This window comes from Patagioenas fasciata, chromosome 11 (assembly GCF_037038585.1).
Source record: "Patagioenas fasciata isolate bPatFas1 chromosome 11, bPatFas1.hap1, whole genome shotgun sequence".
In the NCBI taxonomy this organism is placed as follows: domain Eukaryota; kingdom Metazoa; phylum Chordata; class Aves; order Columbiformes; family Columbidae; genus Patagioenas; species Patagioenas fasciata.
This window is the reverse complement of record NC_092530.1, coordinates 21479147-21598765: the sequence shown is the minus strand read 5'-3', so window position 1 is coordinate 21598765 and position 119619 is coordinate 21479147. Positions and strand designations below refer to the sequence as shown.

Genomic DNA, 119619 nt, shown 5'->3' with positions numbered 1-119619 from the left:
GCAGAGGTTTTGCTGCCTGGGTACATTTTCACTGCACATTTCTTAGTGCTCCATCAGTCTGATGCCAAATGTGCCCAGAACAGATGACGCTATTGGGATTTTTCTTTTGTACACACTAAGAACAGCTGAACCCATCACTGCCATGTTAGCATTTGTTAGGAGTCATAGTTACTGCAAAGAGTGAAGTAGTGCCAAAAAACTTAAACTGGATCTTTGGATGCTTGTCTGGGTCAGAGTGCTCAATCCCAAGGAATTTCTTCAGTGATTTTGGCAAAAACACTGAGGCCAAGGCCTTTTTGAAAGGCTTTTCTTGAACATCGACCTGCAGGAGAGAGAGATGACATGTTCAGAGCTGCCTTTCCTCAGGTCAAATATAATAACCGTATAAAATAGCAGGAGCGTTGTCTGGTTTAGCCAGTGGTCCCCGAGTTGATACTTTGCTCTCACCTTGAGATCCACGCCTCTGTGGTAGGAGGTAATGCCAAAGGCCAGTCCTTCAAACATGCTGGGATCCGGACACATCACCAGCAAAGCCAAGGAAGTGGTAATGACAGATGTATTTCTTTCTGTGTAAGTCACCTTATAGCCTATCTCCTCAGTTGCCTTCAGGATACTTTACCAAGAGCAACAGCAAGAAGAAGGAAAGGAAAGAATAAAGAAGTTTCATCTCTTGAAATGTTCTCCTGGCGTCATAATGTGCAACCAGGAGACAATCAGCTAGAAGCTTCTGCTCTGATTTATGACCACAAGGAGCAATCACTAGAGCAGAATGGGTCCATTTTGGGGTAGATGGCATTTTGTCTGGCACAGCTTGGGTGACAGCAAGCAGCTGAGTTAGCATGTTCCAGTAGGCTGAAAGTCTGGCAGGTGGAAGAAACCTCCTGTGGGGACAATACAAGGTGGCTCTGGGAAGACCTGAGTCAAAATTCACACCCAGTCAAATACTGCATTTCATCTGGAAGGCAGTAACTTGTAAAACCTGCTAATTTGATTATTTGTGATCATCTAATTTTACTCAGGTATCAGCTTCTGTGAGGACATCATGCTAGCACTAGTCTACTGTCGTCACAGTGGTTCTGCTCTTCTAAGGTCTGATTAATGGAAAAATTAATATACCAAAGATTCTCCTGTGCATAAAAAATTCTAAAGATGTTTTAATTACAACTTGTACACACCAATTCCATTTCCATTAAGGATCAGGAATCCAGAGCCTATTAGAATATCATCCTTGTCTGTATAACATCACATTTCATGGGAGGAGAATTCAAAGCAATGGATATTTCACTTTAAAAAGCCCCACAGCCTACTTCAGAAGGCAGAGGTGTTGGGTGCTGGCAGCTATCACAGCCCCCACTCCCCACACTGCAGTGCAGTAGATTTGAGGAGGTAATATACAGCCGAAAGGATCATGATGCTACTCAATGCTTTCTCTCCAGCAGATTTGCTAAGATATTCTTGGCTATTCCTCTTTGCGGACTCCTGAGTTTGAAAAGGCAACGTATAGTTGTTCAGCACAAACTACTGGGCTGTTGCATAGTCTATGCCCCACCTAGAGCTTAAGTAAAAAATTCCCTTTTCCTGCTTTTTATATTTCTTACTTCAATATTTCTGATTAAAATATCGTTTTACGTTAAATGAGAAAAAAATGCAGGTAGGCACAGTCTTTAAAATGAGAGATGCTAAAAGAGTTTTTACTATGATGAACACTGCATCTCTTACACTGTTGGTTAGCATTGGATTTGCCAGTGCAAAGTAGAATAATCTTCCCTGTTTGGAGGTTCAGCCCGTGCAGTGAGAAGTGGGTAAGCTGTCTTGCCCAAATCAGAAATTAGTAGACTCTGTGTACTTTATTTGCCTTTGTAAAGTCTGGCAGTATTAATAGTTTTCTGAATAGTGTGCTGCTCTGCAACTGAAGCCAGGTAGTTGAGTTACCTTTAAGACAGCAAAGGAGAGAGTTGTTTTTAAAGTTACCTAGCAACCTCGATTTTAGCGTGTGTGAGACTCACATAATGGACATGGGATCCTAACTGTAGATTTTGAAGTCTGACATCGAATAGCTATGTTTGAATACTCTTTATCAGCACAGGTAGAGCACTCCGGCCTGGTGTGCTGGTGGAACAGACACGTGTCTCCAGGCTGACCTGCCAGCAGAACAGCTCGTGGTCTGCCTCCAGACCAGATGCTCATGGAGAACAACTCTGTGATGGCAACTTCTGCAGAACTGGTTCTGGGAAAAGCACCTTTGACGACACAATAACCAGTCTCTGCTGCTAAGAACCGCAAACACATTAAAGATCCAAGTACAGAAATTGCTAACTCTTGTGGTGATATTTTAACAGACTGACTGAATTACTCCATTAGATTAGGAAACCACTTCTGGGCAAGTTATCTTACCTATTGGTCATTTTTCTGATGTTCTGATCTTCTATTTCTTGCAGCAAAATATAGTTTAGTATATAAAATATGGTCTCTGCAAGTGTCTTGCTCATATCTGGAAGCTTTACAATATCAGCAACTTTACTTGCAATGATTTCTAATTCTTCCATATGCAGTGTTGCATCTGGCAAGAGGTATAAAATATGCTGTACAACATCTTGTTAGTCTGCTTCTCCTTTCTTTCCATGTGGATCTGTTACAAAATTGTGTCCTAAGAGTAAGTCGATAAGCCCTCAACAATGTCAATGAAACTGGAGAAAACTTCAAAGTAAAATCTAAGTATCTCAGGTTGTATTTCAAAGGAAGAAAACAACATGCTTTTCCTAACAATATCATCACCTGCTTTTGGATTATCAAGTTTATCTGTAAATAATATTTAGTTTTAACTTTGGTCACATTTACAAGCATTCGTGAGTTCAAAATTACACAAGATCCACTCCTTTCCCCAAATGCTGCTTGACTGATATAGCAGCAAAAGCAAATTCTGAATGGTATAGTTGGAAATGTTGAATTTGCCATTCATCATCTCATCATCCTTCTATAATTATTTTACAGAAGCATAGTTTTACACCCTGGGAGTCAGACAGATTGTATGGAACTGCAGATTTCTTTCAATGATCTGTTATTTGATGCCACTGCTGAGTAGGTGGATAAGCTATGGTATTGTTTTTGTTCACCATTCAAACAACTTGCTCTGTTTGGCATAGCTTAAAAAATATATATATAATCAGGTGGTAAAGGTCACCTTATAGCTTTCAGGAATTACATCACGAACTTTTCAATTCCATACACTGATTTGTGCTTCTTTGTGTGAAATATTACAAACTATTTTGATGTGGTAACAGAGAGAGTATAGACAGGCAAAACCTGCATTATTCATTGGTTATTTGCTTAGTTCTAAATCTAAGTGTAGGATTTGAGACAAGTCTTCAAAGTGCTAGCTAGAGAATTTTGAAGCACCTGAAAAATTCATCTACATTAATGTGAGTAGGATGCACATAAAACTACTTCAGTTCTTCAGATGTCCAACATAAGCATTATCTGAGTATAGCTATTTTTACTTTGATTCACTATGTTACTGAAGTACAGAAGGTACCTTACCTTCGATTATCATGATATCATGGAGGTCTAATATATTATTTGGAAGTTCTTCCAGTAATTCACATTCAGTCAAATTTGGTTTCTTCCAAAAAGCTTGCTCAAGTTTGATATTAATTGCACTGGAAAATGAAAACAGTGCATTGTTACAAGAAAAAATATGCAATCATTGATGTTCCTCATATTTCCCATTTACGTAGCTAAGAATGTAATTAATTAGCCCAATTTTGAAAACTGGCTTGCAAGCCAGATCTGACTTAGCGCTCATTTAGCAGAGTGGGAGCAGAGCCCAAACGCCAGAGGAATTTGAAATGCATCTGGAGGTACTGGAGGGCAGGGAGCCATGAGTGAATGGCACAAAATGCTACAGTGCATCTGTTTCCCATCCCTGCTCAAGCAGAAAGTCAGGTTCCTACCGTGCTGGCTCGCACTTGCTGCAGGTGATGGAAATGATGCAACAGTCCCTTTTCCTGCAGCCCGTGCAGGAGTGGCCCTGGAAACTTCGCATCTTCCTTGTCACGGCAACGCTGTGTGCCATGACAGCCTGCCGTCCTCTTTCCCATCACACAAATCCTGGTGCTCTCTCCTGTTTCCCATGCAAGAACCCAAATGAAATGGTCTCATCACTCACCAACTCCTCCAAGCAGACTGCAGGGGGTTTTTCCTGCAGCTGACCTCCACTTTGGTAGCTGGACTTGTTAGCGGCCAGGAATAATTCCCCTTGTAGGTTGTGTGTGAAAAGCTTTCTGGGCAATCCATTAGTGCTGAGGAAGAAATACATAAAAGCTCTTTAAAAATATTTAATAGTCAAAAAGAAGGCCCCTCCTGACACACAGTGACCCAGCTGTTCTCTGGACCTCCTTTCCTATTGAGAATCAGCTGTCATTTGCAGACTGGATAGGAGTATTTTACAAGTTTATTGGCTGCAAGAAAACATTTTGCTTAAATACTTCATCTGTTCTTCTATGACCTTCTTCTCTTTTGCTTGATAAGGTCAGTTCTCAGGTAAAGTGTTAGTCTCCCAATATCACAAACCATGTTTAATGACTACATCCTGCAGGCTTCTCTAATCTGAAGGTGCTTTCCGACTGCCCCTCATTATTCCATCCATGTCTTTCCCCTGGCCTTGTAGTTTTATTGTCTGCAGCTGATCTTTTGTAAGTCTTCAGTATAAAATAATATTTTGGAATTTCAGGTACAGTATGTTAGCTCTCATCTCTACCTTAGTCCTGTGTTTTAAGGAGCAATGAGAGATTGTAGCCAAACCAACAAAGACTTTATTTGCCATTTGGGGCTTCATCCAATATGCACTGGCGTGAAGCAAATGTCAGCAATGGGTTTGGTTTCAGTGTTTGTCTCCAGACCCCCGCAATAGCCAGGCTCTGGGGCATTGCCCTTCAGCAGGGGCTCCTAGATTCACATCTACATCAGCCTGACTTTGCCTTCATTGCAGAGGTGCTCAGACCTGCCTTGGCACCAGGATTCAGGTTTTAGCTGAACTCCATTTGTTTGGAACTCAAGTTTTTGATCTTGCTGTCATTGCATGATGTTCTACAGCTTGTGCATTGGATGAGGTCAGTCTGGCTACTTGTAAAGATGTTTTCTAGCCTAACTTCTCCACAAAATTTAGATTTGATAAAACACAGCCAGAACTACAAAGCATGTGATTTCCATTGAGGTTTTAATAAATTATTACCTATTGGCTTGACAAACACATCTTCGGGATTCACATATAGGGATAATGGCCCCTCTTCATAAACGTCATTCAATAACTGTTTGATCTTGAGACTCAGCACTTCTTGTATTTCAAGTGATGTGGCTTTTATAATGGCCTTACAGACATAGCTACAAATATAATACACAAACAAGGCTACCATATGAGTGACATTTCACAATTATAAGTGGCTGCAAAGTTAAGGAGTAAACCAGAAAATTATATTGAATTGGCTAATTTATGTATGTATTTTGTTCACCATAAGAGCAGTCCTATGGCAAATGTCACCAAATGCCACTTCTTATGTACACCAGGACCTTATCGCTGGAAATGCTTTCTGAAATACAAATTTATTTGGAATACTTTTAATAGTTTCATAGTAAATATCACAAAAAGTTTCCTAATCATGTTATCTTGGCAAAGGAACATCTCTGTGACAAGTAAGCACTTTTCAACCATGTTTTAAAGTTTGAAGTGAGCTAGTTGTAAAGTGATGCGGTGCTTGAGTACCCCTGTGTCCAAACAGAGGTGGCAAACTCCAAGGCTCCCCAGAAAACTGAGATTTAACTAAGTGCTTTCAGTATCTCCACTGAATTCCAGCTTTTTCGCCTCTAAATGGCTCTTCTCTTGGATAACTACATTTGCTACCTTTAGGAGGTTGGGTAAGACTATCTCTCTGAGTGGCTTTAGATACAACAGAAAGAAGCAAGAATCTAGCTCTCGGTTGTGGGTGGATCACCTCAATGGACCTCTAATTTAACTGAGAGCTAACAAGTGAGATTGCCTTAGGACTGGGATGTTCCAAGTGTTTCCAGCTTACTCTTGTCTCTACACAGTTGTTCCCCACTAAACATGGCCTTTGTAAAACACCTGCAACCCCTTGAAGGTGATGGGAACCCAGCTCCCCTTCCTCTTCTGGCTGGAGGTCAGAAGGCAATTAGGATTTCCTGCAGGTGAGGTGCAGGATTCATCCTGGCGTCCTTCTTGGGCGGTGTCCACTCACAGTTCTGGCCCAGGGAAGGCCACTGCTCACACCCAGCTCTTATGGTGCAGCATAAACTTCCAAGCTTGCTATGGAAGCACTTTGAGCCTTTGAAAATACGGGGTTTGAGAGAGAGACCTTGCATGCTCAAACACATTTCCCCAAGTCAACCATTGCTGTGGTTCTGACTCCACACCTGCTTTATACAACTTAATGTTCTAAAACTACTCTGAAACTAAAACAGCTGAGGAAGGGTGTAATTTCTCCTCACCTTAAAAATGAAATCAATATGAACTATGGGAACCCAGTTCATAACCATGGGTCTTACCTTTGTGACATCTGCTTTGCCTTCATCTTCAGTTCACACAGAAGGACACAAAAAATTAGAAGCTGGTTAGAATCAACTGACGCCAGTTGGATTTAAAGGAAAGCAAATAACAGAAGCTCGGTGTGCTCCTTAAAATAGAGCCTGGGACTTTAAATGTTATTGGGAACCCATCTCTCTAGAGGTGCATCAGGATAAAATAGAACATCGTAGTGCATTGATGCTGGCTCATGCAGAGTGGATCTACCTCACACTGCTCAGGGACTGTGCTCACCAGAAGGCTATTGCAAAGGAGACCGCTCGCAGCTAATGCTGGGCACATCCAGCATTCCTTTGTCTGCAGAGAACGCATCAAGATCTACTCAGACACAGTGGCTCTCCAGCCCAACTGTTTGCATGAGGTACACCTACCAGATGAATGCCAATATGTAATAATTTCAACAAAACACAATAGCATCAGCATTTAGACCACACAACTACTATATCCTCCATGCGTAGATAAGAAAAAATAAGTTTTAAAATCAGAAAATAACAAATTACATACATGATCCCTCTTATAGACACTGCTTTGTGGATAATTACCCCTGCAAGCAAAAGAGAACAGAATAATTATTTCATAGTAAGCATATAACATACCCCATTCTGCTGTCACCTAAAAAAAGAATATAATGACCACAGTAAGCCAGACCTTGCAACAGAGAAGTAATCCTGAATGCATATCTACATAAGGTATATCTACATAAATGGCCAAGACCAAGTGCTGTAGCTGATACACACTCTGACTAAGAACACTTCTTCCAGAATGGGACCCACCCTTCTCTTACGGTTTTCTGAGTCAGGTTCAGCCCATGTAAACAGTGCAGTGTGTTACTGTATTGCCATTTGTAAAGCAAGCGGTAACTGTGGAAGCCAGAGAAGAAAGCAGGAATTCAAAATATGCATGAAATGATAAAACTCAATGTGTGTGCAAGTGGCACTTTTATGAATTGCTAAATACCCCTCTCAGCTACTCGCAGTTTGGATGTGAATATGGCTGGATTGGGCTAAAAGGTATGAAATGGAGTCTTGAGCAACAAACCATTCCTTCTGAGCAGGGTCGTGGAACTGTGATATCCTTTCATTAGACACTGCCATGCAGGAGCCATTGTGTACCTACTTACACAAATCAGACAGCCCTCCGGGGTCTGTGACCCTCACTCCATGGATGGATGTGACCCTGAAACTCCTTTGCCCTCACGTGGAATCATTGAAACTGGGCTTCAGTGGTACTAATGTGAATGAACCCTGCAGGTACCAGCGCTCTGCTCTGTTTTCCATCTCCTGCAAGTACCAATTTCTGTACTTTTTAAATTGCCAGCATGGTGTACCGGGTACATCAGTCCACCTGGCTCACTGCAGCAGCAGCAAAGGTTTCATGTTCATCACGAACCAATATGGCCAAAGATGAGGTCTCAGATTGGCAGCAGCTACCTGCCTTGAATTAGGCAAGATTTATATTTTCAGGTTAATAAGCCCAGTAAACAAAATGTGGGTGTTCCACATGATTGCAGTTGTACAGATCTGGGGGTTTGGTTTACACCCTTGTCATGGGACTGGTCAGTTGTGAAATGGGTATTTGGAACCTGGCTGCAATTTCACTCGAAGAACAGAGAGTCAAGGTGACACCACTAGACAGCTAGAGGCTTACCTGACTTTAAAGTTTGTCACAACAAATTCTTCTCCAGTAAATATTATACTAAACTGGAAATAAAACAATAACATTTTAATCAACTTGATTTATTGATACTTCATCTAGACCTACTTGTAAATTTAGAATTGTCATCAAATTTCTAAAGCCTGATGAAAATGGCTAAGAATTTTTGTAAAATGTCAACACTTTTCCCTTCCTTCAGAATTTAATTTTATCCTGTTAAAAATACATTGGATAACATGATTCTGAAACACCACAATATTGTTACATGGATACTTATTTTTGTGTTGTCCCACCAGTCTGCATTCTGTACCAGCTGTCCCCATCATCTGATACTTGCTAGAAATACATGAGAATGAGAAAACAAAGCTACTCACCCAGTTTTCAAGAAGCTTCCTTGCATCATAGTAATCAGGAGCTCTCTCAGTTTTGTAGAAAAGAGAAAACTTCATGTCAACATTAAAAAAGCTGACTGTAAGAAGAGAACATAAGTGAGATACACCCTGTAGTTTGCACAGAAGGTACCTGCAGCCCTTCCCATCACCTCACCCCTCTGCTGAACCACAGTCTTGTTGCCCATTCCCACGGTTACTGAGGCTCTTGGGGAAATCCCAGACTCCAAGTGTCCAAGTCTAAATTACTGCTGCATTGCTAGAAAATTTATTGAAGAGTCTAAGGGCTCAAACACATGGTCAAGTTATCACAGCTTAACAAACAAGTTGTAGTTCATACTTGTGGGTGCACTAACTTCGCTTTTACTGCCTGCTAAGAACGCATAGGAAGAGATAGGAGGATCTGCTGACGTGAAACAGCTGAAACATGTGACTGTTTTAAATTGTCACGGGTAGCATGTTAGTCAGTGTCACTGATGATCATGTCGGCATTTAAACTGGCCTCGTTTAGCACTTACGTGGAATGGCACCATCGGTACTGCTGGTCGGAGGTAAGGGGGGCAGTGTCAGAGCCCTTGTCGAGCCTGCTGAAAAGAACATTAAAAGGCTTAAGAATCTACAGTGGCAAAAGTGTGAGGAAGAACAGAGTCCAGGTGAGAGAGAGAGATGAGTCCTTCAGCGAAGGTTGTTGTAACAAAGAGCTGTTGTTGTTCCACAGACCTCTACAGGGTGAAGGCAAAGGGGGAAAATACACCTGTGTGTGGTTGGTTGTGTTTTTTTTCATTTCTCCAGAGGTAACAACAGCGTCACAAGGGAGAAAGAAAGATTAGCAGAATTTAGATTACGAGGAAGACCAAAGTTATATTTTCTCATTGTTTGTCTTGAAGAGCAGTTACAACTCTGTTCCCTTCTTGCTCGTGGAACCTGTGCCAGCCGTCAGGAAAAGAGCATTTGTCAAACACTGAAGGCGAAAGGGTTAACCTGCAGTAATGCGTGTGAGATGAACATCAGTACTCATGGTCTCTGGTTTAATGATAACCTGGCATAAGGATTCCTATTATAAATGCTGGCCATCCTGCCTGTTGTTCTCAAAGTAAAGAATTCTGAGAATTCATTCGTAGCTAATTTTCCTTGAAGTGAATCACCTTGTCAAACCAGATATGAATTTTGCATTTCTCAGGCAATCTGCCACATCACCAGGCAGACAGGGCCAAAACAGGTGATGTTTGTCATGTGTGCTACAGGAAATTGTAGTGAACCGAATCACTGTATAACATTACAGGCCTCGGTGATGAAAGAAAAGCAGGATCACAACATTTTGCTCTAGAGGCACTGCTTCCTTGCTCTGCTGGTAATTTGTATTTTATTCTTCACTCACATGACTGTCAGAGACTTGACATTCTATCTCTGACTAAGAGAAATAAACGTATGAATACAAGCCAAATGTCTATGAATAAGGAGTGTGGTCAGAAGTGAGTAGGATAAGGTCATGCTTCATTAAACATTGTTTTCTCTACTGTAGTTCAAGGTAAGGAGAATCACCCATGCTTAAAATGTAACAGCCCATCTCTGACCCATTCAAATCAATGGCAGTACATCCATGGACAATAACAAAACCAGAGGCTGTTAACAACTTGAAGCCTCCTATTTTTATCCTAAATGGCTTCAAGGTTTTTTGTGAAGTTGAAAGGACAGCTGAAGTCAACAGCTCCTTCTGAACAGGCATGTTGCAGTACACAAGCTTCTGCTTGCTAGACAAAAAACCAAGCAATTTTACCCTTTTCATTAAGCCACAGGCTGTACACTCAGCACTAAGGCAAACTAGAGCAATTTCTGAGTTCCAATTTCATTAACTTGAGGACAATAAAACTATTGGAAGTCCAGCTCCAAGTTGTCTCTCCAAGGCTGAGCTTAAATTCTTCAGTCTGCAGCCCAGACCTTCAGCCTCCAAATGCTCCTTGGAGCTGCTAGTCTGTGTTTTGGTGTCCCCTCATGGTCTAGGAAACCATGGTTTCAGCCCCTATAACACCATCAGCAGAAGCAGCACACTCGGAGCTAGCGGAGAGCTGAGCCAGGAGGCTCCTCCACACCGAGAGGCAGTGGGATGGGGACCAGGAAGGATGCCCAGGCTGTTCCAAAGATCAAACTGTCCAGCAATCTGCTTTTGCAGAGCAGTGCTCTTTGCAGCACAGTCCCTGATGCTCCCAGGGTCCACAGAAAGCTGTAAAAATGGCAAGCCTGCTTTTTCCACGGTGCTTGAAGAATCATTAGATTTTCATTTGGATATCTCTTCACTCAGGCCTTTTGCTTCTGAAATAGTACTAAACTATGGGGGAAAAAAAGGGGACTTACTCTGCTTTACTTTTCTACTAAAACACTAGCAAGTCCAGGAGCAAGCAGACATTGCCATTTCAAATCCATTGCCTGCAGTAGGTCAGAAACATGACCTGACATAATGGGTATTTGCTGATTCTTTATTTGGAAAAGATCCGCAGGCTTAAATAATCCAGCTGCAAGACAGACTGAGATACTCAATACACAGACTTCCTACCAATAGCCACTAACACTGTTTGATATGTACATGAATATGCAGAAAACAAGAAGCCAGAAGTATCTAGTAAATTAAAGGCAAAGCCTTAGAGACAAAGGAAAACAACTTCTCTAAAGAAAACGGAAGGACCTGAATCTAAGGGGATGTGTTTTTTTTCCTCCAGCACCTGTGCACACGAAGCCCTTTCCATCCTCACAACAAATACTACCATGAGAATAAGAGGAAGAAAACCTGGAGTACCTGACCCCCAGTCCTGCAGAGAGGCAGGTATTTCAGCATCCCCAGTGACTTCAATCCCACGCCTCAAACTTCTGGTGGAAATCTGTACGCCTTACTGTGGTGTGAAGCTGCAGAGATGGGTTCTGTGAGCTCCAGTGTGATGCTACAAATAATTTGTCCCTGGTTTCAAGCTGATAGAAAATTAGTGTCTTGTTAGAAGCTTTAAGAACTGCTGTCATGGAGGAAGTGTGATGAGAACACAGAAGGGCCAATGCTGAGCAGAAATACCCTATCACTGGAACAAATTCATTTTTCTTTCCACACAGAAATATAGACATGATATTAGGCTATGGTTTATTAAGCCATAAACCAAACTGTTTGTACACCTAGGGTTTAACTTGTCCTGACTGTTACAATGCTGCAGATCCTCTTCATATAAGAGGAATCTGCAAATAGCTGAGTGATTACAGGCTCCACTCCCTTCCCGTTGTTATCAGCGTAATGCTTCAAAACCTATTGCCTCAGGGTGATGTGTGATATTAGCCAGTGTCAGCCAGGATGAATCAGAAAAATCTGCTAGGGAAAAAAAAATAATAGAGAAATGGCCAAACAAAACCCAAACTCATTCTAATCAGGAATGTAACTCACAATATCATTTTCATATCGTGACAAATGAAGCATCATTACAATTTCACAGATTCTAATTTATTTATTTCTCATTATCACCTGAAGGAAAAAAAACCTCAGTGTATTCTCACATGTCAAGGATCATTACCAGCAGGCAGGTGTGGGACTAGCCACCTGCATCCTGTAACTTCATTTGCTTTAATTAACATGCACATAATTCCATTCACGAAGCAAGGGCTAAGGAGTGATGACAGATGAGATCTGAAGCTAGAAAAATACCGTGCCACTGATATTTTTAAAGTCTTAGTCACGGACTTTGATTTGATAGTTTAATAAATGGCTTATTTGGTTTCCTATAAATATGTATGGTTTCCAATAGAAGAGCAGCAAAAGTTAGACCAACCAATAAGAGAACTGTAATAAATATATTTATATATTATTAGCAATCCTTTTCAGATATTGTATATTCATCCCTCTCCCAGATTATTTAAAATTAAGAAGAAAAATCAGAAAGCAGTGTGTGGGTGAGGTAGGAGGAGGAAGAGATGAAGATTCTGACTCAGTGAGAGGATGAGAACACACAGTTTTACTTCTACACTTTTAGCAAAGGCCCAACTGAGCTGCAAAGTAAAGGATCGTCTTCAAGAACTCTGGTAAAAAAACCAAAGGCAGAACAATAACTTTACTCCTGCTATTAAGCAAAGACAGTGCAATTACTATGATAGTTATATCACTTATAGGAAGCCAACACACGTTCTTAAGGCTGCCTCCTGCTACATTCATGTGAGAAGTTTCACTCACTTTGTCTAAATGAGCCCTGGCTTTCCAAAAGTAACATAGGATTTCCAAAACAAAACCATTTGCCCACCTTCTCAGCGCAACTGCATAAACTGTCTGATGTCAAGGTGAACTAAGCAATGCACAAGTCTATAGACAACATATATAAACACGAGCAGCAAACCTTGCAGCTAATAATTGTTACAGAGTGTAACAATATGAGTTATGACATTAGCATTGAAATGGCACTTTCCTGTGATATTTCATTACAGAGAAAAACTTTGGCACAACTGTTTCTTATACGCATGATCCAGATGTTCTGTAGACTCGATATGTCTGACCCCATACAGACAATCCATATTGAACTACAGCCAAGTGCAGCTTCCCCTATCTGACAGAGAGACCATAAATCTCAGTATGTATTTACACCACTCACTGTTATCCCTATCTAGTGTATCATCAGCATGTCTCTGTGCAGTAGCAAACTCATAAATTTCAGTTAATTAAAGTAAGGAGTAGATTTACAGTGGAAGCAAAGGTCTTGCCAAGATCTGACATATGACAGATTCTGAAACACGATTAAATTTTATGAACGTCTCTATAATTAGGACTTCACAACAGTCTTAGTTACTGCTCTTGGGGAAAATGTCAGACTCCAGTAGCCCCTCTCCCAGTGTGCACCCAGCAGTTCATTGCACCATAGGCAAGACTGACCTCAGTGCCCACTGGTGTAGTTCATCACTTGTGAGTCGCACCGCTGTTTCTTCTTGCTAATAACCTTTGAATATTTGGACCAACATTTTTCAGACTGAATGTCCAATTCAGGCTGCACTGGAGAATCCTAACTACAGAAAATCCCCTGTTTCTTGGGGATTGCTTTAGAGGGAAAATAAATGCTTTGGACATTGAAAGCCTCTCTCTAATGTGCTTTGTCGCACTAAAAAGCTGCTCAAATTAATTCAGGTTATTGTTTTTGAAAAATCGAAGTCCAGCAACAGTGAGCACAGGCTTTGATTTCAGGTGCTAAACTTTTCATCAGCAAACATGACTAAGCTCCTCACATCTCCTTGCCAAGCCTTTCCCGCAGAGCAAATGAGCCCCAGGGTAAAGGTGTTAATTGGCAAAGGGAAACTGAACCTTCTTCCTCCCTCCTCATCAGATCATGTCCCTCCCCACGGTCAGGGACACAAGTGGGGATACAGCTCAGGCACGAGGCAGTGCCGAAAGAGGAGTGCTGTGTAAAGGCAGTGGGGCATGGAGTCAAGAGGCAGATGGGGAGGTTGTAATTTGCAGTAATTGCTATTAGTGCCTGTGTTCCTCGGTGCAGAGCGAGGTGGGGTGCAATGAGAGAGGTGGGAGAATCCCTCTGATTCTTTTCTCGTTGATTTGGGCCCTGGTTCGATGAAACCTGGAGCAGGAGATGGGAAAGTGCTCTGCTCAATGGAGACGTGCTGTCTCAAACTGGACACTAAAACGATTAATTCCTTCATACTGTGCCTCTGCTTTGCCTGTAAAGCCATCAGCTTACAGAGGATTTGTGAAGATGCGTTCACTGTTATTGTGGAGCCCCTAACTATTGTGGCATGTCATTGGCTTTACATAAATTTGTCTATCAGTCAGTTAGTCAGTCTCGGTCCTCTGTTTTAATACTGTGTAGTTTATATACTGTCTAGTACATACAGAGGTCAGGATCCAATGACGATATAACCCAAAATACTGCTAAAATTGCTTTTCAATGGAGCAGCATCCATCTAGGGCACACAACAGTCTTGTGGAAAAGTGATTACTATCATCTAACTAATGGCTCTAGTTAAATATTGTTAAACATATTGGAAGAAAATTTCCATGTCCAACCTACCCCACTCAGTGCCAAGACCAGATGAGTAGCAGGTTGGTGCCCCAGAAGGATAAACCCCTAGAAGGTTCATCTAAAAGATGCCGCCTGCCAGCGGCCTCTGGGGGATTTTGGTGGCAGAGCCTGCGCCTGCCAGCTTCACCTGATCCACAAGCTCTGTATCTGCTTCAAGAAGAGCCTGTGTATAGTGAGTAGGCAATGTCCTATGCATGGCTGCAGCCCCGCATACTCCTGGTCTCAACCACAGCAGTAGTGATTGTGAGGCTGTTAAACAATCCCTTTCACTGTCCTGAGCAGTGGAGGGTTCTCTACAATCCATGTGTGATCCCCAGCAACACACAAGCCCCAAGAAGAGAAAATATTACAGAGACTCACCACAGCGCAAGTGACAGTCCACAACGGGAAGGATGTTGCTGAAGTTCCAGTGCTCCTCCTTCCAGCTGACAATATTGCCCATGGCGCAGTCCAGCAGCTCCTCCTGACCCATCGCACGGTCCCACATTTGGAAGTAGTACAAGCTGCCGATGAAACTGTTGCTTACCCGCACAATAAAGCCATCCTTTCTCTTGTGCAGGTGACCCAGCACCAGGCTACCATTGGGTTTCAGGCACTCAGCGCTGCCAAGGGTTTCGGTGTGCACGAGGCTGCCGTTGCAATAGACCTCCAGCAGCTGTTTCTCACTGTCCCACAAGCAGCACACACTGTACGACACAAAAAGGGCCAGATCAATCTTAATGTCTCGTCTGGTGCCAAAAAGATACAGTCTCAACTGTCTGTTTTCTCCAGAGAGTCCAAGCTCTATGTCATTTATGTCAGTGGAGGTGGTGTTAGTGTCATAGGAAAACACTGCCCAAGAGCTGATGTTGGCCGTCCGGTTCAGATCAATACACACAGTAAACTGACATAGCTGAGGGATGCTGTAGTTGACCAGAGACACGTACTTATCATTCCTTCCCAGTAAATCCAGCCTTTCTCCATGAAGATAACGTGTTTCTGTAAACAAACAGCATTGAGAAAGAGGGTAAAGAAGGGAAATAACGTGTTCCTTGCACTCCATGTTGTCTGTTGTATCTCTAGACGGGAAGCAGCTCAGTGCAATGCTAAGACATGCATCTCCATTCTGCCTCCTGGATTTGCCATGGTGTCCTACTCAGCGGGTCCCACTGCAGTCACCATCAGCCACAACAAAGTCCCTTCCCCAGGCATGAACCTTTGTGGAGCTGCACAAAGCCACCGAGCATCATTGTTACATGGGCGACACATCTAGACAGCAGCACAAGTCATTGTAAGCAGGAGCCACTCTTTCCACCAGCTCCATCTGCCACCAATGAAGTGTTTCTGTAGTGGGTGAGGTGGCCCCATCTGCAGCAGGTTGGTAAAGTTTAATCAGACTCAAATTGTAACCCAGACCCCTCCTGTGCAGGTGATCTGCATCTTTAACTTGCCATCACACTTACATGTTCACTTGTGTTGAGTCTTTTATAACCACATCTAGGGGCTGTTCCTACAGCATTTTCCTCAAATGAATTTATATTCTTCCAACGCCTGGTTGCCAGCCATGCAAATCAGGTATTATAAATACCTCAAATCTAACCTGATCAACAAATCTCCAGTGACTATTTGCAGATCTAACGAAGGTTATGGACACTAGGGACTGCAAAAGTAGCTGGCCCTTCTCCCTATCTGCTTCACGTGCTTCAGACTGGAGACAAGTAGGAAATGATCCAGCCACAGAGCCTTAATTCTCTGTAGGTGATCATAAGGGATGCATTTCTGGCCTAGCATAACCATGTGCACTTGAAGCGTAAAGAGAATATTTCTGTTACACAGAACAACACTCTGCTATCTTTCATGTCTGCCTTGTCTCTTAAAATTGACTCCACTGAACAGCTCAGTGTGTTGTGGAGCATGCACCCACATCCTGGTCCAGCCTCCACCACTGCAACTCCCCTACGATGGTGGTTTTCATCCAAGATAATTATTTTCCCCTTGGGTGGGAGTATGTAGGACTCAGAACAGCAACATATAACATCCATTTTGTGGGTCAGGAGCTTAGCACCTCTCCATCAGCACACCAGCCTCTGCCTTAGTGGGAACAAGCCCATAAAATCACATGGCCAGTGCTGGGACTGCAGGAGGAGATCAATGGTGGAGCTTTAAGGGGTGCAGAGAGGTGGTTGTAGCTCCTTGATTACAGCTCAAGCAGGGAGTAGTTCATTACAGCACAAGAAAATGCAGCAGCCATCTTCACTCATAATTTCCAGCAGCTGCAGGGACCAAAAGGGTAAGAAGCGAATTCCTGTGGGTTTATCCCAGAGATGGGAATCCCTGAGGGATGTACAACTGGGACAACTGGCACCCATCCCATGAGGGACCACAGCATCAGTGTCTTATAGCACATACACTATGAGCTTCTGGCCAAAGCTGAGAGAAAGTGGGTAAATTTGGCAAGACCTAGGTGTTGATTCAATCTTTTTATTATGGAGGCTTTACTTGGAAAGAGCTCATTTTTTCCTTGACTGCGCTGTGTGTTGGAAGTGACGCCAGTGCAACAGGGTGCATTTAAAAGCATGAATTATCTCCATGCCCTGCATTGCTCTTGAGGAGAAGTCAAAGAAATAAATACAGAAAAGAACATAGAACTAATTATTGTTTTTGCTGGAATTTATGGTGAAGCAAAAGGGTGCTGAGTGTGTTCATGAAGCACAGCTTGTTTGACTCACACAATTTACTGTGTTTGACGCAGGGTGTGAATTATTACTGGGGGATTTAGTTCTGCCACTAGCTTTGTGCTTTTCCCAGAACACCACAAAGTGAGCAAATTCACAGGTCTTGTTTTACAGTGACCAAAAGTAAAACTAGAAAAAAACCATACAGAAATGCAGAAGACACCCAGGACAGAAACAAGTGGATAATGACAAAACCAAGAGGCTTTTCACCTCCAAACGTGGACAACAGTGGTGATGCAACCAAAACCTGACATTTCACTCCTTGCCGTATTTTCTCATTGGTAGTGATACCTCTGTGGCCCAGACCAAACAAGCATCCCAACAGAGGGTGTGTGTCATGCCCAGACCTGTAGGTCTGCAGGCCAACATCTGCTGAGGGATAGACAAGGATCTCAAGCACCAATTGCAGTGAGAAGGGAGAGATCCAGAACAAGAATAACTGCTGTACTGAGGCAGAACAAGAGGCGAGTGGGTTCCTATATGGATATACTGTGTGAGCACAAACCAGGGAATGAGCAGACATGACCTGGGCTGGGGGATGCCCACTGGCAGCACCATCCCTATGGTTAATCCTGAGGGGAATTACTGTACCTGCCAGGAGGAAAAGATGAGCAGACATCATCAAGATGCAAAGAGCCTTGTGAGAAGAGTACTGCCCAGGGCCACATGTGAACCTCTTCATTCTTTAGGCATGTTCTGAAAGAAAGATGTTGGTGATCACTCCCTTACCACATACTCGGCTGAGAAATTCCAAGTGGTTTCTGTGGTTTGCTGAAATGACATTGACAGCACGGGAGCCCAGAGGTCCTCACTCCCCATGACCGAGCTGAGTCACCAGATCAGTCGTCTCTATAAAGGTCACAGGTCTACAAACCCTCTCCTTTCTGCTGGTTTCTAAGAGATGAGGTTTACGCGATCGCAGTCTCCGTGCATGTTTTGTCCATCTGCAACAGCTCTGCAAACCTGTTAGCAACTTTCAATGTGCTTTGACAAAAGGAGTCCACATCCTAAGTGGTGAAGTTCCTACAGATGTGGGGGAAAATAAGAAGAGAAAGCCCCACCGGTGAGGTTAAGCTGGATGTGCTGAGCCACTATTATACCTCACAGATTCTTGTGGGATGGGAGACCGGAGAGCAGCAGAGAGGGCATGAGACACATGGAGAAGCAGGACACACAGCTGCTCACAGGCAACACAGTCACACCTCTGGGCTTTGTCTACAAACAAACTTTCATCAGTTTAATTGGGAACATACTCTTAACTGGGGAAAGGTTAGTTCTGGGGTATAAACATATATTGAACAATTAAAATCCAAATATGCCACTCTGAACTTGGAGAATTTTGTCCTATTTTGTGTTTCAGTTTGATTAAATTTGATTCAAGGATGACTGTAGTTAACAACTACAACTGCATGGACAGACATTCTTGGTAACTGAGAGCCCTGAGCTCACTCCTAGTGCCCAGCACACTCCCCTGCAGTGCCCTGCCTTCTCTACTCGCTTCACTGGGCATCAAAGGCAAGGGCTTATTCTTCGTTTGGGACCACACCAGATTAAATCTTCAACTAACAATGATGTGTGTGAAATGGCTGCAAGGGTTGGACTAGATCCTCAGATTGTCCCAGTCGGCCAAGCTCCATCCAGTGCAGTCACCTGGCTTCACATCAGACACAGCCCTCACCTGGGGCAGAATGGAAGTTGCCCCTTTGTGTCCAGTCATGTAAAATAAACATTAGAAAATTATTTTAAAACTAAGTTAAAAACAACCTTCTCAACTTCCTTTTAAAACTGCCCTTTACAAAACTTATGAAGTTGGGAAATTTAATCCAGTTTTCCATTTACTGCTATGACAACAATTCCCTTTTCCCGGTCTCCTCCTTTATTACTCCAGCAATGATTTGCTGATTTTTGCAGTGACATTTAAGGAACAAATCATTATGCTCCCAGCCTGTGGTACCTAAATAGGACTTCTCTACATATTTCAATTGATTTATACTTTCTCCTAAAAACATCATAGTCATTAAAACTCACCTCCCTGTGCAGCACAGAAATAAAGGTAGATGTTGCCAAGAGCTCCACACTGTTTCTTCTCTCAGATGCCAAAAGACTGGTGAAGAGAAACATGAAGAGAAAATCAGGTGGGATGTTGTGATGTTTTCAGTGATTTCTGTTCTGAAACCACATTTATTAGGTCCTGGAAAAACTGCTGTGACAACAAATCCTTGCTCCCAGCCTTCTCCTTTATTAGTCCAGCAATGATTTGTTGACTTTTGCAATAACGCTTAAGAAACAAATCATTATGCTCCCAGCCTGTGATACGTCATAGGGTTGTATTAAGTTTTGTCCAGAGCAAAGTCCAGAGCATGGAGCACTATAAAACGGGAACTAGAAAGAAACACCTGAACTGAAGAATTCCCATTGTTTCTGAATCAAAAGTGACTTCACTAAAGAACATCAGTTGTAATTTTCCAACAACAGCTGTCTAGCCTCTATTTGTAGTGTATGGCACTATAATGTATCTTTCTTCTCTCCTGCAAGATATTAATCAGTCATTGCCAAGTTTAAAAAAATAATATATATATATACATATATATATATATATATATATATATATATATATATTGTTTGCTACTGAGAAAGATTTTGTGAGTTGAGATCAAGGAGTAAGTGGCACCAGGGAAAGATGGTCCTGGCTATCACCGAGCTGGGGACCAGGTCTTGAATTTTGTGAGTTAGCTCTGGAGGGCCAAAATGGTTTGCACAGGGCCCTGGAGGGCTCGCTCCTGTCTCCCACAGAAGCGTGATCTTCAGTGTTTTGGCAGCAGCTCTGAGCAGTTCAGCTCCCACACTGGGTCTGATTAGGGACAAAAAAGCAACTAGAGAGAGCCCGAACCTCCCAAGGCTGCTTAACACTGCAGTTCACCTTGCTCCTCCAGACACTCGGGTCTCCAAACAGGATGGAGGTGTCCCTCCCTTCTGCTCTCCTAAATAATCTCGTCATCCATCTTCACCTTCTTCCTAACAAATATGTCTCATCGTCTCGGTTACCCCTGTAGAAAGACCCCAGACTTCAGGTTTCTCCCCTAAACACTACTACAGCACCCTTAGCCAAGCTGCCCCATATCCAGGGACTCCTGTCCTGCCTTGTCTTCTCCCTGAGCACCCTCATGCTATCCACCAGCCTCAGCCAGCAGGTTTTGTTTTCTTTCTCTTATGGGCACATTATATTCATGGAAATTGCTTGGCATGCACTGTTTGTCTTGTCAAATCCGTGCTGTGTAGCTTCTAGTATTCACATAAACTCTTGCATGGGGAGCCTTTCCTCAAGCATGGGGCTGAAGAGGACTTTCAGAGGGTGAGTTCTTCAGAAGTAATCTTTTTGTATCTGTCAGCTTTTTGTACCCTTTAAACCAATATCCTGGCATCATGGTATGGAAGGAGTTATTACTATAATACAAGGCCAGAGCAACTATTGAGAAGGTCTAGCTGTCCCATTTCTCCAATTCCTCCATCTTCTCTCTGTTCCCCTGGTTTTTGGTTCAGTTTGGTGTTTTAAATTATTCAACACAAGTTGTTCCTCATCTTCACTAGACATCGTTGCAAAGGGTCTGGTACGCCTGGTGATGGCATCTTCTCTTTAACACTAAGTGACAGGCAGAGCCTGATCTAATAACCAGCATCCTGCATCCATTTCTGGTCAAAACTTTCCCGGGAAGTTTTAGAAGAGGACATTTAGGGCTCAGAGCAGGAAAAAACTCTGTGATTAAGGAGTACAATGAAATGAAGAGAAGCAGAAAATGAAGACAGAACACATTCAGACTCACTGGGGCTGTTCAGATAAAAAGGAATTTTGCTTCACTTTGGATGTGCAAAGATTTTTGCCAGGAGGTTGCTATGGTGACTTTTCAGCTCTCCCAAACCTCCTCATACTGTAATTACATCTCAAAGCCTGTGAGCTGGGAATCTTTGATTCTTTGGAGAAAGAATGTGGGTGGCTGACTCTTCAGGATGTTTTTCAACCAGCCATTTTTATTCTAAAATAAAACAAAAAGATTTGTATACTTGTGCCTTTAACAGCTGCTTACAGTTTCTATGAAACCTTCTGGCCTCACTGGCTGCAGTCCTCCCAAGACCTCCTTGAATAATCTTTAACTAAAAGGCTCCCTTTTCAGAACACCTCAGTCCTGCATTATGCATCAGCAAAGGTTATTTAGAGGATTTTTAGCTCCCAATTGGGCTGAGCTTTCTTTATGCCACTGGACATTTACATTTGGTGTCTAAACTAAAACGTGCATAATGACAGGAGTATTTTCGCACTTCCTCAGCTTTTGTTATTTACTTCAGTCATCAGTGACTCATTGCTGAAAGCACAGAGGCTGTGCAAATACTCTCCACATTTTCTAGTCAATGGACCTACCCAGTTCTGCACAGCTCCCCTGAGGTGGATAACGCACCACTAAAACGGACGTAAGACCCAAAATACATGTCCTTTGAATGAGAAACAATCAGACCACTGTTGTTCAAAATAAACAGTATAAAATATTTAAAAGCAAAAGGAACCAGTGTTATGTTTCAACTAAAAATAGTTGGGTTGTTTTCTTCAAACCAGAAGCGCAGCCACACAGCTCAGAGCCCCGGCTGCAGGGGAGGCTGGTGGAGCTGGGGGCTGGAACTGCCCTGGGGACGCCAAGCTGTCAATAACATCCTTGATCACAAAGCGTCATCCTGCAAATTTTATAGTAAAAGATTAGATTAGTTTGCTAAATAAGGTCAAGAAAAGATTAGGAGGGTGTTAATGTTCTCTTTCAAAAACCTTGAAGGATGTAAATATTACAGAGTGTTTTCTGGGACAGCTGACAGCTAGGCCAAACAAACTTAGAGGTTACATATTGGTTTTAATAAAAAAATGACTTTTTTTCACTCCTTTTTAATTTCAAATTTCAAATCTATTTTTTTTTACCATGTTCTATTGAATCCTGTAGTAGGCATTTTAGAAACCTGGGTAAAATCCTTATGAAGTTGTAGGCGTTCAAGAAATACAATCTAAAGAACACAAACACACCTTCAGATTTACTCAGGTCCTTTACTACAGGCTGATTCTAAGAAGACATATGTTTTGTTCTGTCAAAATATCCCAAGTAGGTATTTTTAGAAGGGAAAAAAAAAATATATATTTTTTTTATTTTAAAGATTTATTCTTTAAAAACTCAAATTGGAACAAGAATTTCGAGTGACCCAAAAGAATGTGTTCTGAAACATGTTTTCTTTTTCCTCTCTTGGTTATGCTTCAACATGAGAAGTAGTAGGAATTTTAATGAATTTGAAATCCTGAAAGCAAGCTAGTGTCAGGGAACATTTTGCACCTTGTCTATCACAGTCTGCTGGGCCATCACCTCATGTCACCTTTCGACGTGGCAGAAGCACTGGGTGAACTTCCAGAACATGACGTCCAACAGGATCACGGCCGCTCTCTCTCGGTTCCGGCTGTTCCGGCAGATTTCCCTGGGCACGGTCTGTGGAATGTCTGTCTGTGCATCCCTCACTGAGGAAAACTTGCTCCAGTTGTTTATCCGCTTGGATCCAGCTCATTGTCGTGCAATTGCTGAGGTGCTACTACCACTTTGCTCAGCAGGTATCACAGCTGGAGCAGTGAGAACAGCACGCAGCTGCCCACAGGTACCACCTCACGTAACCACACACAAGCTGTATCTGCTGGCTTTTAGCAACCCTTGATCTGCTCCTAGTAGCCCTTAATTCTTTTCTCCATGACCCAAAAGATGCAGTTGTACAAAGTGCATCTGGGCATCTGTTTTGCAGCTATTCTTGGTCTTGCTCCCCCGTCTGAAATCCTCCCGAGTCTCCCAGCACAGGGCATCCCCAGCCCGAGTCCAGGCACTGGGCTCAGGGCTATTCCTCTCCCCACAACCAAGCACCTTTCCAGACATTTGTGCCAGGGGCATGGCCACAGCACACTGCATCTCATGGGAGGTTCCTGATGGCTCCCTGTTTGCTGGATTGGCTCAGCCCTGGCCTTTCACCTGTCAAAAACATTGCATTAGCCCCAAGGAACGAGCCTCACCAACATTTCTCACAGCAAATTAAGCAGAGAACCTTCTGTGCAACCCATGAATCTCTGCAGCACCTAGCAGGTGGTTCATCAATCCAGTCTGCTACTGCTGTTACAGCCTCAACACATAATTGCTGGGACAGAGAGTGCTACTTCCATGCAACACACCGACACTACCTGGCTTAATGGCCCCAGGATGACTGCAGCATGGAGATAGACACGAATTACAATGTCAATCTCATAACTGATTTTATTAGTAGTGTCACCTTCTAGTTCTCTGGAATTATGGATTATGAAAATTGCCTTGGAAGTAATTTGATGTTATGAGACTTTGGAACAGGATCTTTATGGCTTGAGTGGTTAATATTTTATTAGACTCACACTGTGGGACATTTAAGTAATGAAAGAGGAAAGAGAAGGAAAGCTGAGGTATTATAGATATGAGTAGCTGTGATAGGAGTTCAAAAGATTTGTAGCAAAACTTGTATGAAATGAAGACAGCTTCTAAAAGGACCTGTTTAAACTTGGCTTGTCTCTGCACAAGATGATTTTCCACACTTCTGTCTGTGGCAAAGGACAGATCAGAAGTCTCAAACATATGCAAAAGACTAATGTGAGTCCCTAATGGTGACTCTGATCAAATCCCCCCGCCTCTGTCACAGCAGTCTTCACTAGTGTGAAGTGTTGATCATATTTAGCTGCCCTTGATCAACCCGCCTTTGCCTCAGGTGCTTCCCCCACCTCCTCGAGAAAAGGGGATGCTTGTAGACACACAGGCACAGGTCGTCCTGGAGAACGGACCGACAGGCACAGGGCCTTGGACTTGGTGAGATGGAGGGGATATTCTCCACTTTCGCAGAACTCTTCCATTTTCCCCGCTGGAGTCTCAATCCCAGGCATCTGCCTACCAGGCGATAAGGAGAAGCGGTGGTTCTTTCTGCTGCAAAACAAACTTAATTAAATACATCCCAAGACACTTTTTACCTGCAGAACTCTCTGACTTTAAACTTCGGCTTGAGAAGCATGAAGAGTCATTAGAGTAAGGGTTCAGCCTAACTAGACCTGCTACTACATGAGCACAGCAAAAAAATATACAACAAATAGCAGAAGGACCTACAGTCACATACCATAATGGTTACACAGATAAGCCACTAACACAGCATTTCTTTTACAAGGTATTTATGACACATTGGAGGAAATATTTCTTACAGAATCTCATTTATATCTTATTCTGAGCAACTTCTTGTTACAGGTGTAATCACATTACAGCCAGGCCAAGGCATGCTAGGTCATAATTACTCAGGGTGAAATCCTGAAGAAGTAGCAAATCCTAAGAAGTAACAAACATCCATTGACTTCAGTGGACACCCAGTTTACTCATCACCCAGTCCGAGCTGAACCCTGGCAGGCTGATGCGTGCAGTTGTTTGCATCTCCTGGGCTGACGGGGGACCACTGGATGTCACTGTTGCCCCACACAAGTGTTGCTGATGAGCCTTTTCCTGGGCACACAGCAGGTGGCTCTTGCAAAGAAAATGCTGTCATTGAAGCGAGAGTAGAAGCAGCATAAAAAGAAGAAAGCTGCTTATTTTTCAAAAGAAAGAAATAGTAGAATTGCAAGAAACAGGGAGTGGATTTTGCTCAGGGTTCATTGCTGTCCCCCGAGGGTGACGTGAGCTCATCTCCTCGGGGCTTGCAGCAGCGTGAGCTCAGAGCGCAGCCAGACACACGGCCCTGCAGAGGGTGACATGTGCCAAGCAGACACATGCTGGAATGAGACACGGATTGTGTCCCTGTCAGCTACGCATTACTGCTTAATGTATGAGCCCAAGAGACTGGAAAGGTTGTTAAGCACGGCTCACGGTACTCTGTAATCCACCTGCAGAACAGGAGAGCTCAGCTGCAGCATCGGTGAGTCCTCCAGCTCTCCTTCAGCTGCTTTTTACATATGCTCCTGCCCAGATGCTGGGCACATGTACAGTGCAGGAACAAAACCAGAAAAACAAACAAAACAAGAGCACTGTCCAGTGGTTGATTTCCACTGCTCTTCTTTCACAAGCCAAAAACACCTTCTGGAAGAAAAGTAAGGACTGCAAGCTGGGCTCACGTATTTCTTGAAGTCACCTTTAAAAGAATTTGTGTCAGTGAGACAGAATCCCTCTTGCACAAGATCACCAAAATTACAAATAAGATATTTGGCCCAGTGCCTTTAATCTGTGCCAGATTACACTTTGAATCTCCCCTTTCTTGCTAGGATATTAGTGATCTTCATGTAAATATGATGGAGTAATTGCCCTGGACCCACTCCCTGGCTGTTACTCCACATGGGCAATGGGACTTTCCCTCATGCCCTTTCTGTTCAGTCTCCTCAACCAACTGTGCAGAAGGGCATTTCTGATCAGTTCTGTTGCCAAAGAGAGGTCCTGCTGGGATTCCTAAATTCTCCCACATTTGCAGCTTCACTCGATGCATGTGAATGGAGGAAAACCCTAATACCAAGCTTCCCAATACACCAACATTTAGAAGTCGCTTGAAGTCTGGAAAGTCACTGTTCATGACTTAAGATTTCTACATGGTTACGGTGCTGCTAGCCAAAAATAAGAAAACTGCAGTTACTCCAAGAGCCACCAAAACTGGGCTGTTCAGCAGTGATAACAAACTAAATACAGGGTGTTTCAAAAAGATGGACCCAATTTTAAATCACTATATCTTTGAAACTGGGTCCATCTTTTTGAAACACCCTGTATTTCAGACAGTCAGCTGAGGCTGAAAACAGACAAAAGTAACAGGAAGAAATCCTGTTCCAGAATAGCCCACAGACATATGGCTGCAGATGTGGAAGAGAGAGCAGCGCATCAGTGGCAGGATTTCCTCCATAGCCACTGCATCCAGCTGGGGAGTCAGAGCTGCCTGAACTATGTAAACTATTCTGCTAGGAAAGTACAGATGACACAGAAACTCCAATAGATAAGTGTCATAGCAGAGATTTTTTCCACAGTCTGAACTCAGTGTCTCACATCATTGCTGCTTTTCTCATTCCCTGTGGCTGGGGAATTTCTTAAAGTGATAATAACATTTTCACTAGACGTGAACCAAAAGCCTGTAAATGCTTTGCAGTTAAACATAATAGGCTGAGATTCATATCTCACCTAAGTCGATATAAATTTCTCCCTACTTACACTAGTCCTAGTTGTGCAGTCAGGGACCCAAAGCACAGGGCCTGTCACCAGCTAACAGGACCATACACTGTCACATCAGCCTTTCGTTCCCCAGGACTGACTGAGTTGCTAAGAGGCAGCAGCCCTTCTCTGTAACATGTCTTATAGGCTGGAATTTTATTTTATTACTGAGTAATACCAGGAGTCTCTTTACTTAATCTCTTGTCTACCAAAGAGAAATGTATTTTGCCCATTAATTGTGGATACTAGATGTGAGCGGGAGGAAGAGCTTTTGTTTTCTCTCCGTTCCAGCTAGTTAACCGCATATATCTGGTGAGAAGGAAAAAGAGTCATGCAGAGGTAGAGCCTGGCAGATGGAAACGTTGCTCTGTGGCTTGTCTTGAAGATGCCGGTGATTTTGGTGCTCCTCTCGTGCAGATAGTGTGCACCACACATACAAACTCTGCCAGTGACTCCCCATTTCACCAGCTGAAAAAACAAGCCGTGCCTATCCTTTCCCACCACAAGTTCCTCCAGGCTGGGGTTGCAAGGAGTCTTCAAAGGGAGAGAAATAAAATGGTACCCTGTTGTTGGATGGATGGTGAATGGTTGAAGGCCAGAGTGGCTGGGTGTTCTTCAACAGTGTTGAGATACTCAACGCACCCTCACCATCAGGCAGGGGAAAGGGCTCCAGGGGTGGTCAGCCAGAGGGCTGATGTCCTGGCTGCCAGATGACTTCTTTCCCTGCCTGCAATGTCCAGACCACGGTCACAACGGTGTCCACATTGCCAGTGTTCGCTGAGGGTAGAAATGGGTTTGTCTTGTGGCTTCTGACTCCTCTCCATGACCATGGCTGACTGTGTTTCTTCTCCACCAACACAAGGCAAACCTCAGGCAATTCAGCGGTTTGATCCAGGCACGTTTGTTCCAGTGCATCCTCATGCCATCCACACTCTGCTCAGAAAAAAAATGATTGGGAATTTCATAAGACACCCCTTTAACTCTTTTAATTCCTCTGTAAACAGGCAACTGCCTTTACTTAGCAACTGCCTGACTCATTTCCTCCCTGAGCAACCCGCTGGGTTCACTCTGCAGTACTTCCTCCTCACATTTTCTACATCTCCTGATATTATTCCTTTTTTAGCTGAGGCAGACTGTTAAAAATAGCAACAGGATTGCACTGTGTGTTTGTAAAATCAATACTCCTACCCCAGAGATCTTCTCAAGACCTTTCTCAGAATCATTCCATTTTCAGTTGTGTAATTGCTGTGAAGTCTTCAGGCAAGAGAAAGGATGCATTTTAGTAGTCCTAAAAAATAAAAATCGTTATGAACATGTAAAGTTGTTCCATAAAATTCAGATTTGTGTTTTGAAATACTTCTGAAATAATATTGACATTAACAATCTTGCCAGAGTAGGAAAAACAGACTTAAGGGACAAAATCTTTTTGCTATCTTTGTATTTTCATAAGATGCCTAGATGATATACAGGGTTTTGATGCACACTTCTACACTAGTTTACATTGGTTATCATATAGAACTATCATAATACAAAGGTTTGGGGGTGGTTTTGCTGTAAAGAGGTATCAAAATTCCAGTATGTGAAAGCCCAAACCCTGTAACTACTCAGTAGAACAAGCTGTGCTGTGCCAATCAAGATCATTTCAGGAAAAAAAAAAAAAAACAACAACCAAACAACAACAACAAAAACCCTACAAACAAACCCCACAAAACCCTGGTTTTACGTAAAGAAGGCATTTGGGATTTCACAGCTGCAGTAGCACTGCTTTAAGAAAAAGGCAACCCTGTCTCATTTCAGAGAAAAGACCTTGCACAGAGCATGGAGAATAAAGCTTAAATCTGAGACTTCCCTACACGTCCAGTATAATGTCCTTTCTGAAACCAGAATCTGCTATGTTCAGGGCATTTGGGAGCTCGAGCTAGCTTTTAACTGTGCTCTCCCAGCTCATTTCTAATTGAATTTTGCTTTAATGTTTGTTCATGAGAAGGAGTGATAATTGAAGGGGAGGGGACTCTGCTTGAGTCACAAGTGTGTATGTTCAGCTGATTTATAGCAGGTAACAACCACGGTCTCACTGGATTAGTCCCATTGGGAAGAGAGGCTGAAAACAAAAGCCAGATATTTACAATACTGAGCCTTGTTTCCTTGAACACAGAAAAAGAAAACCAAGCAGGGCTTCTCCTGTTCACAGTTTCCAAATCAGTGTCATTAGCACGGCCTGTGCTCAAGATGGTCTGTCCTCCTGTTATTTCAGGAGACCATTAGATGACTCCTTTTCTCACTGACACACAAACCATCCAGCTCACCTCAAATCCTCTAGCCTTCACCTTTGCAAGTACAAGTTTTGACATGCAGCCCATTGCTTTGGCTGGGAAACCAAAGAGAAACATCAACCCATAGCTGTCATTACGGAAATAGGTGGTAATTGCTCTTTCTATTCAGTTTCCAAGAACACAGCGGTAAGTGAACCACCAGCTTTAACCGAGCCTGAAGTTGATGCACCCTCTGCCACACATGAAGTATTCATAATTCCTGATTTATTCTGTTCTGCTACAGCCTGTTGGAGATAAATTCCAGATCAGATGCTACGTAGCATACTTCTTTGCTGTTTGCTACATTTAGTCACTCCACGCAGGCAAGCACCTTATTTCATTTCTAGTGTTCAATCAAGCCATGTGTTCAAGTGAATGGTTTCTTAAGGCCTGTACTATGTCAAAGGCTTTAAGGAAAACTGTCCCACGAAAGTAGGATGAAATCTGACTGCAGAATACAGCTTTGCACTTGTACCACTTCTCTCCGGAAATGAGATATTTGTCAGAAAAGCAGCAAACAGGAATGAGTCATTCTCTTTTTATTTCTGCAGGTGGCACCAAGCATTTAGTTCTGAAACATATCTCTTCTTTTAAAGCTATTTTGAATATCTAAAAGATGCTCTCTGTGCTATCCTACCAACCCTTTCCATATCACAAACTGTATAACAGAATGATGCATAGACAAAGCAACAGGGTCTGTTTTGATCCTCATCCCTAGATGATGGTGACATTAGCTACATCTCACTGAAGTGATGCAACACTTCTTCCACCAGCGCTGAGTCCCATCTCTCTGTCCTATTCCAGTCCCTGCTGCTATCTACAGGATATTTTTTTTTATAGTCTCACAAACCTCATTTAATTTTTCAAAAGCTTAATTTGTTATTAGCTTCAGGCCCACGTTCCTCTGCTTGTGAGCTGATCTGCACCAGAAGTAACCCCGGAGCAATGAACACCACAGCCACACATGGCTGGGATGTGTCAGTTGAATGGTGGAAAAGTCTCATGGTGAAACCTGCTTTGTCGTAACATCTCCATCCAGAGTGAAGGGGGCAAAATTCCACATTTACATCACCACGGAGGGGAATGAAGGGCACGGGACGAAATGATGAAACCATGCAGCCTTCCCTCTTGGACAGGTACCTGTGCAATGTAAGGCACACAAATAGAGGTAGAAAAACCACATCATAAAGGCATTTAGAGGCCAGACTGTTGGTGTGGGCTATGCAGAGCAGAAATACCCTGTTCATCTGCACACCTCGGTATCTGCACAGCACATGGCCTCTCTCCAGCTCTGGGACTACAGGTACCAAGCCCAGCTGGTCAGTGGTTCACTCATCGATCGCAGTTGTCTCTGGTATTGCGGTGGGAATCGAGGTGTGAGGCATAGAGAGCCCCAGCCGTGGGGAAGACTGGACAGGAGCCAGTGGCATGAGGGAGTGTGAGATTACAGCAGAGGCAAGCCAGAGGCTTGCTGCAGCCAGGGAGGGTGTCCCTGTCCCCATCCCTGCAGTCCCACCCACGCCTCGCACCATCCAGCCGCCTTGCTTGAGCTGCTGAGGGAAACTGTGCCCTCAGAACCCTTCCATGGGGTCATTTTTCTGCCAAATTAAGCGCAAAAGGGCTGGTACGGCATGGCCAGGGCACCCTGTCCCCTGAGAAGGGAGAACTGCACAGCCAAGGGCTCAGACCACACCAGAGCATCCTGCTCCGTGACAGCTCTGGCCAAGCCGCACACAGACACTGATTTCATGAACCAGGGAAAGACCCGGGACTAAAAGTGAACCGTGGTCAAGAAATATTAAACTAAATATCCTTATTGCTAATGCTTGCCACCACTGTAAAACTTCAGTGCCCCAGTCTCTCAGATTTGCAAATTGTAAGCTCCCATACAGCTAGGCCAGGTTTGAGTTTTCGAGGCTCAGCTGGGGATTATCGGTCTTGGCCAGTTACCTTTTTGGGTGCTCCTTCCCACAGATGGCGTGACTGGCTGTGTTGTGTCAGAACCAGATTGCGTTTCACCACAGCCTTTTGGAGCTGTTACTCTATCCCCAGGCTGACATATCTGCCATACTCGCATGCAAAGGAGAGAGAGACAGCTTAGTGGCCCAAGCCCAAAAACTTCATGACTTATTAATTTAGCAATGCGTTTTATTCACCATTGGCAGCATTGGCCGGAGAGCAAAGTGAGGAAGTCAGGTTCATCCTCCTCTCCAAAGTATGAAAATCAAAGAACATCTATAGCACTGCAGAGTCATACTCGGAGCAACCAGGAGCTCCTGGGCTGGATATTGGAGTAAATAATTGGAAATACATGATGCTGTAACTGTCCCATGCTCCTCCAGTCCCGCTCTACAAAATACCCTGCTGTCTGACCCGTCTGTACATAGGTTTTGCACTATATCCACTACTGTTAGATTGGACAGCTATTTGTACTATGCTTGATTTACTTAGCTGGGCTATCCATGTTCTCAAGGTACATGCATTGTAAATTTAGAACTGACAGAGACTTTCCTTGATTTCCTTGTGTCACGGGGACACAAAATCCTCGATTATTTCACCAAGAAGCATATCTGGCCTGCAGCCGTGTGCGCTGCTGTGTTCTGAAGCATGTACTTGTACAATGTGTTATAAAAACATTATAATATTTAAAAGTAGATGGTGTCTTATATTTCAAAGCACTGTATAACCAGTAACTAATTGGGGTTCAGGGCATCACCTTTAAGCAGATAAGGAACTACCACTGAAAAGTAAGTAGCTGCCAACACTTATTACCCTGAGGTTTCAACAAGTTATTTTTCCAGGCGTGGAACAGCAAAATAATTGAGTTTTCTCAGATGCCACTGCACAGTAATAACTGGCAAACATCAGTATTTAAATGGAAACTTCAAATGGAAACTCTCCCGCCGCCATGTACTCCCACCCACTCGCCAGCAGAAGTTGCACAGCTTAAGTTTTGTCATCACAGGACTTGTCACAACTCCTTTTCACAGGAGTTACATGGCCCTGATACCCCCGTGAGGCAGTGGGGTGCAGGATCTCTAAGCATCATGCCCTCGGGTCTTCCCCTGAGAAGAGACAAGGCTACAGTCCTGGTAGGCTGAGCAGGTTGCTGTCATACTAAGAAGAAGAACCAGAATTGCTGGTGGAAAGCAAGCACCTCATGCTCAGACCGACCAAAGCACTGGATGCTTCTTTTTTTCTCATTTCCCATAGCAGAGCAAGCTCCAAAGGGTGCCTGCATAAGCTGCCTGCTCGATGCAGTTCTAAAACACCTTGAAACTGGGAATCTCAGATACCAAAACAGGTGCTGCATCACCACAGTAAGGCAGAGGAGAAACTCCAAGGCCTTTCAAACTTCTCTCCCTCTTCTTCACTGGACAAACCACACAACCTCAACAACAAACTTGCAGCCAAGTTAATACTCATATGGGTATTATTGCATTGTGTTCACAATAATTTATACTAGGCCACTTACCACACAGTTTCAAACTACTTAGTGCTCATCACTGTTGACTTGAGGCAGAAACCTTCATGTGTGAAAGCAGAAGTCATGACAAATAAACTAGTAGAAACTCTATTAGCACTTCTGTGACTGTTTCTAATAGCAGTCATGCTGACAGCCATCAGCTCCCAGAAAATAAGAGCCCTAGAGGTTTCTGTTAGCAGGGTAAGAGGGTTGGAGAGTACCAAGATTGAAGGGTTTGCTGAAAACCTCACTAGAGAATGTGCTTAATGCTCTACTGAAGCTGCTTCGCTCACTATTGGGCTTTCAAACACTTTGTGGCTGTTGTGCATAGCTGGCTGTGCATGGGTATGAGAAGGCATTATGGTAGGTATTCTGGAGGGTTCTCCTGGGGTTAATATCACTTATATGATCACCCAGCATTGCCACAAAATGTATCTAAAGGATCCCCGCAGCTATTCCTATGTCTCATTTATTTCAGAAATATTAAAATGCCTTGCTAGTTTGGTCCTTGGACCTTTAGAAGAAAGAAATCTGGCTGTCCTTTGCAGAGATGTAAATAAATGGGAAGCTAGAAGGTAACAGACTGGACAGAGGGGGTTTCTCAGGGAGCTGCAATCCTGCATATTGCTGAATCCATTACCCACAGCATCAATTGACTCATCATGATGCACTTACCTATTATTTTATACTCACAATGCTACGAAGAACAGAGGCAGCACTCATTACAGACAGCTACACTGGCAGCCTAATTGCAGAGTACATCACTGATTACATTAGAGGGGGGTGTAGTAACTGATTGGCTGTGCATGCAAAGTGGAACTGGCATGCTTTTAGCAACTACATGATTTGTATCTCTCATTTAGAAAACTCTAGTTATCATAGGCCTCACGTATTCCACCTTCACAGAGTCTAGTCAGGGATATCTTGTTGCCTGACTATTAAAAACTGACCATTTTATAATATTAATTTTGATTAATTCACTTCCTTTTTCATAAACAGAGCACATATCCTTTTTTCTACTTTTACCAAACAGCAAAACACTCCTTGATTTATTGCTTCAAAGCTGAAATGTTTTATTTAGATTTTACTCTTGAAGACTTCACAAAAGTGAAGTCCAAAGGAATTATGGAGTGGTTACCTTTTGGACAAGAGACAATAAGAAAATGTTCAAGGAAAAGCATCTGTCCCTTCTCTTCCTGCCACAGATGGGCTGATGCTTTTGTTTTAAGGCTCTCGACTCCAAATCCAGGCACTTATCATTGTTTTGAGAATCTGAGGTGCTCAGCAGCACAGCTCTTGTTTGACCAGTGTCTACCAAGAGCTGTCTAATGGGTCCACAATTGACTTTGGGGTTAAATTCAGAAAAAAAAAAAAAAAAGTATAAAGAGAGTTTTGTATATGTAAAATGAGCAGAAGTCTGACGAGAATCTGGCCCTGCATCTCCCACTGTGTGGGCATGGGTATATGGGTGCAGGGAGGCAGAGGAAATATGTGAGAGAAGTCATAAAAGCTCCTAGATAATGCCTCTAAAGTATTTTTAAGCCATTGCACAAGTAACAATATACAGAGACTTAAATTCAGACACAAGGGATCTATTTTACATGGACAGAAGAATACTCATGTGGAATACGCTTACAAAGAAGCTTCTTTAGGCAAAACAAACAAACACTGGAGTCATTTATCTCCTTGCCCTCTTTTTTGTGCTGGAATACAGGAGCTTCACAGTGTTCCAGTCTCAAACCGTGGCAGGGGCCGTCCTGCTGTCCCTGTTGAGTTCATCTGCAGAATCCCACTTCAGTCCCTTCAGCTGGGCGGGAGCAGAGGGCCCGTTTCATGGCAGGACAAGGTAGGGTCTATGGAAAAGCAGCCTGTGACACCAGGGTCTTTCCAAGCCATGCAAGAAGCCAGTGGGAATTGCCAAAGCAGCAACCTCCAAGCCAAATCAGGAAGGAACACCGTAGATTTCAGTAACAACTATACTGCTGAAGCCTATTCTCTAAATACTTTTCTTATAAAAGTAAGTATCTGTTTGCCCAAGCATTATTTCAGTGTGAAATTGGTCTTTAAAAACTAAGTAATCCAAGAGCTAAAAGTCTGTCTTGATGCTGCTGAATAGCACCTGTAGCTTTTACTCCATATTGAACTTGATGAAGTTGGATTAATTGAATGGGGAGAGGCAAATCCAGCAGCAGAATTGATAGATTATAACTCCCAGACAAGAAATGGAACCACAGCCTCTCGACATGGTGAATGCAGCCAGCACCCACCTGTGCCAGACACACGCACAGTCTGTTATTGTGCTGCCCTAAACCAGCATCCACCTCGCACCAAGAGCATCTTTGGAAAGCAGATCGGCCACAGTCATCCTAAAGCACAACTTGTGAGTGCTCACTCTTATATGTAGGGGAAGGGTCTCCTTACGAGTTGTTTGGAATGGCAGCTAGATGCAACTGGGATGACGGAGGGATTTTCAGGTAGGTAAATCCCAAAATACGGCGGGAATTTGAAATTTGGATTAAAGTAGTTCCAGATATTAAGTACATTAACAAAATCATTATTGGATTTTTGAGTTTCTTCTTCCCCTTTGCGAGCGGGTGGAAACCACCACTGCCAGGGGGCTCCTTGGCTGGAGTTCGTTGTTCTTTGGCATGAGAACAGCCAAGCAAAATCTGCATGTTGCCTATACCAAAGCTGCACAGGGAATCAAGATCATGTAACGAGGCTATGAAATGTAGGCCTGCCCAGAAACCTAGGAAGAACAGGTGGCAATATGAAGCGAAAGTCTACAAAGAGCTTGGGAAATGGGAGCTGTCCCTGACAAATGTCATTCTTACCGCAAGCAGAGTCACTCCAAGCAAACAAATTAACTCAGGAAGTAAAGATGTCAGTCACAGCTCCCATCCTCGCACTTAGACCCTTCCTCATCCTCACTCCAACCTGTGCTTTATTTTTGCAGTGAGGCATCAATCAAGGACGCTCCTCTGCCAAGGAGCTTTACGCATAATAAAATTAGCATGACTGACTGTCCTCCCTTTTTGTCCAAGGAGACTTATTTGAAAACTGATCTTTCAAAAGAACCTACCTTTGAGCTGTTAGAAAGAAAAATAGCTAAGCTGAGTTACTGAGAAATATTTTCATGCTCAGATAACTGAAAAATTATTCTGTATTCTCAAATACTCACTTCTAAGCAGGGATCAGTCAGAATGGTTTTTTAGATCATTACATAGATTTGAGGAGTCATCTAAGAGTCTTCAGATGTCCTCGCACTCAGATGCACAACACTGTTAGCATACTACTGTAACTCTCCACAATGGTGTTTTATCTCATCACCACTTGGAACAATACAATATTAATAAAAAGCCACTGCTGGAATATATTATCTCATCAGCACATGATGATAAGATTAAGTTGTTTGGTGTTAGAATTGATAAGGATTACCATATCAGCATGTAGCTTGTTGGAATTGTGTTACTTAGTGCCATAGACAGTAATCACATCAAAAATCTGGGTAATTTCAAATTACTCAGTAATAATAACCAGATTGGGCTGTAGGCAAACGGAAATGTTGGAATCTGCACAGCCAGTGCAGCATTTGTACAATGACTCAGTGTGATGGGATTTATGCCTTAAGAAGATTGACTGAGCTGATTCACTTTAATATTTTCTTTGGGAAACATACTTCTCCAAATCTGAGAGTAGGACAAGACAGAGGTAAATTTAAGAAAACCATTTCCAAAATTACCCCGCTACTCTACAAATCCCATAACAAATTCTGGATGAGATTTAGGCTCTTTGGGGCAGGGAGCATGAACAGCTTACTGCCATCTCTGTTTAGCTGCTCTTACTCTCAATGCAAACAGCATTAGGTATTTACAGAGGCAGTGGGCACTTGAGCATTTCAGTTTAGATGAACAGATGCAGCTTTTACACCCACTATTTAGGCAGCCACTTCCATAAATTGGCCCAAGAGCTTAAATTTTATTATTTAACATTATTTGTTTGCTATCTTCAGTGTGCTCAACCTACCACACATATACACATAAATACAGTAACTGTCACCCTCAGAGACAGCTTCTGCTTGGTGGAAAGCCATAGAATAAAAAAGTAGATATGTAAATGCTGAAAAGACGTGAGAGGGTGAGAACAGACTTCTATAGCCCTATTTGGACCACAGTAATAACTAAAATTTGTATCTCATGGGGAATACGTATGCTAAAGCAACACATAGGTGTTATTCTGTGAAATCAGAACTAGTGGGCATGCAGAGGATTACAGACAGGAAAGGACTGAGCCTGTTTCCACATGTATTACAAGTTTTCTCTCACTTTATTCTTTTCTATATACATTGGCCTCCTGTCCTTACAGAACTGTCACACAGCAAAGGATGATCTAAGATACAGAACCGATGTCATGCACTGAAGCATCAAACCTTTTCTGCCAGGTACCCAAGGTAGCCCCATGATCATGGTGCCCTCCCTTGAACTCTTTTATCTTTTGTCACCACTTAATATGCTACATCTAAACTTAAAAGGCAGTTCTGCAGTCCTCGCATTGAATACTTTTTATAGCCAGTAGTCCTAAAACCCACAAAGAGGAGTTGTAGAGTCACAGGAACACAGAGCTGGAACAGAGCTCAGGCAGAACCTGCTCCTGCCCTCTGATCAGACCTGCCTCCCTGATTAAAATCAAGTCAGTTTTCTTTTACTCTGTCTGCTTCAAAGAAAGCAGATTATCACCCTTCATTTGCCTCTTCTTTAGGCTAAAAAAAATAAATTCCAATTCTTTAACTTCCCTCATTCATCTTCTTCTTATTTTTGTTAGCTTCTAGCGCAGTGGCCCACGCTGCTGGTGCCGTCCCACTGCTGGGCTGCAGGGAGGACTGCCACCTGTCCAGGGTCCTTCTGTCTGTCCAGGGTCCTTCTGTCTGGTCTCTCGTGCAGGGCACTTCCCTTTTCACAATACCCTTTTCACAATATACTGTTGACTCATGCTCATCTTGTGACATCCCCAATATTTTCTGCTCTCTCTGCTGCTTAGCAAGCTGTTCTCTGTCTTGTCTTTCTGCAATTAATTATTCCTGTCTAAATGTTTTAACTTGCATCAGTCCCTATTTCTCCTCATTTTCTCCTGGACTGTATTTCTAATTTTCAAGATCATTTTGAATTCTAAGAATGTACCCCAACATATGAGCAGTGCATACAAATGTTATGGGCATGCTTTCCCTTTCGTCATCCAGCTAATACACATCCTGGACCAAGGACAAACGAAAGGCTTGATTCTGTATCTTTTTTATTAAGCAACATTGTCTGATAACTTTACATCTAAGGAATTGTTCACCTAGGTAAATACAAGTCAATTTGAGCCAAGACAGAGAAATGAGGTCCTTGAAATATAGATGTATTAGTAACACAGATTGTTGCAGGTACTTGTCCCAGCAGGAGAGCAATAAACAAAAATGTGCAGTTAGAGGCCATTTGGAAAGAAGGTTGGATGGCTACAGTAATTTTCATTTTCTTTCCCTCGGCCATGGCAGTTACATTCACCACAGGAAACCCACTATAATCTGTCACAATATATGCCTTACGTTTTTGGATTTAGAACATCTTGAAATACTTTTTCACAATTTTTCAAAATCCTATAGAGGGGTATAAATAACCATATACATCTCATTTCCCTGGTGTCTTGTTTTAGCTCTTACTCAGCAAGACTCCTTTATAAATGAAGTTGAGTACAGATGAACATTTTACTAGTAGATACTTCAATGATCAAAGCGATTAAGATCTGGGGGCTGTTTTTTTGTAGTAGAATATAAAAACTGTTACAGCAGATTTCAGACTCAGTCCAGTCAAGCACAACATCTAGTACTGTGTAACGCTGGATACTTTGGAAACAGGGTAAGAAATAGATCAATAGGTGGATGCTGCTTCTTCCAGTACCCTCCCCAGATCTACCAAAGGCTTAAGTATTTTCGGAGCTAGTATTTTTGTGTGTGTGTGTCTACATCACCACATGTGCAAGCTTCTACTGCCTAATTTCAGCTACTAATATTTTGCCTAAGTTTGGTATTTCTTAAACTGAAATAGGTAACATAAAACCCCTGGAATCTCAAATTGCACACAGTGCCAGGGCTCTATTGATTTTCATCTCCTAATGCCAATATGCACCCATCAGTGATTTGGCCCGAAACATTTTTGAAAGATTAGTCAGATACTATCACATGAAAACTAAAAGGACAGAAGAAATGATTGTAAAATTAAATTATTCCCTTTTCCACAGGGACAATGAAAACAAGGACAGCCTTTAAAGGATTAGAATACATCAGCTACTGCAATCAAACCTGCAAATGCTGCAAAACTGAAAGATGATTGCCAGTGCTGCTGAAGCCACACGAGGTCAAAATTTTAATGAAGTTCTACTAAAAATGCATAAGCAGTAATTGCACGACTGAACTACAAATCTGTGAAACAAGGTTAAACAGGAAATAAGATGGAAGTTACGGCTACAACTGCTGAAACATTAGCTCAAACATTCCTAAACTGCTCATCAGAGAAAAAGATATTATAACACATTTTCCATGTGTTCTGTTTTCTCAGCTAGTGTTCCTGTGTGCCTAAAGATAAAAGCTATGCATATCGAGCAGTATGGATGTGGGGAGGGGACAATGCCCCACTTCCACCTCAAGAGTCCTTTTATCTCTCATGAATTTGTATGTGCTTTGCCTTTTTATTTTCAGTTTACAGCCTCCACTGTTCCACCACAAATATACTGAGTGTGCAACACACGGTTATTTCCCTTATGTAATTTATACCTCCCACTCTGAAGCTTTGCATGTGCAGAATATCAGGCCTGTTAAATTGCAAGCACTGAGGCCACTTGCATATGTGTCTGTTGAAATGGAAAGAACAGAGAATAACATCTCATTTGAAAATGCGTTTTATCTCACAATTCCATTTGTAAATGTTCCCTTCAGCAGAGCGATTCCTCCCATGCCAAATGTCTCATTTTTCTCAGAGGAAAAAAATGATAAAAAGACACTGACTCCTTTTAATGCACAGCGTGTTGAAGAAATCCTGTAAGTTAAGGTACATATATGTAACCTAATCAAAATTCAAAGGCACCCCAAACATTCATAAGCACTTTATTTTTACATATGTGGGAAGTACAGCCTCACAAAAACACATTATTCATGGAGCTTTCAAAAACACAAAAATTACATTCTTTCAGGTAGCCTGACCATTTTTTTGGTACCACATCTATCTTACTTTATGATAGCTGCTGCTGAAAGGAAGATGGAAAAAGACATGGATACAGAACAAGGAGTCCGGAAATCTGGGCTGGATTTTTGTGGATTTTGTTGGTTTGTTTGGGTTTTTTTCTTTTGTTGTTGTTGGTTTGGTTTGGGTTTTGTTTGTTGTTGTTTTTTAATTTGCTGTGCTGCTTTGTTCGCGAGGTAGAGGCTCTGATTTCAGTGTTCAGTTCTCTCACCTGTGCAATGAGGAAAGCACGTCTGAATGTCTCCCTGTGGAACGGTGAATTTTAGTTTCAGCACGTGTATAAAGCACATTGAGATCGCTAAATGGCAATCGCTATATAAATGCAAGGTATTATTACTATGTATTGTAAACACAAACTTGGGAGATTTGGCACCAAATGTGTAGAGCTTTTTCCCCTTTAGCTGCCCTTTTGTTTTAAGTAACGATAATAATTGGCATTCTATTAACACGGAGAGGAAACAACGACAAAAGATTCTCTGTACACACATGCTAAAGGGTAGAAAGCCAATATAACAAATGAGAAACAAAGAACAGTGCAAATGTTCAAGTCGAAATGGAGCCCTGCTCTGAATTTTTCCACAGTTCCTGTTTGCTTTCTTGAGATACTACAAGATCTTACTGCTACTTTTTCTGCATTCTTCCCCTTTATGGGAATAATTCTTTGGCCCACTGACACGTAAACTTTACATTTATTATTTTAAAGGGAGTCTTCTGCACAAGGCTCAAAGAGCCTGCTCTTTAACACAGCCACAGATGCTGTTTCATTCCGGCTCTTCCCAGAGCATAAACCCAGCGGCAAATTGAAGAGACTATTCCAGAATTCATTTATAATGAACTAGGCAGCAAAATAACAAATTCACATAGAGCAGTAATATCTGGGAATTCATTCCATGGGGCTGGAGTAACTTCTTTTCTGGCAGGACCACCTCATGCCTTTCCCACTCTTCTTTTGGAAACATGTTCAAAGCAGTGGTACTTGAAGCACAGGACTTAACACCCAGCCCTGTCGCAAGCCAGTGAGCACTAAGTCGTGCAGTGGGTGCAACCCAACTCGTACATTTGTGGCTGTTTTCCTTTGAATCCAGTGAACCTGAGCTTTTTTAAGACTGATGTATCCCAGGATGTGCTTCATCTTCCAGCCACGGTCACTCAAGCCAAGTGAATTATCTGAGTGTGCAGAGGAGGCAACAAAGCTGGTGAGGGGCCTAGAGCACAAGTGTGATGAAGAGCATCTGAGGGACCTGGGGCTGTTCAGCCTGGAGAACAGGAGCTGAGGGGCAACGTTATCACTGTCTGCAACTGCCTGAAAGGAGGTTGTAACATGGAGGGTGTTGGTCTCTTCTCACAAGTAGCAAGTGATAGAACAAGAAGAAATAGCCTCAGGTTGCACCAGGTGGGGTTTAGATTGGATATTGGGAAAAAATTATTCCCCGAAAGGGGTGTCAGGCATTGGAACAGGCTGCTCTGGGAAGTGGTGGAGTCACCATCTCTGGAGGGGTTTAAAAGGCGTTTAGACAAGGTTCTTATGGACATTGGTTTAGTGCCAGAGCTGGGTTATGGTTGACTCGATGATCCTGAGGGTCTCTTCCAAATGAAATGATTTTATGATTCTCTCTTTGAGAGCTCCCCATCAGCAGGCGATTCATCATCATCGTCAATGGCGGGGCAACGCTTGCAGTTACGACCAAACCACGGTCCCGTGGGGTCGCTGAGAGCCGGCACCGTCCCGCTCGCACCCTGGCACTGTACTTGCTCTGAGGGGCCCAGGGTGCTGTGGTCCCCAGGCTCAGGCCGGCTCCCGTGGAGCGGCCGTTTCCAACGGCTTCGCCGCCCCTTCCCGCGGGCGCTCAGCACCCGCCGCCCCAGGCGGCCGACAGAGGAAAGCGGGAGAAAGCGCCTTTCGCGCCATCGCCGCCCGAACTCCTCCGCAAAGGGGGCAGCCCCGGGCCTCGCTACGCCCCGGCACGACAAGCCCCGCCCGGCCGCGCTCTACTCCGACGGGCCGGCGAGCGGCCAGGCTGACTGGGCTCTGCGAGGGGCCGGCGACCGGCGGGCGGCCGGTGCTGCCCTGCCCTGCCCTCCCCCGCGGCGGCGCTGCCGGGCGGTGCGGAGCCTGCGCACTGCGCTCCCGCGTCCCCTTCTGCCCGGCCGGCAGTCGCGCGTCCCGGCGCTGAAGATGGCGGAGGGCGGCGGCGGCGCGGCCCCCCCCTCCTGCTCTTCCTCCTCCTCCTCCTCCTCCTTGAAGGGGCTGCGGGAGCAGATGGGTGAGAGCCGGCGGCGCGGCCCCGGGCCGGGAGGAAAATGGGGGTGAGGGGGTTTGTCCCGGTCTGGAGACCCCCGTGCTCCGGCGGCCCAAGGGCACTGGTGGGGCCCGGTGCCACCCCCCGCTCGCCTTCCGCCCCGCAGCACGGCCGGCCGCTTTCCCGGGGCGGGGGGAAGGGGCAGCGGGTGTGCGGCCGCCGCAGGCCGCTGGGCTTTGTGTCCGGCTGAGGGAGAGGCGCCGCTCCCGCCTCCCGCGCTGCCCGGCCCGGGCGGGTCTGTGGGGCTGCGGGGCGTCCTGCCCGCCCCCCGAGGCGTTAGTTGCTGACTCGGGACCTCTCGCAGCTCGTAGCCAGCAGCAGGGGCGGCTGCAGGATGGCTCGGTTGCACGGATCGCCCATTTTTCACCACTTCTTGACGGGCTGAACTTCTCGGTTTCTCTGGTGCTGGCAGCTATTGCGGATGGCTCGTCCCAGCGATGGGTCTGGTGACTGCCCCGAGTGTAGAAGGCAGAGACAGTGGCCTTGATTCTTAATCAAAGATTTAATAATGCCTTGATTTTTTTTACTGATGTCTTAAGAGGGCTAAAGAAACTCTCCTTTGATTTAGTCCTCGGGTGTTCTTATGTGCCTATTTATACTGAAGGTCCTTAATAATATCATACTCTGAAATGTGCATGCATGATGCATGTTCCAAGCATAATTCCATGGCACATCTCCACACGTTAGCTTTGTAGGGGAGCCATTAGAAAAGGTAAATATTTTCTTATCGCAGACTGAAAAAAAATAAGCAAAGAAAAACGTGTTTTAATCTAAACTAACTAACTTGGACTATGTACAAAAGCTACTCTGACAACCTCTCGCTTGATTGTTTTAAATGTACCTGTGTAATTGCATAAAGAAGGGTGCTGGCAAAAGGTCCTGAATGCACAACTCTCATCTGGCAGCATTCTTCAGTGTGTAGTGTGTCAGAAATACTACTTAATTACTTTTTATTTCTCTTTCAAAATTAAGACAATCTAGTGCTCCAGAAGGATAACGATCTGCCAAAAGATAGTGCTTCTCACCTGCACAAACCATGTCTGTTTGATCCTCCTCCTCGCTGCTAGAACTGCTGAATTTTCTTTTGTGTGCTGGATGCTTTAAACTGTGGTTCCGAAGTTTTTCTAAATCAGAGGGCACTCACGTTTGCTGACAGCTGTCATGACCTAGATTGAGTCCCAAAGCCAGAGGTGGAATGTTCCTGGAAGCAGGTAGCTCCATCTCTCTTTACATATGCACATGTTCCAATGTGCACATCATGTTAAAAAAACAAAACCAAACAAAACCCTTACTACATCCTGGAAAGGCTAGACCTTGATTTTTTTTTCCCTGGGGGGGTAGAAGTCACTGAACCAGAATCTAAACTTCAGTTTACATAGAATGCATTTTTTAGCAGTTATGTGCTAGAAGATGAACTCATTGCTAATGAGAATTGAAGCAATACTGCCTGTGAATGCACAGGCCACTGCGGTTCTGCTCCTGACTTCTTGTCAGCAGCACTCCCTCGCTCCCTGGGGAAAGCAAATGATGTTTAGAAATCATCCTTGCAAGCCAGTGGTTAACAGTGGAATTTGCAAGATAATTGCCACTGTAGTTGCTGATGTTTGGAGAAGTCCTGAGCAGCAACGAAGTCTGATACCGAAGTCTGATACTGCCGCTGTTTGAAGAAGACGTAGAGAAAAAAATGGACAAGGAGGAGGAACCTCTTTTGGTCCCAAGCTACCGTCTGGCAGGTTTGGAAAGGGATGTAACTTTCTGCCTTTCTAAGCCCAGCTGGCTGCATGGGGAGCTTCTCAGTTCCAAAGTACCTGCTAACTAGAAAACTTGCACCAGTTTATGCTGGTTTTTGGGCAGTTGTGTACTTTGCCACCTTCATCAATCGACAGCAAACATCTATAAAAAATAAATACAGTGCTGTGAATACCTCCAGTCCTTTGCCAATGAACTTGTGGTTGGGAACCACACATTTGAGGCCAATAAATATAAATGGGCGGCATCTTGGTGAGAAACCACAGCTCCTTCTGATAGTCCAGCTAGGAGGTATATATACCTTTTGTATAGATGCCTTTTGTGGGTCCTTATTACAAGACACTGTTGCGTTCTGCCCTGTGTTACCAGCCTCTTGATACTGGTTTGATCTATGGCTGGTTGGTCATTGTTAGTCATTTTAGGCCTTGAAAGTGTAAAATCCCGTGGTGCTGCTTGTTGCTAACTTTTGTACCATTGTGATAAGTTTAGACAGAATATTTTTCTTGCCAATTCAAGCTAGTGTTGAGGTAAGGAAAAGGTGTTTCTCTTTCTTTGGGTATCATCATTAAGATTCTGCAGGCAAAATCATGCCAACTGTGTCAGTTCTACGATTCCTTTGTAATAATCTGCTCTTGCACACCTGTCCAGTCTCCCTTCCTTTGGGTGGACAACAAAAGCAGAACTTGCTACTACAATTAGAAGCTAGTTAACATGTTTATCTGTGATGCATGAACGTTATTTCACATTAGAAATTAATTGTGATTGTACATTGTAACACAGCAGTGCATAAATGGCAGTTTTTTACTCCATTCTTGGGATCTGTACTTGCTGCTGTCATCCCTCAGGGATAAAGAGGAATTTTTTTGCTCCTAATACCATAAGCGGTGCTGAGCTTGTTAAGATTTGAGAAGAGGAGCATAGACAGTTACTTGTGGTTTACCCAGTAAGTGAGGTTTTTCTTGAGTGGTATAGATAATCAGAATGAATATATATATATAATTTAAGCTGTTGTAGCCTACATTTGTTGTTTTATCTTCATTTTCACGGCAATACTAAAACCTCCTATCCTGTCTTTTGTAGTATCTGTGGTAGAGATTGTGTATTTCCTTTTGCCAGAGCTTGACTTCATTGTTGCTAGGATTTCCACCAACTTATAGAATCACTTCTGTGAAGGTTGTTTAAAACAGTATATTAAAATGCTGTATGTATATTTTCCTTTCCAAGATCTAGAGGATCTTTTAGGAAACCTGTCTCAGGACATGGGACAAAAATGAAGTGTCTTTTCCAGCAAATCTAGTTGCAGGCGTAATTCCCATGACCTGTGTGGCCAGGCCAAATTTTGTCGGAAGTTGTCTAATAAAATAACAGCTTCACTCTGTCTACTCAGTTGTTCTTCCCTGTGTAAGTGACACTGTCTGGCTTTGTCTGTCTTGCTTGGAGCACAGTTCCTGGTAACTTCTTTACCAAACAAGAAGACACAGAATTGGCGTGAAAAGAAGGCTGGATGGATAACAAATAGTGAAACTTCATTGCTCAAGCAAGTACCAAGGAGCATGTGCAGATTTGTCTGGTCTCTAGGTAATAGTTATAAAACGTAACTTAAAAACACAGGTTCGTACCAACACCTATGGAAGCATTAGAGAACCCGTTGGCAATCTTGGTGGCAGAGTCGCACAGCAGAAGCTGGTGAGCACTGTCTAGAGAAAAAGATTTGGAATCCAGAAGTATTTGTCAGTTGGACAACCAGTGACCTCTGTGTCAGAACTGCTTGCTGGGAGAAATAATTGACTTTTGAATTTGGATCCTTAAAAACCTTAGGGATTTACAAAGCGATTGTGAGCAGAGGTGGGCTTCAAAACTCCTTTGGGAAGCAGTAACACAAGGAAACATTTGCCAGGTTTCTGACAGCATGGGGGTGTTACAGCAAAGGCATCTTCAGTGTTCGGTTGTGGTTTGTCCTGGTGGTATTTGTACAAATCACTCACGCACGTTCCATCTGTGGAGCAAAGGCGACCCAGTGACCTGGGCATTCAACTGCTGGTCACTAGATCTGGCTTCAGCTTCTTGTTTTGTCAAACCCCTGCTAACTTTGGAGAAGGTCTTTAAGGTTTTTCCATGATTTTTTTTCTCTGCATGGAAGTAGCGTTGACACTGCTTTACAGAGTGCCGAGGTGATAAATGCAAAGAACTGCACAGAAATTGGATTTCATGTAGTTCCCAGTGCAGAGAGAGAACGTTCCCAAGCTGGGCTGAGTACTTAATGTAATTGTAACGGCTATGAGCCCTAATTTCATTTGCTTCTTGTTTGTGGAAATGCAATAGTACGGAGTAGGGATAATTTCATGGTGATTCATAAAGATGTATGCTGTTTATTAGGCACTTAACATTTTTAAGAATACGTCCAATTGTATGTGATTTATAAAAAAGGGTTTTTTCTAATTTAAAACGAAATTATTGAGCTTTCTCCAAATGTATTCAAGAAATATATTCTTCTAGCTGTAACAAAAAGAGATCAAAACTATATGCATATACAGCATGTTTTGGAAATTTTGTATACAGATTGTTCCATTCTCTACGTATGTCCTCATGTGTTAAAATTACAAAAGGTAAATTTGGATTCCATGCTTCAGTTCAGATGGAAGTACTAAACAAATAAGGACTTGCAAGGATCACAGCTCTAATGGTGAGAGCCCAGAGATATTGTGGCTTGTGCTGTCCGAGTGCGCACAGCCTCCAGATGTGACTAGAATAAGAACTGCTGCTTCTTTATACACTTGTGCTTTTCAAAAAGAAAGCGGATAGGAATATTTAAAGTAATGATATGCTATTATTCTCAGGTTTTGAAAGCGATTTAAGAAGAAAAGCACTGGGTTACTATGAGATAAATGGAAGAAATACTCTGGGTTAGTCATAATCATAGTGGTATCAAATGCTGCTGTCTGTCTCTAAACTTGATTCAATAACTGGAGGTGCTTACAGTCCTGTTGTGAAAGCATACCCTGATATATGCAATTCTGAGCATGCAATTTTAATGACTTCTCTCAATATGACTTATCAGATGATAAGTGATACTTCAAAAACAAACTGGGGATTTCAAGTTCCTGCCACAAATAAATTAGCACCGTTTAGCTTCCAATTATGCAGCTTGCAGCCAGGTAATTCCTAATCGATTATATGCTTTCAATGTATTTGCACTTTCCCATCCAATAATTAAAAATGTTGTAGATGCTGGTGATTGACTTGTTTGAAGTGAGGGATTCAGGGAAGAACAATCAGATGTTGCTCCAGGTGTTTTTGTTTGGCAGAGCAGCCTCAGGTGCCCTGCGCAACACCTCAGCCGCCCGCCCTGTGCGCCCGTGGTGTTCGCAGTGTGTGGAAATCCACACAAGCATTTGCTTTTCAGGAAGCCAAGCCAGGCTGTTTGACATTTGTTTTCTTCTAAATGATTTTAATTTTTCAGTCAGTTTTGAACTGCTGCTTTCTCAGTGAAGGATCCACAGCTGAAGTTGCCTTTGAACAAAACAGTTACCACTGGCCATGCTCAGAATGCTTCTGTCTTTCTTTGTAGTGTTTTTTACCTTCATAATTCATAGAGAACTTTTAAAATACAGGGTTATGAGCACTTAACTGGCTCTTAATTTACAGACACCATCTGTTTAAATGCACTGACCTGAATCTCAGGAGGGAGCAAGATACTGTAGTGGCCAGTGAATTGCCTTCTCTGGGCAAGTGTTTTAGAGCTTCCAAGTGTTAAAATTCCTCTCCCAAGTCCAAGAATGATTAGACGCAATAATATAGAAGTCATGTAGAGATCTTTATACTTAAATAAATGTATTCTGTTAAATTGAAAGTTTATGCTCTGCTTAGTTTTGGCAAGAGGATTTCTTAAAGGAAGGTAATTTTGCAGCACAGTGTTCATCAGTGATACGTAAGTTGTGTTCTGGACATTCAAAACCAAGGACGGTCGTCTCCATACCAGCTCAGCAAGTGTCACCTTACTCACTTTCACATTTTTCTGAAAGGCTTTTCTGGCAATACATGGTGAATTAAGCAAAAACATCGTCTATTTGCTTCTTTTGCCCGTTTATCCTGCTCGGGTTTTCACACCCGTTTGTCGTTTTTCTCTTACCCATTCTTTAAGCACTTCAGGGAACGGACTGATTCATGATTACTTTGCTGGGGTCTTACATGACTTGCAATTGAATGCCTCAGAGCTTTCATTTTTTAATTAGTTAGGTTAAGAAAACCTGCAGTTTAATTCCTTTTACATTGCGTACCACTGTGTTCTGCTCTAGCAGTCAGTTCGCTACCTTAAACACTCTGTGGACCTGCTGGTGTCTTAAAACACTGTTCTGGTGCATGGTGGTATTGAGTGATTTGAGTCTAGAGACTGGTCTCAAGGGGTAAATGCCAACATATTCCTTCCTCTTCTGAAGCAGAGGCAGTGTTTGAATGAACTGTGGAGTTGCCGTGAGAAATTCATCAAGTGTAAAAGGCAAAAGCAGTAGTTTTCACTGCTATCATGTGAAGGAACTATTATCCTTCTATCTAAAGAAAGCTCAAAATGCTGTTTTCACAGGGTTTGTCTCAAGTTAGTTGTGACTTGTAGTGCTAGGCTGTGTTCTTTGCTGGCATTGTTTGGGCCAAGCGTATTAAACAATAGCCAGCCTGCAAAGAAGAGGACAAAAGCATTTTCAAGAACATGCTTCAGCAAGCAAAAGAAAGCAGGCTGCTCAGGAAAGGGGGAAAGAAGTTTGCTGATTTCCAGTGTTAGGAACAGTGCAATATGAAACAAAGAAATCATACAATGGGGAAAACAGATGTGAAAAAGGAGAAGAGAGCAGGAGTTGTCTTGAAGTTATTTTTGTAGTGACCATGCAGGATTGTGAGCAGGAGTCAGCTTAAGGGCAGCCTCCAGAGCTGGAGTAAAGCAGAGGTAGCTGATTTCTATCTCTCTGACTTCTGCTGATGCTTGAGCTGGAATTACAGTAGCAACTAAACTGCTCAGAGTAGGTTAGAAGTGGGACTGCCCTAACATCTGTTAATCCAGTCCAATGTGAGGGGCAAAACACATTAAATTTTTTCCTAATGTTCTTCGGGAGCCTGAGGCACTGGAAAGTGTTGGTAAAGAGAGAAAATGATCTGTACAGCAGAGTGGGGACTAGTAATCTTCCACTCTGTATTTAAAACTCCTCCATTTTGCCTTTTTGGTGCTGTAGCTGTAAAATCTGTTTCTGATTTTGTCAGGTTTGGAGTGTTTAATCTGTATACACCTATATATGTTATGTCACACAACTACTGCATTTCGCAGTGAATCCACTTGAAATGGTGTAAGGGCATATTTATTATAAACTGCTTTCATTTTAGTCCAGTGTATAAGAATATTTTGAAATTTCCACTATGCAGAAACAGGTAAATACTGATTTCTGTTACGCTTGGGAAGGTTCACAAGGGACTTTTCGTCATGGTTTATTGCATCAGCATTACAATCAGTGTCTAATATATCTTTAGAATAAATCCCTCAAGGTGGATGAAAGCAATTTCTGCCTGTTTTGCAGTTGGTGAGAAGAGTTTGTAGTTGCCAACCGGCAGAAACTTTGTGCAGAAATATCCCCTTTCCATCTAAAATGCAGCTTTAATGTCTTCTGGTGGAGAGTTTTTCAGAGAGTACGAATACCTTAGTGCCTTGCTCTTTCACTGAGAAACATAATGAGTGTTCCAAGCTTTCCAAACCTCTGGCTTCCCTGTAGCTGCGTCTTACTCAGGCTGTGTTTCTAATACAGCAGAGAAACAACAGCAACACGTGGCTGTTTGCTAAAGAACACATTTGGGACTGCAAGGCAAGGCTCGTATTTCCTTTATATAGGAAGCATCAGCTCCAAAGCAAGGTCATTGTGCAGATAAGCTTGGTAAGCACAACGCAATAAACAGATTAATAACTAATGCCAGGTAGAGCAGGGAAATGATCCGAGTTGCGTTAGAGCTTGCAGAGAGTTGGGAACGTGGGAACTGGAGAAGCGTCCCCTTTGGAGGACCTTTTTGTACAAATCATGGTATCGTATCAAAAGAGACTGGTGAAAGATTGTGTTTAAGCAAAAAAGGGTGACAAGTGGATCATGCAGAATGCAAGGTCTTTTCGCATTCCTTTGGGAAGGTGAAGGAGAGAGCAGCAAAGGCGAAAGTCAAGACAGCAGAAAGCCGGTGAATGAGAGCAGACTATCTGCTGTGGTTCAGTTCCATCTCTTTCAGATGGTGAACAATAACATACCTTGCTAATACAGAGCCCCATATTGTGAAGCCAGGTGTGTTTTCCAGAGAAGGGGTTGGATTTAGCTTGTTGGCCCTGTGTACACAGTACGCAGTGCTTCTTACCCACCTTAGGATGGCTTTGCAAGAGTTGGTGACATCTCTTCTTCCTCTTCAGGCATTGTGCTGTCAGTTGCTTTTCCCATGAAGTAGAGAGAAGCGTAACTCTTGGACGAGCAGTGTGAGCAGGGTTAAAATCAGAAAATACAAGTGACAGCAGGAATGAGTAAAACTTCCATATGAGATAATGAGATACATTCACAGTACGTATCACTGGTGTTCGGACTCAGGATGGTACCCACCTGCTGTGGCTATTGGACAATGTTAGAGCATGCCTGACTGTGGAAAGTTTTTGGAAGTGGCTGCCAGTTCTTTTAAGGACAAATTTTGGCTCCTTGGTCTGTGCTTGTATTATGTTCCAGTTTGGTTTAGATTGTGTGCTTCCCCTAGGGAAAAGTGTGCAGACATCAACCCACAAATTAACCAGCAACCTTCCTGGTGCCTGCCTGAGTGTGCCCAAGGCTGAACAAATACGCTAACATGCCTTTGAGATTGCTTCAGCCGTATCTTTGTAGGTTTCCTTGTAAGAAATAAGTAGTGTTTTGTTAATGATGCAATTTTTTTTTTAATGTTTCCAGCTCTTAGTCTGAGTACGGATGTTTAAGGATAAGTAAAAGCTTACATTCTTGCAAACATGCCTCAAATACTTGAGGAGCTGCTAATTCATGCACATACAAAGGAATGCTTGTGTCAAGCAGTTTTCCAGTGGGATCAATACTTGTGATGAACTGAAGAAATTGTCCTAAACTGCCTTGAACATTGGGAAGGAAACCAGATTGTTGTAGAGAACTAGCTGCAGAAATGAATTTAAGGGGAGGAAAGCACAAAAAGGTAGTAAAATAGGTATTCTGTGCAGGAAATAAGTATAGAATGAAAGTGTGTAAAGAGTCTGGAATAAGGATAAGACACCAGGAAGGCCTTCTGGCCGGCTGAAGCTGAGAGACGGCGTGTACTGATTTCTGGAGATCTGTGTGCTTCCCATCTGGTGGCTGCCCAGACACAACAGGAGAACCATCTGCCTTCCAGCTGGTCCATCAGGAGGTGCCTACTGAGAGGCTGGTGTGTTTGGTTGTGGAGCTGTCAGTCCTTGCAGCCCAGAGATGGGACATGAGGATCAACGGGGAGAGACAGAAAGAAGGGGGAAAGCAGGGAATAGAGGAACACATACAGAGAGGGCTCCTCTGGTCATCGTTAGAATGTGTTGTCCGCCTGTTTATGTGAGGGTGTGTCCTTTAAACAAGAAGTAGTGGTGTAAAACCAGTACCTGATTTTTAAAGCGTCTAACATATGATCTTGCATCCGTTTGTCTTAACCTGTGTTAATTAGTGAGTGGAAATCAGCTTAAAAGGCTGCGCAGAAATCTTGAACTTGAATGCTGACTTCCTCCAGCTTTCCTGAAAGCACGTACGAAAATTATTAAAAGGAAAAGGATCATGGCAGTGTTACTGAAAAGGATGACTGTCTGCTAGACAAACAGCTGCCTGTAGTAGAGCAAGACAAACAAAAATGGCATTTTGCAGATATGACACAGTTTGCTATAAAAATAGAGATATTTGCTGGGAAGTTCAAACTCATTTTGTATGTTGTTTATGGGCTTTTTGTTACCTGCTTTAAGCTTATATGAATACCTAAAATGCTTAACTTTCAGGAGACCTTCTAACCTTCCTTTCAAAGGCTTAGTCTGGGATTTTTTTTGTTTGTTTGCTTTGTATAGTGAGTCATTAAATCAGAAGAACCAGAAGGATTGCTGTATAAGTCAGCACTTTCTTCTCTGTTTTCTGATTCTTGATGGGAAGGGTGAAAGACAGTGGGAGAGGCGATGGGATGGAAGCGCTAAACCTCGCGAGGTAAAGGGATGGAGCCAGTTCAGTCCCTAACGAGGTTTTACCAAGAACAGCAACTGTGTGGGTCCTTTGACAGTCTTGGCAAGGGCCGAGGGTATTAACTCAGATTGAAATAGGAATAAAGTGTTATTTTTAGCACCGGTCTCTTCAGGGCACATAGGAAACCTGATCAGTGAAGGGAAGCGCTGTCATGCCCGGCGCGAGGGAGGCGCCACTGCACCTGCGTGGTCGGCGTGACCATGACTGTGACCGTGCAGAGGGACATCGGCTTCACCCAGCACATTGCCTCCTGTAGCAGCCAGTTCCTGGTGCTTCTGTTGGTTTGCTCTATCCACGACACGCTTGGCCAGACACACAGTGCTAACCCGTGATGAGGATGCAGAGGGAAAACTGCTTTGCAAATTATCTAACCGTCTTATGTTCCAAATAGCCCCATTTTATTATGCATGAATGCAAATATTATTACTGGCCACAAGCACGGTCTGTACTTTTATTAATTTTAGCTAAAGTATTTAAAGATAGACTACTGTAAATAAGCACACGCATTATGCTGATCACAATTATGATTGTGAGATCCTTTACTGACTACAGTGGGAGGGGAAGCTCAAGGATAGAAATGAGATTTAATTTGCTTTTGCGAGAATTTTTCTTTTCCAGGAAGTTTGCTGTGTATGTCCATGAAGGCACCCCCAGTAATGTGGCACATGACACAGGCTGCAGCGAAATGTTGTTAGCTGGTTCCCATTCTGGAGTATTCTGATTAATTACAGAAGTATCAAGCTTATTTTACAGAGATAGTTAGATTTTGGGGAAAATCTTTAGTGGAGCTTTGCTCCATAGCAGACTGCTGCATTCATTGTGGAAAACTAGGCTAAATACGCCTAAGAATATTTAAATGTATTAACAACTAAGATTTCTTTCATCGTCGTATCTATTTTTTAGAGGTCGCAGGGTACAACAGTATGCAATTCATTTTCTTTTGCTGTAGTAGAATGTAGATTTTCAAAATCACAGTTCCTTATTATAAATTTACTGTAAAATTGACAAGGGCTGTAAAACCTGCCTGTGGACCTGAGATTTGGTGAAGCTGAGCTCACTCATCTTGGGGAGATACCTATTGTGATGACTGTTCCCCTTTTAACAATCTTTTATTCAGGTCCCCCGCTCACCTTTAATTCTACCTTTCTGTTAGTTAAATAGATTGCTTCTGTGTAACACGAAGGTGCCTTCCTAGTGCCTTTAAATCTGCTGCTTTCCAATTTGTAAGCGTGTTGCTTCTATGCAAATAGTGAAGCATTGAAGCAGTGAACATAAATATTTTAACTGACATACAAAAAAATCCTGACATAGAAAATCCTTTGGCTGAGTATTTCTAGACTGTTTTCACCTCTCTGTCCTTTGCAAGCTGTCCTGTTTCTGTAACACACTTTCCTGTTCTATAGAACCTCAAGTAATTTTATTGCAACCATAATTAATTAAGATGAACTGACTAATTGCTTTGCAGATATGACACATTTTTTAAATGGGTGCCTTCTAATCATGAACATTATTCAAGTGTTTATTTATTTTTTAAATGAATAATTATATGCATAATTGCCTACATCCATTATGACTGGTTTGTTCAGCGAGATTTCTAATAATAAAATACTTCTGCAAGTAAAATAAGATGAATATTGTACCTGTTCAAATAGCAGCTTGCTTCTTACTATAACATTGTTACAGAAGCTTGTGTGCTTCAAGTTTCGGAGCATTGAAGCAAAATTCCAGTGTTGGTCTTAACTAAACCTGGTGTAGGTATAGGGTGAATTTATTCTGTTGGGCTCAGTTTTCAGCTGGACTGGGCTGAACTGGGTCAGGCTGCCCAGACACCTCCTGACCTCCTGCCTGGCTGGTGGCGACTGAAGAAAAGATGCAACTGGGTTTCTATATGTCTTAACTTGAAATAGTATTTGAAAGAGCTTATGGTCTTGCAGCCTTTGATCTTCAAAGGTGCCATTGGATAGAAATGCCCTTGCTGTATATTTTTGCTGTCAGAAAAACCTGCAGTAGGCTGATTTTCCTTGCACTATTTTCACATCTAATTGTGTTGAGAATATATAATTCTGTTGTTCTCCACTTTGTGAATTTTTGGGCTGGATTCCCACCCATGTGACATGCAGTAGTGTACAAAATCAGCTTTTTGACTGACTTCTGGTCTGCATAGTGAAGTTACAGTGAGCCCTTTTTTAGCAGTTCTCTTTGCCGATTGCTAATCGTACCGTGTCGCCGTATATCTGCTCTCTGACTCGTTCCAAAAGAGCCTCAGAGATGTATGGGATGGAGCCCAGGAAGACTTTTGTTTGGTGCTGCAATGAAAAATTAATTCAAGACATGGCAACAGCTTCGGGTGACAATTTAGAGTTGCTGAATAAGTATTGTAATCTGCATTTATCACTGGCATCACATGGGATTAAACACTTTGAGGTGATTGTTCTTGGGCACAGCCTTAGGGAGGGTTATTGCCATGACACAACTAGTTGTCATGGCAATGGATGGAGAAGAGGGAGACTCTTCCTTCCTCCTTTACATTCTGCACTACTCTATTAAAGGGAAGCCTGAGCTCATGGACAAAGCTGTGTCATCTTTTTTTAGACGTAACACCAGATTCTACCATTCATCCTTCATGTTATGGTTGAAATCACAGCACATTACTTTAGTGGATTGCCTTTGCTGTTTAAAACAGGCTTCAACCTCTGCGTTCTTGTGTTTGGATGGTTGCATGTGTGTTCTCTTGCTTCCCCTGAAGTTTTCTGTAAGAACCAAGTTGATGTCCGTGCATGTGTCGGCCAAGGTGAGGACGAGGTGTCACCACTGTGAGGACACCCCAAAGCTGTGCAGGGCAGTGGGGCGATGCTGTCAGGTTGCCCTGCCTGCTTTCCCTGTAATGCTTCACCTTCACACCCTCAAAGGTGATGAATTAAAGTGAAAGTTGATACCAAAATAAAGAAAATCCATGGAAAGTGACACAGTAAATTAGTCTCCCTGACTTCTTAATGAGTTTCGTTATTTAATGAAATTAATATTGCTGGCATTTAATTTCTGTGTGATTAACTGGGAGTCATCACCCTGCAGTTCACTGTGCTCACCTTAGTGAAACTCAGGTAAGGTAAATGGGTCTCTACACAAATACTTAAATTACTGTTTTGGAGTCTAATTTATAGTTAAAGCTTACTTTTGCAGATCAAATTTTAGAAATACATTGTAAGCATTCCTCAGTGGTTTACTTTATGCAGCTAATCATTTTTGTTTCATGTCATGAAATAATGAAAGATCTTCATAAACCTTTCCCGGTTTGAGTCTTGTTGGAATATGATTCTAACACTGCCAACCAACTACTACATTTTTGTGTTCAGCCTGCAAATATACATGTGGTAGCAAGGAGTTTTTATTAAGTATAAGTCAGACTCATAACTTTACTAAATATTGGTATTTTATTTTAAAAGTTTGAATTTTTTTTTAAACTCTGTAGTCCTTTGCTGCACATTTTTAAACATAAGGGTTTGTAACTGTTGTTTTTACAAAGAACAGCTGTGCCAGGTCTGACATCTTATTTGACCAGGTTTTTTTCTTACAAGTTGAGCAGTCCCAAATGAGTCATTTAATATAAGGATCTGCAACCTCAAATATAATTTTATGTATTTATTTTAGACATTTATTTCATGAGGTTTGGTTGTAGAGCTGTTCTTACTATGAAATGATTCTTTCTCACAGTTGCTGCAGCCCAAGCCATAGCAGAAGAAAGAAGAAGCCAAAGTGGTGTTAGCCCTGTTGTGGTCCAGACCTCAATAAATATAAAGACAGCAACTAAACCAGGTATAATTAGTGGTCATTGTTCTTAATGAAGTACTGGGTTCACAAGGGAGAGTTAGTAGGGAATGAATAAAACATCTTTTAAAAATAAGTGTAATGCTCTCTCTTCAGGAGGCATCAGAGCATAAAGCACTTGGTAGATGGTTTGTAGATTCATTGAAGGTGTGTTTTTTATGACAGACTTTTGCTCTTGACTTGATCAGAATTCAGCTGATGACGTTACCTGTCTTTTCAGCAGGTCATAACAACAAAGATACATGTTGGGGCTTTTGTTTGCGCTTTTTTTAGTTGGTTTGGTTTGGTTTTTGGGTTTTTTTGTGTTTGCTCTGGTCAGGTTACCAGTTCACTTGTTGCTGAAGTTCAAAAGACTTAAACAGTCTTGGTTTTGCTTACCCTGCAAATTAGCTATCTGTCCTACAGCACTTTGAATTTGTTATGGTGGGTGAACTATCTGTTCTCAGGTTTGAGTTTTCCTAGGTTCCTGTAATTCTTGATCATAGGAATTAATATGTACAAGAATAAGGATCAGAGCTGATTTTGGAATAGGGGTATGTTCTTACACATCTGGCTTCAGCTCAAGTTTTCTTTAGACTGTACACATTTGGCCTCTTAATCTTGTGTCCACTTTCTGCTGCACCTATTAAAAGCAGTGGATTGGTTGTTGTGAGGAAATGAAAAGGGGAAAAAGGAGGGTATTTGACTTCCTGTGAAGTTTGCAGATGACATCTTTAATCTCCGTATAGACTGCAGGTGGTATGTGTATGTCAGGAAGTTCCATAATCCTTTTGATGGTAAAGACTTTAAATCTTTATTGTTTAAATTTAAATCTTCAAAATAACTGACTACAACATGTCTTCAATTTTTCTTTTGGCAGTGATAGATGGTTCCACTCTAAGAACAGAAGAAAGACAAAGACTGGCCAGGGAACGCAGAGAAGAGCGGGAGAAGCAACATGGTATTTTCATGTTTCATTTAAAATACGATTTCCTAAAATGTTTGTGATAAAGGAATAACTTACTCTCTTACTCCTTGTTCAGTCACTTTTTTCATCTTGGCTAGGGACAAGAGACAAGGTCTGCTCTTGGTCTTGCATCAGTCACCGTCTGTGAACCTGAATGCAGAAGAATTAGATTTGAGAGGAAACATTCCAGAGAATTTTAGCTTCTTGAAGCTGTGTGTTACTTCTGACCTTCTATTTGTTAGTGACCACCAAGTGAATTTAGCCAATTTCTTATTGAAAGCTTTCTGAAATGATAACTTTTAGCTTAGAACTCCTTCCTATAGCCCCGAAGACCAAGGTTTGGGGAACACTGATTCAGAGAAAACCAAAAAAGATGTAGGTAGTTGAATGGCTTGATTGTCTTTAACACTGCTTCTGTTGTTTCCTAGCATGCTGAAATGACCTCTGGACTGAAGTGTCGGCAATATATGCTTTATCTTAGCAAAGAGTCTGAGACCTAAGGAAGAGCATAAAACTCTTGCCCAGCTTTATGCTGTTTGTGAGGGGAATTGGCTCGTCTGTGCAGCAGGAGATGGTCATGGTGGGCCCTGCACTCCTGGCTCTTGGTCTCCCAGTTGTGAGGGTGTTGTCTCTCTGACCTGTATATTTGTTTATGTTTGTTTCTTAACATAAAAGCAAAGACACAAATCAACAGGAATGATTGTGTTATCCTAACGTGGAGAGAGGATAGCATTAGGACGTATATAAATTCAGAAGTATTTTGGGGGCCTTAGATGTAGATCCTGCCTCTGCATTGTTGGTGTAACTACTGGGTCTGTTGGTTCACTGCCACAGAAAATACTTCCACTGAGTATCCAGTGGCTTTTTGTCACAGGACTTGAAGTTTCCTGTTAAACTGCACCCAGCTGTTCCTAGGTGGAGGTTGTGGAGGTTGGTGACATAACTATTTTGAACTTGGATGCAGTAACAGTGGGGTTTTCCCATCTTGTCACTCAGTGCTTTAAATCTTTTGATCGTATCTTGTTCTTAGAAAAATGAAAATCACAACATAGAAAATTCTGCTCTTTGATGCTCAACTTACAACTTACTTATAAAGACTTCACTATTATTATGCCAAGAAAAGTATATGCTTAGCATGAGGTTTATGGATATCCTGATATGCCTGTCCTGACAGTGAAGTCAGGAAAGGTTCCAATTCCTGCCCAGCCTGGGGACGGAATTAGACACCTCAGTCGTCACACACGGTGTTATCCAGCATTGCAGTCTAATCTTGCTGTATGTTTTAGCTTTGAGTGGTGATAATTTTGCTTGATAGTCTTTTGCCTGTAAGTTGTGTTGTAATATCAATCTATAGTTAAGTTTGATTTTATTTTTTCTTAAAAATTTACAGCTGCCAAAGAGACGCAAATCCTGGAAAAGGAGAGAAAAGCAAAACTCCAGTATGAAAAGCAGTTAGAAGAAAGGCAAAGAAAGCTAAAAGAACAGAAGCAGAAAGAAGAACAACGGAGGGCAGCAGTAGAAGAAAAGAGAAAACAAAAAATAGAGGAAGAAAAGGTACTACACGTCAAAGCTCTAGTATTTTAAAGAAACCCTGATGTTGTTTTCCTACATTACCATGCTCTGCAGTGAAATAGAAAGTTACGGAAGTGGTGAATGTATTAGAACATAAAAATATTTTCCATATCTGTACAGTGGGCTATATAGACACAGGTCCTCCATCCCCATCCCAGGTGTAGCTTTAGCTATAGCTGAGGCACTCAGGACTTCAGGAGCTGTGGCTGCTGTTTGGCCACTGGTTATTTTTTACATGAGCAACCAATTCATGCCATGTTCCTAGATTTCTGATTCCTTTCAATGATCTTTGTAGATTCTGTTGTGAAGCTGCACGGATGACAGAGCTTAGACTTTTCTTAATTCTGTGTCTTGGTTCCTGGGAGCCCCACTGTGCCCTTTCAGTTCTTTCAATTCTTCTAAACTACCATTTGTTACTGTATGTTGTGCAGCTGATAATGTTATCTTTGTAGTTGCTATTTGCTGCTTTGAGCTGTGTATTGACTGTTCTTACTTGACTCTTTGCCTTTGCTTTGACTGCATGTGGACCAGCAGAGCAGTACTTGAGTTGTGGAGTTTGTTGCAAGATTGATAGAAGCTGAGAGTAGAAATAAATTCATGAAGTTACGTCATCCCCTTTGAAGAGTAGAACTGCTCCTGTGTATTAAATGTGATGCAAGTTCCGAAAGGGTTCTTTTCCAGGGTGTCAGCAGTAAAAACATGACGTGCACATGTGTTTTTGTAAGCTAGTTTTAAGAACTTGCTGTGAGTCATTGATGAAGAGCCTGTAAGCCTGGCTGACTGTTCCCCTGGAGTCCAGCCATTGTTATGTTGTTCTAGCCATCTTTTTTTTACCCTTTTTGGCTGACAGTATTCCACACTGGTGTTTGGTCATCTGTAATTGGCTTCTGGGTGTGTTCAGATTGATAATCCATTTGAACTTCATGGAATAGTTTACATTGCTGAAGAACAAGCAGAAATGTCTGGGTGGGCCTTGACTGCAGTCCAGTGCAGCATCATCTCTTTAAGCAACTACTTTAAGCAAAAAGCATCCTTTATGCTTCAAGAAGTGTTGCCCCTAAGCCTATAGTACTTTTATTCACGTAGTTTTGAGGATGGTCGATATGTTTTAAGCAGCCACTGGGATGAATAATCAAGGAAGACAAGAATTAGCCAATGAGTGTTTGATTGGTGTTAACCTTGTCTTTTACTTGGTCCCTGGAGGAAGATGATTGTGTACATAGAGAGTTATACATGAAGAATCCAGCAGTTGGGAAAATAGTGTGCACTTGACCTGTAAACCTTGCTTTCAACTGGAAAGTGAACATGGATCTTGACTTCTGTACTCTGAAATTAGAAAATAATCACTTCTAAAGAAGCTAAGCTATCTTTGGGCAGTATTTGCCAGCAAGATACCACCTGCACTTGTAAATTTAGTAGAGGGAAGTGCATAAAAACACAGTCTTCAACATTCTTGTTTGATATTTCAGCCAGGTCTCATTTAGTTAATCACCTTCCTTAGATAAAGTAGAAGCAGCAGCACAATAGCAAGTACTGTGGAAAAAGAAATTATTCTCTGCCTAAGAGAGCTGTGAAGACATAGCCATGGCTAAGGATGGGCTACTGGTCTGGTCACAGTTACTCAATTATTCTGTACAGCTGTGCAACGTGTTATATTGATGTCTTGAGTTGATAACTGATTTTCTGTTGTTTGTAAAGTGAAACCTATGTCTTTACTATGACTTTGAAGAATTACCGCACTGCAGATACCTCCATGGAAATCCCATCTGCAGATTACATAATGTCTGGGTACTTTGGCACCTTAGGTAAAGTCTCGTTCAGGTTTCTTTAACAGAGTGGAAGCTAAGCTTTGTATTTCGAACAAAAACTTTTATCTTTTTTTAATGAACAGAATCCTTCCTCCCTTTCTTCCAAGTGTACTTTGTCTGTTACACACTGCGGCTTTTTTAGCTTGTGTTGTGAAATGATGTTGAAAGAAGGTGAAAGTCTTGTGTCCTCAAGAGGGAGAAATGTTTGGATAATGAGTCCCCTTGGCATCTTACTGCAATGTGTCAGCAGTAAATACTGCTTCAAAAGATCGCTGGGGATATGACTATTCCAGAAGAGAAATCTGTTGTTGACACGTGGAAACCTGGCTGATTATGGAGAAGAAGCAGTCTAGTGTGGTTACAGCTCATTTTTCTGCACAAGAGCTCAAGTTCCCCCATTAACAGTTACTAGTCTTTGAGATGGAAGAAGAAGCTGCTTTCGGTCCTCTTTGTCCTGTCAGAAGTCAGGGTCTGGAGTTGATAGGTCTTTTTTGCTGTCATTTTTTGCTATTTCTGGTTTCATCGTTATCTCTATTAATGCCAGTATCTGTTAAGACTTGGGTCAGTGTTCATATAGTTCTCTGAAAATACAAGTAACCTTATACTTGGTATTTTATAGTGGAGAATTTTTAGCACTTTTTAGAAATAACTTCAGCATATAAGTAGTTTTAAGGGTAAGCAATTATTTTTGCTCGGTTTGGGATTCATCTCTATTTAGAAAATAAGTAGTGCTGTTTACTGAACAGGAAATCTGTTTGGTAGCTATTTTAAGTAAAGAGTAGAATAGATTATCTGTGCTTTAGCTCAACCTAATCATGTCTGCAGTGTTTTGAAACCATTAATTGCCCTTAACATGCTTTGCGTGATCGTTTTTGTAAAAAAGCTCGTTGTCAGGCAGTATAGGTAAAACAGATTTTAAATTATATTGGGAAAAAAAAATCTATATTTTGTCTTGTGGCATAGATGTGCTTTATAGCTATACAGCTTCATAGAGGTGTTGTTTGATGATAGGAGCGATACGAAGCAGTTATGAATCGTACCTTGGAACGGAATCAGCGACTGGAAACACGACAGAAGAGATGGTCCTGGGGAGGGTCTGTAACTCCAGATTCAGAGAGCAAAACAGGTAAGTAGCACCTTTTCTAGCATGGCTAAAATCACAGAATATTATGTCTGAACACTGGCAGGTACAGTACTGTTCACAGGGACCTGGGCATCCTTTCCTATCTTGGATCTTGCAGCAGGAGCTACGGTTAGCTTTTAGAGAAAGATTAATATCCATACTTGCCGTGAAATGCTGCTCAGAGCTATTTTTTACTTTGGGAAGAGCCACATGGAAATACAACACCTGACAGCATTGCATTGCCAGCCCCCAGCCATCAGATAAGGGTAATTGTAATGTGAAAATAATTCTGAGTCCTTCAGATGCAGTACATGTAATGGTGTGCTAAGACTGACGATAAACAGAATGAAAAGGCCCAGTTGTGCTGTAGTATTCTGCCTAACATGTTTCAAACACATGCTTAGAGTTACAGAATGCTAACTGGATATTTGAGTGACCTGTAATGGGTGAAGAGATGAAGTGGACGGTGTCTGAGCTCCTCAGAGAACAGGTTCTCATTGGGCTGAGGCCAATTGTGTGAGGTTCAACAAGGCCAAGTGCCAGGTCCTGCACTTGGGTCACAACAACCCCCGGCAGCGCTACAGGCTCGAGGAAGAGTGGCTGGAAAGTGCCTGGCATAGAGGGAGCTAGGGGTGTTGGTGGCAGCAGCTGAACATGAGCCAGCAGTGTGCCCAGGTGGCCAAAAAGGCCAACAGCATCCTGGCTTGTATCAGGAATAGTGTGACCAGCAGGACTACAGAAGTGATTGTGCCACTGTACTCGGCGCTGGTGAGGCCTAACCTTGAAGACTGTGTTCAGTTTTGGGTCCCTCACCATAAGAAGGACACCGAAATACTAGAAAGACTGTATAGCAGGTGACAAAGTTGGTGAGGTGTCTGGAGCACAAGTGTGATGAGGAGCAGTTGAGGGAACTGGGGCTGTTCAGCCTGGAGAACAGGAGGCTGAGGGGAGACGTTATCACTGTCTACAACTAACCTGAAAGGAGGTTGTAGCATGGAGGGGGTTGGTCTCTTCTCCCAAGTAACAAGTGATAGGACAAGAGGAAATGGCCTCAAGTTGCGCCAGGAGAGGTTTAGATTGTATATTAGGAAAGAATTCTTCACAGAAAAGGTTGTCAGGCATTGGAACAGGCTGCCCAGGGCTGTGGTGGAGTCACCATCCCTGAAGGTGTTTAAAAGGCATTTAGATGAGGTTCTTAGGGACGTGGTTCAGTGCCAGAGTTGGGTTATGGTATGACTCAATGATCCTGAGGGTCTCTTCCAGCTGACGTGATTCTATGATTTTATTCTAGATTAGATGATGCATTTTAACACTCAGGCTGTTTACTATTTCACACAATTAACTGCTTCTGCTTGTAAACATTCTGAAATCGGACCAGCAAATCAGGATTGCAGTGGAGGGGATCCTTTCATCCAATACCTAACTGGAAGACCCTGCCAATAAGAAACTTCATATAAATTATTGTCTAGGAATAAAATAAAATAGAACAAAATTGCTTCCATTCAACCTATCTTATGAATTGGTGGAATTAATATTGAGTGTGTTTTAGTAGTGTCTTCTTCTGTCAGCTTGAACATTGACTTTTAAGTGTTTATTTATAACATGTTTGAAAGTGCTTTGTTATAAATTATCATTATGATATCCAGCATCTCCATTTTTTGGTGAACTTGCATTGTTTGCTATTTGACCTTGTGACTTAGCTTACAAACCTTCTTCTTCTACAGAACAACAGACTGCAGATGAAGGTGGAACTGGTGGTATTGATTTCTGAAATGTTCTTTTTCTGTTGTTTTACACTCACTACTAACCTTTTAAACTTGAGTTCTTGTTTCTCTGAAACTAAGGAAAACCATCTTCTGAGCGATCTTTTCCTGGATCTTGGCCAGCTGTGCAACAAATGTGATCCCTAAGTAGAAAGCAGTCCCCTACGTTTTATCTATCCCTCCCAGCTAATTAAACTTCAGCTTAAGTCATGGCATCCCAAGGGAATTTTCAGGGAAAGGATATGTGCATTTGGGTTTTCAAAGATGTCTGAACACAGTACGGGGGAGGAGAAGATGAATTCTTGGTGGTGTGTATTTGAATATAGATTAGTTCAGTAGTCTAAGAGGTTTTTTTGTTTGGTTGGTTGGTTTTTTTTAAGGGCAGTTTCAAACTCTTTCATTGTTTCCTAATTTGCAAAAAGTACATGGTAGGGCTTGGTTTGTTTCTTTTTGCTTTGATTTACCAGCAGTTGAAGTAACATTTGCAAAATCAAACTATATTTTGCTGAAGCTTTGTGAAAGGGAATGGGTCCTTTGTGTGGGTTCATACTTTTTCCATGAAGGGTTTTGCAAAATCAGATCTGTCCAATTACCTAAACACATTTCTATATATTAAATGTGTTTTCATTGGATTTCTGGCACTTGTCAGTGCGCAGACTGAGCCATTCATAGAAATGCTTTGGATCACTGACACATTTGCCAAGGCTATATGTTTAATAAGCAAAACTATTTCTTGTAGCTAGTTTAAGATGATCGCTCTCAGCTGAGACCCAGCTAAATCTGAATTCTGAAAATCTGTGCATGCTCAGGGCATTACTAATTCAATACAGCTGTCTCAGAATGCTAACAATATGAGAGTTGAAAATGCAATCGAAGTCTGACCGAGTATGATTTAACTACTGTGGCTTATTCTGGCAGCACAGCAGAACCATGTGTGTTTTATTTAACTTCTCTCTTCCCCTTCTCTGCACAGCATGAATCCCTAATTTGCTTCAAAATTAGCCAGTTTGACTGGATTGGTTTACCTGTTTAACATGTGTTTCTTGGATACATATATAAATCCAATTACTGTGTTCCACATTGCCAAATGCCATTTAACCCTGAAACTAGGAAATCACATTTGCTTTACATGTTTAAGAAGGCACTATTTTTTTCGTCCTCCATTATTTTCTACCTTATCTAATTTAAAGCTAAACTTTATAACAAAATAATATCCTTTGTGCTTTCCTAATTTATGTGAGGGAAATGGTCTTGTCTGTCCTTTGATCGTGGAGGATCTTCAGTGCTGCTGAAGCACATGAAAGTTTCTTCCAACAAATATGCTCCTGATGTAAAAACGGGCCCTTAAGCTGTACCTTGTACATTACAAGGAGGAGCAGATTTGTTTGGCTACAGTAGATCAATTTGGATAACTTGGCACTAATTTTGAAAAAATTGACTGTGGAGATAAACAGATAATGTAGTGTTCAACTAAGACACTTGTGCATCCACACTGTTTTGAATTTGTTTGATTTTATGTTGAGGTTTCAAACCTACCGATGTCTTACCTGGGCTGGATAATGTGGAATCAGGGTTGAAGCCACACTTCACCTATTTATTCCCATTTCAGGATCATTCTTAGCTTTTTTTCTTTGTGGGAGCTCCATCTGCCCTCTGCTGCACAACATCATTGTGGCTGAGAGCTGTACCTTCTCTAACAGCATGTCTAGAGCAAGCTTCAGTAAAATATTGTTTTCCACCATCAGATGCTGTGGCAGATTTGGGATTAAAGGTTCTGTTTCTTAAATGAAAACCGTTAGGGGAACAAATTTCAAATATTCTTTGCATTATTTTAGGACTAAAGGCTTTTTTTTTTTCCTATTATATTGCTGTGCGAAAAAACAACAGAACCAGACATGATCTTGCATGAACTGGCTGTGTCAACAGCAATATTTAGGAACATCAGCTGGTAAAGCAGCATTTGTGGGTGAGGTAGTCTGCTCTGGAAAGTAAAGACCAATACAACATTTCACCAACCATCAGCCATTCTATATCATGTACAGAATGGGATTCATTGAGCCTGCATCAAATTCCCTGCTAATGGCCTGAAATTTAAAAATTAATAAAAGCCCCCAGGTCAAATGTGACATGAATGGCATTGCTGTCAGTGCGGGACTGGGTCTGCCCGGAGAAATGGCAAGGCCGGGTGATAAAGCATCCTCGATAACGCAGTCCTTGGAAATGACAGAGGTTTAGTGATGACTGTGAAGCAAAATAAGATGTTCAGGTGCATCTGTAGCAGAGACACGTGCTGTTAGAGTAGAACTGGGCTGCCAGAGTCTCTCCTTTCTAAATAAAGAGGTTCCTTGTCCTAGTAGAAATTTTTGGAAGGAACTAGAAGACAGATAATCTTATTTTATTTAGCCTAATTTTAGATAGGCAGTGCTCCAGCTCCCTCTCGCAGTGAAACTCAGAAGCTGGGTTGAGAGCTGCTCTTTAGTGATTATTTTCTTAGGATACCGTGTTTCCCAGCTCCTTACCCCATTGCCAGCCTCGCTGCCTGGCAGCCGTATGCTGTATTTGGCTTTGCTGCTTTAGTTTGTTTTCCCCCTTCTATTAAAAACAATACAGACGATTGATATTGAGTGGTACTATGCTCTGTGCTTCTTCCATTTAGAATCCCTTGATGTAAGTAATTTAACTTTCCCCCAAAAAATACCAGAGTAATTTACCTATGTAACCAGACTACCTTACTCAAGGGTATCCTGTCTGTCTTGTAAAGCTTCTTCCCTAGTGAATTGTTCAAAGCTTTCAGGTTTGCAGAAGTTGCCTTGTGATTGAGGTAGGGAAAAAGTTGAGGCCGTCTGATCGTGTACTTGTAAATGTATTGATCAAAAAACCACTGACTTCTTAAGATCTTAAAATTTTCTGGAAAACGAAAATTTGAATACCATCAGCACTGCTTTTTCCCTGTAAAATAGGAACTGATATTGTTTTTTTGTCTGAACAGTCATATGTAGACTGTCATTTTTTTCTGTTGAGTCTTCAAGTAGAAGTTGCATCACTTGTCTCTGTATTAAACAGCACAGTCCACCTCCAGAACTTGTAAACTTGCTGCAAAACAGTTGCTTTGCTCAGTGTAGTTTTCCTCAAGGCACGATTTAATTTTCTGCCCTCTGAGTCTTAGGTGATAGAACAAATCCCAGATTTCGTGAAAGTGCTGATTTGAACCAAGAGAAATCTGTATGAGGCATTTCCAGGATGTTTGAAAGCCTTTGAGTCGCACGCTTGAGCTCCAGCAGCAGCCAGGCCTTCTTTTCAAGAGCAGACACTAGAGGGTAGTCTTTGCCTTTGAAAACACCCAAATACGTGAATTATGAGTTTCCTGACTTTTGTATATAAAACCTCTCAAGGCTGTTTTAATTACCCCAGTAGTCAGGCTTCATTCATAAAATGCTTTTTTGTTTGCTTGGGGTTTTTTTGTTATGTTGGGAAAGTGTCTACTAAGCTCAGATCTTCATTTTTTAACTAGATTCAATACTTTCAGCTCCAAAATCTGGTTTTGTGGGAGGCCCCTGGCCCAGGAAGCCTGGGTTGGGTACATTTGTCAAAAGTCAGATGCAGGGCTATCCATAGGAATCCTTATGTCTTGGCTCTTGCTATGACGAGCTGCTATAGCATGCTGGCCAAAGGGAAAAGATGCTGCCTCTGTGGTGAGTAGTGCTGCTTTTTCCTGTGCCACTTATTCACTAATGAGTTCACATTAATCATCTTTGCTGTCCACTATGCCAGCAAAATTGATTACTTGTGTTTGATGTATGGAATTTCTTGTGTTTATTATGTTAGTCCGCAGTACTTTGTGTGCATTACTGTTTTTTGCCTATTGAGTTTCCATAGCAACAAGTACATGCTTTTCCAAGGCTTTGGCACTCTGGAGTGGTGTTCATCCTGAAAGTACATTATTTGAAATTAAAAAACGAGTATTTATCTGGCTTGTTGTAAACTTGCAATTTTGCCACTTAAGATGTGATTTTTATACATATGCCTGTGTATATACATACACACAACAAATAATGCTTCTTGTGGCGTTTTTTTTTCAGAGGAGTTGGAAGACTAATAGGAAACATGAAGAAATCTGAAATTTCTAAAATAGTCAAAGCAACCCTGGGGAAGTAATTTGAAACAGGGTTGTTTTCTTGCCTTTCCTCAGGACTTGCTTTTAGCCCTCCAAAAGCATTTGTGTTGTTTTTGTTAACTAGTGATTGCAAAACTGTTTTGACACACCTGTGTGGAAGGAACAAAGAAAAAAATTGTTCTTATTCAGGTTTTGTTGTTACTTTCTCTGTCTTGCCGGTCTGGTAACAGCACACAACCCTCAGCAGCTTTTGTCTTTACGCATCAGGAGCGCAGGGTTTAAAAACCACCTGTTTGCACACACATGCCTAAAATCTTGGCATCACTCTGCTAAAGTGAAATGCATGTTTCTGTGCATTAGAACCGGTGCTAATTGTATCAAGTCTGTTCAAAGGGGAAAAAACAATCTCTGTTTCTCATTAAGCAGAACTGGAGAGAGCTTTCAGGATGCAACACTTCCAAAGTGAGCTCACAGCCACGTGTGAAAGGTTCTTCCTGGGGTGTGATGGTGAATTCTAAAATCCTAAATGGGTTCTTTACACAGCCAGCAAGCGGTCTACCTCCACAGCAAACCTCAAACAGGCAGAACCTGCCATGAATAAACGGTTGTCGTCATCTGCAGCGCTTTTAAATGCTTCTGATCGAAGTAAGTGTTTGTGTGTCCGCTGGGAGCAGGTGTGTTGCTCAGCTGTTATTTGGGAGGAGACAGGAGGTGGAATGATACTCCTCTTCCTCCCTTGCTCTGTAACTCACTTGATATTTTGATCTCAAATGCATTTCATGCAATTTGTTAATCCAGCTGGACTGTTGAGGGCTTTGACCCAGTTGGTGTGATCTCTGTTAGAGGAGAAGAGGAACGGTAAAGATTGCTGGTTTTTTTTTTAGTTTTATTTCCGTACTAAAGTTGAATCTTGGTGAATGATGATTCAGAAATCATTTCACATCATCTTTATGAGTATGCATGCCTTAAATCACACCCTAAAATTTCAGCAAAATAAAAATAGTGCAAAAATAAAGTTTGCCTTGTTCTGTTAGACAGCTTCAGTCATTTGATTGACTGTGGGAAGGAAAAATCAATGTAGTTTTGACATCTTCTGGTTGTGCTAGTCCTGTACTCTACAGACACACACTTTCTTTTTAATATTAGAATTCTGCCTTAACCAAGTAGAGAAAGATGCATGTAAAATTCTTCGAATCTGTGGGTGTATTTTGGGGGTGTGTGTGTGAGTCTTTGCCTCCTCCTCACTGCCCCATCCCAATACATGTAAATTACTCACGGAGAGGAAATGTGAAACAGACTTTATAGAATGTTACCTCATGATCATTCTGTAAATCATGGCAAAAATATTTGCATGAGCACACCTCAGCTTGTTTTAGCCTGAGATGTCATTGTGGGGAATCTTCCCAGTGTTCCATAGGAGCTTGCTATATGTCAAATGTTGTATTTTTTCTGAAAATGATGGAAAGCATTAATAAGCTCAGAGCTGCTTAATATGAAAACAAGTTCACATAGTTCTACACTGTAGTGTTCTGTCAATCTACAACCTTTAATCAAATTATCTGTGCTGGAAGAATCCCTAAGATGGACACAGCTAACAGTGATTTTGCTGGTTCGTGTTGAAAGGTGATGCAGCAGAAAAACTCGTATGTTCTGTGCCTGCTAGGGGGATCGGTGACTATATCCATCCTGGCATAGCTGCAGGGGCTCTGAGTCACTGGAGGCTGCTTGTGATTTAAAATGATATTTATATAGAACGTGTCTGCAGGGTTCAGCTCTGGGTATGAGTTGGAAACAGGGCTGGGAAGTACAAATTAAGCCGCTAACCAAGGAAGCCATTAATTATCAACTAATTGGGATTGCTTTCAAATTTAGTGTTGTACTTTGAAATCATTTGTGAATCCTTGTTCGCTTTGGAGGAAAAATGCTCAGGTGGCCTGAAATACAAGGAATTTGAACAGGACTCCAATGATACAGACGTCAACTGACTGGTTTAAATTCACCCCAGCAAGTTGGAGCCATGCTGTGCTCTTGATCTGTCACTCAAAAAGAAACAGCTGTTTGATAAATGATGGTTAAATTCAAACATGACAGTCACAGAGTTAACCAGTCTGCCGCTGTGTGTATGCGCCTGGGAAGGTGGAGAAGCACAAGGTGGAACTGAGAGGAAGACGCTTCTCTCTGAATCAGTGGAGTATTTAATCAGCTGCGTTCTTTGTTAATTCTGAGCTGAGCACTTTGTTTCTCACTTTTACTCGTATAGAATATAAGCAATGGCCTTTTTTAATGATTTGTTTTTAAAAGCGTACAAGGATGGCCTCGGTAGTTCAGACGAGGTCTGCTGAGACTGGCGTCCTGCTGCTACAATCAGTAACATACAGGAATATAAGAAATAATGCTTTACGTTCAGTAATTCTTCCCTGATCCGGTTTTCCTGCTTCTGAAGGATTCACACTATATAAAGCGAATTAATTACTCTTCTATATCTTAGGAAAGTGGGGCTGGTGTTGGAGGGGACTTTCAGGCTTTTCAACATTATTAATCCACGCGCTTTCACTTCCAGGTACCACAAAGAGAAGTGCCTCGTTAAACAGACTGAATAACAAAGTTCCTCTACATTCTCAGCAGTCAGCCCTCAAAGGTTCGCAGGTGGAACAGAAAGGTGCTAGAAAACAAGTTGGTTTTGAGAATTGGGAGGCAGTAAATGGGTTATTTGAAGTTGACTTTAAACCATGTCCCAGTTTCATTATGTGCATGTGGTCCGTGCGCTGTGGCATAAATATTGCCGCACACGTTGTAATGCCAGATATCGGGTGGCTGTGTGTATAAACCAGACTTACTCCTCTGAGATGTGGAAGGGTGGGGGTGAGTAGACAAGTGGTAGCCAGACCATTTAGCTCATGAGAAAATAGTGCTTTGTAATGATAGGCTGGTGGTTTTAGCTGATTTCTGGACAAAAGCAAAGCATGGGGATGGCAGTTTAGAAAATAACATCTAGAAATATCTTGTTAAAAATAATCTTCCTTACACTTGGTCTCTAGGAGGAACGGAAAAGAAGAGGAGCACATCTTTGAGTAGAATGAGTAGTAAACCCCAGCCCTCTCCAGAGCTAGAAAAAGTGAAAAAGGAAGAAAAACCAGGTGGTTGTTTCATAAAGCTGAATATTCCTGTTTAAAGCCATTCGTAGTAAAGTTTGGATAGCCTTACTTTCACTAGTTTCCTTGGTTCTTGAACTTTTAGGACTTTTTAATGGCTTTTTAGTTATTCAGTGGTAAAGATTAAATTGTAAATGGTAGAGATTAAACTTCTCCCTTTGGACAAAAAAGAAATCCTCCAAGAAAGACTGTGACTTTGTTAAATGGCACCATAAGCAGAAAGCAAAATGTTTCTACCTGAGAGAGAGAAGTATTTGAAAGCTGGTAGGTTTCAATGTAAAATATAGTAAAAAAAAGTCACTGATATGTTCATTTCTTAGTTAAATCTTACCTTTGCCTTTTAAACTCTCTTTCGTTGTTCTGTTTAAAAGCAACTTCTCTGTTCCTGCTGCTGGCCTAAGCGTTGTGCATGCAAATGATGGAGGAAACCTGTTCTCACTTCAGTCTCTTTTGGTCCGTGTATTTCCCACTAGGTTACAAATAACCTCTTTTCTAGGGACTGTTCCTAAACCTGAAGACTAGCAACTTCTCTAACATGATTCTCCCTTTGAGTTAACAGTTCTGAAACCTTCCTATTTAGCAGCTGTTGCCAGCAGTGGAAATGATACTCTGCTTCAGAATCTTCCTTGTATGGGAGGGTGATGGGTGCTGTCTGTGTGAATTTGTACGCGCAAATGTTGCCTCATGAAAACCATTTGCTTTGACTCGCAAGTCTGCTGTTTGTTATGTCAGAACAGGCTTTCCTGCAATCTAGAGAATGTAGCTCTGAAGAGCTGGGTCAAAAGCTTCGTATTTTGCCTGACTTCAGCACTCATCTCTGTTGTATGCATGGCACTTTTGCACATCAAACCGAGGACGTTATAAGAGATTGCATCGTTTAACCCTTCTGTGCCATTAGTCTGGATTTCCCTCTCCACAAATTGAGTATTTTTCTTCCAAAACTGTTAAGATTTGCAACAATGCTCACAATCTTCCTTTGCTTTGTAGCGCTTGTTTTTTTCATTGTGTGATTTCATGTTGGATCCTTTTTTGATTTGTTCCCCATCGTTTAGCTCGTCGCTCCCAGCTCAGTCCTCTGGACAGTAGCGTAATCAGTCGCCTCCTCGCCCCCACGCAGGCCTCCTTAGCTAGGAGTAAAAGTGCTGCTACATTGTCGGCTGATGGACAAGATCCTTCAGGTAACCGGAGGGCAGCAGAGCCTGAAAGTTTTGTGCAGTTGCTCTTCAAGCAAGAACTTACATGGTAGTTGCTAACTGTGCTACACTGAAGTATGAATCAGACGGTTAATAGATGTTTATGCATACTTATATACTGTTTTCTTTGTTCAGTAATAACCAATCATATGCAATGTTGCTTGTTTACTTTACAAAACCATAGAGTAATACTGGCTGTTAAACTCCAGTGCCAGTTGACTTGCTCTGCGGAGAACCAGATGCTGGTGTTCATTTTGGGGTTTGTGGTTTTGTTTTGTCCTTTTTTTTTTAAGTGACAGAGATCTGCATTTGGGTGTATCCTCAAATGAACCTGAGACTTATTGCTCAGAGAACAGTTCTAGACAATGGAAGGGGAAGAACCCAAACAAACGTAGAATTTCAAAGGAGGCTGAAAGGAATAAGTGCAAAGCCTAAATTTCTTAAGGGGGAGAAACTGTTGTAGAAACATGACAAAGGGGTTATCTTAATATTGAGTGCAAGGAGCCCTGGGCTTGCTTCACTCAAACTGATGGTAGAGGCACACCAGAAGACATTGTAGAGAAACCCTGGCTGGCTCAAGCACTTTCATACAGGTCCAGACTGAGCTGATAAGCCCACACTGTGGCTCAACTTAGTACTGGCACAAGAATCTCTACATCGTGAGCTACATCCCACATGTCTTACCGTTGTTAGTGGTTGTAAGAATGTCCCAGTAAATGCATAATTGGAACCAATGTGGAGTCTTTCTCCTCTCTTACCTTACAACTTGCGTTCCCAGTTTTGCTTGTTTCCTTTTAAATATGTTCTTCCATCTTTATTTTTTATCTTATGCCACTTAACTTGGTCCTTGTTGGCAATGGTGACATTTCTACACTTTTCCCCTTGTGTAAAAATCAGTTTTTACGTTTTTGGTTTGTAGTTAGTGGTCATAGTTTTGCACACCTATGTATGTGCCACTTTTATTTTACCATGAATCTTCCAGTTCATGTCATGCGGGGAAATACCATCTTTTTCACCATTACTGACAGCATGTGACATTCACTGTTGCTGAATTAAAGATCACTTTTACATTTTTATCAGTTTACTTAAAGGTACTTTCTTCATTTCGTGGAAAAGTACCTGTGCTTTGGTACAAACTCTGCACAAACAGAATGCAGTTCTCCTTGCACAAAAGCTGTAAATATAAAAATAAAATGTATTTTCCATAAAGTTACAAAATTGAGTGCTGGCATCTGTCACAATTTATCCAGACTATAGAAAAATCCAACATCTAGATTCAGAAGTAGATTTTTACATCTATGTATGTATGCTTATCCATCTATAATGATGTTAGTGAAAAAAGTAATTAGAAGATGCAGTCTCTTTCAGTATCTTATGTGTGAAGAGATTGACGCTTCATGTAGGAAAGGTATTTTAGTTTAACAGTTGACCTTTTTCTCTCTATAGTTTTCTTTTACATCACCTATTTTGATTTGTTAGTGTGGATAAAGGGCACACATATACAGTAATAAAGGGGTCAGAGGAGAAAAGTACAGTAGAATAATGTTGCACCAATGCTTATTTCACAACAAAAGCTTGTGAAGTAATGCTGCTTTGTTACTACTCTTTGGAAAGAAAGAAAGATTTCCTCCTTGAATATGGGGGAAACAGGCTTAGAATATGAACCTGTCGTGAAGAACTTGTAAAAAAAGATGCTAAGCCATGAAAACAGATGTATTTGTGATTAGATGCAGCTTGACTAAAATTAAAGTAACACTGGTGTGTTGCAAATTTTGATGTTTATTTTTGGAAAAGCATTTTATTTTTATTTGCTCCAGACTGCTGCTTTCAAAATGGTTTTATTCTTGGTGCTGTTGCTTCCAAAGTACTAATCGTGTGGTGGTGGTGTGTGTGTCCATGACCCATTGCAATGTGCACTGCCTGTGGTGTTGCTCTGTACGGTTTCTAACACACACAATCTTTCTTTCTCTCTTTCTCCCTCTTCTTTTTCTCCTGTTCTTATGCTGTGCACTTGGTTCTCGTTTTGTCTTGTCAAATTCCTAACTTTTATAGAATCTCACCTCTGTCCTCGTTCAGCTTCAGCCAGTTCCATCAGTTCCCCCGTCCCAGCTCCTAAAGTGCCCGTGCGCAGCCGTAGCATCGACAGATTGAAGTCCTCTGTGTCTTCATCAGACGCAAGTTCACCAGATTCAACCCAGGTTTGTTGAAAATCCACAGCAATTAGGTTTGTATTAATCTGGGGGTTTGGAACAGCTTGGGATGGGATCCTTTTTCAACAGTTTGCTTGCTTATTGAAATGTGTAATAGCTTTTGCTTAAAAAACACAGTATTGAAACCAAATTGGGATGTTATGGTCCTTGATCTCCCTGTTATCTTAAAGATATATCATTTGCTTATGGTTCCCAAAATTTGATTTAGGTAACATGTTGACTGGGTCTATGTTTTGGAACAAAGGAAATGTAAAGTACATCTTGTTGGGAAGTTGTGTGTTTGTTGTGGTAGTAGCTCCTCTGCCATAATGTCTTCTAGAGAGTGAGCTTTATTTTGGTTTTGTGTATCTTCGTAGAAATCAGAGACGGAGAAACCATCCCCAGGTTCTGGGTTTAGACGCCCCCCCTCGCCATCTGTGTCTGCCCGTAGAAGATCCCCTTCTCCTGCTAATTTGGTGAAGCGTCCTCCATCACCTTCTGCAGTTAGGTATGCACCCATGTTAAATGTCGTCTTTTATTGAGAACAAAATGAAGGATACTTCCAGTCTCAAGGCAGCTGTGCCGTTAGAATTTGGATGACCTATGCTATGCCATGTTTATACCCGTAAGGATTTCATTTTTGGTCCCATTTCTCTTTTCCACGGTAGGGATGCAGCTCTTACTTGAACCTTTGTCTCTTGTGCAGACAAAAAACACCCTGGTTTTCTGTACAGTCTGTGCACTAAAACCCGCAGGAAGCCTGCGAGCTTCTGAATAAGCTGACCTGCCTGTATTATTGTAGGAAGTTTCTTGGATTGGAATCACAGGATTCATCCTTGATGTGGAGTAAATGGAAGTGAGGGCTAGCAGACCTGTTTTGATGTTAGCCCACAAGTACCGAGTCCAGGTGCCCATGCTATTTTTGAGTCTTCTGTTTGAGTTTTGTGAGGAAGACAACAGTAGTTTGTGGGTGTATTTATTTTTAAAAGTGAGGTGCATCATGTAAACTAACCAAAGTAGACTGTCCTCAGTTGTCTGTTTGAGGTTTTCAGTGTCAACCATGAAAAATATTCTTCATTTCAACAGGCAGAAGACTCGCCCACCTTCACCTAGCGTGTCAAAACGAAGACCACCATCTCCTACTCCGGTCTCTAAACCGGCACCCATCCAACGTCCACCGCTCACACCAGGTGTTATAAACATTACCAAAAAGAAAACTGAGGCAGAGAGCAAACCAAAGGATAAGAGCATAGAAGGAACAGGACAGGAGCAAGGTGCTTCACCAGCCTTGGACAGGGATGCGGTGGCAACTAGCACAAAGACCAAAGAAGGTGAGTGTTTCTCAGGGACTGACACACTCTTATTGAAGATATCTCCAGTGTGTGCTGGGACTGGTGAAATAATTGATTGTGAGGCAGACCACTGGAGGGTAGGACACTTTAAGGCAGAAGTTGTTCCTTGCTGATTATTTATACAATAATTTTACATGGTGTGACTTTTGGTTGTGGATTTTAGTGCAGTAATCAGTTTATTTGAATTGGAGATTTAAGTCAATAGCTTTCAATATTATTGCTTGTACTATAATGTTAAGCAAAGCAGAAATCCTGTTTGCCTTTTGGACTTCAGCCATACTAGCTGAAGAATCTACTAGCTTAGCTTTGCAAAGTCAATAGTTAAACTCCACAAAGGTCTTTCAGTCCGGTTGGTTGTTCTTAAAACTGGTTGTGTAGAAAGCTGTTTGGGGGAAGCAGTCAGCTGTTAGTGCATCACAGCCTGAAAGCCAGTTTCCACAAAGCTAGAAGTCTCAATTCCAGTGAATATAGAATCATTGCTGTCTCAGGACTGAGTTCAGTTGTGACTGAGTTCAAATTTGGAACTGTCGTGGCTGATCCTTGTTTATACCAATATGACTGCATTTTTACCCAAATCAGAAGCAGTGAGTGTCCTGGGGAGGTGCTGATTTTTCAGCATTCGATAAATCTAAATTCTAGAAAACTTGTCAGTGACCGCACTCCATGTGGAAATGCTTTTCCTAGGACTACAAGGATAATTTTTATGCACAAACCACTGCCATAATTCAGCTACGCTGGGTGCGCTCTGTGTAATTACACCCTACGGCTGCAGCAGTTGATTACGTGTCCATGGGGCTTAAGCAGCTTTTCAGGTATTAAAGTTCCTGATGGTGGCATTGTGTTTTGAATGATTTGTCTTCAGGTCAGAAGCAAAATAACTGATGAAACCCCAGTGTCATTGGTCATTGAAATTACCTTGGCTTGAAGGCTTTATAATGTTAAGCAAACATATATGTGCTAATTTGTGAAATATTGAAGAAAGGCAGGTCCTCACCTACATTATGATGCTGTTGCTCTGCTGACACCAAGAGCTGATTCTCTGAGTTTTCAGATGATCAGTTCTTCTGCCACGTTCAAGTAGTAATATTTCTAGAGAGTAGGAATAACTGAAAAAAAATCAGAGTTCTTTCTATATATATTGAGAGCAACTGGATGGCAAGGGTCTTTTTTTTCCCCTAATGTTAGTTAATAATTTCTATAAATAATAATAACAAATATCTACAATTTATAATATCTCTGATCATAGCACCAGGCAGGACATGAAGAAACATAAACTGCAGGACTGTACAGATATCTGCTAACCTGGTGGTTGGAGCTGCTTTCATCTCCATGAAACCTGGAAACTGATCAGTTGCTAAAATGTGTAGAAATACTGTATTACTCAAGTCATTAGTATGTGCCTTCTGGGCCAGATAACATTGTGATTATTTGCACCCTAAGATACTCCATAAATATAAAGACATTAATATAAATGTTATGAAACAAGAGATATTTTAAAAAAAAATATTTCTTCTTTAGTGTCACAAATGTTCAGTTTTTTTAGAAGGAAGTTAAGTGTATTTCCTAAAGCAGTTTTTTTTTTTCAGTTTTCTTTGAAGTGTTACAGAATAAAAGTGTCTTTTTAGAAATATCTTTTTAAGTACTATGGTAGTTGGAGAATATCTTTAACTGTGTCATCTGGCATATGGCTGGGTCAGTGTAATTGAAATGAGTTGTTATTTCAGCGTCAGTGAGATACTATGGCTCTGCAGCTCTCTAGGATTCCCCTTGGGCTCCTGTGGGCCTGTAGACACAGGATTTACTTGCTGAGTGATGAGTGATGGGCACTGATTGAAAAGATAGCAGGCCAGTTGGCCAAAAGAAAAATCTTATCTCACAGTGATAACTTCTTTCTTAATTTTAAGTTACTGGGGCTTTTTGACAGCAGTTTCTTTTAACCTTTGCAGAATCAGGGAGCAAAACAGTAGCAGGGACCACCACAGCTGAAGAAGCTGCTAAAATCTTGGCAGAGAAACGACGTCTAGCACGGGAGCAAAGAGAGCGTGAAGACCAAGAAAGAATTCAGCGACAGGAAGAGGAAAGGTAACAGTTCAGGAGAAGGAAGGGATGCTCTGGTGGTGGGGTCTGGTTAGAGTGGACACTTCAGCTGTATATGGTTTTTTTAAAGCATTAATGTGAGATCCTGTAAATCTTAATGCAGTTCCTGCAGCAGGGACAGGCATTAGCGCCGTTTGAGATGGTCCAGGTTGCTGTGTATGTCATTAACCTGTATTTCAGTATAAAAGTAATGCATGGGCCCTGTGCAAATCACTACTGCTTTTTCCTTCCAGTCACCACTGGTGCTTTTATTTAAAAATTAGAATGTGCCCTTCGCACCACTTGTATTTGTTTTTTTGTCCTGAAATAGTTAACCTCTCTCTCTATTAAACTTTCCTGTGATGTACTCAGGCGGTGGTTTGATAGTACATAAATCTGGATCAGAAACGTTGCAGCCAAGTAATTCAAGGTGATAAATCAGTGTACATTTGGTTCACTGTGTAGAAGTTGCTAAAAAAAAAAAAGACTAGCTTTGTGCTGACTAACATTATTCCTGATGAGAGTTCACCTCTCTGTGCTTCTGTCAACATTACGGAGCATTAGATTTTGTCTTTTTTCCACTCATGGGTATAAAGGTGTCATAAGCTTGCATATAGTCTGCTGCAGATGTTTTATCAGAAATGTCATCAGATCTGTTGTGTACATTTGCATAATTTCACAGTGTGTACCTCGCATATATCTGGAATTTGTACTATAGAAGAAACAGGTTTTTTTAGAAAATCTAACTGAATTTATGTTTGACAGTGATTGAAAGCTTAATGTCATGGATGCAGGTGCTATTTGTTAAATAGTTGTCACTTAATCCAGTTCTCTATAAAACATTCAATTTCTGGAGCAACCTGACTTGGCCTTGATTTAATCAGGAAAGAACTTTTATGTACACATAGATAGTTTCTTCTAGCTTACTCTACTTTTTCCTTTGACGGGTCTGGATGGTGGCATTTGTAAATCTGCACCGGAAAGTATCTTTACACAGTCATTCTGTGGTTGGATACCTTAGAACTTTCTTGCTTTCTTAGCCTGTCTCATGTGCATGCACACTTTTAAAGAAATAAATACCCAGTTGGTAATCTGTATCTTGGAAACACTAGAATCAGAGAAGAAGAAGCAGCCAAGAGAGCAGTTGAGGAGAAAGCACGACAGGAGGAGGAGCTCCGCAAGCAGGAGGAAGAAAAGCGACTGGCTTATGAAGAGCAGCAAAGACAAGCAGAAGAGGAGCGGATCCGCCGAGAACAGGAGGAGCAGGAGAAACTTGCAGAGCTTCAACACCAGGTCTGCTTATCTGTAGGCTCCAACTGTGTTCCTCGCACAACCGGCTGAGGTGTTTTCCAGGCGGTTGTCTTTGATTTTCTTTCACAGAATGTTTTTGACAAATCTGTCAGGAATGATGTAAAGCAGAACTCACTCTGTCCGAGATGGATCTGAGAATGCCTTGAAGTCCTCTCCTTGCTCTAGTCTGTCATTTTGATGTTTTTTCCCAACATTTGATAAATTCAAGTGTGGGGCAAAAGCAGATTTTATCTTTTAGCCATCTGGGATGTTATTTTGCATACGTAAAGTGTTTGTACTGAGCCCACTGTACCAGCTTACTGCTGTGGATTACAAGGAGATGGTCTGTCTGGAAGGTCATCTGGCCTGCTCTAAAAGATTGATAGTGTTTCCAAGTCTGCTCTTCTGGTTGCTAAATAGTCCTGCACAGCAAATATCTGTATGCCTTTACAAGTGAATCCTTCCAACTGAAGGGAACTGTTTTGCAGAAAGTGGATTTTCTTTAAATGAGTCTAACCTTGAAAGTTATAGTAGTTTTACAATGAACTTCATGTTTGAAGAGCTGTATTGTGGATCCCATTGACATGTGTCTGAACGTTTCTTTAAAAGCCTGTTGAGGTTTTTAACAATTATTCAGTGTTAACTATGCTTCTGCCTTCTTTCCAGTCATACCAGAAAAGATGTTCCAGTGTAGAAAGAGCAGAAGATGCTCAGCACAAAGTAGCTTGGTAGTAATACCTGACCGCCAAGATTTTTAAGTTAACGTTGCCACATATAGAATTTAATTGCTGTCTTGTTACTTTATAAAGTATCCTTCTTAGACAAATCTTTGTCCTGAAGAACAGTTTGAACTCTGAGTAGCTCAACAACATCCAGAACATTTGCATAATCACAATATAGCCATGCACATCATTTTTCTGTTCAGATCAGTTTCTGAATGTCATAGTAACATATATTTCATGTCAGTAGCTGGTTAATTGGCATCTAGGTGCAATGTATGGTAATATTAAATAGTGATTGTCTCATGTTCCTGTCTGTGTTGAACCAGAATCTCTGTAACAACTCCGCTTTTGATTTTTGGGAATGAGTTGTGCACTGGGTGCTCTCTTTTCTTGTTTAATTTTCAGAGAGAAGAAGCAGAAGCAAAAGCTCAAGAAGAGGCTGAAAGACAGCGGCTGGAAAGGGAGAGAATTATGCAGCAAAATATGCAGGAAAGGCTTGAAAGAAAAAAGGTATGTTGTTTCGAAAGCAGAGAATTTTCTCAGCCTAAAATAGCAGTTGAAGTGGTAAACTAAACAGGCAAAAACTCTCAGATGCATTTAAATAGAAGTAGTGTGTTTTATTTTTTAAAAAGCCAGCTCTGGCTTGTGAGCTTTAAAACGGTGAAAAACATAGTAAATTTATAAAATATGAAAATATATTGTGATTTATTAAAATTTAAACGAAAATGCTGAAATATAAAGCTCTGTGCATAATTGCAAGTATTTTCCCTGTTTTAACAGAGAATTGAAGAAATAATGAAAAGAACGCGAAAATCGGATCAAAACGAATGCAAGGTACTTGTTTGGATCTGTGTAATGACAGAACAGGCCCTTCTCAGAGGAGGCTTTGCCTTGCATCGTGTCTTCCTCTGCTCTCCTCACACAGACAGGCGGCCACGTGAAATGCAAAGTTCTGCTGCACCTGAAAAAATTTCAGTAGCTTCCCATCACACACATTTTTCTACTTCACTTGTTCTCGCCAAAAGGCCTTTGATGCATTTTTGTTCAAGGCATATAGAAGCAACGTGATGTAGTGCTATTGCTTGCAAATTGGTTAAAAAAAGCAGTGGTTAGTAGTGGATTTTTTTATTAAACTGTATGCTATCTTCTAGGGCTATTTTTCCCCAGGAAACTTAAATTCCTGGCTTCATCTGTTTCTTTAAGACAAATCTTGGACGCTCCTTGGGTTGGTACAGTAAACTGAATGTATTTTTGTTAACGTGGTGACCTAAGGTTTGTGGTGAATTACATGTATTACATTGAAGAGCATTTGTTCTTCTCTGAACATTCAGAGAGCGAGTCTTCAATAGCTGAAAATCAATAAGCATTTAGCAGATACCCTGGAGAAAAGAGGGGAAAAGGAGCTCAGGAATAGTTCACAGGTAGGAGATGGAAGTGGATCCCACGGGTTCCTTTCCAGGCTGTGGCTCAGCACAGCACATGTTACTGGGGGACCTGATTGCCCGTGAGCCTCTGGACCTGTGTGGCTTTACAGCTGGGCAAAGAACAGTCCTGCGTGGGAGCTGGGATTGAACCCACTGGTAAACACTGCGTGGTAGTGAGCTGTTGGGAATAACGGCCTGGAATTCAGTTGCAGAGCGAAGGGAAGTCTGCGGTGGAGGCTGTGGAGGGAGAGGAGATTGAAGAGGACGAAGAGTTGGGTCTTGAGAAGACCGATCAGCCAGGTAAGGAAACTTGATGAGTCAGATTTAAGTGGTAGACAGTGTCTCAGGGATGTTTAAGCATTGTTAAAAATGTCAATACTTAATAACGCTGTGATGGCCTGAGACACAAGTCCCTGAAATGCCAGGGAGGCTCTCTGTGTGAACACAGAGTAGGTCATTGACTGTTCTGTACCACAGGAGACTGCCAAAATGATTAAATGCAAAACAATTTGGGAGTGAAATGCAGACAGCATGCTTTAATTTTACAAGTACATTTTTAAAGATGGAAAGCAAATTTCATGTTGTTACAGGCAGCTTGTCTGTAAACAAATGAATGTATTGAAGCCAAGTGCCTTGAGTTTTGGCTAGGAAAGGTCATTTTGGCACTCTGATTTTATTCGCTTAGAATAGTGATTCTGTTGCTAAAGCTTTTTTTTTCTTTCCTTTTGTCACCCCACTTTTAGGAAAGCTGAATGGCGTTGACTTACCCCAGGAGGTGAAGAGGGAGGCAGAGGGTTTCTTAGAGACTGCGCATAGCTTGATCTCTACAGAACCTGAAGAACAAGATGTTTCACAGTCGAAGGCCAGCGAAGTGTTTATGAATGGAGGTGACTTGAAAAGTGATGAGGACTCTCTGCTTTCTGCTGAATTTAAGGATTCCAGGTGGGTCTGTGTAGGTGGCTGCTTTACCATCAGAGCAGTTATCCATCACAGGACAAACGCCTCTCTGTGTTTAAATTAAATTCAGTGCTGTATGGAGCGTTCCATCACATTTTTGCACCCTGCTAACTCGGTGGTATTTGTCTGGCTTGCTCCAGACATGTGGCGTGTGCCTGATGTCAGTTTACTGCTTCACGCAGAGGCTGTTAGTTCAGGATAACTGTCTGTTTAGATGGCACCATGTTAACAGTACTGGCTTTGCTGCGAAGTGAGATGCGCAGCCAGCATTGTGGCAGCGTTACTTATAAAGAACGGCATTGGCTTGAAACCTCTTCCCTTGAAGTGGTTAGCAGTTCTTCTCGTTAACGAAACATTAAACAAAAAGGAGGGGGACAACACTGAAAAGGAAGAAGAGCCTGCAGAAAGCTCTAGAACAGTTTCAGTTGCACTGAAGCACCGAATACAACACAAAAGCATCCTTTAGTGGGAATTTTTTTTAGTATTTCAAATTTTATCTTTTTGAACATAAAGTATTTCTTATCTACTACTGGAAAATCTGTCCTCTGATGCTGTTCTATTTGCTCATCTAAATGCTAATGATTTAGAAATGACATTGTGAACTCTTTAATGTGATGATAGTGATGGAACATGAAGACATTTTCATGATTTTCTTAAGAATGAATGAAAATTGATCACTCTGATTTGGGTTTAGATGTTGAATCCATTTTAAGTATCATCAGTCTTCTGAGGCTCAGTAAAAAGACCTAACTGAACTAAAAAGGAGAAATGCATACTACTAAAATAGAATTTTAATGGTGCAGAGCTTTAAACTTGTTGGTTTCTTATGTAAAATTTCTGTCCCCAGACCTTACCTGAGAGCTATTAGTACAGTAAAAAGTGTCTGTATATTGGTGAGTTGTTCCTCCATGTTGGTTCTTGGAGAAGGGATCCACGTGGCAGCTGGAGGAGCTTGTCTGGGAATTCCCTTCAGGATAGTCAGTGCTTTGCAGAGAACACAGGCTGTTAATTGGGTGGCCTGTAATCAATCTAAAGGTTAAACATCCAGAGACTGTAATACAAGTATCCTTTTTTTTCTAGCCATCCTGCAAAAGAAATGGTTATTGATGACTCGGTGCAGTTGGGTGTTCGTGAAGTTGATCATACAATTGGACTTAATCAGAATCTGAATGGAAAATCTGGTTCATGGACTTTTGAGGAGTTTATTGACGTTGGAGTCCATTCCAAGTCAACCAGACTGAGCTCGGACAGCGTCTCTGCTGGTAACTGTAACCAAAACTTGAATGATGCTGCTACAATACCTTCTAGTCCCAAACTGGCTTTTGAGGAAGATGGTGCAGTGAATTCATTGACCAAACCTATAGATGCTTCATCAGGTAATCTAAGCTGATTTCCCTCTCTGTCACTTCCTCTGGCTAGGTAATTAACTTCCTCGCATTCTACTCTCCTTGCCTTAACTTCAGCTTCTTATTTTCAAGGCACTCTTTCCATTGTGTAGGCCGGAGGAAAACCTCTTTCTGTAGTGATTGTAACATGCGTTCTGTCAAGAGGAGTCACTAAACAATGCCTTTCTAGGGCCTTGCTCTAGGCAGCAGCGAAGGCCCAACATTAAGGCTCTTCCAAAGACACAGCTGAGCCCCTGTGAAGCCCCTGTCTCTCCCACCAACACTCAGGCCTATGTGTTGTATTTTTAGGCTTGTTTTAAGGTGTCCTAAATGGCACATGTTACTTTTGAAGATACTAACAGTTTACAAGGTGTCTGATGTAACTCTACAGAGGAGACCTTTCCACTCATAGGTGAGTTCTGTAACTCTTTAATCCTGGCCTGCATGGTTTTAACAGGTCTGTCCAGGCTCTGGCACGGTGTTAGCTCTCCTCTCCGCTTACTGTAGAATAGTCTATCACTTCATGGAGGGGGGTAACACCAACCTTAAATTCCACAGATGGTTGTGTTACATTTTGGAAGGGCTAATAAAGCTTCATACACAATATTATGAATTTTCTGAGAGAAGCAGGGCTGTGTCTGGAGCCACATGTACTTGAGAAGCCAAAACCTCATGCAGCACAACCTAGTGTGTCAGAGAGGCTTCAGCAAGCTAGTTTACGTAAAGATTAAACTTCTCTGGTTTGGACCTAAGCCCCAAATGGATGTACTCACAGCAGGAGATCTCCTTCCGTGAGATAAATGACTGTGTGAACACTTGAAATGAATGGTAGTGGGGAAAAAAAACCAAGACTTGCCTCCAGGTTTTCTCTAAGTGATGTGTAGCACTTTTTTTTTATTAAAGTGTAGCACTTTTCCAGACTGAACTGCTTCCCGAGTCTCCTCTGTCACTCTGCGCCTCAGAATTTTAGTCCCATGGACACAGCCTTATTGAGTCTTTCCTTGAAATTTAATGATGTGATACTGCTGATCACATATTGCTCTGGTCAAAGTCAGTAGCTTGTTGCCTTTTAATGTTGAACTTCAAAATGTTTAGACGTAGTATGGTTTAAGAATTCCGTACATAACTTGGGAAACTAATATTCATATATAAAAAAGGAAAAGCTGCTGCGCTCATTTTGGACCATTCCTTGCTCGCTCCCTGGGTGTAGACTCTGAGACGACAGATGTTTGTGGAATACACCCAGTTATGATGGTTAAATGTTTTCTTCTCTTTGGACAGAACTGTGAACACTAGAGACCTGGAAATAATCTGATTGCACTTCAGTAATCCAGTGTTTTATCAAGTACCGAAGGCCTTGTTTTGAAAAGCTGCTTGTTTACCTTTATCCATCCTCAAATTTGAAAAACAAAACAAAACACCAGGGAAGGGATGACAAACTTCTAGATTTGCACCTTGAACCATTTCAGGGAAACTGTTGTGCTGATGTTCCTTTTCCATTCGTTTAGCTAATTGTTAGATAAGATTTCGTTGTTTAAATATCACTTGTTTCCCTTTTACAGTCTTTACAGTAACCTGTTTGAGTCTTCTTTAATTTTGATATCGGTATCTAGTACAGCCATGTGCCACTGGAAGGGCCGCAGTTACTTACTGGCCAGGTTTTGCATATTCCTGAAATGGCACTTGGTGAAATGAAAGATCCATTCAGTGTGTGTTGAAGCTGAGCTCCCTTTGTTACATTCTAGAAAAATGCTGTTACTTTTTGGTTCACGTGCTGTTTAAAAACACAAAATTGAACATCTTCAATTCTGAATAGCGAAGAAAAATTTCATGTTTTCTAACATGGAAATATTGGCAGTTTCAAAATGCATTATTGTACCATCGCTAATACGTTTTAATCTGTTGGAAAACATCAAAACATTTTACAGCATATGCACTAATGTATTACAGAAATGTTGAGTACCTAGGTGTGTCTGTCATAGTGCAGTTTAACTTGTCATGCTTTTAAAAATGTTTTCATTTTGAATTATTTATCTACACTCATGGAAGTATTATTTTATTGTGTACATAACAGTATTAGACCACTGAAGTCATGTTTTTTTCATGTTAATTATTCTAAGTGTTCCTGTTCTAGCTTTATAACAGCATCTGCAAGCTGCATATATATTTTCCTTCCCCTAAAGCCTGCATTAAGTAATTTATCTAACCTAAACTTGCATGCTTTTTACGGCATGAAGAGATTAACTAAGCATCTTCTGCAAATTGCTACTAAAAGTACTAATGCAGTCTTGTTCTTCAGTCTCCTGTAACAGATATACTGGGTAAGTGATTACCGTACAGAATAGCTGGTTTGAATCCTGCTATAAACCATTGGCTGATACTTGAGTTTGGATGAATAGCCCAAACGGCAGCTGTGTTTTCAGTGGTTAAATGCAAATGGTTTTGCTGGATCCAGTTACTGTAGGAAACCCTCCGCCTTCTTACTCTCACTGTTTGCTCTTCAAAATACAGTAGAACTGTTTTAGACTTTAGAGCAGTGCCTTAGGTAAAAGGAAAGATGTATTTTTGTACGATAGCGGTTCCGTTCTGGCAGAGACAATCATTCTAACGAAAAAGATGCCGTTTTTTTTTTTTTTCTCTGTGCTGATACTATTATTTGTTGAATGTTACAGCTCTATGTAAATATGTGCACACCATTAAATAAACTTTGCATTTCAACAATGCTTTATTTCTCTAATGCTAAACATTCCCTTAGGAGGGGTCTCCAAGGCCTGGCTGTGCTGACCTGCCTGGAGATGCCCCCGGTGCTGCAGGTCCCCACAGCCAGGAGCCTCTGGTGATGGCATTTGTGTGGGAAGGTGTTTATTGGTAACACCTTCAGCTCTGGCTACGTTTGTATGTGCTGATGTGTTGGTAACTCTTGAATTCTTTAACTTGCTGTTCACTCTAAGCTTTTTCCTTGTAGCACCAGCATCTTTCTGTTCTAACAGTGAGTCGAGCAGTGGAACCAGACTGTTGAGAATATACAGCAAGATGCTGTCTTTGTTTTTCGTGTGAGGGCTCTTTGTTTCTGGTAGGTGCTTGTGAACAAAAGGGAATGGCTGGAGCAGCATCCAGTTGATAAATATTTCTGTATGTTATGAAACACTGCTGGGGAAAATAAAAAAGCGCCACCTTGAACCAGTGTTGAAGTTGCTGAAGGTAATAGTAGAGCTGTGTATGGATGGTGGCTACACATATGTTCTCCAAAGGGCTTTTTCACACAAGCTGTTCTTGGCAGATGGTCTGGTGTCAGTCATATATTAAAAAAAATTAATTAGTTGTACAAATTGTTGCTCTGGCCCTCAGATACTTACGGGCACTATGGCAGAACAGCCAACTCTACTTTGCCAGTATCAGTGTATCAGATGTGATTGCAGTAGCTCAGCTGTATGAGGTGTCAATCATGTAAGATGGCAAAATGAAAATAAAACAACTTTCCAGACTGTGGGACTCCAAGCAGGCACTAATCTCATTTTTATTACATCATAAAACATACACTGACATGATAGGAGAGCTATCATTGTCTGAGCTATTTTTAAGGCACTTCTAAATGTATGTGTGTTTTCTTGTAGTTGAAAGGTTTACTACTTGTTAATGGATTAATAATTGTTTATAGTCATCCTCATTTAAACAATAATGTAAAAAAAGCTGATGAGCAAAACTTTTGAGCAAACCATGCGGAAATCAAATCTAAAAGAAGTTTATGGAAACTTAACTAAAGCTAAATCATACTGCCAAAACATTGTTATATGTAAGATGAAGCCATTCCATACATTTGCTGCAGTTCGGTGTGGTAGGGTAAGTAAAGGTATTTATTATTGTGCTGCAATTAATGTTGTGATGTATGTAATGTACGTATACTGGTAACAGCATAGTACTGGACCTCTCCCAGGTGCAATGTTTGCATCTCCATTTCCCAGGTGCATGCCTTGTCAAACCTACTTAAGTGCCAAGCTTAAACATATACCAGACAAGTTTAAAACTAGCTTTGTTTTAGTTTAAGCCACATGTAGATTATGTAGGATGTGGATCTCTCATGCTAAATCTAATGGCATTTCAAGCCTTTACACTAAGAGTTACTTGGAAGCAAAGTCAGATTTTTGCAAGGCTACATGCTTTTGTACTGCAGGAGCTTCAAAATCAAACCAAGTATACTGAGGCTACTTTAGTTTTTATACTGAAATGGAAAAACGTTAGAATTGTTAACATGCAAGAACCTGCTCTTTACCAGGGCTCTAAAATCCATTTTACAGCAGTTGCTGTCTGCTCCTTACAGCCGTTGGGGACAATCAGCACAGTAAATTTTTCCATTATGGCAAACAAAGCGCTTGTTGGCCAGACCACGGGCACACTTTGTGCATTTGAAACAATAATCATGCCAGGATTCATCTTCGTAGTTAACCACACTGGTTCCTCTTCCAAATCCTGCTAGGAGAGAAAACAATTATAGGACGGCGATAGTAGCTTTTCCCGTGGCTGGGTTAGCCCACCCAACAGCAGATCCTGTTCTTACTCCTGTGTGTCTGTACTCTTGCGACTAAAATATTAGTCAAAAATTGCAATTGAACCATGCTGTTTGCTGCTCAGTACTACTGTGCTTAGAGAACAGGCAGCTTAGCATAAGGCTTGTGTGGAACAAGCTTTCTTGCTTGGATTTTTTCCCAGGAAAAATAAAGGTGTAGAGCAAGGACAGGTTGGGTAGAGGCCCTGCCTGGTTGTTAGGGGTCTGTGCTCTAAAATGGGGAATGAAAGGCAAGTCTCACAGGACTGGCAGAAGACCACCACATTTCAGGACTGAGCTTTGTAATCCAGTAACAATTACATGTAAAATACATCAGAAACGAAGCAAACGTGACTTTGGGGCAATAAAATGCTGCTCTTTTTAGACTTAAGTATCCTAGACTAAGGTAAAGGTGGAAACAGTTCTAGTTGGGAAGTTTTGAGGGAAGTGAATTTGAGGTGTGCAAAGGGTGAAGAGCTCCGTTACTAACTCAGGCTCCATCCAGGAAGAGCACATGGTTTAAGTCATGTATAAATTACACTAAACCTGCTACTGGCATTAGTGGCTTCTGAGCTGCACATCTTTGGGGACCCACCGCCCTCAAAAACAGCATTTAATCCAACATACCTGTAATAGGATTCTTGCAGCCAGCGCACTTCTTGGCAACGCACTCCTTGTAGCATTCAACACAGTAAAAGTCGTCCTCCACGGCTGTGAAGCGCTTCCCGCCCAGTTGCTTCTTGCAGTTGGAGCAAATGAAACACTCGGAATGCCAAGGCTTTTCCTGGTAGGTGAGGCCTCCAGAAGTGATGGGCTGGGAAGCAAAGGGCAGAGATGTGTTTCAGAAGTGGGGAGGAGGAAGAGAGGTGATGCGGGTGTGGGGTGTAGGGTAGGAGGGCTATGTCATGGAGTTAAATAGCGCAGCACACTTCAGTTCCTATAGCCTGAAATCCTGCATGCCTGGAGCTTTCATAATAGTTTACTTTACCTGCAGTGACTCTACAATTCTACACTAATCAGTTGCAAAAGTTGCAAACCAGCTATTGTACAAAACATTGTATTACTGCTTGAATACACAATACCTATTAAGGAGTTTAAACTAATCCCACAGCAAGTGCAAGGCCAGTGCCCACTTGGTTTCAGTGGAGCTGCTGTGAGACAACCGTGCAGTTCCCGCTTGGATGCGGTGATGTGTGGGAAGGGTGAGCTCTGTCCCACCATCAGCTGGCTGCACTGCTATCTCAGGGAAAGAACATGAGCATCAGTACAGCTCCAGCATGATCTGCCTCCTGATTTACTCTCCCAGCTTCTAGAAGACGTGAGGGCTGGTCCTGAAAGCTGCCTTGGCAAAGCAGAGGGACTTACATTCTTGCATTTTGTGCAGGTCTTGGCAAACTTGTGCTCATGGCAGGAGACACAGTAGAAGTCATCACCCTTGGGGAAGAAGCTCCCAGATCCAATCACTTGCTTGCACTGGCTGCAAGTGAAACAGTCCTTATGCCAGACCATCTTCTTGTACTCGACATTTTGGTCTCCTGGAACAGACGGAAATAACTTGTTATGTGGGATTTTGGGCTTGTGACAAACTCCCCACCCCCCACAATGCAACACACCTATAGGCAAGACCTGTCCCTAGCTATGTCCAAGACTCAGTTATAACATGAACAAGGGATGAGCTGTTAATTTCTGTATCTGACTTTAGCCAGGGCCTTCTAGATGTTCTTAAAATACTTGTCAGGTGCCTGAGCCTTTCTGAGAAGACCTTGCCTTACAGAACAAAGCTTTTTGTACAAGGCATTGAAGACTAACTACTAAACTGAACTACTCACAGGAGGGTTAAATGCAAAGCAGCTTTTAAACACATCAATAAAATGGACAGGTGAGAGCAAGAGTCAAAACTTGCACCATTTTGTGGTGCTCCAGCCTTCCACTAAGATGCCCCTACCCCATCTGCAGCCTCCATGGCTAGATAAATCACCATGGTTTTGCCCTGGAGCAGAATTCGGCTGTCAAACCCATGTCCCTGGCACCAGTACCTGCAATAATAGGCTTGAAGCAGCCCTTACACCTGGGCGCATCCGCAGTGGCTGTGCAGGTGCTACACCAAACCTTGTTGTTCTCCCTTAGCATGAAGGGCTCATTGACCAAGGACGTGTAGCACTTGAAGCAGCGGAAGCAATTGTCGTGCCAGTAACGGTTCTTGAAATGCAGCTCCTGGAACGAACAGAGATGGGGTGAGCAATAAGCCCTTCTCTCTTGCTGAGCAGCACTAAAACCAAGCTACTATCCCCGCAGCCTGGGAGGTAAAGAATAGATTTGTTAGTTCCTAAGCCTGTCCACATTCAGTGGTTGGAGGTGCAGCTCATCTGCAAGCAGTTAAGGGAAGAACATTTAACCAAACTCACTGGAACAAGGGGATTATTTAAAATCACATTCATTTTGGACCTTTAGAGTAGCAGAAAGTGCTGCAGCAGCTTTGAAGTTCTCTTAAGCAAGGGCTTCTCTGGTTGTCAAGCTCCCCCTAGGTCAGGTGTACATTATTATTGCCATAAACGTGAAGCAATAAACATTTCACAAACGGACAAAAATTAGTCCCTAGGTTCCTGAGTTCTTTGCCCAGAAGATGAGAGTTCTGCACGCCCTGCGCAGGCTGGAGAACCTGCAGTGCTCTCTTCAGGACAATTAAGCACTTGCAGCAGTTGATGTGGCTGAATTTAGATCTTGAAATGAGCTCCTGTGCACAAGCAGCCCATCGCGAGCATCCCTGCGGCAGTGCCCAGAGCCTCTGGCTCTTTGCCCAAGGAGAACACGCCCCACCAGACACAAGACTCACAACAACTTGTTTTCACACAGAAGCTCACAGACCAGAGCCAGGAAAACAAACGGGAGGGAAATCAGCATCTGCCTCATCACCCATTTAACTGCTCAGCGCTCACCTTGGAGTCGGCTCCGATGGGTTTCTTGCACTCGGTGCAGGTGTTGGCGCAGAACTTCTCGAAGCACTTGACGCAGCAGTGGCGGCCCTCCTTCTGCACGTACTTCTTCCCTTGCAGCGGGTCGCGGCAGTAGTGGCAGTCAAACCGCTCCGACATGGTGCCCACCGTGTAACTGCCAGGCCCTCCTGGGGGAAAGAGCGTGAAATTAGAGCACTGAAACCCTGGGAACTTCTTCAGCTTCTTGGGTCTGCAAATTAGAGGTATCAGGACGATGGCTCAGCAATGAGCAGGCAGCAGTATTGTGCTCCTCAAGCTAGAGAGCTTTGGTGTCAGCAATGTTTCTATCAGCCAGCTCAGTGGTTTATTTAAAAAAACAACGACAACAAAAAAACCCCACACACAAACCCCAAACACACACCAGCAAACGAAACAAGAGATCTCTACCAACTGCACTGGCATTTTCCAGGTGCCTCCAAGCTTTGCCTTCAGGGTCTGGGTTGGGCTAAAGAACCATCCCGCTCAGGGTGGCTGGTGTAATATCATAGAATCATTGAACAATTTGGTTGGCAGGGACCTTCAAACGTCATCTAGTCCACCCCTAGTAGACAACCTGGGTTTGGCCACAGCAATCGCCAACTCATACACCTGCTACAGAAGACAGCTTGGATGTCCCCTCCCAGGTCAGGAATTGCATTTTAGGATGCAAAGAGAGATGGAGCCATGAAGTCCCAGAACAATGTGGGCTACAGAGTAGGACCACGTGGGCTGACTCCTGGCTGTGCTCTGCTCGACCGCTGCAGTTAGCATAAGAATGCATTAGTAATGCAAATATTTTCAGTTCCCTTAATAGCCATCCAAGATACGAATGCTGATTTCTGCCTGCAGAGGGGCCGGATGGGCTCTGGCCAAGCACAGAAGGGCAGATTTCTGCCTGGTGGGGTGCACCCCGCTGCCAGCGCAGTGCTGCAGGGTTTGCTTGCTCAGGGAGCACAGCTGCTAGTGAGGAGGGCAGAGTCCCACCCCAGCCTCTCCCCATCACCTTCTTAAGAGGAAGGAGACTAGACTATTTGCATATTTTACCTCAAGCAAGGATAATGGTACCTAACCACTCAGTGAGAGCCACCGAGTTCTTGGGGGCCAGGCCCACCGCAGGCCTCGGCGAGGTCCTGGCTGAGCCACCACATGATTTGTGTGCAGAAACCACCGCCAACCACAAGCAGAGCAGAATAGTTTCCATGTTTCCAGCCTAAGCCCGCAGCCAGCTGCAGCCCTCCGAGGCCTTTTGTGCTGGATAGTTGTGCAGCTTCCAGCTGCCTCTTTTCACTGGGCTTTCACATATAAAGTCATAAGGAAAAAAAACACAACAAGAAAAGATCTCTCTACATGTAAAGACACCTCATAGTTCGTGCCCGCAGTGCTCTGCCAAGGCATGATGGCCCGGAGCCAGCACGTCAGCGGGTGCGGGGGCTCTTGACCAGAGGATTTTCCACTTTGGCCGGCGGTGCACGCTCACGCTTTCCCCAGACACCCGCCCCAGCCTGCACAGCCGATCTCGGCCTCCTAGACCACTCCTGCTGACGGCTCCGTTTCCCTATGCCCTTCCTCAGAGCAACACTCCTGTGAGGGGGCTGCAGGAGCTCTAATGAGGTTACATGAGCCCATGCAGTCCCAGAAACACAGCGCCATCCCTGTCCCAGCTGCTTGTGGCCGTGCAGCCCCCAGCACTGCTGAACCCCAGTGTCCCCTGCGCAGCCAACCATCCCGAACCTTCTGCACCATCCACCACGGGATGGAGACGCGGCAGCAGTCTGGCAATGGCGCTACCAAGAGGAAATTTAATTATTCTTTTCCCGATAGACCTGCAGCACCAGCACAGAGCAAGGAACAGAGAGGACGCGGTCAGGCAATATAAATTGCTGCTGTGTCCTGCCGTGGAGCGGGGCACAGGGGAGGCATTAGCATCTCCATCACCTCGGACCGCCCCACCATGGGCCGCTTGTTCCAGCCGTGCTGCTCCAAGCCCCAGCACATCAGCTTTATAAACTGAAACAGGGTTCGAGGTACTTGGGATGGAGAGAGGGGACGCCATTCCCGGCTGTGCCCTCACAGCAAGGAGGGTCAGTGAGACCCCGTCGGGCTCACCCGCAGTCCTTGCCTTGTTGTTACAGCATGAGGACCTGTTTACGCAGCTTGTTTTTGGATCTTTGTGCATCCCAGTAATTCTGGATGTGCCACCAACTGCGAGGCCCAACCTGCCACATGAGAAACGCCCGCGCCGGCACAGGAGCTTTTGGGGCCGAGGGATGGTCACTGCCACCTCGGTGAGGAGCGGGGCTTTGCAGCAGGGGCCCTGGTGCAAATGAACATCTTGCCATTATTTCAGAGCTCTTCTGCCTCATCTCTGGGGTCAGGAAGCTGCTGTGTGGGCAGTGAGAGATGCTGGGACAGGAGACAGGACTCACACTGTTGCTTTGCAGATTTTAAAATCCAATCCACACCCTTCACCTAAAATTTACAGGAAGTCAGAGACTGAGCCGGCAGGAGTTGCACTCTACAGGGACTGAGGTCTGGAAACGCTGCCTTGCCAAGGTCAGGAGACAGCCCTGTCCTGCTGACAACCACACCAAGGGTCGCGTTTGTGCTGGTTCAAGTAAATGAAACAAACAGCTGGGAAATGTGGAAACTATGTGAGGCACTGCCAGCTCCGCGGAGCTTTGTCAAGCGAGTTTTATTTAGAAGAAATGCAATTGCACAGAGTCCAGGGCAAATGGTATCAAGACGTTCCTGATCTCAGGTTTAGGGTTGCTTTCAAGCAGAACACGTAATCGTGAGCATATGGCTCAGGGAGTAACATAATCCTGTGTTCCCATGTATCGCATCGTGTGCTAACGTGAGACACATTCATCACAGCGGCTTTGGAGCTCCACAGACAAGTTAACGCCGGGCCTGGCAGCCCCAGGAGCTGGGCTGTACATGCAGACAGGACAGCTTCTGCCTGCCTTGTGCCAGCTCGGGGGCCAAAGCCCCTCTCATACATAGGCCAGGCATGGCTTTGCGTCCAGCTTTTCCAGGAGCTTTTTGCCCCCAGCAGTATCATCCCTGCTCCAGACCCAGGAAAGGCACCTCTGTCCCCTTGCCTGCAATGAAGATGCACCAACCACGTTGTCCCAGCGAATGTGCTGGCTGCTCATGGTCTCTGCTCACCCTTGCCATGCTGAGAGCCCACGTCAGCCAGACCATCTCCTGCAGCCCTCCCACGGGAGTCCCAAAAGCCACTGATCTGTGGCGAAGTGAGGCCCTGTACCAGCAGCTGCTGTGCTGGAACTACCAGATCATTTATGTGCTCTGTAAACAAATAAATACATCTTCTAAAGCCTGGTTGGCAGCAGATCATGGTTTTGGAGATGTTTATCTCCTTAGTAACATGTTCATCCTATACCACATCCCCACAGCTTAACTTTCCAGATCTTCCAGGTATATCAACCCCAGCATGTTTTGCTGTCTGGAAAATAGGTGAGGGATGAAACTAAGGACACACTGGGTATATGGAAAAAACAGGGCTCCTCCTCACTCTCCCTTGGGGCCTTTATTTTAGCGCAGGCTGCACAGCTTCCCTGTGCAACCTGTGCAGGTGCCATTGCACACACAGCCAGGATTCACACCAGGGGTACAAACATGCTACGGAGACACAAAACTCTGTGCTCAGGGTGGCCGCTCATCGAACTAACCACTGAAACTGCGAGCTCTGGATATTTGTGCTTCTTTTTCACAGTGGCATGCTTAAAATGACAGCAGTACACGCAGCTGGTTTAGCTTGGAAGTTATTTGGACAGTTTCTTTTGCTGTACCTTCCCACCAGACTACAGCATCTCTGAGATGACAGCCTAGTCAAGTGTCTCCTGTTTAGCCCCAGGAGGATCACATATCCTGAGGACATGCACTGATCCAAACCCCGTTTCAGTTGACTCTGGGGCCACACAATGGCGTTTAGAAAACAGAGGAAAAGTATGGACAGACGGGAACTATCCCCTGGCCCAGGCTGACGTCCGTGCAAAGATCTGCTGGAGAGAAGCAGGTGAGGAGAGAGAGTGCGGGATGCCGAGGAGAGGGGTAAGTGCAGTACGTGCCCATCCTTACATAGCCTAGAGGACCCTCAATAAAAATAAGAGCTCAAGAATGCAGCAATACTTCTAGAAATTAACCTGCCTTAAAGCAAGGTGTTCTTCTCCCACCAGCCCTGGTAGGGTGCTGTCTAAATGTAGCTCCCTGATGGATTTGGCTACAGCTCGAAGGCAACTGGCCAGACCAGTGGCCTTCTCAAGTATCAGGGTATTTGGCATGAAGACCCACTGGAATTCAACCCTAACATTTACCTGACCACAGAGGTGCCAGTTAGCCACTTGTCCCCAAAGAGCATATACTGCTTTTCAAAACCAGCCCCTCAGCCCTTGGACGACCATGCCTTCCATCTTGCAAAGATCTCACATGTTTGGATTCCACCAGCACCTTAAGTGATGCTGACATCACACCGTGGAGCAGTCCCAGGGCTGTCCCTGACAGTGGTCACAATCAGGGCTGCATCTGCACCCTGCAGCATGGCAGGCTCTAGGATGGGAAGGAGGGTACAGACCTAAGACGTGCCACCCCACAAAAGCTATTGCATTAACACAACCCCTTGCCTCTCCAGGCTGGTTCCTGTATCCCACGGTCCCTCAGCTGGTTCAGGCAACTGCAAGGCAGTATCTCAGTGGCATGCACAACAAATGAAACCCAAGCATTCTGTGCAGGGAGCTCGAGCATAGCTGGTAAGCAAAGCACTTAGCACAGGATGTGTGCTAATGTCTCTGGGGAATATGTTTAAATGTGATAAACCACCAAGGAAGAACTTGAAGTGTGGTCTCTATAAACAACCAGGGAAACTGTATTTAAACCTTACAGACTATTCTGCCACTTAGGAAAGAAGATAAGGCTGAAGGTGTTAACCCTCTGCGCTACACACAGCTGCATACTCAATGGCAATAGAGAAGGAAAAAGGCGATTGCTTTTTGCCTCTCCATCAGCTTTATTTTTCTCAGCAGACTGAGCACACTCAGCCCCCGCACTGCCAGGCATTGCCTACACCTGCCGACTTCAGCTCAGGACCTGGCATCCCCTGGTGTGTCACCTGAGTTACTATTCTCAGCATTTCTCTGTGCAATGTCACATGGTTTGCTATAAATACCAGGGAATACCCTTAAAAGAAGGGTCCCGTTAATCTGAAATGTGAAGCAACGCTCAGGACTGCGCCTCAAGGTCACTGGCGTGCTGCCCTGGACACCAAGGAAAGAAAGAAATCACTTGCAGGTAATTTCTGCTGGGAGATCTGGCAGTAATGACTGGAGAGCTGTGCTTTCCCATTGCTGGGCTGGAGCACGTGCGAGTCTCATACTCTATAATTCAAAAATTAGTCTGTTGATAAAATGGAAGCTGCTTTATTTAGAACTAAAACAGCTCCAAGTTCCTCAGGCAGATGCCAAAAACATTCCCTACGGTCTTATTGCCACCACGTCTGAGCACGTCCCAATCATTATTAAAGCTTCACAGTTCCCCAGGGAAGCAGAGATGTGCTGTTAAAAAACACACAGCTCCTGCCCTGCAAACACAGCCTTGCTTTTGCACCTAACACTGAACTCAGCTAAGGCTGAGAAGGCCCCCAGTGTGCAAAGCACCACTGCTTAGAATTAAGTCTGAGCACCTGGGCAGAGTTTAAGCAGTGAAGCTCAAACCTTTTGAAACACCCCAAACTGGCTAGAACAGAGTCCTGTTCGGTAGGTAACTCACTCTGTGGCTGCCTTAAGCTTTGGCCTTTGAAGCTCCTCAAATAGCAGCAGATCTGCCACCACCTCAGTAGCTGGACGCCCTTCTCAAGCCCAGGTGCCCCGAAGAGCCAAACATGAGCTCTCACACCCCGGGGCAGGCACTACTGCACCCCACATCACGGAGAGTGGGGCTCCCCGTGGGGTGTGGGAGCAGACACTGTGCTATAACTTGTTTATGGCAGCACTCCAACCACAGCACCTGCTAGAAGACACTTCAGCAGTCTATATTACAGCACAAAATCAAATCCATGGGTCCTTGCCCCTGAGAACACTCCCCTCCCCCCACACCGAGGAAGATGAGAAAGAAAAGATACATCTGGAAGTATAAAGAAAGGGTGCTGCAGGATCAGTCAGTCTCGTGGGCTGAAGTTAAAAAATAAATGTCTTCCTACATTTTAATTCAATGTATTGCTTTTTTCGAACACCTTCGAGGTGTTTCAAAATGACACCACAGAAGTGAGATTTTACTCAGGAAAGTACATTGCCGTACATGTATCTGTGTCACACGAGTGAATCCTAAGACATTACGTGCCATACAAGGAGCCTCACGCTCGTGCCTCATCCTGAGAGGCTGAGCATGAAGTCAAACAGCATTCCCTGACTTTCCTCCCCAGTTCTGAAGAGGCTCCGTGTTCCCAATCAAGTCTTTTGAGCACCACTGTCCCCCGGCTCCTGGTGCACAGCAGCTCGGTTTGATGCCTGCAGGAGCTGTGCCCCAAGCGTGCCACCATCTCCTTAAAACATCCACCCCCTGAACTATGTTTTGTCAGGAAATGCAATGGTTCTGCCACTGTTAGTTGTGATTTAGGGCTGTAAATACACACTGGACACACACAAACATGGTTGGCTTCTAAGAATCGGATAAGCTTTTTAAAATCCCAAAGAGCTTTTGGTGGGTCTGCAATTGGAGGGCTAGAGGAGATTAGTCATGGATGAGAAGACACAATAAATCTTGCATGCCACAGGGGACACACAAGACACTCTCTCAAGATTCCTGTCAGTGTTAATGGGAAGGAAAAGTTGACATTTTCTTATTACTGGCCAGGGTCAGCCCATTTGATCTACAAGACAAACACAGACAGGAGGGAGCAAGCACAAACCTCCCACCAGAGCAGGGCAAACCACCTGGGTTTACAGCCTGGGTTTGCCCTGCTCACTGCACAACTGCCACAGCATCATCCCCCATTTCCACCTAGTCTTCCTCAAATAACAGCTGAGCCCCAGCCTCCCCACAGCAGCGGATACAAAAGCACTTACCATCCAGTGCATTTTACAAAACAGACGAGGCCACCACCACTGCTGTGCTCCCAGCACCCCACACTGGTTATAAGCTCGTTTGCCATCATCAGTTACAGCTGCAGGTTGCTGAGGCTTAAGATCACATTGAAAGGGTAGCAGGAGCCTGTTAGCAAAACCTTCCTCCCCATTTACCAGGCACTGCACACACAGGGCTTTTCCCGCAACTCCCGGCAGCACCTCTGCTTTACCTGTGTGCCTGTGGAAAGCCATGGTCAGCAGCCCAAAGTCACCAGCAGCCCCTTAGGTGACAGAGTTCACAGTCTCTTGGCTGATTAGGAGCTGCCCCGTTTGATAACATACATTTAAACGGAGGCTATTAATATGGATGGGACTCCTACCAGATGTCCACTCCCCTCCCCAGAGATCACAACCTTAATCCCCCTTGGAAAATTCTTACCATTTTAGGTGATCCAAGGGAGAAGAATAGGATCCAGAGACCTCTAGGTCCCTGTAGGCAACATGTAAATACCTGCCTGGCTACTCAGCACCCAAATTAGTCCCAAAGGCAGAGTGTGCCTTAGGAACTTGACCCCATGCTAGTACTATTTGGCCTTGGCTTTAAAGGTAGATTGTGTCTCACAACAGTCCTGAGCTAAATTACAGACCTGACGTTAATTCTGCACTGCCGTTGCTGAAGGGAAGAGGTGGAACACAGCCCCACAAGAGCCAGGGGGGGTTGCGGTCCTAGGAACCAGCAAGGGCCTGTCCCCAGGCTGTAGGGCCCGCAAATGCCATGGGCAATACCCCTGGGGACCCAGCTGAGAGCCCTCAGAAGTACCAGAAGATGCCTTGATGGAGGTGGTTAGACTTGCCCTCAACATGGGGGTCATGCTGAAGTTTCATTGCCAGTAAAACTACTGGTCGTCCTCCAGCTTTTACCCTGAGGAAGCTCAAGACACTAACCATCCAAAGGGAGCAAGTCCCTGAAGAGCAGCACTTAGAAAGTTGGCTTTCATGATTATGGGGCTTTTCCAGCATCTAACACTATGACTGGGCCCATTCTTCAGCACGCAGCTTACAGAGAGCACTGGCTCATGTCTCTGTCCTCTTTAGTCAGGTGTCCACAAAGCGCCCTGAAGGCCCCAGCTCTGACCTGTTTCCACCTGGGTCAGGACAGGGAGCAGAGGGAGCTGTGGCGCAGGGATCGCTCCCGCGGGGACACGCGGTCTGCGGCAGCTCCATGACCGCACGCTCGCTCCAGGTCATACGGTCGTTGTCGGTGCACGCTCAGGGCCGGGGGCCAGGGACACCCAGCTGCTAATCCTGCCTCGACACTGACTCACTGCGCGGCCGTGGGAAAGTCAGTGAACCTCCCTGACAGCCACTGGGAAGAGCCAATGTTTATCATTCCTTCCAGGGAGCCCATCTCAGTGGTGTCTGGCCTCCAAACAGCAATCGACATCTTCAGCTCGAGTGGCCCTGATACAGCCTGGAACCGGCAACATCTCCACCCCCGACCTGCAGAGATCCCAAGAGCCCCTTGATCACACGCACATGGCAGGGAACGCAGAGCATCCAGCCCCAGCCCCAGGCTTGGTGACCCCCTGGAGCCTTCACCCCGGTCTTAGTGCCCCTGGGTAGCATAAATGCCTGGTCAACACCTCACCAGCATCCCAACATTTCCAAGTCTCCCATACATCCTGGAAAAGTCCACACTAGACAGCATGCCGTCCCAAAAGAGCACAGCATGGATCCACTTGTGTAGCAGATTGAGGCTAGGAAATGTGCTAAAATACTAGAGCACCAAAACACTTTGGCTAGGAAAAACCCAACATTATTCTGCCCCAGCTCATCTATAAACTCAAGCAAATTGTTTGCATAATTCAGATGGTAACAGGAACCCTAACAACTGGTATTTTCCTGTGCTAATCTTGCTGTGCACAGTGTAATATTTACAGACATGAGTTCATTTTTGGCAATGCATGTAGAGTTTGCACTATTAACCATTCTCATTCCTTTCTAGCTCTCTACACAAAGCACTGCCACCCTCCTCCCCAGCAGTCATTTCCTATTCCCTCAGAATACCCTCGTATTTCAATTAGAAATGGTAACCTTTGCTCCCTGTCCTAAAAGGCGGAATAGCACTGCTGTGCAATGTCAGCAGCTGTCATGTCCCAACCCGAGGGTGGCTGCAATTCAGCAGCGGTTTGACAGCATTGCAGAAGCATGCGGAGAGTTGGGACAGACACTTGGCCATCAAAATGTTTCACGTGCACAAATGCAAGTCTGTTTGCAGCATGACAATGGGCATGGGCTGGAGGAGGTGGGAGTAGGAAAGCACAGCCAAAAAACATGAGGAAGTTCCAGCTGATGTCCATGAAGAGTCACCATGAAACTCCCCAGAGCAGCATTTCATGGCAAAGCTCACTCTGCAAAGTCTCTGATGATTCCTCAGAGCAAATCTGTAATAAAAAGGCCATTTTGTTTGAATTTGTGGCCTCCTGGGCCAGCACAGCAGGGACAGGCTGGGGAACGGCCCTTGGTAAGAGGACAGCGCTGCCCTTGGTTTCTTGGCTGGTTTTAACCATATGACCTTGGACAATTCACATCTCCTCCCCAAGCCCCTCTTTGTCATCACAAGCCCAGGTGATTAAGCACGCTGGTGGTGCAAGGTGTAGCACAAATGCCAGGGACGGATATCGTTGCCCTGTGAAACATGGCAGGGAGCAGAAGCCCCCAGGAAGGAGAAGGTGCCCCAGAAAGGAGATGTGCTAGCATTGTCTGAGCCCTTCTCTGCCAGCCAGACACCATGCACCCACGTGTCCCAGAGCAAAGAGTGCTACAGACATGTCGGTGACCGCACAGCAGGACACGCAGACTCGGGTTTTCATGTTTTTAACGTCAAACCTGTCCTGTAGGTTTGCAGGGCTCCAGGGAGCTGGACTGGACACACTGACCCCACCACACAGGTCTGACTGCGAAGCGGCATGGCTGGGCCATAGTGTCATCCACTCGGATAGACAAATGATTCACATTGTGGTTTCCAGAGTATTTTCTTGCCCTAACAATCCTGCCAGAAAAGGTCTGAGTGTCTCAGGTTGCTCACACATCCTGCTGTCACTCAGCAGGGAGAAAGTCCTAAATAAAGTCGGTATAACCCAGGCATTGGTGAACTATTAGTCACTGTCATCAAAGAAGGACGCAGCAGTAAATACAAGCAAGAAGGGAGCACATGCCAATGGTCCCAATCACACCTGAACCCAAATGGAGGGTTCCCACCTGTTTTTTTCAAACAGCAGGAAAAAATTAAAACCAAAAAGCACACACACAGAGTTCAGTATCACAAAAACGCTTCAAAAGATTCAAAGCTGGTTCATTTTCCCCATTCCGCACACAAGGATGCAACTCCACACCCCTGAAGCATCCTGCAGGCACTCAGGTGAACAAAGGACAGAGACACAAACCCTGGTTCACATCAGATGTCCCCACATCCAGAGCAAAACCAGCCAGGACATCACTGCAGTGACAGAGGGGACGAACACTCCAGGCTCCAAGTAACCAGCTCAGAGGGACGGTGGAGAAGGAAAGCACATGGTGAAGGCACACAGGGTGTTTTTCTTTCTTCCTCGCCGAACTCCAGCCCATAGCTGGGTCAGATCTGTGTGCTGAGCCTTTCGCAGTGCCACAGGAAGCTTTAAGGATAGAGGTAGGGATAGAGGAATTGTGAATAAATGCATAAGGAGGCAGACAGACTGAGTAACCCTCCACGAACTCAGATACAACGTGAGTAGAACAAAAGGGGGAAATGATGGAAAGATAAAAAGAGAGGAAAAAAAAACAAGGATGAGGATGTAGTAACAGACAGGAAAGAATGGCCCGGAGATAGCAGAGCTGGAAATAAAGCATCTGAAAAACAGCAAAACTGGGAAGAGATATAAACTGAGTTTTTCCCAGCTGCCTCTATGCACAGGCTGGATTGTTTCCAGGACTATTCCCATGGCAGCTCCAAATTTATTTCCCTGCTGCCATCTGCTCTGTGGGTCCCCTTCACACATGCTCCCGACTGGCACTTCTTCCCGTCACCTGTTGCTGACATGGCAGCCTCTGGATGCTGCTGAAAGCCAAGTGACACCGAGCCTTGGGGGGAGCGTCTGTGCATAAATCAAGAGCTGGTTTGTGGACCCAAAGCTTTGTTCAGCTCCTGTTCCCCACTCCTGGCTATGCTGGGGTTGGAGAACAGGAGCTGCAGCACAGTGGGGCCCAGGGACTCACAGCAGCAGCCCCAGGGTATACAGGTACTGGTGAGAGCTGGGGTGAGGAGACACTGCAGCAGGATTAGGGGTGCCTTTGAATCACCTGCACCCAGAAAGTCCAGTTCATCTAAACACTGCTCCCTTCTCCCTGTGGCTCATGGTTATATTATTGAGAAGATGCCAAATCGACCTCTCCCAGCAGCAAGGAGAGCCTGCTGTGGTCCCTACGGTTTGATTTAGACATTCAGTACAACATCATAAAGGGACAGTCAGTCCGAATAGGCTGCAGATTTTTTATTTTTCAGTCTCTTAGAAAGACAAAAGTATTTGTCTTGACACATGAGGTTAAACATGGGCTATGTTTCTCTTTCCAGCTCTGTCTCCCATGCCCCTCTGCCTCAACTTGGTCTGTGGAGCTGTGCGTGTGCAGGCAGCAGGCTGGGAGGCTCGGCAGGCTGCCCGCAACCCCATCACATGAGCTGCAAGGTAGAAACGACAGGTCTGAATGCACATGGACATTGGCCAACCCTAGAGGGACACAAAGATGCCCTTTGCTCTTCCTGGGAGAAAGATCCACATGTACTGCCAAGACTGGTTTGATTCAGAGGCTCTGTAAGAGCATCAAGTGCATAACTGGGCTAAAAAGCCTCAAACACAGCATTCCCCTCTTCCACCATGGCTTCACCCTGGCTTCAGAGCTGAGAAAAGTAACTTGAGTCCCTGTCAAATAAATACCACACTGATCCCAGCCAGGCAGTCTTTTCCGGGAAGGATGAGGGCTGATGAACACTCACAGCAGTATAATTCTACCATACCCACACAATAAATGCTCATGTCAGGGCTTCACAAAGTTGTCAGTGAGACACCACTGAAATAATATTTCATAACCTGCATTATGCTCTCTGCACTCTTAATTGCTTTCAATTACGCTTTTCACAGGCATGACAGCTGGCTGAGTGGTGCTCACCCCTGGTGAAGTTAAACAGCTCACTGTGGAGAGAGTACAGAAGGAGGTTCAGCTATTGGTGTGCATCACTGCTTGAAAGCCAGGTCATTCACCTTCCCTGCAAATCTACCCACAACAAGTCAGACATTAGCAGCTACCCAGACATCAGCTACAAGACCTGAGCTCTCCAGCATTGCCCACACTGGTTTTCAGTAGCCCTGCTGTCCTCTGGCATTCGTTCAACAGCACCTGGCAGCAAGAAGGACTCACAAGACAGGTGCTGCAGGCAGTGCCTGAGCTCTTCCTCTGAAGTCTGGGAATGCTTTCAGTGCGATGTTTTCCACCAAAACATCATGTTCCTGGGAAGCTGCTGGGCAGGTGGTTCTGCAGACCTGCTTCTTCCGCCGCCACAGCACAGTGGGCCAAGCCAAAAGCCCACACAAGCGATGCTCTGCAAGAGCAAGGAGCTTGGGTGTTTCCCCTTAAAGAGCTTCATTTTCAGGAGAGGAGAAAAAAGGGCTGTTTGTGGGTGGACTGTGATTCTGGCAAAATACCCTCCAGAAATTCAGCACTGAGGATAGAAAACTTCAGCTCAGGCAGTCAGAGATGGGTAAAGCAAATGCTTCTCACAAAAAGGCTGGGCAGAAGCACACCGTCTGGCCAAGGGTGAAGACAGGCCACCGCTTCAACGAGAAGGACGTGTCCTTCCAAGCATTGGCACACCGGTTGGGAAGGTTCCCTGGCAGCCAGCACACCATCAAAGCACTGCCCAGACTTGGCACAGGCCCCAAGTGCTGATTTAGAGCTGATAGGAGCCAGCATATGTGTTTAGCAGGACAACCAGCCCATTACCCTGGGCACAGGACAGTCGCCTGGAGCAAGATTAGCGTTTGGCTATCGACACCTTCAGTTGTTAGTGCTGGTGGCTGAAAGGACCAAATCACCCTTGTTATGTGGCCATTTTAAAAATAACCTTCCCCAAAGCCCCAGAGTGCATAATCCGGTGTCTGTCTCGGCTCCAAGAGCCGAAGGAGATCAGCTTGCAGGGCTGATGGGTATTTTTGGGCACTCTGACTAATTGTCAGGACATATGCTGAGCATTCTTCATAAGGAAAAACAAAGCTGCAAAGTCCCTTCCAGTGAGGCCTATGGGGTTGGATTAGTCACAGAAGTTATTCTCAGAAACCCCTGCTTTGGGAGGGTTAGATTTCATTTCCAACTTCAGCGTGTTTTAAAATGGAGGAAGGCGTCCACACTTACAACGAAGGCTCATCCAGGCTGGGCTGTGTTGCACCAACAACAACAAGGGCAAGAGAAGTAAAAGCCCTTCCCCTTGGAGCAGCTTCAAATTCACAGCTGCTTTTTTGGCACCACATCACACAGGCACTTGCTGGCCGTGCCAGGGGACATGGTCCAGGACAGTTTGGGGATGTGCTCTGGGACAAGCCAAGGAGAAGACACCCACCAGAGGGAGGGGAGGAGGCCCACAAGCACCTACCACTTGTCAGATGGAGCTGTGGTGCAGCCTAAGACACTCTGCTCTGGTCCTGCATTATCACACGTTTCCTGTGCTGAAACAGATGCCATTTAACTTTCTCCTTTGCTCAGGCTTAGCTTCAGCAGCCATTCACACTAACATTTTGCAAGACATCCCATCAAGTCTCTGTTAAAGCCCAATTAATTTAACCACCCCCATCACCCTGCTCAGCCAGGCTCTGATTTTGCAGGGAAGTTGGAGCCCTCACCAGAGTAGGAGGCCATTCACACTGATGCTACTGAACTTGTCTTTGGCTGCTCTTTCCCAAACTGACTTCCAAGAGACTCAGACAAAACCAGAGGAGTCAGCCAGACTTCCAGAAGACCACAGAGCCCTGATAAAGTATTATTTTGCCAGCCATGACCCTGTTCCTCCTTCCATGCTCAAAAGCAAGAGATTCCCAGTTCAACAGCTCCAGAACCTGGATAATTTGTTTTAAAATTATTTATTTTAAAAGGAACCTGATTTTTTTTCTTGCAGTTTCTTGCTGCTTCTCCTCTGAACAGCATCTTTTACCAGTCTCAGCACCTCAACAGCTCTTTGCTCTTATGCGAGCTTAAGCCAGCTCTCATGCAGCTCAATTTTTCTGCACTTATTTAGACAACAAATAAAGCACCCGTGCGCAACATCTCCACAACACTCTGTGACACACAAGCCCAGAGCAGCCCACGTTTCCTCACCACCATGCAAGGCCTGGGTGCACTCTGCATTTCAGCCCAGAAGCTGTTTCGGTGCTTTGAGCCCCACTGCTGTCTCACCCTGTGCTGCTGGCCCACACACTTGTGCTTTCCCCTTTCTCTGGCATATATCAAACCTTGTTCTTTTCATTCAGCAGAAACACTGCACCAAAAGCACACATATCTCAGGGTGATGAGAACTCTCTGAAGTCTCCACCATTGCTTTCTGCATTTTTTTCCCCCCAAGGTGCACAGCAATTTCCACTGAGGATAAGTGTTGTCAATTCAATTTCTAATAACGGCATTAAAATGTATGAGCCATTTCTCTGGAGTCAGGGATAATATTTTCAAAGTGCCTGTGTGATACAGGAATGTAAATCTCATTTTTCATAAAGTGATAAGGATCCTGGGTCTCCCTGGAAATCATGTTAAATCAGAGCTGGGCAAGGACTCCATAAAAAGCATTCTCCATGGGGTCGGCTAGAAAACACTGATTCAAATTTAAAAAAAAAAAAAAAAATAGAAACAAAAGAAAAACAACACACAAAAACCAAAAACACACCACCACAACAAATATCTTTAAATCTTTCGTCAGGGTTAGGATTCAATTTCAGTCAAAAACAGAGAGACCCAGCCCAGAATGGTGCTCTGCCTGCAGGCCAGAGCCCTGCCCTGGTTTGCCACATCCCAGCTGAGCATCCTCATCTGCAGGACAGAGGCTCTTTTGGAAGGGAAGGAAAAGTCGGGGCAGAGGAATTCACCTCCCTTCAACACCCTCCCACTCTAGTTTTCGGGTAACCTGGCAAAAATTCAGTTGCTTTGGCGTCTTTGGAAATATTAAGATCAGTAGACTAATACTTGGCAAGAGCCAGTTCATCCCAAAGCAGTACAGGGAGGTGATGTTATTTATGCTGCTGAATTTAATTTGCCTCTCGTTTGCTGAAACAGCAAATACCTTCATCCCCCACATCCACAGGGACAGGCTGGGGTGTTGGGAGGCAAGAGAAGCTCCCCTCTTCTCTCCCATGCTCCCACCCATGGTCTCATGGCAGCACTGAACACTACAGCACTTCTATCAGTGCTCACTGTTGGAGTAACAGGCAAAGTCTATGGCCTGTTACATTTATTAACCACAAACCTTGGAATAAGAAAAATAAGGTACTTAGAAGATTGTTTGATTTTAAACACGGAAATAATAAACCAACTGGAATTGGTACAACCACTTATGAGTTTGATTAAGCCATCCTCCACGCTGTGGCTGGATCCAAGCCTGAAAATGGTTTTGTTTTCTTTTTCAAGTAGCAGTGAGACAATAAATCCAGGGACAACAAGTAACATAGTCTGCAGAGAAAAACAGTTATTCTCAATACAACTGCTGCTAGCTGTCAAACTACTGTCCAAATAAAACTATTATAGGATTGGCTCTATGTCACAAAAAAAGCAGTGCTAATTGCACACAAGTGCCAGAGAAAACTGTCAAAAAGCTAAAGCAGATGTGAAACAGTGGTTTGCTTTCTTTCGAAACCAGCTTGTGCAGCTGCATTGCATGAGAGCCCACAAGTACCCATGTCCCGCTGGGGATGCTGTGGGACAATGGGGAAAGGGTGAGGCTTCCAAATCACCAAGGACTTTTCCTACAAGAGCAAGGACTCTTCTGTCCCTGTGATAAAGTTACACCTCTTGAGCCAAATTCTCTTTTCAGCTGCGCTAGAGCAAGCCCAGTAGCAAGCCTTGCCTGCTTTGTGCCAGTGTTGAGCAAGATTAGACTTGGTCCTGGCCAAGTCCAGGATCTGCAAAGCGCAGCAGTGTTTTTGTTGCCCAGAGACAGCCAAAAAGCAAACATGCCTTGAAGGAGGTGAAACACCGGGGTGGGGACATGCTGCTGGGGGAGGACATGGGGAACAGAGTCACTGCAGACCTGCAGGGATGCCTGTCCCAACCCCAAACACTAACATGCACTGCTTCACCCCACAGAAAAGAGGCAACAAAAAGGAATATCGAACACCACTTGCAAATCATTCAGACGCATGTCAGACGTGCCATGTCTCATCTCCAAAGAGCTGCTGAAAGCAAAAGATAAAATGCCATGGTGGCATTTGTAGGTTTGTCAGCTGCCTGCCAGCTCAGCTACGGAGAGCGTGGGTGCAGGACACAGGGCTGTGGCGTGCAGCAGTCACACAACTCAAAACCAGGCACTGGGACGGTCCAGGCACGGCATGGAGCGCACTACCAACCCTCTAAAAGGCAGATGCATATAGGTTAACTCATGCCTCTTTCACCCAAATCTCACTCAGTAATAACTCTTCACATTTCAATCGCCTTCTTTCAAATGCTGACCCACTCCAGCTATTAGGGTTTCATAAAGCCCTTCCCTAGCACCGATGGTTGAATTGATGGGACTCTGTCATGTCACCAAAGCATTTCCCACATGGCTCCGGAGAGGAGCTGGAAGAAATCCACCCACAGGCCTGGAAGGGGCTTGCAAGAACACAGAGACAAATCACTCCACGCTTGTAAAATTATAATAAAAAACTTCCAAAATACAAAAACAACCCAGCTGAAGCCAATGCCCTTTTTATAAATGTGACCTTCATTCCTTGTTCCAGAAAGCCAAGATGTTAATAGGAAAAAAAAAGGGGGTTTTACATCATGTGAGTAGGTTCATGGATTACATTTCAGGGGATCTGCTTTTGTCTGCATTTGTGCTGTTGATAATTGTTATCTGTTTTTTTTTTTTCCACTGGTAAATAAGTCTTAAAAGATTTGGTGAAATCCATCAGTGGGCCACTGGGAAGGGGTTTATGCATTGCTTCATCAAGACAGCTGCCAGGCAATACAGTGATTTATTTCTACGTCATTTCATGTATTGGATAACTCAGCAACAGGGAGCAAAAACCAAGAAAAGGGAGAAGCAGAGACAACTGGCACACTTTTGTAAGCCTCCCCCTGTAGCACCCTGGTGCAGAGGGACAGACAGTGCTTCCTCCTACAGACAGACTTCGGTAGTTACAAACTATTTCTTCAGAAGATATGAATTCATTGAATGCAAGTACACCTGGAAACACCTCCACCTTTGCAGAGAAAAGTACAGGATGCTCTCAGAGCTTTGCCTGGACCCCTTTTGGCCGGGCTGCCAGAGAGACCAAGCGCAGCACAGCCAGCTGTCCCGTGCCAGCCCCCTTATCCCAGGCCTTGGCTCTGCAGCAGAGCACAACAAATCCATTTCTCTGCTTGCAGTGGCTGCTCCCACACTGCTCGCTGTGCCCTGGCAGGAGGTGACCACAGTGGCTGTCCAAGCACAGGTCCTCCTGTCACCCAGTGTCACCTGTGGGTTTGTTCCTGGGAGAACCTGGAGGAATGGACAGACAAAGCTGCTGAACCCTGCCACAGCATCAGCCCTTCAAAAGCCAAGCCCTGATTTACTGAAATTTGGAACACTTCTGGGTGAAATAATAGCAGAGCACAAATTTTTGAGCTCCTGCCCCAAGTATGTTGCAGAAGAGGGTGAGGTTTTTCCAAGTCCTTGCTCCAGCCCCTGGAGCAGCAGCAGGGGAGAGGCTCTGCCCACCAGAAACACTCATCTAACCAGCTCTGTAAAACCAGTCCTTGTCTACAAGTCAAGTATCTGGGTTTTCCCCACAATCCCTGCATCAGGAGGGGCTTCTAAGAGATGGGAGACAGCAGAGACCATCTCTGCAGCACCTTAATCCACCTGCAGGGCTCCCCAGCCCACCAGGAACATCACCACCACGCTTCCACAAATTACAAAACACTGGCATCAGCAACCAGCCTCACACACCATCCCCTGCTCAATCTCGTTTGCAAGGCAAAAATCTCTCTGGCACAGCAGCTCACGCAGCATCCAAATGTCGGTGGAGCAGACAGCGTTTCTGGCGCTGGCTCCTTTTCCATCTGGCTGCTCCAGCTCAGGCACCGACATTGCTCAGAGGATGAGCTCATCGCTATTTCAGGTTGAATTTGCACTTGGCGATCTCCCTGGTAACCAAAACAAATTACTCATTGGTTTATAACAGATTTATTGGTTGTTTGTTTCAGTGTCTAGTGAAGTACACAGAGAGCTTCACCACATTATGGCACCAACACAGCCTGGAGTATGAGCACGCAGAGGACGGTATTTACGGGCTTTGCTATGGAGATGGGCTGTGTTGGCACTGGAGGGCAGAGGGAAAGCTGACTTCGGGCCAGACCCCCACATTGTGAAACTGCAAAAAGGAGGTGGTGAGGCACGGTCTTTGCTTACACACACCCGGGTGCCCCTGCATGGCAGCCTCTTGCCATCCCAGACACCAGATGGGTGTCAGCCTCCTCCAGCACATCAGAGTAACCAGGGGGATGCTGTTTGCAGTCCTCTCCAGCCACGAATCAATCTTTTGCTGAAACAGGTATCAGGACAGTCTGACATTAACATATCCACTGACACCAGCCATCATCAGCTTCATTTCACGTGTCACAACTATGAGGATATAGCTGGTTATAGGTCTTCCTGCCTGTTTATGCTCTTAGGCAGGAATTTCCTCCCATTGATCATCGCATGCATCAGCATGAACAGCACTGAGAAACAGGACTAACCCCAGGGCATCTGCTTGTGCTTCAAAGAGATCAGCAGTGTCCGTTTTTCTGTCATTCCTAGACCTAAGCCAAGATCCAGATCGAATCACCTCTTATGTTTAACAAAGAGTTTGTTGTTTTATTTCGTTTTTTACTGAATGTGGTTTTGCAAAAAAAAAAAAGATGAACTCTACTCCGACCAGCTCAATCCAGCAAGCCAAAGTCAAGATACGTAATTCATGGCTGAGCCCCCAGTCCAGCTTTCTGAAATTAAAACAGGCAGATTGTGTCCTCTATGCTCTGCAAGAATCCCATCCCACCACAGAGACAGATCTAGAGTCAGAGTTTCAACCTTCAGCTAAAAATCATTATGGTGATACTGGTATAAGAGTTGGGAAGATTACGGCAAGAGGTGGACGACATGCTCGTGCATCCAACAAATCAAATCTGGACAGAACCAAACAGATTTACGTGCCCACCGAGTGCCTTTGTGCCTCTCCCGTCCTGCTCCGATGCTGCCACCCAGGCCATTTCCAGAGGCAGCACTGAAATTCATTATACAGCAAGTGGCATTTACCTGGCAGGCTGTCCCAGAGGGAAGCGTGACTGGCTTTCAATCGGCAGAGCAAGGATAGATAGGAAACAGTATTTGCATGTGTTGAGTGAAATATATAGCTCTGTGTATTTTTAAAGCGAGATGAGCCCAGGGAGAGAGAGAGAGAGAGATTCTTGCAGCCTGCACTGCTCGTTACTGCCTCTCCTACAGAACTGTCAGAAGCAAGACCAGGTCAAGACGACACTTAGAGATGACCAGGGAATTTTCAAGTGGAAGCAAATCAGAATTACCCAGATTTCTGAATAAGGACCACACAGCCCTGTGTTTCTGGAGATGCTGTCCTGTCTGCCTTTGCGTTCTCTCAAACCACCTACTGCCCCATGGTTAATGCTGTACCAAAGAGCAGGACATGGTGCCAGGCCCCCAGGATGCATTCAGGATCTTGATGTTGCCTCCACAGGGTGTTCATCTGGAGAGATGTCAGCCAGAACAACTCATCCAGCCCATCCACAGGATTAGGTAAGTCATGCTAGAAAAATCTCCGTAGTACCCAGCAGTGCATGAGTGCACAGAGCTGTCCCAGGGCAGCACATCTGGGATGCAGATAGTCCTGGGGATGTCACACCTATGGGGTATTTTAAAGAGTTCTTTGCTATGTCAATGCAATGAGAAGCACAGAATGAAATGGAAAAGGCTCAAGAGTCCAAAAATGAAACTGTAAGACAGAAGCTGGAGAGGCAGGCAGTGCCTCAGAAGTGACTAATTCCAAACCTTTGCTCCAATGTTTATTATAGAAAAGAGCAGATAAGAGAGGTGACTGATGGTAACAACTGCCAGGGGTAGCCAGTCCCAAGTTAAACAAATAGCAAATGCCTTGCAAGTAGCCTGCCAAGTCAGAATGGTTCCCACAACTTGGGGCATTTCTTTAAAAGAAAGTACAGTATTTTCTCCCACCCCAGCATCCTATCAGCAATGGGGGAGCTATATTTAGGGTGGTTTCATAGTTACTCTTAAGGACATCTTTGGTCAGAGACCACTGGAAGCACATGAAAACTGAATATTCCCCAATGGAGGCATTGAGGAAGAGCCGGGAGCCAATTCCTCACAGGAAAACCAACTAACAACCACTGTGGGCTGGACCAGCCATGGGTTTTGAGTGATGAACCACTTTATTTTTCTTAGCAAAGGAAGAAAGGCACATCCAGCACACTGGCTCATAAGTTAGAGTTCTGGAGGACTGACTGGATTTTTCACTCTCTCTGGCCAAGCAAAACAGTGGAGAGCAATTCTTGCTCAGCCAGAAGCTCTGAAGTCCTCTGCTGCTTAAACACTGTGTAAGACATGAACCCTCACATGCTGGGGCAGCTGCTTTGGTATTAAAGCTGGCTTGAAGCAAAATCAGTGGATCACAGAACTCTGTACCAACCATGCCTCCCCATAGAAGTCGCTCGGCTCGTCCAGCACACACAATTGCTTGGTAACAAGCGGGTCTCTTAAACCCATCATTTCAGCAGGTAGACACCACTGGAGCCAGATATCTTTTGATTTGAAGCTCACCCTATCTCAAAGCATCATAAAGCATTAAGGTCTCTGATGTCTTAAAGACAAGTGGGAGGATTTTCCAAGAGGTAAAGCTTTTCTGTTATAAAAACAAAACAAAACACAAAACCATCCAAAAAACCCAACACAACAACAACAACCAACCAAAAAAACTATTTCTCCTGTTCTTCCTCCCATCTACATCACAGTAGGGACACCAGAACAGACCCATTTCACTGTAGCTCTGCAGGTCAACAAGTAAAATGGCTCTGAAACCTTGAAACCTTTTGGTTCAAATTATTATAACGGTCATTCAGCCTCCTGTGGGCACTTTTCCACTCGGGTTCGGTTTCCCCTTTCTGTGGTGTTAGAAACAAGGAAGCCGAAAACCCACCCTGCAGTTCTCCTTCTCAGCAGGAAATCAGTTGCTTGAAGCAAGGTTTGTCCTTCTTTTCATTAGAGGCCTGGGTGGCAGCTGGTATTCTGCGTTTGATCCAACAGATCACGAATGCAGCCAAATCCAAGCACTTCTAAACCATCACAGTTAACGCCTGCTGACTGTCTCCTCATGTGCCAAACAGCCAGCTCTGCCAAGCAGGAGGAAGGTAGAGACACATCCCAAATTAGTTACCAGGGTCACCTCAAGGAACACAAAACAGATCTGACACAACTATGGAAAGAGTGGGTTTTCTGAAAACACCAAGCTGAAGTCAAGAGGTTTTGAATTTCCTGTTTACAAAAATAATGCAATTCTGTAACACCATCCAAACCAATATCATAACTTCTGCCTTAAAGTTTCCAGTCAGGCGCACAGCAAAATACCAGCCTTTGCACCCTGGCTGCAGCTCCCTTGCTGTCAGGAACCCTGTCCTGGCTCTCCAGCTTTTTCCAAGGCACTCTTTAACTTGGTCTGTTTTGAAAGAGTGCTTCCTCAGGACCCTGTGTATCCCATTCCAGTGTGGCTATAATGCAATCCTTGCCTTGCTTTTGAATAGCTCCAAGGCCCTGAAATGTCATTTTAGCCCTGCCCTGCCACAGGACATGAGCCCTATTCGCCAGGAGGGAAGAAGCTGTTTCCTCAGAGGGAGATCAAAAAGCTGGAGAAGCACAAGAGCATCCACCCATCCCTCCCCCAGACGACACCACTTTCTCTTGCTCTGACAGCAGGAATTTGCTCTGGCAGCATTCTTGGCACCACACACGCCTGAACTGTTCTGAAAGCACCAAGGGCCAAATCCTGCTTCAACACACGCTGCAGGGACATGTGGGGAGGGTGAACGCTGCCCCGCTGAGAACGCTTTTTTGTGGCTTTCCACATGGCAACTTGGAGCAAAGCCTTCGTGGGAAATACTTAGAGCAGCAAAACGAAACGGTCTCTGGTAGAAGGAGAGGTTTTTTGGCTACAGGCTTGGGCAGGGCGAGCGCATGATATGCACAGCACCCACATCCCCTGGGACCGAGGGCAAGAAGCTGGGACAGGGCTCCGTTTTCCTGGCACCTACCCCCAGGCTCAGCAGCACCCACCCAGCACCCAGAACTCATCTTAATCCAACTTTGTGACCGACTCCAGACACCACAGGACTAGTGCCCTGCACCATAATCCTTCTTTAAGGGATTTTACTCCACCAATTTGCACATCATTTCAGAGCCCAAGTTTCCTCAGTTTTATTGCTCAGCTTGCACATTCCCTTTGGACACAGGCGGAGGGATCAGAGGGAGAAACGCTCATCACAGACCAGGCTCAGCACCTTGGCTCTGATTCGTCACTGCAGAAGCCAGCTGGGGTGACATCCACAAAAACCTCCAGTTAGAGCACATCAGGGAGTCTTAACACATTGGGTTGCATCCTGCCCATGAATCCCAGGGAAGCCCCAGCACCTCTGCTCCTACGCGTGGCTGCAGGCAGGGGTTTGCCAGGAGAACTGAAACCAGAATATATGGCACAGTCCTTCTGAGGCCATGCTGCAGAAATGGAAGCATGTGTTTATCTAAATAGCATTTAAGCCTTTAGAGTCCCAGTGTCTCAAGGGCCATCTGCTTAAAACTCCTCTCCAAACTGGAGTATTTAAATGAAACATGAGATCTCTTCTCTTCCTCCCAAACTGCCTCTGCCAAAATCAGACAAGAAATGACTGATCTCAAACACTTCTGCTTTGTTACTCTCTCTGTCTGCACCTTCTGTAACAGAGAAAAAAAAAAAATAAACAGAAAAAGAAAAAGGATCCCAGTGAATCAAGCTGAAGTACTTACAATGCATTTTTTATAATAAAATCACAGGTCATATCTGGAATGGTTTATTGTACAGACATTATTGCACTCCCACATGCAGGTCAGAAGATGATGGTAGCTGAGGACCACAAGGATGAGGGGCTGGCACCGGCTGCACGGCTCAGCCCTCCACACATCTGCTGGTGACACCTGCATCTCGGCGTGGCCCCAGGGGAAGCTGGGCACCAGCCTGAACCTGCCCATTGCTCTCCAGGAAGCTGCTCCAATTTATTAGTAGGAACAGCCCCAAAGCCTGAGCAAGCTTTGCATGTTGCCGGTGGCAATGTTCACCTTGCTGCATGTAATACCAGTGGGACTCCAGGTCTAAGCAGCACCACAAAAAAGGAAAGTGATAAACATAGGCTGGACAGGATTGTCTCATCAGGAAAGATCAGAGGAATTTTCCAAGGTTCTTTAAGGAATTGACACCTAAACCCTCCAGTGCATCTGCTGGAGAGGGAGTAAACTTAAAAGGACATAATTCACACAGGCTACTGCTGAGGGGACAGTATTATTCCTGGCTTACATCATTAGTTGTTTTCACTGAAGCACTAGAAGTTTCAGCCATGTCCCAGCTCCCACCCAGGGCTAGGACCTGCACATCCTGACAGCAAGTCTATGTTTACAAGATGATGAGGAAAATAGTCACAGCCGTGGTACCCAGGAACTGCATCAAAGGAGCACAAGTTTCCACCAGCACGCACACAGCACTGAAAGGGCTGTGGCATATTCTACAACATGCAACAACCTTCTTTTCACACGAGTATTACACAAAAGAAAGCAAGTTGCTTCTTGGAGGGCAGTTACTGAAAGATTTGTTATATCCTAGTGCAATGGGTGTGGACTGTAAGTCACGTTACGTGATGTGGGTTTAGATCAGAGATAAAGTGCATCCTACAGCATTGTTCACCTATTCAAGGACAACAAACAGGGACCCGACAGGGCTCCCATCAGCTGCTTTGTACCATATGTCTGTATTTTCCATTCATGGTACAGTTCGATGGGAAGGTTGTTTCCGAAATAAAGGCCAGCCAAGATGGGCAGGGAGTGTTTATTTTCAAGTGTTTGAGTACCCTAAACGTTGCCTCCTTTGAATAGCTGCCATTATTTACATCCAGGCAGAGAATTATACCAGCATACATGGAGGCGAGCCATCGTTCACAGTGGGGAATAAATTCTCCTGTCCGAAACACTTCAAGAGCTCAGTCCTACAAACCTCCCCCAGCCAGAATTCCCCAAGAGCAGTGCAAGTCAGAAACCAGCTGTAAAACCCCAGCCCAGAATTGTGGTGTTAGGTCCAAAACACTTAACCACCATTTTTCTAGCAGGTATTAGTCAAGAAGGAATTATTTTTTTATACTGAACTCTTTAAGGAGAAATTAAGAACTGGTTGGTACTCAAGAATGCTGCAGTGAGAGGGAGGTGAGAAAAGAGGAGGGTGTTGTCACTGAAGTGAACTGAGTGCTTTTATCATTAAAAAATAAAGTTTAAATGTTAAGCCATATTTGGTTGCTTGACCAGCTATTTGCTTTGTACGTCATGGCTTAAGAATTTAATCAGTTTCCTTTCTGAAGATTTTTGTTGTTGTTTTTTTTTAAAAGAACGCTCTTCCTCTCAAAACAAGGTAAAAGACTAATTGTTATGTGGATTGTTTTAATCATTTCCCCCCCCCCTTTCAAATGCTAGATTTCAGTGATTTAAAAAGCAGACAAAACCATTTCTAAACCACAGACTAGCTCCTGCTTACACAATACAAATGGGACCAGAGTCACACACGTTAACTTATCTTTTGACCACTTGCTAAAGAAACGATCAATGACAGAAACGCCCGTCTTGCAAATACATGGGTGACTAGTTTCACTCACAAATCGAGATAGATCTGGGGTGCGGTATTTGTATGAAGACAAAGGTGTTTGCATTCACATGGGGAGAGCTATTCCGTAATACAAGAGTAAAGAGGAAGATGTAATAACTATTAGCTACAAGCTTATATTTCCCGATTCCCAATTCTGTTACTGCCAGCCGGCTTCCCAGGATTCAGAGGGTATCAGTCCCCACTTTCCAAGAGCATCACGTTACCTGAGAGCCCACAAAAACAGCCACTGCTTTAGCTATTTCCTCCCCAGCTGTCATTAAGAGTCTCAAACAAGCACATCCGATCACCTGCCCAGGAAAACACACGGCTGGCAGTTCTTAGACGGCAACCACTGCAAACACTCCCTAAACACCCCCTCGGCTGCGAAGAAAAGAGAAATTTATACCTGTATTTATACCCCAGTGGCTGCCTGTACTTTAAATGCCACCACCTTCCAGGAGAGAGCACATGTATCAGAAGAAGAGGATTCAAGAGAAGTCAGAAGCAAGAATTTAAGTAAATTCCACCTGCAAAATACCCCATAAAACAGAGGCAGTTTCTGAGGTTAACTCAGTGATCCACGTGGAAACTGCTTGCTAGAAAGAGTGGTTTAGAAGTACATCATACACCCACAGGCTTCCCGTTTCCCCAGCCCCGCGCTCACAAACCCTTCCCCAGCAGAGCAGTCACAAGGCAGAGAAAAGACCCAGCCCTAAAAATCCAAAGATCTGCGAAGCATGGGATGCTGAAACGGTCCCTGCCCTGCCAGAGGATGCTCGAGAGGGAGAGAGCGGCATGTGCTTACTGGCTGCTGGAGAGCCCCGAGCTGCTGCCGGGAGGAGGGAGGGATGGACCCAACTCTGCTCGGCACCTCCGCGTTCGGTGGGACGGACGGGGGTGAACGTCGGTCCAGGGGCAGTGTGGCTGGGCTGGGGTGTCCAGCTGGCAGGACAGCGGCTGCTTCGCCACTTATAGCAGGGAGGCGCGTTACAAAAGATTAAAAAAAATAAAAGGAAATAGTCCAGCCAATAGCACAGTTCCTGCCTAGGGAGCAGCTGGAAGGGGGAACAGGCTGCTCCTCCCCACACAGCCCATGGGGGGAAAACCCAACTGGAGACAGCACTTCACCAGCAGAGCTGCTCCCCTGCGTCCCCCCGATAGCAAAGCGCTGTTACTGGGACCAATGGGACCCGGTGGGCTGAGGCAAGCCCTGCTACCCACAAAGTGCTTGGAGCTGTGCTACCCGACCGTTTCATACAAGAGAAGTGTGCCACAAACAAAAGCTGTTTGTGGGGGGATTTGTTGTCAGCCTCCCGTTCTGTCCAAGCTGCCCTGTCCCGAAACTAAAGCTTTTCTGGGCAGCTCTGTTACAATATGTGTCACCTTCAGGTTCATAGACAGAATTTCCAGAACAGAAAACAAACAGAAGGGATGTGTTTCAGGTTAGCAGCCTGCAGGGAAGGAAGGAACCCAGCTGAAGAGAGCACAGCGAAAATTATGCCAAAAGAAGAATATTTTCTTCAAAGCAGACATAAGAAAAAGGACTATTCAGGTAGCAAGTCGTTCCTATTTTTAAACAGATCTGTGCTGCACTACACCAGGCAAATCTGAGAACATTCAAGTCGGTTCCCCCCTGCCCCCCAGCCTCTTTTCTCCATCCCTTATCCCATTTTTTTTTTCTGCTCTTATGTCTTCCAAGTTTGTCCCACTTTCTTCCATGCTTCTGCTATTGGATATGTGGTCCAGCAAGTACATTAGTTTGTGGGGTTCTTTTTCCCACAGGAGGTGCTTGGGTTGGATCTCTTGCTTTTGTGGTGCCTTGGAGAGGCACAGAGTTTCTGACTAATGGCAGGAGAGGCTGGACATCCTGGTGGGGATGCTGGATACATCACCAGTATCCCTGGAAAGCACATCATTATACTTGGACCAAGGAATTTGTGTTTGTTTAGTAAAACAAAGCAAACATTGCATGAGAGCAAACACTCTCTTTACAAACACAATTGCATTTGTGTGTCTCTGTCCTTCCAACAGGTAAATCCCACAGATTCTTCCAACACCCCATTGTCCATATTAACAACATTCCTAGCAGGGATGAGAACACTGGGTTGTCCTGAGATTCAAGGCTCAGACTGTCACCACTTGCCAAGAGCAACTTTAGGCATGCCTAAAATACAGATGTGAAAGACCAACATTATTTATCATTATGGACTGAAGTTCACATTTGTTTTTTCAAGGAATCCAAATACCCATTTCCAGCTCATTTTTCCAACAGTTCTCCCAACAAGCATAAAACTTAGTTACCATCAGAAACAGCTTTTCTCTCATGGCTGTCTGTAACCAACAATCAGACCAACAAGCACATTAGCAAAATCCCCCTACGCCCAAAGTATGATATTGCTTCTGTGACTGCAGCTGCAAAGCTCTGGGAGTCATAAGAAATCGCAGAGACCAAACCCTCTCAAGAATGGGACAGAACATTTTCAATTAGACAAATCAAGCTGAGAGCTGCAGGAGAAGCATGAACTATAGAGTGCTGGGATATAAAGACAAAATAAGCATTGCACAGCTGTAGGAAAATGTCACTGGGGCAAGCTACTCTGCAGCCACCTCTTGCAAGGTTTGTTCCTTCAAAGGAAGGAAGCCTCCTTCTTCTGGCAGCAAGCAAGAATACACGGGATTAGCCAGGAGTACCTGTACTGGTGGAGTTTAGTTAATTCCCCTTCACAAGAGACCAGTCGGTGCCCCTGCCACCACAGGAGTATTTGAGGACTACCCCCGATGCATAGAATCATTTTGGTTGGAAAAGACCTTCAAGATCACCAAGTCCAACCATCAACCCAACACTGCCAAGTCCACCTCTAAACCATGTCCCTGAGAACCTCATCTACACAGACCTTGGAGAAGCACGACTTCGTTGTACATACCGGAGAAGCATGAGCGCACTAGTCAGCTAATAAGCCCAATGGCAGGTACCTGCAGGTCAGCAGCAGCGTAACAAGTGTCCTGTGTCTGCAGGAAGTATCATCAGGCTACTGCCATGATCTTCTGCCTCTTGTTTAAAACATTAGATGCCTTCTACATACAGACTAGAGTTTTCACTGCCAAATCCCAAACACCAGCTACCATCAAAAACAACTCTAAGGCCATGTCTGTCAGCTGAATAGTGTAGCAGCTAAATAACAAATTGATCTATTTAATGTGCCTCCCACTGATTACAACAGAGTTGTTACTTGAGCAACTCATTGCTCTACTTGGATTATAGCTCAAGGCCTGGTCCTACACTTGCTCCATCCTCCAGATCCCCTTTGGCTTCCTCAGCCAGTCCCATGGGCACAACGTCACGCCCAGAAAAATCAGCAAAATAAGGTTCTGCAAAGGCACACAGTACAGAGCTATTATCCTACCCCATCTTCAGTATCGCTGGTCCTAACAGCGAGCGAGTGTTTGCAGGATCAGACCTTAAATCTGTAGGCTTAAAATGACCAGTATACCTGACAGAGAAGAATCTAAGCACCCTTAACCTCACACATATCACAGCAGCAGCTTTATTCTGTTTGGAAAAGAACAGGCTATGATTTAGAGAACAAGGACAGCACGCAACTAGAGTCAAGGAAAAGGCACTCGGGCATTGCCATATTGCAGACACAATATAGCACTATAAAAACTTCTGCCAAAGCGTTAGATTAAACAAGAATAAACTGCAAGAATGACACAACTCATTTCAAAGCATTGAGACAACCCTGAGTCAACCCCATGCTATCACCATTCCTTGCTTACGAATATAATCAGTTACTGTGCACATTGATTTTTGGCAAACACAATAAATTTAAAAGGACTCCAATGTCCAATATATCCTTGACTAGTTATCCAAACAAAATGAACTGTGAGCAGAAGCACTTAAAACCAAGTCAGCTGAATTACTCACTCAACTCTAACTGCTAGGGAACTTTATTTGGAAACGGTGG

The 119619-nt window shown here is 43.7% G+C and overlaps 2 protein-coding genes and 1 long non-coding RNA gene across 15 annotated transcripts; 1 reads left to right on the top strand and 2 right to left on the bottom strand.

Moving 5' to 3' along the window:
• Positions 1-3543: 3543 nt before the first annotated feature.
• LOC139828897 (uncharacterized) lies at positions 3544-5408 on the bottom strand. Its single transcript, XR_011740955.1, has 3 exons — positions 5231-5408; positions 4166-4298; positions 3544-3656 (listed from the first exon to the last, which is right to left on the bottom strand). It is a non-coding gene; the product is annotated as an uncharacterized lncRNA (long non-coding RNA).
• A 36290-nt stretch (positions 5409-41698) lies between these two features.
• Positions 41699-85601, top strand: MAP7D3 (MAP7 domain containing 3). 11 transcript variants are annotated; one of them, XM_065846459.2, is made up of 21 exons: positions 41699-41953; positions 55699-55800; positions 56672-56752; positions 58149-58312; positions 61150-61264; positions 62986-63018; positions 67682-67783; positions 69699-69797; positions 70177-70275; positions 71343-71468; positions 73536-73681; positions 74050-74180; positions 74759-75003; positions 76971-77106; positions 78213-78393; positions 79518-79622; positions 79893-79946; positions 80743-80836; positions 81280-81478; positions 82574-82869; positions 84160-85601. In XM_065846459.2, the coding sequence occupies exons 1-21, from the start codon at positions 41866-41868 to the stop codon at positions 84165-84167; spliced, it is 2604 nt and encodes an 867-aa protein (XP_065702531.1). In that variant the 5' UTR covers positions 41699-41865; the 3' UTR covers positions 84168-85601. The 11 variants fall into 11 exon arrangements, with proteins under 11 accessions (XP_065702531.1, XP_065702533.1, XP_065702534.1 ...); XM_065846461.2 differs by having other exon boundaries at positions 62986-63006; positions 82574-85601; XM_065846462.2 differs by having other exon boundaries at positions 69699-69776; positions 82574-85601.
• A 770-nt stretch (positions 85602-86371) lies between these two features.
• Positions 86372-116621, bottom strand: FHL1 (four and a half LIM domains 1). Of its 3 annotated transcripts, none has more exons than XM_065846473.2 (6): positions 116460-116621; positions 90358-90542; positions 89458-89635; positions 88787-88956; positions 88049-88235; positions 86372-87348 (listed from the first exon to the last, which is right to left on the bottom strand). In XM_065846473.2, the coding sequence occupies exons 2-6, from the start codon at positions 90511-90513 to the stop codon at positions 87191-87193; spliced, it is 849 nt and encodes a 282-aa protein (XP_065702545.1). In that variant the 5' UTR covers positions 90514-90542; positions 116460-116621; the 3' UTR covers positions 86372-87190. The 3 variants fall into 3 exon arrangements, with proteins under 3 accessions (XP_065702545.1, XP_065702543.1, XP_065702544.1); XM_065846471.2 differs by lacking the exon at positions 116460-116621 and adding an exon at positions 97703-97833; XM_065846472.2 differs by lacking the exon at positions 116460-116621 and adding an exon at positions 97703-97833 and having other exon boundaries at positions 86372-87345.
• Positions 116622-119619: the final 2998 nt, after the last annotated feature.

Coding starts and splice junctions, on each gene's coding strand:
- MAP7D3 (XM_065846458.2), top strand. CDS start 41,866: ATGGCGGAGGGCGGCGGCGGCGCGGCCCCCCCCTCCTGCTCTTCCTCC. Junction 61,265..62,985: donor AGATTCAGAGAGCAAAACAG/GTAAGTAGCACC, acceptor CTTCTTCTACAG/AACAACAGACTGCAGATGAA. Junction 69,798..70,176: donor TTCGCAGGTGGAACAGAAAG/GTGCTAGAAAAC, acceptor CTTGGTCTCTAG/GAGGAACGGAAAAGAAGAGG.
- FHL1 (XM_065846471.2), bottom strand. CDS start 97,724: ATGGCTTTCCACAGGCACACAG. Junction 88,957..89,457: donor CTTCAAGCCTATTATTGCAG/GTACTGGTGCCA, acceptor CGTCTGTTCCAG/GAGACCAAAATGTCGAGTAC. Junction 88,236..88,786: donor CCTGCACAAAATGCAAGAAT/GTAAGTCCCTCT, acceptor TTTGCTTCCCAG/CCCATCACTTCTGGAGGCCT.